The 144,179-nt window shown below is 43.8% G+C and overlaps 1 protein-coding gene and 1 pseudogene across 2 annotated transcripts; both read left to right on the top strand.

Annotated features, from left to right (window-relative positions):
• Window positions 1-7,636, top strand: part of LOC141476785 (HAUS augmin-like complex subunit 1) — a 14,830-nt pseudogene extending 7,194 nt beyond the window's left edge.
• A 31,266-nt stretch (window positions 7,637-38,902) lies between these two features.
• LOC141476661 (protein ARK2N-like) lies at window positions 38,903-110,775 on the top strand. 2 transcript variants are annotated; one of them, XM_074165458.1, is made up of 4 exons: window positions 38,903-39,719; window positions 58,380-58,562; window positions 105,946-106,072; window positions 109,591-110,775. In XM_074165458.1, the coding sequence occupies exons 1-4, from the start codon at window positions 38,996-38,998 to the stop codon at window positions 109,778-109,780; spliced, it is 1,224 nt and encodes a 407-aa protein (XP_074021559.1). In that variant the 5' UTR covers window positions 38,903-38,995; the 3' UTR covers window positions 109,781-110,775. The 2 variants fall into 2 exon arrangements, with proteins under 2 accessions (XP_074021559.1, XP_074021560.1); XM_074165459.1 differs by lacking the exon at window positions 58,380-58,562 and having other exon boundaries at window positions 38,996-39,719; window positions 109,591-110,769.
• The last annotated feature ends 33,404 nt before the right edge of the window (window positions 110,776-144,179 follow it).

Below are 144,179 nucleotides of genomic sequence, written 5' to 3'. Positions count from 1 at the left end.
TACTAACGAAAAATAATTTCTGTTGGCATTTTACGTACAAAAGGTCATAAGCAGTTTTCTAGACCTGTCATCTTCTAGAACCTGAGCATAAGGGCAGGTTTGACTCTGTGTGAGCTGATGCAGGCAGGATGCAGGAACAACCACAAAACCAGGGATGAAAGGCAAAGAACAAATTTAATCTCAATACCTCACAGATTGGGGAATCTCTGAAGCAACACCTGGGCAGAGGCATGCAAGCAGGGGATGCAGGCACTGTGGAGTGAGAGAGTCCTTATTAGCAAGAGAGTCCTTGTTAGCAAGGGAGTGAGAGAGCTTAGACTTGCTGTTCTCGCCTGTATTTCAAGGCTGAATGTTTCACTGTTTGTTGTACCTGATTTGGTATTTCTCTAATCTGTCTATGCCAGACTATTCCCAAAATTGTACAGTAGTACTAGGGCCTTGTATTTTCTTTGGATTAACTGCCCAGCCTCGGTCCTGCAAATACACTTTTAGCAATTCGGCAGCTGCTTCACTTTCTTGTTGTGACTCTGCCATAATCAATAGATCATCAATATAATGATAAACAGTAACTGTACCCGACCACACTGCTAAATCAGCTGCTATCATTAGGTGGCAAATGGAGGGACTGAGTTTGTATCCCTGAGGCAATACTTGCAAAGTATATTGCTTTTGTTGCTGGGTAACGTCTCACAGGTGGGGCAGGGGGGTTGTGTGGAGTTGGTGGTGGGGCTGGGGGTGGTCGGCTTTTTTGTGTAAATGCTTACTTTTGCCATCAGGGAAACATTTCTGATGTTGTGATCCCGTCTATTTCTGGTTGTGGGATAGCAGCTTGTACAAAATGATTCCACATTTGTTTCCTTGTCACCCGTGCTGTAACTCCTTTCCATTTTTCCACCTCTCCTTTATTCACCACCCGCACTGAGGATCCCGAAATCACAGCCCCAGTTTCCCTCAAGGTATTTGCTAGGGCGCCTACATTACCCATAGCATTTGTCACTGCTGGTATAATCATGGGGTTTAGTGAGGCAGATGCTCCTCTCAAAAACTGCATTTTGATACTTTTTGTCACTGCTACAATGTCTGGATTGGATCCTGTAACCAACACGAGCCGTCCTCATCTGCTGCACCAAATTAATGCCTTCCTCCATTATACACCAGTTTCCGAGGGACGACACTAATTCAACAGGTTCTGTATATCTGTTAAAACTGCTGCGCACAACCACTGATACGACATCGGGGCAATAATGTCTCGCCTGTCAGGACCTCTGACATTTTGCAGCTGAGCATATCCTTGTTCTGTCTGATCATCAATGGCTATAGAGCTTAAAAAAATCTTCTTCACTAGCTGATAAATGGATAGATGTAGCTCCACTATCACACACTCGCAAAATCCATGCCAGTATGCCTTCCCCACTCTTTTGCTGATAGATCTCTGAAAATTCCCTTAACTCTTTCAGAGTGTAAGTACCAGTGATCTGCACTCCTCTGTCTGCTCATTCCTGCTCCCCCCTCATTTGTATGAGGGGTCGTGCTTTCACCACTTCACTGCTTTTTAAGTCCGGATCAAATTCAAACTCAGTCTCAGAGTCTGAGGATTCACTCCAAATATTTTCATCCCATTCCTTGGGATCCCATGACTGTTTTGTAGTGAGAGCACGAACTTGGGAAATCGAAAGCTTACTTTTCCCATATTTGTCCCTTTGTTTGTTAACAATATGCGCTACCAACCGGTCTACATTATCTTGCAGCTCATAGCACTGCTCTGCTTGAACAGTAATTACTTCTTGTGCAATCACCTTTGCATCTTGTAAACTCCCGTTTTCCTTTCCCAATTCTCTCACTTTATTACATAATGCAACAACTTCATGGTCAAGAGCTCCAAGTCCGGTAGCTAACAACCATTTCAATCTCCCTGCTAATTTGGAGAAGAAGCTGATGCTGCTTTCCATGGCAACCCATACATAACCATTTCAATTGTCTGGGGGGTAATCACTGCCCAGGCCATGCCTCCGGTGGAGCCAATTTAGCCAGGAAAGTGGCCACAGGGGTCCAGTGCTCAGTACTGGGCTATCCTGGAATAGGGGGAGTCACCATAGTGGCCTCCCCAGTCCCCAAATTTTTTATCAGCCATGGCATGGGTGTTCTTGGAACTGCGGACTATGCCAAATGTGTGAGCCGATGCAGGCAGGACGCAGGAACAACCACAAAACCACCGATTAAAGGCAAAGAACAAATTTAATCTTGATACCTTATGGATCAGGGAGTCTCCGAAGGAGCACCCAGGCAGAGGCAGGCAAGCAGGGAACGCAGGTACTGCAGAGCGAGAGAGAGTCCTTATTAGCAAGAGAGTCCTTATTAGCAAGGGAGTGAGAGAGTGAGAGCTCCCACTTGCTGTTCTCGCCTGTATTTCAAGGATTCAGGCAGGCAGAGTTCTTCGCTGTGCTTTGCTCTTCTTCAACAGCAGGGCAGGAATCTCGGGCATGTTCGATAAGGTGCCCCTGAGTCCATCCCAGGCCTACGTTATCTAAGTGCAAATGTTCTACTTGTTGACCACATAAGACTAAACAACAATTAGTGTGATATATGTGTTTTCCAGCACCCCATGTGCGAGTCACTTGAGTGTGTTTACAGTCCTCCTCAACGATCTTCTGTTACTTTCCCACAATCCCCTGGAAGAGCCTCCACTGCTCCTTTCTCTGGTGATCCTTTCTAGAGATGTCCCACCAAGACTACCATTTTTCAAATGCATTTCTTCATGGTGGAGGAGTTCTTATCGCTTCCTTGTGGAGGTAATTAATGCTGAAATGATTTCACTCTTGGCAAAGGCTGTTGAAGAGTGATAAAATGGAGCCAAAGGAGCCTAGAAGAGGTGCAGGGCTGTCCTCCCTAAATTCCTGGAGCCAGCACCACCTCTTGCCTTTCCTCTTCTCTTCTCTTCCTAATTTTTCAGCCCATCTCCTTGAAAATTCAGAATGAGTCCTCTGGTTATTTCTCCTAATCTGGCATTTAAAATCTCAGGCAATAAAGCTTTCACCACTTCCATTAGGGAGACAATTTTCCAGCCTACGGTTCTCCATTCAAAAGCTTTCCACCCTGATTCTCAGCTTAAACATGCTCTTCCTTAATTTCACCCTATTAAAATCATTAACGTATCACCAGTCTTCTCCCGTCATGCCACTTCTTAGTTTACTAAATCCATTGTACCTATGATAGAATTTCTTTTCTTTTTTTTTTTTTTTTTTCTTTTGTAATGCCTCCAGGCTGCTGATTCCTTCAGTCATGGCTCTTTGTTTTCCAGCACCCCATATGCGAGTCACTTGAGTGTGTTTACAGTCCTCCTCAACGATCTTCTGTTACTTTCCCACAGATTCCCTGACATTTCACTGAATTTCACTGAATTTTCACTGAATTTTTAGAGTTGGAAGGGACCATAAAGATCATCTAGTCCAACTCCCCTGCTGAAGCAGGATTGCCCAGAGCATGTTAGAGCATGTTACTCAGGACTGCATCCAGGTGGGTCTTGAAAATCTCCAAAGAAGGGGACTCCACACCCTCCCTGGGCAGCCTGTTCCAGTGCTCTGTCACCCTCACCGTGAAGAAGTTTTTTCCTCATATTTGAGTGGAACCTCCTATGTTCCAACTTGTGCCCGTAAATTTCTATACCTGCTTTGCCAAGAGCTCTTCAGAGTAGGTTTTTTTACTTTAAGTTGATTATTTGAAAAGAGTTGAGAGCTGTGGAAGGTGCTCAATTTTCAGTCCCGAATAGAAATTATTTCCCCTTGTTAACAGAATGAGCAAAGCAACGCAAGTGTAAGGGGAGTTTTTTGCTGCTGCTTGCGCAAAATGGTTTTCACACGGAAGCCATAGAAGTGAGAATGTATCACCTTCCTTGGGGTTTAGTTCTCTCTCTGGCCTACAGTGAGGTTGACAGCATAAGTCCTCTGTCTGGTGGATTCTCATTGGTAATCCCCTCTCACAGAATCACAGGATGATATGGGGTTGGAAGGGACCTCTGGAGATCATCTAGTCCAACCCCCCTGCCAGAGCAGGTCCACCTAGAGCAGGTTGCACAGGAACATGTCCAGGCAGGTTTTGAATGTCTCCAGAGAAGGAGACTCCACCACCTCTCTAGGCAGCCTATTCCAGTGCTCTGCCACCCTCAGAGTTCCTCCTCGTGTTCAGATGGAACTTCCTATATTCAAGTTTGTGCCCATTTCCTCTTGTCCTGTCACTGGGCACCACTGAAAAAAGACTGGCCCCATCCTCTTGACACCCACCCTTTAAGTATTTATAAGCATTGATCAGATCCCCCCTCAGTCTTCTCCAGACTAAAAAGACCCAAATCCCTCAGCCTTTTCTCATAAGAGAGATCTTCTAGTCCCCTAATCATCCTTCTAGCCCTCTGCTGTACCCTCTCCAGCAGTTGCCTGTCCTTCTTGAACTGGGGGGCCCAGAACTGGACACAGTACTCCAGATGGGGCCTCACCAGGGCAGAGTAGAGGGGCAGGATAACCTCCCTTGACCTGCTGGTCACACTCTTCCTGATGCACCCCAGGATGCCATTGGCCTTCTTGGCCACAAGGGCCCATTGCTGGCTCATGGTCATCCTGTTGTCCTCCAGGACTCCCCTGTCTTTTTCCACAGAGCTGCTCTCCAGCAGGTCAGCCCCCAACCTGTACTGGTGCATGGGGTTATTCCTCCCAAGGTGGAGGACCCTACACTTGCCCTTGTTGAATTTCATCAGGTTCCTCTCTGCCCAACTCTCCAGCCTGTCCAGGTCTTGCTGTATGGCGGCACAGCCTTCTGATGTGTCAGCCACCCCTCCCACTTTTGTATCATCAGCAAACTTGCTGAGGGTACACTCCATCCCCTCATCCAGGTCATTGATGAATATATTGAAGAGGACTGGACCCAGTACTGACCCCTGGGGAACACCACTTGATATGGACCTCCAACTAGATTCTGTGCCACTAATCATGACCCTCTGAGCTCTGTCTTTCAGCCAGTTTTCCATCCACCTCACTGTCCATTCTTCTAATCCACACTTCCTAAGCTTACCTATGAGGATGCTGTGGGAGACAGTTTCAAAAGCCTTGCTGAAGTCAAGGGAGACAACATCCACCGCCCTCCCCTCATCTATCCATCCAGTCATGCCATCGTAGAAGGCTATCAGGTTAGTCAGACATGACTTCCCCTTGGTGAATCCATGTTGACTACTTCTGATAGCTTTCTTTTCCTCCATATGCTTTGAGATGACGCCCAGAACAAGTCGTTCCATCATCTTTCCAGGGATGGAGGTGAGGCTGACCGACTCTCAGGGAGGTGAGATCAGGTGGTTATACTGTAAGAAAAGATATCTGAAGATGTCTTCAGAGCAAAGAAAAATTAATTGATACCTCTGTGTAAAATTTGTACTGGGTTTGACTGACTGATAACTGAATGAGTAGCTGATCTTTAGTTTTCCATGGGTTTTAAGAAGGATCATGAAAGCTCTTGCCAACATCTGTGAATTCTGAAATGCTGTAGGTAATTGTCGATCTATTTCAGCGATTTCCATCACTTCTAAAAGTAAGACTATAGAATATAATCTGCCTTGCTCTCTTCACAGGAACTGGCTAAACTGCAGGAAGAAATTGTACCTTTGAAGAAACTGGAGTCCTACCTAGATTTAACTCCTGTAATTATTTATTCCACTGTTCTATTGTATTTGCCATCAGATTAATTTTAGTGGACTTCACAATGTAAAGGATATTGTTGTGATGGTTTCAGTGGACAGGTAGATGTCCTACAGGTCTTCTAAAGATGTAAACAGAAGACTTTACTTAAACAGAAGGCTATCTGTTTATTAATCAAAGCTAAGAAATAAAATATGCTTACCAGGCAGACTTTGTTCTAACAAAATGCACAGATTTCCTGGGTGAGCTCAGTATCATGGTGAATTAGTTAGAAATTAGACAAAGAAATATGGAAGAAAACATAATTCCTTAGTATAACTTCTTTTTTTTTTTATTTTGAGATTTACCAGTATGTTAGCTGTCATCAGATTGTCAATATGGTGGACACAGCACATTGTGCAGAGGTTGGAGCTCTGAGCAAGATTTTAACAATTATGAAGAAATAGCCAAATGTAGGCATTGTTCCCTAAACAAGTACTTTAGCTTGTGTGAGTACTGGCTGCTCCATCATTTTCTTTGATTTCTCTTGAGGGTGCTGGGTACTCAGCTCTCTGAAATCACAGGGTTCTCATTTAGGTGACTAAATTGTAGTTTTGAAAGCCCTTGTCTGTGTATCTGTTTTTCATGTTATATTTTGGCTCTTGTCACTATTGGTCCCTGTGATAGGAGTTACTATCAGACTGCTGTGTGAAGGGTCTTTTATAAAAGGATTTTACTCTTTTCAAATTATAACGCTTGTTACAAAAGACTGTTTCAGTTAAGGGTAATTTTGTGAACAACTTTATAGCGGCTTAAGGAAGTCATGAGTAAACAGGGCTTTAGTCCTTGAAACAGAAAGCCTTGGCTTTGTGTGACATCTGTACATCGCTGCCTGCGATATTTTGGACCACTAAACCCAAGTATTTCCAGTCTCCTTTGGAAGATTGCCATTGCTTTTACAGATAAGTATTAAGAACTTTTCTCTTTGTCATTCAGGGGAGAAGTAGCAGAAACTGGAGTGTGAATAGTTGAATGGGTTTTGGGTTTATTAAATACAATTATAACTGTCTAGTTTACAGTTTTGTATTTGAGTTACCTGATATGGCTCCTGTTACCTCCTCATCTAAGCACTCCACAGCTTTTAATAGAGCTAACTTCAGACCTTTCTGTGTAAGAGGTGAAAAAGATTTATTCCAGTTCTTATAAATGGGGCACAAAGGTCCAGAGAAACAGAGACTTGTCCAAAATCACCTAGAAGCTCTGTGATTTATCACATCTTTTGTATTACGAACTAGGGACCTGTCTGCTGGGCCACACTTCTCTCTTCACCTCCTTAGCCCCTCCATCGAGTTCCTGCCTCTCAACACATCTCCCTCATACAGCTACTGCTGTCTCCCTTCTAGAAGAAAAGGATGAAGGGAGAGGGTAGGACTGCTTCTCTTTTAAATCCATCTTACTCTAAGAGGCAGCTGCCTCCTTTCCTCAAGCAAAACAGGATGTTCAAATTGGATTAGGTTCTCCAATTCCCCCCTCCCTCCCATCTTGCTGTCAGTGGAGATGGGGAGAGCCCCGATGCCTCGCTTCTGGTGCAGGCAGAAGGAGGGAGGAAGGTTTATCCTTGCAAGCTTATTGTGCTTTGGAAAATTCAAGCATGGATATGTTTAAAATCCAGTTCCTCGATTGGTAGGTTTGGAAAATTGCTAAAAATGGGGGGTTTTTTAGACTTTAGGCCATACCAGACTTTTGAAAAATATGTGGTTGCCCAAACCAAACTGATACTAGGCTTTTAACATCAGTACCTTTTGTATGTGAAGAGTGCACACAAAACTGATTTAATTATCCCTGAATTTCCCTGCAGCACGTCATTAGACTATTGCAATGGTGCAGGGGCTCTGTGTTTCCAGCTGAAATATTGATTTTTATGCAATTTTTCTCCCTAGAATCCTTCCCTTGCACAAGTGAAGATTGAAGAAGTAAAATGAGAACCGGTAAGAGTTTTTTATCTTTCACAGAGATTTAAATGAGTTCTGTCGTTCCAAAATAAGCTATATATATTAACTGGTTGCAGATTTATCTACCTCAGATTGTAGTCTTAATGATCTCTAGAGGGAAATTTTGCTCTGGTAAGGGAGAAGCTGTGCATATTGGTAGGAGGAACTGGTGGAGGAATGATCTCTAAGCTGCAAAGGCAATTGGGCATAATGGTATCAGTGGGGATTAGGTATCTATATCCCTCTGGATTTTGTCTGCTTCACTTGTCAGAATGTTTATTCACTCAGCTGTGTTGCAGCTTATTGGTCTCACAACCTTCCTTGCTGCTCCTGAACTCTGAGAGGGCTCTAGGGCCCATATTTTATTTAACAGCTGCCTTGTAGACTGCAATGAGGACCTTCTCTAAAACATAATGCCCATTTCAGCCATGCTTGTGTAATCTGCAGGTATGGTTGTTGGGAAACATTCATAAAGCTGTTTGGGAATTTCATACGTAGCTTTCCTGAGTGAGCTAGGCCACATTTGAACATAAAACCTGTCTTTATTTCTTTGGGCTGCTGTCTGCTTGCTCATGGATAAAGCACAAGGTATTCAGTGATAAGCCTTAAAGCTGTGATCAAAAATCACAACTATTTGAGAGTATTTTGTACATTTTCAAATAGGACTGCTTGGGTTGGTAAACCACTTGGTTTTGATCCAGAAACACAAGCTCACCTTAGCAGCCTGAGGCTTTTATCAGGTCAGAATACTCACCTCTGGAGTGTACCTCTTCAGCTTGAAGGTGTCTAATATCATGTTGGGGCACAGCATAAAGGGCACTGAGCTTGTTTAGCCCTTCATTTGGAGATTTCTCTGTAGTTGTCTACAGAGACTACTGCCATTTGCAGTAGTGAGACCTTCCAGTTCAATACTTAGGTTAATCAGTGCTAATAATATCCCAAGGTTTGATCATTGTAGATAATGTTTATCTAACAAGAATATAAGAAAACTGTTTCATGGTCACTGATTCCTCTTGGTTTTCTCTCCTGCTAGAGCACCTTGGAGGCAGAGTTCTCAAAGCAGATTGATATGCTGACTCTTGAGATGCCCAGCAAACTCCAGTTGATCTGAAGTGGCCTCTGTGGAAGAAGATTTCCCTTCTATCGTATATTTATTTGCACTAGTAAAGCATTTTGGACTTCTGCAGCTTTCTGCCTTATTCTTCTTGCTGTTGGATGGCACACTTGTGACCTTCCAGCAAGCATACTCTTTTTAGGGGTTCATGTAGCGTTGCATTTGTAAAAATCACCTATTTTTTCATAAAATAACCCCCAAACTTACTGTTTTCTTTAGCATATGTGATACACACCCGTAACTGGCCTCCAGATGGCACCTTCACCAGGAGATGTCCCTGTCACGATCTGGTTGACCATTACCACTTAGAATTGAACTGATCAGGGAGTCTAGTTTTCCTCTTTTCCCTGTCTGAGCTCTGGATTGTGCTTTTTCCCTGCTGGATTGTGCAGCATCTGAACCCACAAAGGGGGTTTCCTTGTGTATATGTTGGCTGTCTACCTTCATGGAAACAGGTTGAGCTCTGACTTATTTTACATGGGTCATAGTACTGGCTTCACTGGCAAACTCCTGCTTACAGGTAAGAGCTGAGATGTAGCAGTATCAACCTCCTAAAGTTCTGTTGTCTCTTTGTCATCTGAGAAAATGGAAGCCCGTGGCACTAACCTGTAAGGTTTGCCCATGTTCAAGACTGAGAAATTACTGTTTACTACTCTTTGTTTTTCCTTACATTATAAATAGAGCTAAGCAAATGAAAGTAGATAAATAGCTTTATGGATAGTGAAGTGATAGCTTTGAAACCAAAAAAAGGGCTTTGTAGTAAGACCTTTCTAGGTCTAAAAATACATTGATATTTTTGCAGAACCACTGTAGGACATGATCATTTTTAAGCTCAATTGTCCTTTCCAATTCTACCTCAAATGTCATCTTCCAAAAGGGTCCCCAGAGCCCTCCTCTTATTTCCATGCCATCACTACACCAGCCTTAAACACTCTAGCTTTTAAAAGTTGTTTTGTACTAAAGCCAAAAATTTGAAAATCTCCTGTGGGTGGGGAAAAGTCAAAATCTAGAAATAGTGGCAGCACCTAAGGACATAAAGTATGGACTAGGGCCCATTTGTATTGGGCAACATCCAGACAAAGAGCAGTGGTGCTCCCAGGGACAATTTGTAGCTACATCTGTTTGTAATTAGAGTTGCAAAAGATGGTAATGATTTAGCATGGTGTGCCTGTTCCCAGGAACTGTTACTTCACTGCAGAAATTGATTTCGCTGATCTGCAGGAAGAGGGATTCTGTTGTTTCATGTCCTCCCTTGAAGCAAGAGGATTGTGAGATCTCTCTGATTATGCTTAGAGCGTAGCTCTGATTTCTAAGAAGCTGCAAGCTCAGAATGACACTGGTGTCTGTAAAGTGCCACAGCCTCCTCGCCCTGTGACCTTCTTCACCTCGTTTCTTTCACCTTGATGGGGAAGAATGGAAGGATGTTCAGAGAGCCACTGCTTGTGAGAATCTTTGGCCTCATCTTCCATATGCTGGAGGGAGTTGCTGTTTAGTTTCACATTTTTAAATCAAGATGTTAGAAAAGGGTTAGTTGCCTTAGTTTCATGGCTACTTCAGTTCCTTCTGGGCTCAAAATTGAGATGGCAAAAGCGAGTAGACAAGCCATCTTCTGTACACGTGGGCTAAACTGGCTAAGGGGAAATTACCTCAGAGGTAACTGATGTGAAATCTAGAGCAGGCATAGTAGTGCAGGGATGACTATAGGTATAGCTGCTGCTTACAAAAAAAAAACACTGAAAGAAGGCAAGGGAGTAGTCTTTGAATCTGGAAAGAGCAAGAAAAATAATCTGATTGATTATCTGATAATCTGATCGATCAATCTGATCAATAATCCCCCTGTTGTGGAAGGGGAAAGAAGTCATAGTCTTGAAAGGCATCAGAACATAGCTAGGTAAACAGCAGAGAATGATTTAACAAGAAAGCCATTGTAAGACACTGAAGGTCATGGCCTGACAGTTAAGGAATCTTAATCGCTGGAGGCTTTTAAGAGCAGATCAGAAATGCTTTCCTTAAATGTTTATAATGGGAGGGAGTGTTGATTGTGCTTTGGGATAGGAAGATGGATTAGATGAGGGCTTGAGGATGCTTTTCAATGAGAGCCTCAAGACTTACTCAGCTAACATTAGATGAAGGCTTTTTATCGCACACATGTAACCATGACTCAAGGCTTGGGAGGATTACCCGGGGCTATAGCACTCCCTTAGCACAACTTCATCATGTAACACTGCAACAGTTGTGAAACCTGGAGGGTGTTCTCCCTGTGCCCGCAGGGCAGCTGCACCACTCCCTGGCTGCTGCTACTTCACAGCATGTGCTGTGTCCCATTCATTGGCAAAGAGCCCAAATATAGACAGTGGCAGGGTCAGACTCTGACTCAAAAGCTGTCCAAAGATAGCCACGTGTTGCTTTCTAGCATTGGAAACACACTGTCGTGGTTTTGACCAGATTGACCAATCAGAATGACAGATGGTCCCTCCCTCCCCCCTCTAAGAAAAAGAGAGGAGAGGAAGAGATAAAAGAGATTTATGAGTTTAGAAAAAAAACCTAAACTAATGGAAAAACGGTATCAAGCTCCCAGGATAATGATCACGTCACCAGCAGGCACAGGGAAAAGTCCCAGACTGGACTTCAGCGATGGATGGGAACTGGATTCCGGATCTGGAGTCAGGACTGCTTGGATTGGGATCAAAGGCAGATGAACAGACAGGGTCCTCCTTGGATGCTGGCCATTGAAGAAAGAGAGTTGACCCTTTGATCCCTCAGCTTTTATACTGAGCATGATGCAGATGGGATGGAATACCCTGTTGGTCAGGTTTGGGTCACCTGTCCTGTCCTCTCCTCCCTACAGGTGTGACCCCTCTACGCTTTTCCACTTTTGACCCTCCAACGGGGCAAATACCAAATTGACCTGACCTTGGTTGTTATAGCAATAAGTATAAGCAAGGGCCTCTCTGCATACCATTCCTTGGTATAATCAGGTCTTATCACTGTGAGAGTGAACAGTTTCTGAACAATATGCCGTTAATTTCAGAGTTTAGTTAGTTAGAAGAGGCCCAGCTAAAAAAGTAAAATTACTGAACAGAAAATTAGTTCTGTTTTACCTCAAACCAGGACACATGCTCAAGGAGAAAAAAAATACCCAGCAGCTGCATTCGAGCTGTGTGCCACAGCTGAGCCATCTGCAGCACATGCAACATAAATCAGCAGCCAGTTGTCAGGTCCGACAGTTCAGTTTTTGATGGAAACAGGGAAAAGTCAAATAAATGAGATTTATGCAGCCAGTAAGATTTCTCAGCTCTTCAGTTTCGTGTTTGCATGGGCAGAGTGCCTTGCAGGGCAAGCAGAGTCATCCTTCCTCACTGTTGGTGTTTGGGGCTGTCCAGCTTTTCCAGTGTGGGGATGGGATGCCAGCCCGGGAACACCTCACAGAGGTCCTGATGAGACAGGAACATGCCAGCCTGAGTGATCAGCTGAGAAAATGTTTGATTTTTGGACTTCACCCTCTGCCCTGGCAGCTGTTGAGTGTTTCCAGGGAGATCACAGCGGGTGGTGAGGAGATCCTGCAGCCTCGGCTGTTGTATATTATGAAATAATCACCCAACTGAGAATGACACGAATGCCTGGAAAAGCCTCTGCTGCTTCAGCTTCATTTCAGGTTACATCAGCTGCTCTGAATTCCTAGCTTGATTTTTGGAGACACCAGTCTATTAACACCTGCAGGCTGAGAGTAGTTGTGCTCACTGGGAGGTTCACATGGGGCTCTGGGGCAGCTGCTTCAGTGTGGGATGCTGTAGGGCTGGGTCTGGAGCCAGAGCCAGGCGGAGCTGCAGATCCCTTGGTTTTACAGACAAAGTTAAAAAAATGTGCATGCTTTATCACTGTGCACTCAATTCCTCCTCCTGGAAAATGTGAGGATCCAAATTCCACCTAAAAAAAAAAAGAATTAAAATTATACACTAGATGTGAAAACCAGTGGTCAACCTCAAGTGTAAACTTGTATACGTTTTACCACAGTGACATACTGTTCTTATCAGGCCAATATGCAAAATAATAATTGCTTTAGAAAATTAATTTAAAATTCATCCCCAAACTAGCTAAGTGATAGGGATTTATTGAAAAGAAAACATTTAGGTACTAAAACCAGAATAATAAAAATAAAATGCTAGAGAAATGCAAAATACATGAGGCAAATTGAAGGCTACTGAGCTAAAATATGTATCTATTTGCTCAAAATGCATTGAATCAAATGATGTGGATGGAATCTCTTTTGGCTAGTACTATGGAAATACTCTATTTGTTGCAAATATTTAATTGTGGTTGCTTTTCAATCTTCCTTTGAAAGTATTCAAAATTTTTTTTCATCTCAATCCTTTAGTAGATATAGACTATTATTATGGGACTTTGTAATTAAATACAATTTTAAAAAATATTAAAATAGTTTCAGGGGTTTTTTTTAAAGTAAGTTGGATGCATTTTGTACCATCTCCAGTAAAATACTCCAAATATTCTTACTCAATTCTATTTTGGGTACTTATAAGCAAAAAATGTGATGGTCGAGGGAGGTCATTCTCCCCCTCTACTCTGCACTGGTGAGGCCACAACTGGAATACTGTGTCCAGTTCTGGGCTCCCCAGTTCAAGAGAGACAGGGAACTACTGGAAAGAGTCCAGCGAAGGGCAACAAAGATGATTAAGGGACTGGAGCATCTCTCTTTTGAGGAAAGGCTGAGAGAGCTGGGACTCTGTAGCCTGGAGAAGAGAAGGCTGAGGGGAGACCTTATTTATGTTTACAAGTGCCTAAAGGGTGGGTTGAAGGAGGATGGAGCCGGACTCTTTTCAGTGGTTCCCAGCAATAGGACAAGGGGCAATGGGCACAAGCTGGAACATAGGAAGTTCCACTCAAATATGAGGAAGAACTTCTTTCCGGTGAGGGTGACAGAGCACTGGAACAGGCTGCCCGGGGAGGGTGTGGAGTCCCCTTCTCTGGAGATTTTCAAGACCTGCCTGGATGCAGTCCTGAGTCATGTGCTCTGGGCAATCCTGCTTCAGCAGGGGAGTTGGACTAGATGATCTCTAGAGGTCCCTTCCAACTCTGACAATTCCGTGATTCTGTAAGTGTACTTAAGTTTTCTTTTAATTACAGCTGGTACTGAATAGGTCTTACCGGTCTGGGAAAGATTTTTTATTTCTGAGTTATTCTTTGAATTTTTAAATTACAGGGTCAGCAGTGAAACAACAGTAATCCTGGTCTGTGTGGCCTTGCATGGTGCAGGAAATCCTTCACTTTGTCTCTGAGTACGCAGTTGCTCTTAGTAACTTCAAGTGGCTTTAGAAACATTTTTCATTTTCTTATGTACTCACTTCATTAAAAAAATTCAGTACCAGGCTAGAAGGATTTCTGCTTCTCCAATTTAGAAATATTTCTTCTGAAAAAACCACACCCCATAAGCAAGTAATTTGCTTTACCAATAAGCATGTGTTTAAAGTAAAACTTGCGGTTCCTTTTCTCTTTGCTGGGTACCACCTACGTGGGAAGATACAGCGCTGCTTCCATTGCCTTGAAGCCATTCAGCATTACATTGTCCTTCCTGAACCATGTAGTTTCTGGTAAAAAAAAAAAACAAACAAAAAACAAACAGCCAACAACTCCAAAACTACCACCTAATCTAATAAATGCTTCCTCTAGCCTCTTGCTAAAGATGCCTTTAATGCTAATTAAGCAGCACAGCTTAATTAAGCTGCTTAATTAGCCAATATTGGCTGGTAAAACCCAGCAGCAAGGAAAGGTTTTGTCTCTCTTTCTTCCTCAGGAGATGTGGGCTGTAGCTTGGGGTGGGTGAACCACTTGGTGTCCTAGGTCCCTATTTGGCTGCTGCTGGTGGTTGTGGAGGAGTGGGTGACTTTGTAGGAAGGAGCAGGAGCACTGCAAGGGAATGGCTTGGCTGAGTTTCAGCAGTGTGTTTGTGATTTCAGATGCTTGAAAGCCCACAGCCCAGCTTGGAAGATGGGTGTTGTTTAAATGTCATTCGGAAGTGAAGTTTCTATAAATTCCTTCTGCAGAGGATGCTTAGTAATGTGCCTACAGGTGCCACCATCGGGTGTGTGGGGATGGGCTCTTGAAAAGTCATTCTCCCAGTCTGAAGCTGGAGGGATAGTTTTGGCATGGGGCTAGGGAAGAGATGGGAGTGGGGATGAAGAGCTCTGCTTCTCCTGCCAAGAGCTGGGTGATGGAAGCCAGCCCAGAAGCCAAAGTGCTTTCACAACCAGCTTTTACTTTGACAGGGGAGCGTGACTTGGGATCACTCCTGCCCATCTACTCCAGCGCTGAGCTACTTTCCTCCCATTGCCTCTGGGGAAGCGCAAATGCCACAGAGGGGAGGTGATAGTGGTGGTGACAGTCCCTGTGTGAGCCAATGCAGGCAGGACGCAGGAACAACCACAAAACCACCGATTAAAGGCAAAGAACAAATTTAATCTTGATACCTTATGGATCAGGGAGTCTCCGAAGGAGCACCCAGGCAGAGGCAGGCAAGCAGGGAACGCAGGTACTGCAGAGCGAGAGAGAGTCCTTATTAGCAAGGGAGTGAGAGAGTGAGAGCTCCCACTTGCTGTTCTCGCCTGTATTTCAAGGATTCTGGCAGGCAGAGTTCTTCGCTGTGCTTTGCTCTTCTTCAACAGCAGGGCAGGAATCTCGGGCATGTTGGATAAGGTGCCCCTGAGTCCATCCCAGGCCTACGTTATCTAAGTGCAAATGTTCTACTTGTTGACCACATAAGACTAAACAACAATTAGTGTGATTCCTAGTGTTTTCCAGCACCCCATGTGCGAGTCACTTGAGTGTGTTTACAGTCCTCCTCAACGATCTTCTGTTACTTTCCCACAATCCCCTGGAAGAGCCTCCACTGCTCCTTTCTCTGGTGATCCTTTCTAGAGATGTCCCACCAAGACTACCATTTTTCAAATGCATTTCTTCATGGTGGAGGAGTTCTTATCGCTTCCTTGTGGAGGTAATTAATGCTGAAATGATTTCACTCTTGGCAAAGGCTGTTGAAGAGTGATAAAATGGAGCCAAAGGAGCCTAGAAGAGGTGCAGGGCTGTCCTCCCTAAATTCCTGGAGCCAGCACCACCTCTTGCCTTTCCTCTTCTCTTCTCTTCCTAATTTTTCAGCCCATCTCCTTGAAAATTCAGAATGAGTCCTCTGGTTATTTCTCCTAATCTGGCATTTAAAATCTCAGGCAATAAAGCTTTCACCACTTCCATTAGGGAGACAATTTTCCAGCCTACGGTTCTCCATTCAAAAGCTTTCCACCCTGATTCTCAGCTTAAACATGCTCTTCCTTAATTTCACCCTATTAAAATCATTAACGTATCACCAGTCTTCTCCCGTCATGCCACTTCTTAGTTTACTAAATCCATTGTACCTATGATAGAATTTCTTTTCTTTTTTTTTTTTTTTTTTCTTTTGTAATGCCTCCAGGCTGCTGATTCCTTCAGTCATGGCTCTTTGAGCTCCTTTCCATTTATCACTTTTCTTGCAAATGTGAGGCGGATGCTCACCGCCCTTGCCTGTGTTGTTATGCTTTTCTGTACACTGTCCAAAACTGCATTGCCTGTTCCTTGCTGCCATGTGCAACAGCATGCTGTCCTCTGGGTGTCTTTCAGGAGTCGTGCCTCCAAAGCACATCCTTCCCTGTGAATACAGATTCTGGATTATTTTCCCAGAAGTAGCTGGCCAGGTTGTGGAGGCTGATTTTAGTTGGTAGGAGGGCACAGCTTGAGCCACGTAGGAAATTAGAGCTGATTCTGGATTAGAGCCCCCAGCAGCCCCACGCAGGGCAGGTTTTATCTTCTCTTAAGTACGGATTTCGTTAGCACCCTGCTTGTTCCCTCTTCTGCTGACACTGCCAATATTGGATGCACCAATGAGGCTGGTCCTCTTGCAAAGGAAGTTTTTTACTTGTTTGGTGAGAAATATCTTGCAAAGTAATGTTTTAAAAGAGAATCACGAATTCCTGAAGACGTAGCTCTACTTCTACCTGAATATCTCTCTCTTATTCTTATTTCTCCTCAATATGATAAATTGTTCTGAGGCAGTATGTAGCATCTGTCTTTGTTTCCCAAGTCCATGTACGTGATTTGGGGGGGGGGGTAGGTACACATGCACGTTTCTGTACAATCAACCCTATAACCGATTTGGTGCCACAATCAGTGGCTGTAGAGGAGTGGGATCCTCCAAGGGTGCCTCTGCTGTGTGGGAGACTGGCTAGCTGAGAAGGGTTACGTAGACATGATCCAGCTGGCTGAGCAAGAACTTGAGAAACATCGGACTGAGCTCCTGTAACTACTGAGCTGGCAAGGACACCCTGTCCTTGACTGTAATTGTTGTATGATAACAGGGAGATTGCAGCTGCTCAGGCATGGGAAAAGAGGATGAAAGTAACTGTAAAGAAGGAACTAAGGGCGGGGTTGAAGTTTGGAGGACAGGCCAATCAGAAAGATGTATTGCAGAATATGTATTAGCTAATTATAATGAAGCATAAAAGACAGCTGTACTATTCAATAAACGAAGCTTGCTGATCACTCATATTGAGTGACCCTGTCTTCCCTCCGTCGCGACAAATGGCGCCCGAACAGGGACCCTAGAGAGGGCTGAACCTGCGAGCCACGAGTCGACGGAGCCTGGGTACCGGTCCTGAAAGCAGCGCAGGAGGTGAAAGGGATTAAGGGATTAATCCCCGCGCCCGGGAGCACCTATAGAGGGTCCCGCCGGCCACACGCCGCCGAAGTCTTGCAAAGGCTGCAACAGCGCTGACGAAGGTATAAATAGACAAGCGGCGTATGATTTGCTCAAATGCTTTTTAGAAAAGCGGAGCATTTAGGGTATAGATTGTAAAAGGGAGTTGCCTGGGTTATCAGCGTATGGAGTAGCGAGAGGTTGCTTTGATAATCCAGATACGGTTTTTGAACACGAGGAATGGCGTAAATATGGGGATAAATTGCTTGACGAAGTTATATGCGATAATAAATCAGCCAAAAAGTTGATAAAGCCGTGGCCGGGCAGTCGCTAATGCCCCGTTGCAACACTGAGCTCAAAAAAAAAAAAAAAAAAGGGGAATCCCTTCATATATGGGTATTAAGCAAGGAAGAGAGGAGCCATTTGGTTTGTTTATCGATCGAGTAGCAAACGCCATACAGGCGGCCAGGGTGCCCGATTATCTCAAAGGCACTACACTAAAGCTGTGTTATACAAAATAGTAATCCGGCCACGCGTAACATCTTGGCTACATTGCCAGGGACATGGACCATTGAGGAAGGACTAGAAAGAATGGCACAGGTACCGGTGGGGCCACAGGCAATGTTAGTTGAGGCAGTAAAGGAGCTAGGGAATAGTTTAAAGGAACACGCGCAGGCTACGCAGAGTCAGGTTTTAGCAGCCCTTGCTCCTTTGCAAACCTCCGCTGGGCGGTCAAATGCCCGCAGCCCACCTCGTTTGCGGTGCTTCCGTTGCGGCGTCGCCGGACACATGAGGCGGGACTGCAATGCCAACTCCGTGTGGTGCAAGAACTGTCGATCAGACACTCACAACGAAGCTGCCTGTCGTCGAGCTGGATCGGGAAACGGACGACCCAGCGGGAAAAGCCGCCCCGCGCCGACACAAAAAGCGGCTGCCTACCCAGCAGCACACAACCCCTTCCTCTCTGGCCAGCCACAAGCGGAAGCCTCGGAACGGATCCTGCAACGCCAGTGCAGCTTACTGAGCAACAAAGACAAACGCTGCAACAAATAGCTTCTATGGTAACTACGCGTTCCACGCATCGGCGTGTTGAAGGTCTGCCCATTGACTTGACTGTTTTATGTGGTGAGCAGTATCTTATGGCAGCCTTAACTCAGCAAAAAAAAAAATAAAAAGGGGGGAGAAGCAGGGGTCCACCACTATCGTATTGGAATGGATAGCCCCTCCGCTACAACCACGGCAGATAATACAGGAAAAAATTGCCACGCTAGCAGATCTGATCAGGAAGGGTCGCTGCCGTATCCTACAGGTGGATGGCACCCCGCCAAGCACAATATGGGTGCCAATAAAGCAAATTGACCTGGAATGGTACTTGCAGAATTCCAAGGAGCATGATTGTATGAAAGCGAGGAGCAAAAGACCATGGCAAGGGTGCGCTGGAAGATCACCAGGGAGGTTAACAGAATCCTTGGGCAACAACAATCACAAATCTTGACCAGAGTGTGCGGGGATGGCATTAAGGTCCCCCGCCTGTGAATGGTCGGTCCCCTGGATTGGGGGGAGTTGTGTCGTCGTTTTGCTACTATGCCTCCTCGCCAACGGACCCCACGGCAACGCGGGCGGCGTCGCTGCCGTCAGCCTCCACGAAGTTCAACCAACTAAAAACATGTGGGTCACGTGGGCCAACCAAACAGGGCAGACCTCCTTTTGTCTGTCCCTCGCCTCGGCTACTGATCCCTTTCGAACCTGTTTGTTTGGCGCGCCTATAGGAGACCCTGAGCATCTAGCCACTGTAATGAAAGGGTTCTTTACAGGCAACTGTACTAACCAAGACAAGGTGTCTGAAACTGCATCATGCATAATTAATAGCCTTAATGTTACGCTAGGCCCCTGCTATCTGGGCCAACTAACACTGTTTGCTCCAGATATACATACCCTCAGATATCATACTAGAAGTAGACGATCTCTTTCTACCCTAGGTTCTGATTGTAATGACAATGTGGAGTTGTGGGGGACAGCAACTAACGTAGTCGCCTCTATCATCCCCGCTGTTGGGACCGCACATGCTTTAGCTAACATAAAGAAGCTTGCTTGTTGGGCAGTTAAGCAATCTAATGTAACCACGCAAATAATTATGGAATTAAGGAAGGTCTTCGTTGGGTTGGTGTCATTATACTGATTTTGATAGCAGCACGTGTAATACTGGGATGTGTAATTAAGAAAGTTGAACAAGTCACCGAAAAGGTATTACTTGCCCAAAATAAAAACGGGGGAATTGTGGGAGACTGGCTAGCTGAGAAGGGTCGCGTAGACATGATCCAGCTGGCTGAGCAAGAACTTGAGAAACATCGGACTGAGCTCCTGTAACTACTGAGCTGGCAAGGACACCCTGTCCTTGACTGTAATTGTTGTATGATAACAGGGAGATTGCAGCTGCTCAGGCATGGGAAAAGAGGATGAAAGTAACTGTAAAGAAGGAACTAAGGGCGGGGTTGAAGTTTGGAGGACAGGCCAATCAGAAAGATGTATTGCAGAATATGTATTAGCTAATTATAACAAAGCATAAAAGACAGCTGTACTATTCAATAAACGAAGCTTGCTGATCACTCATATTGAGTGACTCTGTCTTCCCTCCGTCGCGACACTGCTGTATGATCCATGTTTAACACTGGAATTTTCCAGGCATTTGTAGGCCTTGATCAGGGTTTAGGGACTATACTGAAATGATTGCCGCCATGTGTTTTCAAATTGCAGAGTGCTACCTACGCTGTGTTGTGCAGTAGTGCAGCATATATACCCTGGGGCTGCAAAGCTAAATACTCTGATTAAGAAACATCAGAATGATGTTTAATGTATGCATTATAATGTCACCCTAATTGCACACCATGCTTCCCCCACCCAGCCCCCAGGTCTCTGATCTCAGGGAGCACAGAAGCAGGATTGGCACTGGAGGGAGAACGAGCATTTGCCAAGAGACTGGTGAGAGGCATTTGCTGTGCTGGGCTCCTGCCACCCTCATCTGCGTCTCTCCTGAGCTCAGCCCTTCTCATCGCCTGGACTCTGCACCAGGAGAAGACATTTCATAGAATCATAGAATACCAGGTTGGAAGGGACCTCAGAGATCATCTGGTCTAATCTTTCTTGGCAAAAGCATGGTCTAGACAAGATGGCCTGACACTCTGTCCAGCTGAATCTTGAAAGTGTCCAATGATGAGGAATCTACCACTTCCCTGGGGAGATTATTCCAATGGCTGATTGTTCTCATTGTGAAAAATTTTCCTCTTGTGTCCAATCGGAATCTCCCCTGGAGTGACTTGTGCCTGTTACCCCTTGTATTTTCCATGTGACTCCTTGTAAAAAGGGAGTTTCCATCTTCTTTGTACCTACCCTTTCAATACTGGAATGTGGTGATAAGGTCTCCCCTAACCCTTCTTTTCTCAAGGTTGAACAAACCCAATTCTCTCAGCCTTTCCTCATACGGCAGGCTTCCCAGTCCTTTGATCATCTTGGTGGCCCTTTTCTGGACCCACTCCAGCCTGTCCACATCTTTCTTGTATAGTGGGGACCAAAACTGAACACAGTATTCTAGGTGTGGCCTGACAAGCGCTGGGTAGAGTGGGATAATGACTTCTTTGTTTCTGCTGGTGATGCCCTTGTTGATGCAACCCAGCATCCTGTTGGCTTTCTTTGCTGCAGCAGCACACTGTTCACTCATATTGAGCTTGTTGTCCACCAAGACCCCCAGGTCCCTTTCCACAGAGCTGCTCCCCAGCTGGGTAGATCCCAGCCTGTGCTGCTTCTTTCTTCTTGTTTCCTGGTTTCCTTCCGCATCCTCCTCTGCTCTTTTCCTCTGGTGAGTCGGCTCCAACCGCCGTGCTGGGTTTGCACACTTCTGCTTCTGGGAAACCAAAGAAAGCAGTGTGCAGACAGGTCTCTCTCCCAGCTGATTTATCAGCTGCCGGCTGCCACAGCTTGCCTTTGTGGTGGGCAACCCATGGCGCCTGCTGCCCTGCCACTCAGGCAGTGTTGGGCCTCTCACACCTCTGCCCTGCCCCGCCGCCATGGGCGCGGGCACCTCAGCAGGCTGCACTCCGGGCGAGGCTGGGTGCCTCCCCTCAGGCGATGCCCCGCCGGGCCCGGAGGCCTCTCCCGCGGGTGTCGGGCGGTGTGTGTATGCCAGCCCGCCCACCGCTCCCCTCAGCCAGAGGGGAGGAGCGGGAGGCGGCGCCGGTCTGCGCCGTGGGGTGGCGCTGTCGAGCGCGGCGGCCGCTCTGGGCGGTGCTCGACTGCTCTGGTGGCGGGAGGAAGTGACGCCGCGCAGCTGAGCCCCGCGGCTTCCGGTGATATTTTCTCTGGCGTCGGGGACTGAGGGGAGGGGGGTGACTGAGGCTACTCTGTTTTCTTCTTCTTATGACTCTAGCTGCTGCCTCCCAGAAGGGGTTCTGTGTGTTCTCTAGGTGAGTGGGGCCGGTGCGGCTGGGGCTTGCCTCCGGTGGGGCTCGGGCCGCCTCGCCGGGCGGGTGGCGGAGCCGTCGCCGTTAGCCCCGTTGCGGGCGGGACGGGTACCGTCCTCATTTCCGCCCCCTCCCCCCATCCTTCCCCCGGGGCGGGTGGGGGGTTTCGGGCAAAGGTGGGTGGCCGGTGGGTGAGCGCCTCGGTGAGGGGTGACCTCCATCAGGGTGCCCGGAACGCGGGAGACTAACCTAGTCGCCGCTTTATTTTTTTTTTTTTTTTGTCATAATCTTGCCCGGAGTCGGCGGGTGAAAGTCTTGCCGCAGCTCCTGGAGACAACTTCTGGCTGCCATTCTGTACACATTCTGTAATGTGTTGTGGGATGGTAGGAACTGTTGAGAGAAAAACCCTTCAAAAAAACAAGGAGTGTAATTGCTCTAGTTTTACGCTTCTCTAGGGTGGTTTGTTTTTTTTTCTTAGTTTAGCTTGGGTGATGTGGGAATATATATTTTATGTGGGGGAAAAGAGTTCAAGTTGTTTGTTGCTTATCTAGCCCGAGTTCCCCTTGAGCTCCTGACATCTAATAGATTGCAGATGTGGTGTTGAGTGACATAGCCATCTGAAGAGAATATAAAATTTAACAGTGCTGCTTGTTCTTTTTAAATAGGAAAAAGGCAGTCTGAGCAGACTTGTAATACTTTAACTATTTCCCTGTATTCCAGTATTGTAAGTTTCTTTGCATTAAGATTATCAAACAATTACAAAAAAGGCCACTTTTTGAAAGACTTGGTGTTCTTTTTAGGATTACATTGTGTAGCTGGTAGGGAGAGCTTCCCCCTTTGTTAAGTAGCATCTAATTGTATTTATGTCTTTGTTAGTGGTGGAACAAAGCTACTTGTATTAAAGCTTGTAGGTACCTTTATGAATCCCTAACTGCAATAACTTAAACAAGATCTTGATTGTAACTAGTTACACACTTTAAACCAGCACAAAGTACCTAACAGCATTTCAAAGGCTGAAAAGATTTGTGTGTAGAGATGTTATAAGTCAATCCTGTTTGGTATTGGGGTTTTTTTCACTGCTAAGTAATTCTAGCTTTTAAAAATGAATGGCCAGTAAAACTTTGAACCCTGAGCATCTCTTCAAAAATGTAAAATTTCTTTTAATTGCCCCCCAATAGAGTTTATTTGGTTTTAAGTCTTCTCTGGTACTTGTCAAGCATAAGACCAAATAATAGTTTCACTTGTAGGCAAGTTTTTGTATTTCCAGTTGTCAAGCTAAAATTTTAAGTACAAATAGTAATAGTTCTTCCCTTAGCACAGCAATCAAACATTAAGTTTAAAGTGTTTCTCTTAAAGTATCTTATGTTGCTTAAGTTTATTAAAAAACTTAATGTTTGACTTTGAAGTGGAAACTGGTGATGGTGCTCTTTTGAGGTGTTCATCTTGTCCTTCTCCTGCCCTAGTTGACACCTGTAATTGCTGCTTCTGTGATATGAGAGCTGAAAGTCAGGCAGTCACAATAGTGCAGCTTCCCCCATTGCCCTGGAGGAGGGAAACATTGCCTTTGCAGAGCGAATAGGCTTGTAACAAGCTCTAAGGAGAACATTAAGTTGCTTGTCATGTGTTTGCTAAACCCAAACATCTCCCCCCCCCCCCCCCCCCCCCATGAACGATACAAAAGAAGCAAGATGAAGAATGGAGAACTCAGCTGTCCAACAGCAATCACTTTTAAGCCTCGTTTTTTTAGTATTTCTCATATCTAGTGATCTAGAGCAGTCTGGTGCTGGCAAAAGAAGCTCCAAGGGGGCTGGTAGAAATTAAAGTGCACAAACAAGTTGGGAAATGAGTGGATAAATTAGACTGGGTACTGCGGAGGGAGGGGAAAAGGAAAGGAACCTGAAGCCAACCCCAAGGCAGTTGAGAGCAGTCAATGTGGAGTGGTCACAACACACTCAAACCAAGCACTGCTCTAACTGATAAAAGAGAGGTAGGAAGGATGTTTGTGTGCGTTTGACAAATGGGTAGATCACGCTGGCAGCTGACAGTGTGGAGGAGGTGGGGATTAATGAGGTAAGATAAGATTGGATGAACAAAGAGTAAATATAGAGAATCACGAGGGGCTTTGAATACTAAGCATTAGGGACATAAGTTGGTGCAACTTGATTGGAGCAATGAGAAATAATTGCCTTGGTTGTCCTGATACCCCCCACCCCCATCTCCTTGCTGTGTATTTACCTTTGAAATGCAGGCTTCTTTGCCTTGCCTTGATTTTGTTTGCTTTCTTCTCTACCTCTTGTATATTATCCCAACTCCCTGCTCTGCCAAGAATGTATGTGCTGTCTATGACCCACCTGTATATCCACATCTCACTTAAACTTCTGTTAATGAGACAGGAGTCTCTACGTACCACACTGTGAAAGTGGCTGCAGACTGAGCATTCATGACTGTCTGGTTACCCTCTGACCGAAATGTCACCACTAGATACATGAAAGCTTTGGAAACGTTTTAAATGAGTAAATTGTTTCAAGCAACCTGTATTTCATTTTCCGTAGCATCTCAAAGTTAGTGTGTTGATGGTAGTTTTTGACAGAATTTGGTTTATGGTCAATCTCAGCTTCTGTGGTTTTTTTATCTGTAGTTGACTAAATGACTTACAAAACTGTAAACATTGACAGAAAGCGAGCAGCAGATTTAATAACACATTTACTAGATCAGAGTGAAAGATTTAAATACCATGGTTGCAAGCATATAACTTGCACTTCAGAACAAGCACTCTGGAAAAGAAATACCAAAACTTGAAAATCTTTGCTGGCTTGAACATTATTGATAGTAGTGGGGAACCAAAAATGAAGCAGCAGGGGGAGAGAGGGACAGGCATAGTGCTGGGAAAGAGCTCTGGAATAAAGTTGCGTGCAGTTACAGCTCTGAGAGAACCTGAGGCTTATGTGGCAAGGAAACCACTTTTGTCTCGGTTTTCCAGTGAATCGAAGTTCAGCAGAGAACCGATGTGCTCGTGCCTTTAACTTTAGCGCTTTAACCCAGGAGTAGCTGAACTGTTATGACGGTGGAATCTCTGGCAGCAAATATTATTGCAGGGAACTTAGTATAATTTTCGAGGTGATTTGTGTTGTCTTTCTGTCATATCTTTGTTCTGGGTTTTTAATGCATAATGCAGTTCTGAGTCTGCGACTTGAGGTCTAGAATGCAAAGTCTACGAATGTGCAATTCTGAGCAAAAAGAAAACTGGATGAAAGGGACTGTAAATGAAAATGTGCATATAGTGTAAATATTAGCCTTTGTGGTTGGCTTATCATAACAGAGTACATCTCTGAGCTAGACTGGAGTGACTGATACCTTGTCACTTATTCAGTGTTACTACTAAAGGTTTGAATTTAAACTTGTGGTTGCCCATTCCCACTTGTTTGTGTTCCCTCTTCCCATGTCTGATCAACGTGAATAGAGCCTGTACAGAATAGCAATTTCTCCATGGATATGACTTGCTTTCTGCCATTCGGGCACATGTTGATTACTCATTCAGGACTGAAAATGAGATGTGGCTCAGGCACTGAGGTGTTGCCGTTACGCCATTGCAGATGCATTACTGAATGCACAAGGGAGGTCAAGTAACGTGCCTGTGATGAGTCAGAATGATCCAACCTAATATCCCTTTTTATTTAAAAAGGTATTTAAGTTTTTATATCAATTTGACCATGTAATCTGTCTCTTGAATGCTCAGAAATTGATTTAAGTAGCAGAATAGGCTTCAGCTGCATCATGCCTTGTGATATTTGGTCTCCAAGAAGACAGGTTAAAAGCTGTTAGGACTTGGTCTGACAGCTTTTTAATCATAAGCAGAACAGGTGGTTGCTTCTTAATTAAATGCAAGTATTTAAGACTCCTTTCAAGCTAGTGTTTTTGTTTCAGTATACTTGGATCATGGATTTGACTTCATAGTGAGACTCCTGCAGTGTCTTGCACAGTGCTTTTCTGCTTTGATGCTTCAAAATTTCCTGGAAATGAGCGGGCAGAGTCAGACCATGATTGGATAAGTGTTTTTCTTGCTATGTTTCTGCTGTAATGTCTTGTTTCATGGTGCATGCCTTTCAAGACTTATTTTAGAGAAGGCAGATTTCACTTCCATTCATTCAAAGTGGGTAGAGACCAAATCATAGAATCATAGAATGGTTAGAGTTGGAAGGGACCTCAAAGATCATCGAGTTCCAACCCCTCTGCCATGGGCAGGGACACCTCCACTAGAGCAGGTTGCTCAAAGCCCCATCCAGCCTGGCCTTGAACACTTCCAGGGATGGGGCATCCACAACTTCTCTGGGCAACCTGTTCCAGTGCTTCACCACCCTCACAGTAAAGAATTTCTCCCTGATATCTAATTTAAATCTCCCCTCTTCCAATTTAAAACTGTTACCCCTTGTCCTGTCACTACATTTCCTGACAAAGAGTCCCTCTCTGGCTCTCCTGTAGGCTCCCTTCACCTACTGGAAGGCTGCTATGAGGTCTCCCCGGAGCCTTCTCTTCTCCAGGCTGAACAACCCCAGCTCTCTCAGCCTGTCTTCAGAGGAGAGGTGCTCCATCCCTCTGATCATCTTTGTGGTCCTCTGCTGGACCCGTTCCAACAGGTCCATGTCCTTCCCTTGTTGAGGACTCCAGATCTGGACACAGTACTCCAGGTGGGGTCTCATGAGTGCAGAGTAGAGGGGCAGAATCACCTCCCTCGACCTGCTGGCCACACTTCTTTTGGTGCAGCCCAAGATGCGGTTGGCTTTCTGGGCTGCAAGTGCACGTTGCCAGCTCATGTTGAGCTTCTCATCCATGAGCACTCCCAAGTCCTCCTCAGGGCTGCTCTCTAGCCATTCTCTGCCCAACAATGACTCACAGTAGCAGAGCTGGGAATAACTAAGAGCTAGACTTTATAATACCAGTTGTCTGTGTGATGATGCAGTTACTATCATTTCAGTAATTTCTTTTTCATTAGGAATGTTACATTTCCATATCAGTTTGAGGTTGGTACTATATGCTCCAATAATATTGTCAAACTTTCTGAAGTAAAAAGAAGCAACTTAACCTAATAGCCAGGTATGGTTAAGACAGTACTGTTCTCTTGTACTGTGGCTTTCTCATCAGCTGGTAATCTCCTGACTCCTCAGCCTCACTCTCCCAGTTCTTGCTCTCTGGGAATGCCAACTCTTGCTAGAGAGACAGTTCTAAGTAATCTGGCAAAAGAAAAAAAAAATAGGGAAAAAGGTTGGTAAAGAGTGGGTCAGGAAGCTGTCTAATTCCACGTGCTTGTGGTTGGAAATACAATGTAAGATAAAGGAGGGTTTAGTGGCTGTCTCCTAATGAAGTAAGTTGGATGAAATGCTGGTAGCCTGAGGCCTTGTTGTGTTTACTAAGATGTCATTTGGAAATGAAGCTGTGGTAGTGGGAAAGAATGGGCTTGTGGGCACCAGTGCCCATGAGCTAAAATACTGATAAATATAATTTGAGTTGTCAATAGCTATGGTTCCTCCAGAGCTGGTAATGCCTATTGATCAGCACTATACAGAATCTGTGAGGAATTATAAAAATAAAATAAAAAAACAACACCAAAAAACCTCACGTTTCCTTGAGTATTGTTTTTAAAAAGCCTTTAAAGTGAAGTTTTACTTTCCATGATTCCAGTTACTGATATTAATAAGTCATCTTGAAGGCAATTCACAGGCTTTGGATCTGCTCACTGTAATAAAGAAAATCCAGAAATTGTTGAATAACATAAAACTAAGCTAGGGAAATTTAGTGAGTATCTTGCCAGAGTTAGCTAATTATTGAGGGCTTATGAAGTTACAGACCTCGCCTCAATTTAAAGTTGGTTTGATAACAGACACTTGATTTCCCTTTTTTGTTTTACAAGATAAAAATGATTTTTTTACTTTTTAACACCTGTAGTGGATTTCACTGTTTGTCCGTATGGAACTCATCAAGCTACAGCAGTAGTAAGACTGTGCTGAATGAGCAGAATGGGGTTGAATTAATACTCAAGACTCGATACTCTTTTTTCTTCTGTCTCCCCTTTTGCTGGGGAAGTTTTATATATTGTTTATGTCTCCTGTTGCTAACCATTAGTTTTATTCTTAAGAAAGTTCTGCCAGTTGAGCTGCTTTTTCCTAAATCAAGAACAATAATGCAACAAATCATTTTCAGGTAAATAGTGCTGTTATTTAAGGGTAAGGTTTTTTGGGGTTTTTCTTGTGTGGTGTTGTGTTATTATTTTTTTTTTTTTCTCCTGTCAGTACTTGCGTGGAACTGATGAAAACTACCTTTTAATTTTCTTTTGCTCTTTTTACAGCTGGTAACTTGGTATCTTCTTACATGCTGTTATTTAATTTCTGTAGTCAAATATATGCAGTCTTCTGTATGTTGTGGGAAAGAAATGTCTGTTTTCTGGTCTGTCTGTTATCCTCTCACAGTAGAGATCAAATTTCTTCACCTCTGCCAACTTGGAGTAAATACTGTAGTAAGTATCTGATAGTAAAACCTGTGTTAGAGGCATTATTTATAACACATATGTAACTGGCTTTTGACCAAGTCATTTCTGTTTTTTGAAATATCCAAATTAGTTTTTGTTCATTTGTAGGACCAACCTGTGTTTACTTCATACTATTTTTTTCATCTGTTGTTTGTCAAAAGTTTATTGTAAATTAACCCTCTCCTGCACTGTCCTTTCTCTTTACCAGGCTTCGTTCTCCTTCTATAACTGATCATGCCACAGTCCCTCTGATTCTGCCAGCGTCTACAGATGTTTGTCTATGGCTGTGGCATCCTACAAGAATTTAACTTTTTCGTTATTTTAGTTTCTTAGCAAAGCTCAACTAAGAAGTAAAGTGTTAGGATTTGTAAAGATTTAGACTTAAAGGTTAGCTATATTGAGTTATCTGTGCTCTTGAGTGTGTTTCAGTGGCATGAGTGAGCTTTCTTGGTGAGAAGGTAACAGGTTGTTTCCAGAGTAAGCAACAGGTATAGCTTCAGAGTCCCAATTAGGTCATGACAGACCAGTGTTATGAGTGTTTTCTTCTTTAGGAGCACTTTGGACATGTAAAAACAACAGTATTGATTGTTAGCAACCTGGTGGATGCTGAAATCAATTGGCAGCTCTTATTACTGGTAAAAAAACAATAAAGGGTTGGGGTCAAGAATAGCCCAACAGCAGTTGGTGTCTTACTGTTACTAAAATTTACATAATTTGAATGCAATGTGACTTTGCCTTTAGTGTATTGATACCATTTATTTTTCAGTAATATACCTACTGCAAATTCATGTTGCAATATTTAGATTTTTATGCTACTAATTTAATTAAAGCAACAAATGAATACTTTTAGTGGCTTGTGGATGAGAAAATGACTGGAGATCAGGGTTTGGCTTACAGTTCCTTTCCAGCATTTCTATAGAATTTGGGAATGTCACCTGATCTTTCTTCTTCAGTTGTCCAGACCATAAAATGGGGATGTTACTGCCCTATGGCAGGAAGATACTGACTTAAGGCAAATACACAACACTGGTATTGAATTAAAGTATTTGAAGCTTTAAAATACCTGGCGGTTGATTTTGTTTATTTCCTGTGGCAAAGATGTGTAAAAAGGTCTGATCATAAAATACTTACGAACTGTAGAGTTGCTTAATATTGTTTAACTCCTCTTTCTTAAATGGCTGTAATAAATCCATGCCACTTCTAGTTCAGCTTGAACTTGTAGGTAGCCGTAAGAGATGAGGAGATGCTGGTGAGTCATTGCATGAGCTATGGAAGTACCCACAAGACAGCCTAGGTGGTTGTAGCAGCGTGGGATAGGTAGGCAGCACTGTTAGTGGAAAAGAACATTACCCAGAACTTGACAAAACGGCTCTCTTATCTGCTGAGAGTATCTGTCATCCTAATGTCAAGTGTTGTGCAACTTTGGAGTGGTGTTTTGCAAGATCAGATGAATCATCCAATGCTCTCCGTTGCTCCAGGCCTGTCCCTGTTGTCTGTTGTACAAGTTGCTCACCTTGCTCTCCTCCTGGACCCTGACTCTGATCTCATTCAGTCAACTAGCTCTACAATAAGGTGCACAGCTTTCCTCTGGGAAGTTGAATTACGGGAGGGCTTGATGGGTGCTAACTGGCCCAGCAGGTAGGCAGTTCTATCTCTTTACAGTGGCAGTGGACTGCAGGATGGGCTTAAGGGCTCCTGGAACTGCAACCTGTCCCCCACAGCACTCATTGCTGCTTCGAGATTTCCAAATAATAGCAAGGTACAGAGTGTTCATATGTGCCTGCCTGTGCTGGACTGGCTTTGATTTTTGCAGGAGACAGCACGAGCCCTTCTCGAATGAATACTGCACTACTGAGATGACTTTATTGCTTTGAAGTTACATTGAAGTTGTCCTGATCTGCCAATTGAAGCTATTAGTGGATAACACAATGTGTAATTACTTTGAGAATATTTCATATAAATGTTCTTAATAGAAAATCTGTGCTCTGAAGATCAGGATTAATTTGTTACTGTTATTCCCAAGCAATTTAAAAATGTAGATTTTCTGTGAGTGTTACTTTATTGAGCATGGCAGAACAATAGATCAACATTTCTAGATAAGAGAAGGTCTGTTTATGGCATGAACTAGCAGAGGAAGCACAGAATACGTTTCCTTTGAGTAATAGAAATGGATAGGTAAAGTGGGAAAACTTGTTAAACTCAGTCTTAGAAAAAGATGGTACATCTGTATGATGATCCTCAGTAGGGTGATCTTCTGCAAGCTAATATATGGGAGACAGAAATAAGAAATGAACCATGGCTATCCTAGCATTGATTTTTGCTACTAGTTTTGTTGAAAGAATAATGAAAAATCTAAAGAGCGAGTCACTTAAATTTTTTGGAACCCCCTAATTTTTGGAGTAGAGAGCATTGTAGGCTTTAAATTGCTGCGCACTTTAGAAAAATGGTTTCACTATAAGAAAGAAATGAGATTTTAGAAGACTAAGTGCAGCCAACCCTGTGTGCCTTTACCTGTATGCTAATGAATTTTATTTTTACGAGGACTATGACTTTTTTTTTGGTGGGTTTCCAGTGCAGCTGGTGAATGTTTCTGGAAGTCTGTGTGTGGGCTTGAGAACTAACCCAAAGCTGATAGTTACCTTTCATTTAAAAGGGGCAGAATATACGCATTAAGCATTACAGTGCAAAAACCTGCATTTAAATGTAAAGTCTTGCTTCTTATTTACAATGAAAAATGTTGTTTTTCAAGGTTGCAAAGGATGCTCTGCAAACCTTTGTTTTAACACACATTTTTATTCAGTTTTGGATAATTTGTATGTGTAGACTGTTGAGCCCTCAGTAGGAGCGGCCTATTTTTAAACTTCATTTGTTTATGCAAAACCAGTTGAAACACGGTATTAGTTTAATCTTTTCTTTTGTTTTGCACTGTGGTTCTCTTACTAGACTCCTATTCTTTAGGATTGCTACCAGGCCTGATTTATGAATCATCTGATAAAGAGCCAGCTTCACTCCCAGAAATGTGCCTTAGGTAGAATTGTATGCCAGTGAGTCAGCTTTAGGGCAGCATTTTCAAAGGAATGCTATATAAAATACATGGTATCCATGTGGGGGTGGCTTAGTGTTATGAAAAATCTACTCTCGAGCATTGTGTACACACATTCACACAGAGCTGAGTCAACTGTCTTGAGTTAAATTGAGTGCTGTTTGCACTTCTGTTCTTTTAAGTGCGTGGGTATGTGTGACCCTTAAATTCTTTTTTTATTTTCTTATATGGTATCTTGGGGAGGAGATAAACAAGTCTGAAAGCAGTTGGGAAGTTGCAGAAAGCGTTGGTACTTCTATGTTTGGATGGAGATTAGTTTTTTTTTCTGATAGCGGTCTAATTATTTGGATTGATTAGTTTTTAGTTACTTAGACATTTTGTCGTTGGGCATGTCTTTGTGTTATTCGTACTAGAATGTCACTGGTGAGTTTGCTGAATTAAGTGTGGCTTTTAATGGAAAGAAAGGCGATTAGAGTAGAAAAAAAGCATGACCAACACACAGATACACCTACAAAGGTTTTTGGCGAAGCTTCAGAAGTGGCCAGAGTCATTAGCATTTCACATCTGAGAGAGTCATATAACTCTGAAGAAGAGGACGTAACTTTGGTCTTTGCCAAAAGTTTCTCCTGTATTACGAAGTGGACTTGTGCATTATGGTCAACTCTTTAGTATCTGGTCGTGTGCTGCTTCTGTCCTCTCCCATCCCACCATCCTTAGACACATAGTCTGTCAAGTGTTTGATTCAGAGTTCTTGATGGACTTGCCTGAGTGTTTACTTGGAAAAAAAAAAAAAATCAACTATTTTACATAATTAGCCTCAGTTGTATGCATTTGTCACTATCTCTCTTGCACCTCTGAATTATTCCATCTATGCTTGGTTATGTTGGGTAAATGTGAGATAATCTAATACCCTGGTGACAGAAATAATTATTTATGTGTAAGTACGAGCCACTATGGTCTTTAGTTCCATATATATATGAAGCCATATTCAGATCTAAATGAAAATACAGACTTCTGTGATGCTGGAGCTGTAAGGTAGTACATACTCTGGAAGGATCTCTGTAGTTAGCTGTGTATTCTGAACAAGTAACTCATATGCAGCACTGCAGTTTAACTTTTTAATTTACGTCGTCACAAAAGCTTAAAGAACATACTTGATGTTATTTTCTGCAAAAACATAGATACAGTTTCTCTTTTTTTTTTTCAAATTTCAGCTTGCAAATGAATGGCTAGTGGTGCACGGAGGTAGGTTATTCACACCGTTTTCGGTGCTGAAATGGCATTAAAAGATAATGTTCTACTAGATTTTGTTTTCATTTAAATAATTGTTAGAACTGGCATAATGTTGTAAGCAGGGAAAATAGTGGTCTGTTGGACTCTGAATAAGAGGAAATGTGTCAGTAATAAACTAAAGTGACTTCTAACAGCAAGCTGCTATGAAAAATTTAGTATTTTTAAAGTAAGACTCTGTCATGTCCACAGCTGCTGAGAAAAAGAGCTGGTTTGCTTCATATAAGCTGGGCATTCTTTATCGTGAATCAGTTCAATAATGCCTAAAATGATAATGTACAATTAAGGTTAGGGTATCATGGTGTTTATTAAGTATTTCAGGCCTTATCGTTTGTTTGGGTGATACTCGTTTCCTTCTGATGTTGCAGGATATACAGTTATAAAGAAGAACACTTATTGAGAGCAAACCAAACAAATATTATGAAGGATGGATGAGTGGCCAGTTATTGATTGAAAAAGGGCATGCATACCATCTTCGATATCCCTCTTTGTGCAGTAGCATATATTACTTAATAGCATACATTCCATGATAGTTATTCTTTAGGAAGCTACTAACACCTCTGTCTGAATTTAACTTAATTTTTTTGCTTTTCAATCATTTTATTTTCAAAAATCTCTTCTCAGAACAAACAGTGCTGTGAAAGAAACACTCAGTACCCTCTCCTGTGTCTAGTTGGAACCTGTGAGTTCAAGGTGTGATGAGAGCAAACAGCAGGTAGTCTTTCATCAGATTTGTTTTATTTTCTAAAGGGATGGTTTGTTGCTTGCCCTCCCTTCCCTCCTTCCTGCCAGCTCTGGCAGAAAATTTCACTTATCTGGTTGTGTTTTCTGCTGGCTTAATGATGTGAATCTACCCAAGAAAGGATGAGCCAGTTCTGGTGCAAAGGAGGGAATGTGACTGTGCAGTCATGATTAGGTGGTAAAACAGTAGGGGGTAAAACCCATCCCTGTTAGTAGCAGTGAGCTGTTAGACTGGCTGGGCTGTCTCTGCTAATCTGACCTTCAAAATCCTTCTGGATTTCTTCACTGAAGTGCAGTTTTCATAGCGTACAAATTACATGCCTTTACAAATGACTCCACAATTTGAAAATATTTCCCAGGTAAAGGTACAGTTAGATATTTAATGGCTTCTACATATTGGTGTGTTCTAGGTGTGGCTGGAAAACAAAATAATTTATGTTGGAAAAATCTAGCACAAAAGCTTTTACAGATCTGCCTTTTAAAATCATCAGTGCAATATCTGTGCATCAGAAAATGGAGAATGATATTTCTGAGCAATGTCTAAGTATCCATCTGTGTCTGTAAGCATCACAGCTTATTTTTCAGTGCTGTGTTGTTCTCATTTAATAAGCAAGAAACTAGTCTTTCTCTAATGTCACCTTGAGATTACCTTTTCTAGTATTGTTACTAGAAAAGTGAGAGTCAAGAAAGGAATGGGAGTTTTTCACTAGTTTGTGATCTCATTGTTCAAGTAGAACTAAATAACTAATTTTTCTCTTTTTTTTTTTTTTGAGACCAGGCTTTCCTTGGCATAGATATTTTCCCCTGAACTGTTTGTATTCTACCCTGCAGCAAAGTCTGAGTTGTGACAGATGGGGTTTTTTTTCCACCAATGTAAATATCAAGTTCTCTTTTGTATACGTACTAATACTCAAATTGTTGACTTGTTAAACAGCCAGTTCAAGGGACCTGGAGAGTACAAACCTCATCAGAGCAAATTTTTTTTTTTCCACACACACAGAAACAGGTCAGAGTCAGCCAGCTATACTTTTGTGAAGTTACCAGTCTCTGTGCTACCTTATTACTGAAAATAAAATTCACTGATCCCTGTGTGAGGGATCAAAGCAGTGTGGTTTGAGTAGTTAAAAAGATTTTTTTATTAAGTAGGATCTTACTTTAAGTCATTGAATTAGACTGTTAGCAAGGTGGCAACATGTAGATGAAATATAATTATTTTTTCTGGCTGTTAGACCAGAGAGGTAGAAAGGCAAGTACAGGTGTTCTTAGAGTCCCTTTAGGAGCTGTGAGGTAGATGATGTTCCCAAGTCGGACGTTTGTGAAAAACGTCTCTAGTTCACTTTGACTGCCCTTTAGCTTTGTGTTGAGCTCTGTTCTTTGTGCTCCCCAGGCTAAAAGTATGAATAGTGCAGAAGCTGTTCTGCAGTTGTTACTATGAATATGTAAATACATTTATTTTGGCCAGGCTAATATTCTTCTGGTATGTGTTTGAGCAACCAAATTTTTCCTTGCATGTACATTTCAAAACTCCTAGAAAAGATTTTTTTCTTTTCAAGTGCGTGGCCAGAGCAAAACTGGAAGTTGGACTAGCAGGTACAATACGTATCCTGCTGTGTATAACTCTTGGCTGGTCATTTAATCATCAAATCTGTGTTTTAATTACCTGTATAATAGGAGAGCTATTTGATAATGTAGATTTGCAGATGAAATATATAGAAATACTGATTTTATTACTGTATTAGGATGCATTTATGTCTCAACATGTGTATTCATCACTTGGGTTTGATGCTGTACTGTGGCCTTGGAAATAAACTAATTTATTGCCTAAATTAAATTACCATCTCCAGAAATTCTTCATTTAAGTTGCTTTCAAGAGAGTTTTACTCAGTGCAAGTATTGGCAAACATTTTTCTTTATATGTATGTTCCTGTATTTGACAATTTATTTTAAGTAAAATGCTGGTTTTACTGGTTTCTTTTTCCCTTTTCAGATTTAGCCGATCTAGAGTTGTCATAGAATCATAGAATGGTTAGAGTTGGAAGGGACCTCAAAGATCGAGTTCCAACCCCCCTGCCATTGGCAGGGACACCTCCACTAGAGCAGGTTGCTCAAAGCCACATCTAGCCTGGCCTTGAACACTTCCAGGGATGGGGCAGCCACAACTTCCCTGGGCAACCTCTTCCAGTGCCTCACTGCCCTCACAGTAAAGAATTTCTTCCTGATACCTAATCTAAATCTCCCCTCTTTCAGTTTAAAACCATTACCCCTCATCGTATCACTACAGTCCCTCATAAAGAGTCCCTCTCTGGCTCTCCTGTAGGCCCCCTTCTGGAAGGCTGCTATGAGGTCTCCCTGGAGCCTTCTCTTCTCCAGGCTGAACAACCCCAGCTCTCTCAGCCTGTCTTCAGAGGAGAGGTGCTCCATCCCTCTGATCATCTTCGTGGCCCTCTGCTGGACCCACTCCAACAGGTCCATGTCCTTCTTGTGTTGAGGACTCCAGAGCTGGACACAGTACTCCAGGTGGGGTCTCACAAGCACAGAGTAGAGGGGTAGAATCACCTTCTGTGACCTGCTTGCTGGCCATGCTTCTTCTGATGCAGCCCAGGATGTGGTTGGCTTTCTGGGCTGCCAGTGTGCACTTTGCCGGCTCATGTTGAGCTTCTCATCCACGAGCACTCCCAAGTCCTCCTCCTCAGGGCTGCTCTCCAGCCATTCTCTGCCCAACCTGTATTTGTGCCTGGGATTGCCATGTCCCAGGTGCAGGACCTTGCACTTGGCCTGGTTGAACTTCATGAGCTTCACATGGGCCCACCTCTCAAACCTGTCTAGGTCCCTCTGGGTGGCATCCCTTCCCTCCAGCACGTCGACTGAGCCACCGAGCTTGGTGTTGTCAGCAACCTTGCTGAGGGTGCACTCTATCCCACTGTCCATGTCTCCAACAAAGATGTTGAACAGCACTGGTCCCAGTACCGACCCCTGAGGAACACCACTTGGACATTGAGCCATTGACCGCAACCCTTTGAGTGTGGCCATTCAGCCAGTTCCTTATCCACTGAGTGGTCCATCCATCGAATCCATGAGTTTCCAATTTTGAGACCAGGATGTCGTGCGGGACAGTGTCAAACGCTTTGCATAAGTCCAGGTAGATGACGTCTGTTGCTCTGCCCTTATCTAGCAACACTGTAACCCCATCATAAAAGGCCACCAAATTTGTCAGGCATGATTTGTCCTTGGTGAAGCCATGCTGGCTGTTATCAATCACCTCCTTATTTTCCATGTGCCTTTGCAGAGATTTCAGGAGGATGTTCTCCATGATCTTGCCAGGCACAGAGGTGAGACTGACTGGCCTATAGTTCCCTGGGTCTTCCTTTTTTCCGTTTTTGAAAATGGGGGTTATGTTTCCCCTTTTCCAGTCAGCAGGTACTTCACCAGACTGCCACAGCTTTTCAAATATAATGGAAAGTGTTTTAGCACCTTTATCTGCCAGCTCCCTCAGGACCCGTGGATGGATTTCATCAGGTCCTGTGGACTTAAGTACCTTCAGGTTCCTTAGAAGGTCTTGAACCTGATCTTCTCCTATAGTGGGTGGTTCTACATTCTCATAGCCCCTGTTTTTGCCATCTTTCTTTTGTTGTCTCATATTAACTAGTGTTTCTCTCCCATAAATATTTTCATAATCCCCTTGCTCCATCCAGAATTTCATTCATTAGCCTGAAGGAAGCATGAACTCTATTTTAGTGTTCTTTAAAAATTAATTTTCAAAGTGGTTTAGGGCAGGCAGGACAACATTGAGCTTTTCACAGCACCTTCTAGAAGCAAGGAAGTAGCCTTATTCTGTGCCACAGATGGAGAGGGAGAAGCAGCATACGATTACATACATAGAGTTACAGGCAGCTTGGGATGGATCAGGAAACTGAAGGATTGTCAAGGTACAGAAGCATTTCTCTGAACCATCCATGCTTTCTCAGGTTGCTCAAGTACTTATTGCCCTTGTCTGCAGAAATGCATTTTTAAAAAACATTAGTTTAGATCTTAACACTGCTTTTTCTTGTGTATGCTTTTTTTGAAGTGCCGTAAATTTATCGTTTACTATACTTCTAAACCCATGAAGGATTTGTTCCATACCATTCATCTGTAAGTGAATGTGGTAATTGAAAGATCTTTATGTTGAATTCCAAGTGAAAATTTAGGTGGGTGGCAGAGTGTGAATAATGAAGATAAATATTGATCTCTAAAACAAAATGCCCCTGAAGGTGCTTCAGGTGCTTTTGGGTTGATAGCATGCAAGTTATCAACCAGATAAATAGCTTGGGGTTTTGTGTTTGCATTGAAGCAATGCCATTTATTAAATTATAACTTGAAGTAGAATGTAGGCTACTGGTTGTGGGTGGATACTTTCTTGCTTGCAGCCCATACTATTTTGGTGGTGTTTTCCTAGCAGATTTGAGAGAAACTAGGTCAGCCGGTAGGTTCCCATACAACCAGTACTTATATGGGAGGCATTCAAGGAGCGCTTGAATGGTATATTAGATACTCCTAAAAAGTCTTAATGACTCACCAGCATGGTGGTTCTCTGCTGAGAACAAATATGTGTTACGCATAGTGAATGCTTCTAAAGATCTTGCCTGTAGATGTTCTAAACCCTATGTCCTTGACAATTTAGTATCACTTCATGGCGCTTCTTGTAAATACATCTTTGTTATGTAAGATCTACTGGCCGAGTGGTTCCACTGGAGAAGGTGTTTGTAGTTGTGTTCTGTAATGTTCAGCAACAGCTCTGTTTTTGCTCAGTGACTGGATTTCTCCTGTGTCATGTTGGTACTGTAAGTTTGCAAATTACCATAGAACCATTGTAATTTTATAAGGTTGAGGTCCTGTTCAACTGAAAGTAGATTTTTCATAGATATGGAAACTGAACTATTTTCTGGTCTGTCCAGGTAGATGACTACCAAATCTAGGAATTTTCAGGCTGGCGTGTTTCATAAGGGCTAAAATTCTCCATTAAACTATGTTTAAAGTTCTAGCTGAAGTTGTTTAGCATATGTTCCTTATAGTATATTGATTTAAATCTTATAAAGTAAGAATTTAGAAATATTTTTATTTTTCACATCTGTTTTTATTATTCTTGTGAGATGAATTGCATTTAATGTGACTTCAGTACCATTTTTCATGGGTATGTAAAAGGAAGAATAGTTTGGTGTAACAGGATGAGTTCACTAGGAAAAAGTATCTAAAGAAAACCAGTATGATACTGAACCATGCTGTCTGTAATTGAAAGCAATGAGTTGTTTAGGTAATGCTATGAAGAGCAGGAATGAGTGAGTTATTTGGGTAAATTATTCTTATTGTCCTGTTCTTGTGCAGGCTGCTGTATTGCTGAAGTCCACATCTAGTCCACCCAGTCTTCCAGACCATGTGCTCCATGCTTTGAGACCAGGAGGACCTTGATGTTCTGAAATGAAGATGGAGGCAGTGGGAAAAGCAGAAGACCTTGTTGATTCAGAAGTTCCACCAAAGACTTCTGAAAAGCAAGAGACTGCTACTAATAAAGACAGACCTATAGAACTTGAGACACAAACTCAGAAAGACAATGTGCCCACTGCAGCAGACTCTGTGGTGCTCTCTTCCATGCCTTGCTTACTGATGGAACTGAGGAGAGACTCCTTGGAGTCTCAGCTAGAATCTACAGAGAGTGATAAGCCAACAGGTGGTCGAGTTTATGAGAGTGACTCTTCTAATCATTGCATGCTTTCCCCTTCTTCCAGTGGGCATTTGGCTGACTCGGATACGTTGTCTTCCACAGAAGAGAATGAACCCTGCCAAGCTGAAGCTGCTGTAGAGGGAAACCCATCTGCAGTGTCTGGGGCTGCAGTTGGGAGGAAATCCAGGCGATCCAGGTCTGAAAGTGAAACTTCAACGATGGCTGCCAAGAAAAACCGACAGTCTAGTGATAAGCAGAATGGTCGAGTTACCAAGGTAAAAGGTCATCGAAGCCAAAAGCACAAAGAAAGAATTCGGCTGTTAAGACAGAAACGGGAGGCAGCTGCTCGTAAGAAGTACAACCTGCTGCAGGACAGCAGTACCAGTGATAGTGACCTGACATGTGACTCGAGCACGAGCTCATCAGATGATGATGAAGAGGTTTCAGGGAGCAGCAAGACAATCACTGCAGAGATACCAGGTAGAGGATGTTTTTTAAACTGAACTGTAATGCATCTGGCATCGTTTCTCAGCTGTCATGCTAAATTAGATGAGTGACACTTGAGGAAAAACCAGAACTGCAGCTCTGTGTAAGTTTGAAGACTGCAGTATACTAACAAGGCATGGGCAAATTTTAAAATCCTTTCTGAGGTTTCAGTGTACTCTTGCACACCAACAAAGCATTGAAATGGGAAATTGGAGGAAGGACTATCTTTGAATTCTGGAATTTTCAGATCTTTTCCTTTGTAAGCCTATATGAACTCCTATCAGTGCTGTCAGATCCCATTAGATGGTGATAATCTTAATACATTCTTAAGATAAGTGGCCAGCTTTGCTTTAATGTGTTAAGACCACAGCTCGGCAACTGTGTTAGAAATAAGATGGCATACGTCTTGCCTGTGTTACAGTAAGGCCCTGTTTGCTATTGCACTTACATTGTGCTTTCAGCTCTATGTTTCAGTGCATGACAAACCTACTTGGCTTTATTGTAAATTCTTGCAGATTGCAGGAGATCACCTATTTTAGGACATAAATATGAATTTGTTTATGCAGGTGCCCAAGCTATATCCACACCTAAACTTTCAACACTTTAGACAAAGCTGTTACCATTTCCCTGTGTCATAAGGATCTATAATTTCTACACTTTGAATTTTCTGACACATCCGTGTTAAGATTGGAGGAAGCGAATTATAGGGGGCTTTTCATGATTTTATTAGCAAAAGAAAGATGAATTCTTCAAGCTTTTTGTCTGCTGAGTCTTTGTTATTTTATTAGCCCAAGTGCTGTGGACAGGATTTTGTGTGAATTCTTCTTGCAGCATATTATACCATAGAACTGTCATCATATAGAAATATTCATGTGGCAATCAAAAATAAAATGACATAAAAATAAACTTTTTCACTTGCCGATTTCTATTGGGTTACATGCCTTTTTGCTTCTTGTGCTAGAAGTTTTTTTTGGAGATAAATATCAGCTTACATAGGGCAAGAACATTTAAAGGAAAACTGTCATAATTAGTCTTAAGTTGCTGAACTAATGTTTGCTAGTTGAATTATTTAAAATATTTTCAGCAGATTTTACAAATAACTGTTTTAACTGACTTGATTATGGTGAATGATTCTGTCACCATGAGAACTGGCATTTTTCCGACATGTTGCTAGGAAGCAGGTTGCACAAAGGAAGTTAATGTTTATTATTAGAAAGTCTGGGAAAGGCATAGTCCTCCTATAATTATTGTGTAGTAAACTTTTAATAGTGATCTAAAATTATTTTTACCAATTTAGTAGTCAGTTAAACTTCTAGCTTTCATAGTTTTGTGCCTTTTTATTTACTATATTTCCACTTTGCTGGGCAATTAAAGCCTGATTTAAAGCCCGTTGAAAAACACTATTCCATCGAGTTTTGGGACAGGTTCCTCCCCACCCCTAAAAAACCCCAACACACACAATAAATCCCCCAAGTTATATTCTTTTTTTAAGTCATAAAAGTACCTTGTGACCCAGGAAGGCACCACATGGTATTTTCAGATCTGCCTAGATTTCTGACTTCCATTGCAGAGATCTGAAACCACTCTGGGGTACTTTTTGTGTTGCTAGGTTCTCTTGCATTTGAGCTCTTGGTCGTAACTACGAAATACTTTGCAGTGAAAAGGTCCCATTGTAGTGTATGAAATAATTAGATTATTTAGTGATGATTACATCAAGGCCAAATTTTACCTGCTATGCAAGATGTGGGAGTGCGGAAACCATCCTGAGAAATAATGACACTTATTCTTATTTTGTAGCATGTATCATCTGCTTGATACTAAATTACATTTAAGACATTAAAACTTTTGAGCTGTCCTTTTGGAATTAGGTACAATGCATACCTGCCACATTGTGGTTTTCCTTTAAATAGAAGTGACTTTGGTTTGTGGGAAACAATCCCTAAGTACAAGAGAAAAATATTCTCTATAGAGATAAGGACAAGGTTGGCCAAAAATGCATCCTGTGCTACTTGTGGGTTAATAACATGTTATGGTTTTAACAGATGCAGCGAAGCTGTGAGTCTGAGTAGGACTCCCAGCTCTCCATTGCAGTGGTAGGTTCACATGCCATTTGTGATCTCTCTTCTTGAAACTGGCAAAGTGCTTAACTTCTTTTTTTTTTTTTTTTTTAAATAGAAAGCCGTTTTAGTGCACTTAGCATTACACTGTGAATATCTGCAAAATGTAGGGATTGAACATGTAGTTAGAAAATAGAGTATCAAAAAGCATTACTGGAAATATAGGCCATGAGTGTCCTCTGCACACAGTCAAAAGCTAAGAGAAAACTTCAGGTTTAACTTGGTACTTGAACTTGAGTGACAAGAAACTACGATGTACCTGTCAAAAGGACATAAGCATTCAGAAACTTTTGCCTTCACTTTTGAAAAAGTCTGCACACGTGGATGCAAAGTGTTTTACAGGTAACCTGTGTTCCCCTTAGTCTTATTGTATTGGGACTCTTCAGCTGTAATGTGGGTTACTGTCTAAACGATGCTGCTTATTGGGACTGATTTTCAAATATCTACTGTCTGAAAAATAGCTTTGCCAACAGAGATGCTCTAAAATTTTTAGTGACAGTTAATTTAAGGTAGCCATTGTGTACAAAGGCTGTACATACTCTGGCTCTTAACCTTCTATTGACATATGTAGTGTTACAGAAGACAGTTTGCTTGTGTGCAGTCTGAAAATTGAAGTGCTACATTTGAGAATACAGTAGTAGTCTTTCGTGTCATGTTACTAAACCTCTTATATCTTAATAGTGCACTTAAGTTTTTTTCAAATCATCCACATGACTGGTTCTGAAATACATTTGGCTAAATTAGTAAGGTAAGGAAAATGTTCAATGAAATAACACTACACATGTTCATGGCATTATTTTTTATTAGCTTCGTTTTGTGCATGTACCCAAGTTGTGAACTGAGCAGTTGTGCAACAGAGTTCTCTGCTGAACTCAAATGTAATGTGGATTAAAATACTGGCAGGTGTGTTTTTCTACTCTTCAGTCTTTCTTGAGAAAAGAGCTGAGATCTTACTGGTGATACTTCAATACAAATATTGTGAGCTCAGTAGGAGTGAACCACAATATGTTATGTTACTCTGAATATAGAATCATAGAATAATTTGGGTTGGAAGGGACCTTAAAGATAATCGAGTTCCAACCCCCCTGCCATGGGCAGGGACACCTCCACTAGAGCAGGTTGCTCAAAGCCCCATCCAGCCTGGCCTTGAACACTGCCAGGGATGGGGCAGCCACAACTTCCCTGGGCAACCTGTTCCAGTGCTTCACCACCCTCACAGGAAAGAATTTCTTCCTGATATGTAATCTCAATCTACTCTCAGTTTAAAAGCATTACCCCTCACCCTATCACTACACTCCCTGACAGAGTCCCTCACCAGCTCTCCTGTAGGCTCCCTTCACCTACTGGAAGGCTGCTATGAGGTCTCCTTGGAGCCTTCTCTTCTCCAGGCTGAACAACCCCAGCTCCCTCAGCCTTTCTTCAGAGGAGAGGTGCTCCATCCCTCTGATTGTCTTTGTGGTCCTCTGCTGGACCTGTTCCAACAGGTCTATGTCCTTCCCTTGTTGAGGACTCCAGATCTGGACACAGTACTCCAGGTGGGGTCTCACAAGCACAGAGTAGAGGGGCAGAATCACCTCCCATGACCTGCTGGCCACGCTTCTTTTGGTGCAGCCCAGGATGTGGTTGGCTTTCTGGGCTGCCAGTGCACATTGCCAGCTCACGTTGAGCTTCTCATCCATGAGCACTCCCAAGTCCTCCTCCTCAGGGCTGCTCTCCAGCCATTATCAGCCCAATCTGTGTTTGTGCCTGCGCCTACCATGTCCCAGGTGCAGGACCCTGCACTTGGCCTAGCTGAACCTCACGAGGTTCACTTGGGCCCACCTCTCAAACCTGTCTAGGTCCCTCTGGGTAGCATCCCTTCCCTCCAGTGTGTTGACTGTGCCACCGAGCTTGGTGTTGTCAGCAAACTTGCTGAGGGTGCCCTCTATCCCACGGTCCCTGTCTCTAACAAAGATGTTGAACAGCACTGGTCCCCGTACTGACCCCTGAGGAATACCACTCATCGCTGGCTTCCATGTGGACATTGAGCTGTTGACTGCAACCCTTTGGGTGTGGCCATCCAGCCAGTTCCTCATCCTCTGAGTGGTCCATCCATCAAATCCATGACTATCCAGTTATAGCAATGTGTGTAAGGGACTCTCAGCCAGGTTACTTGCTCCAAAGAATTGTGTGTAGGCCTTGGATGAAGCATCTTGCAAGGGATGAATTTGGCTGAAGTGACTCAGATTGAGGAATTATATCGGAATGTAGGGAGGGGAAATCTGAGTGCTTTGCAGTAAGATAGTAATTTGGAAATGTCAGATGTCATAACAACACAGAGAAATCCATGGAGCAATTCCATTGCTAATAACAATGAATATGCAGCATATCTTAAATTGTTATGCTGTCAGACTTCCTAAATTAAGTAACTTTGGATTGGGTTGTTATTTAGATAGTACTTAATAGATCCCATAAGGAGACAGTATTGGAGCATTTCTTAGGTGCTGTTTTGTAGGAGGTATTGTCTTTAAAATATGAGTCTTAGCTTCTGACCTCTTTGTGACTGCAAATTTCTTCACCTTTTAACTTAGTGTAATTTCAAAAACTATAGGGCTGTAAGCTTACAGATAGCAAAGGAACTAGTTAGACATTATAATAAATATGCACTTAATATAATAAAAATGCATTTTTAGGCTTGATTTTCTCTTTAACCCTGAAGGCCACTAGGAAAGAAAAGATTGAATAAGGCTTGTTATAAGAACTGCAAGGGAAGCATTTGAAGCATTGATTTGCTGCTACTGTAAATTGTAGATGTACTGTAAATGATGCCTTTTAAAAATAGTATCACAGGGTAATATATATTTCAATATATAGTCTCTTCAGTTTACAGAACAGTTTTGTCAACTTTGACCATGCTAGTTCTTTCTTAACTTTAAAAGCCTAGCTAGATTGTCTCACATATCACCATCAATAGTTTTTATTTGAATTGCAATTAAAACTTATTCAACATTACTTAAAGGTGTCTGACCGTAAGCCTGTGGAAATCAGAAAGACTGCCATTTAGTTACTTGATCTTAGGATAAGATCCCTGACTAAAGACAAATAAACAGAATCATATTGGATGTTCAACACTAGGAGTATATGAACAGAAGGAATATTTTTTTCAGGGAGGAAAAAGACATTGAATATACAAAAGGAACCATGTTTTAGGAAGAAAGTACCATTTCACTTAATTACTTTTAGTTACAATGCAGTATGAGGGCTGTAAATTAGTTGCTGTAAAGTAACTTATTTTTGAGCAGAGGACCTGAATGCTGAATTTCTGGCCTGTCTGATAGGTAAACAGATGGGAGAGAAGACTTAAAAAGTAGGGGTTTTAATAGTAGAGTTTTGGTCCCTGATGGGTAGTATTGCTACTGCTCAGAAATAAGAGAATAATCCTAGGCTTCATTTAGCTGTTACTGGAGGACTTATGTATACCTCATTTAAATAGCTCCTAAAAAGAATGTATTGTTTAAGTAACAGTGTAATTTCATGTGCACGGTGAAATACCAATAAAGATTTAGTGCCTTATGTTTTTATTAGAAAAAATTTCCTTAGGTTGTGCAATGATTTCTCTTGCTCTTAGGATATTTTCTATTATTCTTAAGATAGAGGATCCCACAAGTTTCATGTTTACATATTAAATCGTCAGGTTCTGTTGCTGCTTTGTGTAGTTTAATGTGATGCTTGTCTTGTTTTGGAATTACCTTGGGTCACGTTCGTGCATTCGGAGAGCATGCACGCATTATTTATTATTTCTCAAACAGGTACAGTACATTTTCTTGGGGTTTTATTGCTTTCTAAAGGATTCCTGAGTGAACTCTAAACTTAGAAAAGGCAATGGCATCTATATTTTTTTATTGATAGAGTAAGATAATGAGCATGGTCTTCTCTTCTTGCTGCTAAAGTTCTTCTTGATAATCCCAAAGCCAGTCATTTTAACCATCTTTTTTATGGATAGAAGGGAGGAGAAAAATTTACTTCCATCTGTGCCCTGTCTGGTTTTTGCCTTGGCTAGAATTAATGCTAGAAATGCTGCCCAGCCAATGGCTTGTGTGATGGTAGTTGGTGTGAGGTTGATCAACTCCTACATCTCTTGGGGATTTCCCCTGTGATGTAGCCGTGTCCATCAGACCTAACGGAGAGTGCTTCCACCTCATGTATTAGCACAGCATTCACATGTCTTTTTGTGTTTGTGTCTTTGTGTTGTGTATTCTCTTCATTGGTGGTTAGTGTGTTTTCCAAAATTAGACCAAGAGCTTTGGGCTTGGCTCCTTTAGATGCTGCAATCACTATATCAGCCTTTATCTTGTGTACAATTTTGTCTGTGTTTAACAGTCCCTTATAAAAGGGTTCAAGTATGTAAGTAAAATGCACATAATTATTCAGGTTTATCATTTAAATAGTAATATTTTTGATCACAGCTTAACAGAACTAAATATGTTATCGTATAATGGTTTTGACACCTTCAGTTGAATTTAAAACAGGAATTGCAAGGGAATTGGACTAATTTGGCTTATTTATTAAACAAAAAGACCTTTGTGACAGAATTGTCTGAGAATTCTAGAATAAAAATTATTTTTAAGTCAAAACTCCTATTATAACCTCAGCATAAAATATTATTTTTGACAGTAATACTGTTGGTTAATATTTGCTAATTCCTCCCCCGTTGTCATATCCAAGGGACACAATTAGAAAAGTTTGTTTTCCTGAGTTAACATGCCTTAATAAACAATATTATGTTCTTACTTAATGATGTCTTATCAAATGGCCTCAATGTCTTTAAAGCTGGCTTCAGTCGTGCTGGGGGATCTGGAGGAGCGACCAGGGAAATTCCAGGATTGCTTGACAGGGGCACCGTGTGGGATAGGAACTGCATAGGCAATGTCTTGGAAGAGGCCATGAACTGCTTTGCCGAGATGCAGAGGCAGACAGAGGAGAAATTTCGCATGTGGATAGAAAAGCTAACCCGTCTTGACACAGATGAAGAAAACAAGCACCAACTGGAGCCCAGGGAACCTAAAATTCAACTAGTTGGCCAAAGAATCCCCCCTACCACCCAATCAGGGGCTTTGATACAGATGCCTGATAGCCAAGTACTTCCACAGCAGTCATTTAATTCTTACGTGGGCTATCAAAATGTTGATGCTATGCTAGAATTTCCAGTGACTTTTAATAATGGTTGTCCACCTATCTTTCCAGAGAATGGGAATATTGCAGAGCCTGATCTGAATAAATCATAAAGTTAAAAAAAAATCCAATCTTTGCAATCTTGATGTTACTTTGGATTATGCTAAAAACAAGGTTTGCTTTTCTCTTCCTATATGTTTGTTTTGTTTTTCTCTTTTGGATTTTATTACCGGGGTATTTTGGTTTTTTTTTTTTTTTTTTTTTAATTTATAGAGAATATATATGTAGTTTAAAAAAAAACCACAGCATATCCATGTGCATGTGCCAGCACACACATACAAACACCTTTAAAGGTGTGTGGGAACCACCCTAAGCTTTCATCACTAAACTTGAGAAAATATAACTTAGAATCCTTGTTTAGATACCCCAAAATTGGTAGAGCTATATTTGTTACGATAGGAGCATTCAGAGTATTCATCCAAATGCTCTTTTTGCATGTTAAAACATTTATATAAGAAAATAAGTTTTATATTTAAAGATGTAAAGTACCCTAGAGATCCAGACCCATAACATTTCCTTAACTATCTGTTTACTCCCAAAGTTTTGCAGCTTGAACATGTCGCACATTAGGTTTTTTTCTTCTTCCTTTTTAGGAAGTAATAAATATGCTTACCCTAAAGATTTAACTATGTATAACAAATGTGCACGACTGATTTTTTTTTTTTTTTTTTTTTAAATCTCACATTTAGTAGTTCATTTTCTGTCCAGAGTTTTTATTAATGTCACCGCTGTGTTGTACATGGCATATTTATGGAAGCAGATGTCTTACACTGTGTGTGCAAATACGCACATGTATACATACATATATATATATGTGTTTGGTTTGGGTGGAAGTCATCTCTAATTTTAGGTGTCTGGTTTGCTGTTCTGTGGATCTCCTTCTGAGTCAATGGGAAGAGATAAGCACCTACAGAAGATATCTCCTGGCAGTGTCTTTCTCTTCCATTAGTTGTCTAAACTTCCCTTATAAGCGGTTTAGAATAAATAACTTTTGGCTAAAGTTAGGTGAGATGAATCATACCCAACTGCATGTGCATGCATGACCTGTGCTGCTGCTTCCTTCTGTATATATGATCAAACCACATCCTTCATGCTGGAATAAAAATAGTTGTGTCAGTCCGAAGATAAACAGCCATTGGTGGGTGGATTGAGCCTTGGCACAGGAATTTAAAGGAAGGTTTGATGGTCAGATTAGTAAACACTGTGGTGGTCTGAAGATATGGGTTGCTGGTCTGTGTCAGCCAGCAAGAACTTCTGAACCATGTTTGAATGCCACTTGCAATCATCATTTACTTGTGATGGAGAATGCCAGAACGTTAGTTTCATTTAGATAATACAATAACTTACTGTTGTGTGGATTTTTTTTATACTGATAGTTATTCTGAATAGGCAGGTTTGAAACCGTGATGTTTAAAGTAGGATTAATTTAAACTATATATTGCAAATCTCTATTTAATTCTTACTATTATTATTACACACAGGGATTTTTTGGTCACCTCTCCATTAAGGCCTTTCTTCATGTGAAGTAATTTCTCCATAGCTACCAAAAATGTATATTTATTGTAAGTTAGAACTTGCTAAAAGTTTCTAATTCAAATTAAAATTCTAATAATGGAAATGGAAAGTCTTTGCATAGACATAATTTAAGTAAAGAGAGCACTATAGATTTCTTTTAGCTCTGTTATTTTGCATTTTAAACCACAGTCACTTTTTTTTTCCCTTATTATTTTAGCGTAATTCCTTTTCTTCCTGTTGGAAATAATCACTATCTTCTGTAGGTCTGATTTTTTTTTTTTTTTTTTTTTTTCTCCCTGAAGTCAGTGGGAGTTTTTCCATCAGTTTATATGGAGGTTTGGATCAAACCTGTAACAGGAATTCAAGAAATGCTTTTTGTTATCAGTATAATACTAATACTGGTGTTTTAACATTATTCTTGGCCCAGACTTACTTTTTTTAAGTATGTGATGCTTTCATTAAAAAAAAAAAAAAAAAGCTGTGTTATTTTCAGAGTAACTGTTTGAAAGACTCTGCAGGAGATAATTTTTAACTACTGGAATAAATTCTTTACTGATCACCTTCATGCATAACTTTGATACAAAAATTTTGATATGAGCTTGTAAGAAAACTCCCTCATCTGACATTGTGTGCATTTTTAACCTAACTATAGGTAAAAGTTAAATGAGTTATTTTATGTTTGATTGCAATTTAATGAACTTGTCCTTGTCTGTTTAAAATTTAAGTTCCTTCAGGGAAGATTATTTGCTGATATAAAAAAAAATAAAAATTAAATCCTTCTGGTGTCCATAGATTTGAGAGATATATATACACACACCTTTATGATGATGATAAAAGCAGCATATTTTAAAGCATGACAAGTCTTCCCATGCATGCAGAAGCAGCTTTTTGCAGTGACTGGTTTCTTTTAATGTGTAAGAATCACTTAACTCAGTATATCTGTAAGCATGCCCTTAACCTTTTTTATAAAATAGTATATATATGGAGCAATTAGGTATTTCAAAACAAATTGTGTAAGGAGATCAGTTGAACTTATTTATCTCTCGGACTGAAACAGACTTTTATGTACTGATCTCATAAATGGATGAAAACTTTGTTAGGAATCTAGCCAGTGAAATTTCTGCTAGCTTTCAATGTCTTGGTTACGTCTCTTTAAAAAAAAAAGAAATTATTCACTGTATTAATAGATAAAAAATTGCATTTGGTTATTATAGGCAAAAATGAAAAACTGTCAAACATGTTTATCCATTTATGCACCCAGAAGACTGAGGGAATAGTTCATATTAGATATAATTATAACTTAATTTCCCCACCAAAGCTACCTAGTGTGAAGAACACCTGTGTAAGACCAGTGGTTGTAAATGGGAAATATTATTTTGTTGGGTTGCTCTTTTCACTTGCCTCAAAACTGGAGCCAGATCTTCAGCTGTCATAAATCAGCTCCTTTGAAATGAATTGATTTACACAGTTGAACATCTGGTCCATTAGCTTGTTTCTCCTTCTCTGACCTGAAAGGGGAACCCCACCTTTCTGTTGTTTGGATGTAGTATAACCTGCCTGATGAAGGATTTGGCAGGCTGGGCAATTAAACAGGAGCATCTTTCTTCTTGCTTTGTATTGCGAATTTGAAAGATGCAGAGCACTGAAGAAACCAACCTTCAAATACCAATACTAGTGCCGAGTCTATATTTTAAATGCATGGGCAACAACCTTTGTCATCTCTTCGAGAAAACAGATTCCTAATACATTCCAAATATTTCTTTTTTTCTCTCCTGGAAATATTTTTGCTATATTATCTGGCTGCAGTGAAGTTTGTCATGATTTCCATTATAAGCTCTTATTTTTAAAAGGGCTTTGACTAGAAACTTTCAGGGAGTTAAAATTTCTTCAGCTGAAATTTTAACATAAATTTTAATCTCGCCCATTCCATATTTCATTAAAGCACTCTGGCCTTATTTAAGACTATTTTAAGGTTATCAGAAGGAAACTCTTCTACTTTCCAACCCAGAGATACATTTTTTTGAATGTATGTTTATGCTCACATCTCAACAAATTACTTCAAAACCACCAAATTCAACAAGCAGAGGAGAAATCAGTAGGAGTTTTGCACAGATATGGAGAGTCACAGATGATAATTTAGAGTTATTGCCCTAGGTTTTATACTTCAGAATTGAGTAAAAAACATTTTAGTTTCTTTAAAGAATTTTAGTTATCTTATGGTTTGAAAGAGTAAATGCATTGTCAGATTAGCTGATGTAAACTGGTATAATTCCAGGGAAGATAGTGCTGGTTTAAACCCAGCTGGCTTATTCAAGTTTCTATATTGCCATTTTTAATATCAAATTATATGTTTTCAATGTGGCAGCTGTTTGGGTAATTGAACACCCATGGGACTGCAAAGTTGGGATTTAGTAGCAGGTGAAACACAGCTATTTGTTAGCATTTTTTGTGCAAGTGCAAAAGAAATAAGTCTTTACATAAAAGCTCAATTTAAATGTCACTAAATGTCAAACTGACAATTCAATAAATGAAAAATTGAAGGATCTGCTCCTAGAATTGGACCCTCTGCAGGAATCCTTGGAGATCCAGGGGCTTTATTTAGTGTGCAGTAGTTTTGCAGGCTTTGGTTGCAGGTTCTTCCCCAGGCATTTGTGCTGCTTCCCTCCCTCGAGTGGGGTTTGGTAAGGAAGGTCTATAGGAAATTTCACCCTTCACACATAATTTTATCTGAGGGTTTGGGGTTTTTGCTTCACGTGCTTCTAAAAAAAAAATCTGAATTTTCAGGCTTTATTTAGGTTAAAAAAATTAAAAAATAATTTAGAAAAATAATAATTTTAAAAAATTATTTACAACATAAAACAAATTCAAGTAAAGGCAGTGAAACTTTATTCAGTGTTTCTCTTGCAAAAAAAAAAATTAACAGGGGAGGAAAAAAAGAGCAAAATCTTAAACCTTTCAGATATACTGCTGTTCAGTGTTATTTTTAACAGTATTAGGACAAAATAATTCAGGCAGAAATATACATCTGTTTTTTTAAGTTCACAGTGTCTTTTGGTGTTTTTGCAGGATTGTTAGGTTATTTTATCTGAGCTGCTAGAGTTAAGACTGGAGGACCAATCTTAACTTCAATGAAATGGGATTATATTTGGCAGTTATTTTACAAATTGGAATGTATTTATTATCACTGATTTCTCTTGTTAATATATTTTGTCTCTTCCTTTATCCACATACTGTAAATCTCTTTTAAAAAAATATTTCAAGGGCATTAAGAAATTAAATCCTAGCCTTATTAAAACCAGTAGAAAATTGCTACTAATTTCAATGGGGCTAGCATTTCACCTCGTTAGAAATTGAACTTATTATGCAGTTTTTGGTCAGCAAATCCTTCAGCTGACTTTAAGGGGAGTCTTTGCCTGATGAACATGTGTAAATCAGGCCAGTTGAGTAGATGTTTTTAAAATAATCAAGATCTGCACTGTGACCACTGCATTTACATTTGGAAGCATTAGAACATATCCGCTGTGTAATTTGTGCTGTAGAAGCTAAAATATTCAGGCTGATTGATAGAGATGGACAGTATCTTGCAAAACATGAAGCTAGAAACCGGGTCTTTCTCACAAATTTTATTAGTCTCATAGTGTTAGATCAGCAAAATGAAGGCACCTAGAAAATAGGCTTATTAAGTTAGATGCAATTTCAGAATCTCGCAGGTTGATCAAGCAGGCCCAGCAAAAGTTTTATATCAAGGCTGTACCAGTCCTTCCATGGGAAGATGCAGTTTTTACTTGCAAAAATGTGATGTTTTCTGAAGGGATGTGTATGGGGTGTGTGTTTGCCTGCATTTTCCTCATGTAAGTTGTATTTACATAGGGATTTTTTGGGTTTTTTTAACTGTCATAGCTATGTAAGAATAGGGTGTGATAGTTTCCAAAACCCTCCTGATTCGCTTTTGCAAGTAAAACTGGAGAAGAGATCTGGCTAATATATCTGCTTCCATAATTAATTAATCATTAGGTGGCATCAGGGAAAATAAATCCTATCGTGAGATATAAAGTGCATGACACTTCCTGATATTTTCAATACATAGCCATGTTCCATGTGCCTTTTCTTAATGTACAACAAAAAATACTTTATTATGGATTTCTATATAATTTTGTAAAACAAATCCAAGATATTTTCCATCTAGTCATCAAAAAGCCTGAAAGAATGAATGTTGATCAGCAAGACTTGAATTTTTGAGATCTCTTTTGATGTGATAGATTTAAAATTGATCCAGTCTGAGAACACATACTCATTTGGTCATGTTGTTTTGATTTTTATTATTTTATTATTATGGTTAAAAAAAAAAACCACAAAAACTTTACTGTGTGAAATGAAGGAAAATGTGAGAAAAGTGGATTCATCATTAACTTTTTGTTTGCTTTATGATTTTAGAGAGAACGTTGTTACACTACTGTTGTTTTCTATTGTATTTACAATGTATTCTTTGCCTAACCCTGAAATGTAACCACTGTAACCTGGAATAAATAAACAAATATAAATAGTAATTAAGTGTTTCGTGTTACTAAACAACATAAAAAAAGCACAGATCTCCTGCCCCCTATCTCCCTTGGGGAATTGTTTTAGGGTTCAGCTAGTTTATGCCATTTGAATTGCACATACTTTATGAAACCACAGCCCTGGACCAGGTTTTAAATAATACCAGGTTTGTATTGTTTATCTAAAACAAAAGGTCTGTCATTTCAGCCTGTAGTTTTGTATACGAAGCCTTTCTGTTTGGATCAGTTACTGATGTAAAACTATTTTGGCGAGTCAATGAAGATGAATCCTCTAGTTTTTGGCACACAAAATATGATTATTTTTATTAGTGTAATGATAATCTAATCTTAAAATTAATATAGGTATTAAAGTCCATTCTAAGTTTTGCTTAATCTTGAACTAAATTGAGTTCTCTCTTAAATTTGTGTCAAGTGTAAATGAGGGCAGTCCTAGATCTTTTATTATTTTAAAATTTCTCAGTATTCTCTTCTGTTATAAAAATAAATGCAATTTAGCTTAGAGTACTGAGATGGAGACAAAACAGTGCCTGTATTCACAGTGAAGGTGCAGCAGTGAGGCTGGAAGAAGCCCTGTCTCCTTGGGCTTGTGCGTACCTGGGTGCCTCTGTGTTGCCTTTTTAGCTTTTGCACATTTTGCGAAAGCATTCCTAAACACTATTTTTAAACTCCTCAATAATTTACCAGTTAAAAATAGCTCAGTAATTTGAGGGGAGGGTTGTTTTCAGCAGAGCTGAGTTCCTCTGCTTGTTAACCTTGAGCAAATCTCCGATTGCCTCAGTTTCCTCCATAGGCAAAAGGAGGTTAATGAGCACCTCAAAGCTCTTTGAGATCCACTAATGGAAAGCTTTTTGTGAGAATAAAGTGCTGCAATTATTATTGCTATTATTATTGTACCTGTTCTGTATGTTTTAAAGCTTAGGATGATGTTCACACCTAAATACGGCTCCACATCTCCTCATTGCAAAGACATTGATGACTCCAGAGGACAATTCAGCCCACCAAAATTAGGCTTTTAATTTTGAAATTATTTCAATCAGGAGATTTCAGTCTTTTCCCACTACTTGTAGAGAAAAATATAGCAAAGTTTAAATCCCATCCCTAAGGCTGGAATTCATTTTGGTGAACTTCAGCAGTGTAAAAGTTAGGTGCCTTGTCTAAGGTGGTTGTCTCAGCCCTTTCTGTTTGCTGGGAAAAGAGGGGAGTTGATGATGCTCCAGGCTGAGATTACTTGAGCCTGAAGTTCCTCTCTCTGGCTACAGTGGGAGAGACTTTAGGTGATAAGCTTGGCCCTACATGCTTAAATTTAAGAAAGCTAAAGAGAAATAATGACTTAAAGGACTAAATTCCCCATCCAGGTTCTGCTGACTAATATCTTTTGTTTCCTGTGATAAAGTACTGCTGTGCAGTGATACACAGTTGCTGCAGTGCAAAGGTATGGTGCTGCTTATAGGATCGCTGCTTTTAACCTCCAGCTGAAATTTTACGGGTTTTTTTCCCCCTTTTTGCTCGTGCTGCCATTATAATGAATTAAGAGATAAGAGGAGTGTGGATCTTACAGCACAGTTTAGACTGCTGAACATTGAGATGTGGCTCTGTGAAAAGCATGGGAGGGGCTAGCAAATAAGAAATTATTGAATTTTCTATGTTGCAAGCTTAAAATGAAAGTTGATATGTATAGACCTAGATTTTTGTGCATGTGGCTTCTGATTCAGTTGTGCTGAACAGAATTAGTTTTGATGAGCTGTGTAAATTAAGGGAGAATTGGACACTTGAAAATGCTGTCCCCATGATGACCTCTGCATCTGAATTTAAAAAAAATATATAAAAAAGCAGTCTTTCCCTCCCCCTGTTAACATTAAATGTCAACAGCTGTATTTTGCTGCTGGTACTTATTAACTTTCAGCCTTGTCTTTTTCAAGCATTTATTGCTTTAGAAATTAATTAAAGCTTATCACTAGGGAAATGTAAGTCTTCCAGTTACCTTGGCTTCTCAAAAGATGTGATTTTTTTTTTTCTTAAATAGATTGTTTAAACTACTTACCAGGGAACCTCCTAATTGTGCTACATTAAATTTTAATTCTGGCATGGTTTGCTTTGGTGTCTGTTTTTCTATCTGTTGAAATCCTGTTACAGTCGGTAATTCCGAGGAATGGCTCTATTGTAAAGAAAAGATGATAAGTTACAACTATGGTTGTGGTTAATCCTTTTACCTTTTCAACCTGAAAGCATTTTTTTCAGTCCTTGTTTCCTAGCTGAAGCCGGTTGTCCTTATTTCTTGGTACCATGCATTCACTTTGCATCACATCATGTAGTTGCCCAGGGAACTATTATTTATTCCCAAATTTAATCCCTCCTGTCCCATTCTTGTAGCACTGAAAAGGAAATGGGCTTTAGGGAATGAAGAATTTTTAGAGGACTTCTTTATATGCCTTTGCTGCAACTTTTATCTACTTGTAGTTATCTACAACTTATATATAGGGGGTTGGTTTTGTTGGGGGGTTTTTGTTTGGGTTTTTTTGTTTGTTTTTTTAAACACACATAAGCATTTATTTCTTATTTCTTCTTTTATACATGTTGGGAATCCTAGGATTTGTTGCAGCATCATGGCCATTATCTTGGCCTTGTTGGTCATTTACCGGTGATAGGTACGGATAACCCCTGGTGTCAGGGGCCTTTCATTTCCAAATCTGATTCTGAAAGGCAAGGCTGAGAAAAGCAAAAAATAGATCTCTGCTGTGATTGCTTTGTAAATAGGCATCTTGTTTTTTCCGGATTGTTAAATTGGTGGCTATTACACTGACAAATATAATTACAGTGTGTAAATTACATTGAAAATATTTTTGTCTGTTTGACATATACTAAATTTAAGCTAAGTTATAAGGTGTACTGTTTGGAAGTGTGGAAGATACAAGAGTGGAGCTACAGATAACAAGTTTATGCTTGTATTTCCTACCGATGAAGACTTTCACACAAGTTATTTCTATGGGTAGGTGATGAGAATATCACTCTGCATGTATATACATTTATTATACATTTTTGCATGATTATACATGTAGGAGTGGTACAATTTTGACTTGAGACTATTGGTGCCTTTTGTCCAAATACAATTTTACTTGTGTAGATGCATCTATCTAAAAATAAATTTCGCTTCTCCTTTAGGAGACCTTAGTAAGAAGTGAGATAAACAAAGACCTGAAGGAACAGTACATAGCTCCTTAAATTTTAGATAACCTATTGAAAAAATGGTCAAATAGTCAATATTGTACTTGACCCTCGTATCTTCTGCACTTGATTGTTTATTTTTATAGATCACATTATGTTGTTCACGCTGAACTCTGATGATAAGACTGAAAGAAAACATGCCTCTCATGATTCAGTCCAGTTGTAACTTCTGCATGTAATTAAAAATCATTGGCTTTCACAAATAATTAACTGACTATCAGCCAGCTTAATTTTGAACTCTATTCCATTATTTTGTAATTGCCTTTTAAAAAGACAAAGATTGCCTTTCAGTTAATTATCAGGACTTCTTTTCCAGTCATAATCATCAGCGTTTCATGTTGTGAACAGTTTGGTCTTTAATACATTGGCATTTAACTACCCGTTTATTTTTGTCTGGTCTGTTTTAAGTTTGTAATATAACATTGTTTTATGAAATTGTTGTTTTGGAGGCAGGTCTGATCAGAAATATTTTGTTAATTTCTTCATACCTTGTTGCAAAACTGATCTTTAGTATGACTTAAGCAATATGGTCACTCTGTAATGAAGTGCGTTGCTAATCACAAAATAGGTGTTTCTTAAAATAGTGGGTTGAATTATGTTTCAGGGACATAATTTCAAGTTACAAAAAAACCTCCAAAACCAAAAAAACCCACCCAAAAAACCTCAGTAGAAAAAGCTTTTCAGAGAACTAAATTTTAAACTTTTAGTTCATTGTGTTCTTTCTGTCTTCAACAGCCACTTAACGCTCCTAAAAGAAGCCAGTCTTTCCTGAAAAGTCTTTTTATTTTATTCTTTGTGACTTCTAAAGATTTCTTTAGTCATTTAGTAATTCCGAAGGTCCTATCTTCCTAAACACATTATTCGTTTATGAGTATTTTATATTATCCCATAGAAATTCTACCCTCTTTGTATTATACCCATAACAAAAAAGTCCTGCAGACACTCAATTGCCAGAACTTCCTTGGAGTTAAAGAACTGCAGCTGAGCTTTAGCCCAACCAGTTTTTCTATTTCATACTCAGTTTTGTGTATGAAGTATTGGCCCAAAGTAAGTTTTGATTCTGCCATTTGGGGAGTGGGAACTCCAACTGCTTTCATCCATTCTGAGTCGATAAACTATAGCTAGGATGAGGCATTTGAATTAAAACGTGCATCCTTTCAGAATTACAGTACTTATCCATTCTCTCTTTGCTTCCACATTAATCCTTGTCTTGAATTTTACTTTTTTCTGAGCCTCTTCTGTTTGTAGCATGCTTTCCAATTATAAGTGATTTTCATTCCTCACAAAGAAAATAGTTCATCCTAACTAGCTTTTTGTTATTCCTCAAGAATAGATTTCAGAATCACGTGAGCAATTTTCTCTCCCTCTTTCCCCCTTCACTTTGGTGGCCAAAGATGCATATAGTAATCATATTGAATTAAAAGCATATTTATCACTGCACGTTATAGTTTTGTTTCTTGTTATTTTTAATCTTAAAAAAACACCAAAACGTTGCCATTTTGAAAAATTCCCCTGTCCTTGACAGGTAAATGTTACATAAGGAAAGTTGCCTAATGTAAATTTATTGTCACTGGGTCAGTTATATCAGAAAGTTTTATTTAAGCAACCCTAAAGTAATGTAAGCTGTCACTTGAGTTTTGTAAAATTCTCTAGTTAAATGTCTTGCCAAATTTAATGTCCTGTAACTTATTATTTTTTATTTTAAACTGAAGGTTTAACATTGTAAATGTAATATTGTCAGATATGGAGATGTTTATGTGTTAATGTAAAAGATAATACACAAGTAACTGATACATCGATAAACGTGTTTTCCTTACATTTGTGTTTTCTGTGTATGCAAAGGTTAAAATGTCTCTGTAATCTCAGAGAATGTTCATTAACTCAAGTGTAATAATTCATATAATTTATAGTTCTTTAAGAGCTTCATGTAGGAGATTGCATTAATCCTTAAACAAATTATTTGTACTTCTGAAAGTGTCTTTCATAGTGTACTGACTTCTAATACACGTTGCTTTTCTCTCCTTCTGCAGATGGAACTCCAGTTGTAGCTCATTATGATATATCAGACACAAACTCAGACCCAGAAGTGGTAAATGTGGACAATCTGTTGGCGGCCGCAGTAGTTCAAGAGCACAATAATTCTTTAGGAAATCAAGACTCGGGATCTACCTGGAGAACCAGAGGGCTGCTAGATGAACTGAGTGCTGATACAGGTTTGTTTAAATTCTCTTCCTCCGACATTCGTTCCAGCATCTCCCTTTCTGGCTTTCAGTATTTTTGTAGTTTATACAGTACAGGTGGTTATTAAAAAGGTCTGACATTCCAAAATACAACTGATAAAAACTGACAAAGATTCCTGCAATGTATTTTTGGCACTAATTTTCTTAATTATTTTTCCTCCTTCTTTTCTCTCTAATTACTTCTTGGAACTTAGGTCTGGGGTTTTGGTGGTGTTTTTTTTTTTTAAATGAGGGTGAGCTAAGCTTGTTACTGAATGGTTGATTATGATGACCCATGCCACCAGCTAGTAAACTGATCATAATCTCATTTTAAGTATTGTAATCGTCTGTGTGTGTCTTTTTTGCTTGTCTCTTTATTTCTTTAAAATACAAGCATTAATTATTCCCATATTCCATCTGCATTTCTAACATACCTTAGAAAATTGGACAGAGCAGCAGCAGATAAAGGGTGAAAAGGTGCTGGTAAGTGGACTTAGCATCAAGAGACAGCAAAGAAATTTCCTTCAATAAAGCAAGAGCAGGAATACTGTGGAAGAATTCAAAGTTCATGTAGCTCATAAAAATTGTTCAGCTTCACCAAGTGCTTGCAACTCTTCACTAACAAAAGAGTTAAGCGACAATGTGAAATGCGACTGTTTTGAATGCAGAGAGCTAACAGGGAATACTTCCTATCAACTTCATCCTGATTTTTTTAGCCACATAACACATGGAGCTGTGATGAAACAGGAAAAAGGACTTCACTGAGAGGTTCAAATTAACAATTTATTTGGACTTCACTCACAGGTCCAATACGCCGCTATTGCAGGTTCTATGTGTACAATGGCGATTACACTATTGCAATTTAAAAGCAATTCGCGGAATACACTATTGCAACCTACAAGTGATCCCGAAAAGTAACAACACAAACCACAAGCACGCTAGATATTAATACCTTAAAAGAGTGCACCAATCATGATCTTAATAGCACACCTTATACCATACGTATGTTTCTTAATCACTTACCCTCTCTCTCAGGTAAGGTCGCTCAATCCCTGGGAAGTTACCCTGTACAGCGTCCTGGACAAGGGGGGGACGAATCTTCTACAGGCCAGCTGTATCGTTGGAAGATTCCCCATTTTCCTCCTCAAACCTTATGGTTTATATTTCCTGATTTGGTGGGGGTGCAGGATTATGCCTGCGTGGATTACACTATCTGGGATATTTACCTCTGGTGGTGTGATGGCTAAGTCTCTGTTGCCAATTTTGTGATGCCTAGCACTCAAAGTCATGGGACTAGTGGTGGGATGGGACTCAGGGCATTTTATTTGTTAAGGGAGTTAAGGCTCCATTTGGTTTTGGTTCTTATTGTGATGCAATCTTGAGACAACCCCGGGCTGAGCCGTTTTTGCAGCTCCCCCCAAGTTATCTCTGCATAGACAAGGCAAGGCGGAGATGAAGCTGAGTTGGATGACAACTCCCTGCATCTCACCTATTGTGCTCTGAAACCGGTTTGGCTGGGTGCTCCCATACAGGAGCCTTGCCTGCAGTGGTGGAGCACAAGCAGGTTTTTGTTTCGTGTTGTGTTTTCCAAATGTAAGCCTGCTAAAGGGCACCTACATTGGAAGCTCTGAGCCGCTTCTCAAGGTTTAGAAGGCTTCCCAGTGACAGGACGAGAGGCAACGGGCACAAGCTGGAACATAGGAAGTTCCACTCAAATATGAGGAAGAACTTCTTTCTGATGAGGGTGACAGAGCACTGGAACAGGCTGCCCAGGGAGGTTGTGGAGTCCCCTTCTCTGGAGATTTTCAAGACCTGCCTGGACGCAATCCTGAGTAATGTGCTCTAGGCAATCCTGCTTTGGCAGGGGAGTTGGACTAGATGATCTCTAAAGGTCCCTTCCAACTCTGACAATTCTGTGATTCCGTGAAATACAAGTATGTGGCAGATTTTGAAAGAAATGTTCCACTATTATATAGTGGACAAGTTGACTATGCGAATCTCTGTTGCGTTATTTTCACTGTGGTCTTTGGCTGGATGTTGTTGTAGCCTTTTTGAAGCTAGCCAGTGTTTTCCAAGCTCACAGGATAGCAGCTGACTGATAGTTAGCTATTTGACCCCTAACAAGCCCACTCCTTTATAAAGTGATTTATTAAATGATTAGAACAGCTGAAATTAACTTTATTATATAGCATTAATGGATTAGTACTTCAAAGGAGCATAAGGAAATAAAAAGTAATGTTTCTTACCAAGCTTTCTTCCACGTTCTGCTTACGAGTACAATGCTGTGATGCAGGTAGAAATTTATCTTCCTTCCACCTATATCCAAGGGGACTTGCAAGGAAGAGGTTAGCAGGTAAAAGAAAACTAAAAAACTTCAAGAAACTTTTTTCCTCCCTGACCCTATGGGAACGTGTTCAGACAAATATGCTCATGGTGCTATGGCCATTTCAGCGTCTGAAAGGATGAATCTGTTTTTCTTCCCGCATACATCTTGACCCAGAGCTCTGTAGCCTCCGTACGCCTCTGACTGCACATTTGTCAGCACTGGCCTTTTCTTACCATGTCTGGGATTGCGTGTTTGGAAAGCAGAGTTTTCAAATCTTACATCTTGTTCCCAAATTTAATCTTCAGCCAATATCTAGTTTAACAGACATTAAATAACGCGTTCCCATGGGAAAATAACAACATAAGCTTTTATCTAAGTGAAAAATCTTATTAGGACACACTATCACATCTTTGTGCATGGGCAAATATTTGGGGCTGTTTTGCAAGCCCTGATGTTGTAGGGCAAACAAAACATCTCCTTTGGGCATCCTCCTAATGTTCGTGCAAAGAAATTAACGGCATAGGCATGTCATTAGGCATGAAATTAGTATGGCCAGAGGCTGTAAATCTATCTGTATGCTATAATCCTGATTTACACTCAGCTACTGTTGCAATATTTACTCTGCTAATCATGCCTTCTCTACTGCTAATTAGCTTTTTTTTGTCTGAACTTAAAGCTGTGGTAATATACTACTCTTTTGAGGGTCTCATTTATGCATCTGGGGATTCATTTTTGGGGCTATTTAAGAGCTGGTCTGTTTTGCCTCTCTGCCAGATATTGCCCTGACTACCAAAGGGTGCAGAATGGTGGTTGCACTAGAGGAGGTTTAGATTGGATATTAGGAAAAATTTGTTCACTGAAAGGGTTGTCAAGCACTGGAGCAGACTGCCCAGGGAAGTGGTGGAGTCACCGTCCCTGAAGGTATGTAAAAGATGGGTAGATGTGGTGCTTAGGGACATGGTTTAGTGGTGGACTTGGCAGTGTTAGGTTGATGGTTGAACTCGATGATCTTAAAGGTCTCTTCCAACCAAAACAATTTGATGATTCTATGAATCAAGGGGAGAGACTGATGCTGAGAAATACAAGATAGAGTCCCAGTAAAAATATAGAATCATGGAATGGTTAGAGTTGGAAGGGACCTTAAAGATCATCGAGTTCCAACCCCCCTGCCATGGGCAGGGACACCTCCCACTAGACCAGGTTGCTCAAAGCCCCATCCAGCCTGGCCTTGAACACTTCCAGGGATGGGGCATCCACAACTTCCCTGGGCAACCTGTTCCAGTGTCTCACTGCTGTCATAGTGAAAAATTTCTTCCTGATACCTAATCTAAATCTACCCTCTTCCAGTTTGAAGCCATTACCCCTCATCCTATCACTACATGCCCTTGTAAAAAGTGTCCCTCTCCAGCTTTCTAGTAGGCGCCCTTTGGATACTGGAAGGCTGCTATGAGGTCTCCTTGGAGCCTTCTCTTCTCCAGGCTGAACAGCCCCAACTCTCTCAGCCTTTCCACATAGAGACCATTTTCACAGCCCTCCTCTGGACCTGCTCTAACAGGTCCATGTCTTTCTCATACTGGGGACCTCAGAGCTGGATGCAGTACTCCAGGTGGGGTCTCACAAGAGCAGAGTAGAGGGGCAGAATCACCTCCCTCAACCTGCTGGCCATGCTGCTTTTGATGCAGCCCAGGATGCAGTTGGCTTTCTGGGCTGTGAGGGCACATTGCCGGCTCATGTTGAGCTTCTCATCCACCAACACCCCCAAGTCCTTCTCCTCAGGGCTGCTCTCCAGCCGTTATCCACCCAGCCTGTATTTGTGTATGGAATTGCCCCGACCCACATGCAGGACCTTGCACTTGGCCTTGTTGAACTTCATGAGGTTTGCACGGGCCCACCTCTCAAGCCTGTTCAGGTCCCTCTGGATGGCATCCTGTCCCTCCAGCGTGTTGACCCCTCCACACAGCTTGGTGTCGTCATCTATATTTGTATATCTATATACATACAAATATATATATTTGTAAACTGCATCATTAATACAACCTATTAAGGCAGGTTGGTATCCATACCAGTTTGTGTGAATCAGTGACTGTGTTACTCTTCTGCTGCCTGTGCTGTAGCAGCAGTGATGTTCAGGAGCGGGGCGATGCCAGTCACTGGGGTGATGATCACATAAAGCTCCTGATTTGCATCGCCAGCACATGAATCAAAGCCTCTGATCACTTCCATTTCATGTTACGCAGTGTGCCCAGCCACTTCTATTAAAGAGATATCCGTGACCCATTTTGGGACTTTCTGGCAGTGATATTTTCCAAGAAATGTTCAGCTGAACTGTTATGTTAGGAAAAGTCTGCCTGGGCTATTGATTTGTTTTAAGTTCAACTGACAAATCTTTGTTTTTTGAGGTGGAAACTCCTCCTTCGGGTACATGGCAGCACACAGATTTCCTTCCCTTGCTAACCCTGATCAGATGCTGCACCAAGGGTCTTCACTTTCCAAAAACTGAACATGCAGTATGGTCTCTGCCCCTCTATTGGACACTCAAGGTCAATCACCGAGAGGAGCTGTTTCGGACCCTGCCTGGCCAGAACCAGAGCAGCAGATCTCAGTGTACAGGGCATCTGGAGCTGGCAGCTCTCAAGAGAGACACTGATGAGGTGTGGACATTGCCAGGGCAACGGCAACCACACCCATGCCCTTAAAAGAAGCCTCAGGATGCGCAGAGACCAGGTTGCACAGGGCATGCAAACAGCGTGGGGAAGGGCACACAGGAAGGAACTGAAGCTTTGCCAGCTTGACAGATGAGTCCTGTTGGTGGTCATCACCCTCTCAGAAGGAACTTAGGTGTGGTCTCCACCCGGAAGAAAGTCATGGTCTCCACCCGGAAGAAAGTCATGCTCTCAACCTTAGCCAGAATGGATGTGGGAACCCAGACAGAGCTCCTATAGAAACATACAGCCATCCAGGTCATAGGCCGCAGGGAGTGCCAGAGCCTTTCACTGGTAATGGGTGGCAGCTATGAGAACTCCTGTGTTTGTTGTGAACAGGTGAATGATCTGCTCAGCCTGGTGGCAGAGCTGCAAGAGGAAGTCGAGAGGTTAAGGAGCATTAGGGAGGCTGAACAAGAAATAGACTGGTGGAGCCAGGCTCTGCCCTCCTTGAAACAGAAACAGGAGTACCTATCAGAAAGTAACCAGGATCAAGGGGCCTCTGTATCCTGCCCCTATCAGGCAGAAGCCTAAATGAAAAGAGTGAATGGAGGCAAGTTCGTGGTCGGGGCAGCAGGCGAACTCCCTCCTTGCCCACCTCACCCCCCCCCCCCAACTACCTCTGAACAACAGATATGAGGTTCTGGTTGAGGAAGGCCAGTCAAATGAGGATGTGGATGATGGGCAATCTATACCAGAGATGTCTCCACAGTCAGAAAGGCATACCGCCCACATCACAACCACACCCACAAGGAGGAAAAGAAGGGTTATAGTTGTTGGTGACTCCCCTCTGAGGGGAACAGAGGGTCCAATATGCTGGGTAGACCCTCCTCATAGGGAAGTCTGCTGTCTTCCTGGGACCTGGGTTAAGGACATCACCAGGAAACTTCCTAGCTTGGTACAGTCTTCAGACTATTACCCGTTATTGATCTTCCATGTAGGGGGAGAGGAAGCTGCGACTTATCGTCCAAGAGCAATCAAAGGGGACTTCAGGGCCTTGGTAGGGTTGGTACGGGAATCTGGGGCACAGGTTATTTTTTCCTCACTCCTTCCAGTAGCAGGCAGTGACATTGGAAGGAACAGATGGATCCAGTCTATTAATACATGGCTCCATGGCTGGTGTCACCGCCACAATTTCAGGTTTTTTGACAATGGGATGGCCTACATGGCACCAGGCTTGCTGGCATCAAATGGGAAACAGCTTTCTCAAAGGGGGAAGAGGGTCTTTGCCCAAGAGATTGCGGGGCTGATCAACAGGGCTTTAAACTAGATGTGAAGGGTGATAATAATATCAGGCTTGTCTGTGACAAGCTGTGGGATAACACGTTAGGGTTAGAGGGACGGGGTGCTAGTAAGGGCCTTCAACCTGTTGCCCTGAGGCATGCTGGGGACACTGCATTGCAGGCAGTCTTATGGAGATGAGCCAGGGGCTCCTGAGGTAGTCGGAGTCAACAGGGAAACACCCGTGAGACACCTCAAGGGGTGTTCCTCTAAGAAGATGACACAGCCAACAGCCCAGCTGAAGTGCTTCTACACGAACACATGCAGCATGGGCAACAAACAGGAGGAGTTGGAAGCTACTGTGCTGCTGGAAAGCTATGACATAGTGGCCATTACTGAAACCTGGTGGGACGAATCCTACAACTGGAGTGTGGCTATTGATGGCTACAAGCTGTTCAGAAGGGACAGGCAAGGAAGGAGGGGCGGAGGTGTTGCCCTCTATGTTAAGGAATGGATAGAGAGTGAAGAGATGTCCCTAAAGAATAGCCAAGAGGAAGTGGAAAGCTTATGGGTAGGAATTGGAGACCGAGGCAACAAGGGGAACCTTGTGGTTGGTGTCTACTACAGGCCACCTGATCAAGGGGAGACTACTGATGAAGCCTTCTTACTCCAGCTACAGGAGGCATCATGCTCGAAGGCTCTCGTCCTGCTGGGGGATTTCAACCACCATCTGCTGGAAAAGTAACATGGAGAGCTGTAGACAATCTAGGAGGTTCCTGGAGTGCCTCGACAATAACTTACTAAGACAGGAAATAGACAGCCCTACCCGAGAGGATGCGATACTGGACCTGATAGTCACCAATGCAAGTGAGCTCATCAGGGATGTCAACACTGGAGGCAGCCTGGGCTGCAGTGATCATGCACTGGTGGAGTTCACAGTCCTAAGGGATACGTGTCAGACAAGGAGCGTAGTCAGGACCCTGAATTTTAGGAAAGCAAACTTACAGCTCTTCAAGGAGTTAGTCAATAGGACCCCTTGGGAAATGGTCCTCAGGGACCGGGGGGCAGAACAGAGCTGGCAGATCTTTAAGGATGCTTTCCATAGAGCACAAGAGCTGTAAGAAATCAAGCAAGAAAGGGAAGAGACCAGCATGGCTGAGTCATGACCTGCTGGTCCAACTAAAAGCCAAGAAGGAATTGCACAGGCAGTTCAGGCAGGATCAGGTATCCTGGGAAGAGTATAGGGATGCTGCCTGGTTATGTAGGGACGAGGTCAGGAAGGCTAAGGCGCGGCTGGAGCTGAACTTGGCAAGGGATGCTAAGAATAACAAGAAGGGCTTCTACAGGTATGTCAACCAGAAAAGGAAGGTTAAAGAAAGCATACCCCCCCATGATGAGCAAGAATGGCAAACTGGTAACAACAGATGAGGAGAAGGCTGAGGTCCTCAACAACTTTTCTGCCTCGGTCTTCACTTCCAACCTCTCTCCTCACACCTCCCGAGTTGAAGGACTGCAAGACAGGGACCTGGGGGACAAAGTCTCTCCCACCGTAAGTGAAGACAAGGTTCATGACCACCTGAGGAACCTGAACATACACAAGTCATTGGGACCTGATGAGATGCATCCCAGAGTCCTGAGGGAATTGGCTGTTGTAGTTGCCAAGCCACTCTCTGTGATATTTGAAAAGTCATGGCAGTCAGGTGAAGTCCCTGGTGACTGGAAGAAGGGAAACATTGCACCCATTTTTTAAAAAGGGTAGAAAGGAGGACCCCGGGAACTACCGACCTATCAGCCTCACCTCTGTGCCTGGGAAGATCATGGAACAGATCCTCCTTGAAGCTATGCTAAGGCACATGGAGAACAGGGTGGTGAATTGATACACCCAGCATGGCTTTACTAAGGACAAGTCCTGCCTGACCAACCTAGTGGCTTTCTACAATGGAGTGACTACATCAGTGGACAAGGGAAGAGCAACGGATATCATCTTGGCATGGAGCACAAACATTGGTCTTATCATTCTGAGAACGAGCAGTTTTCTCCACAATATGCCGTTAATTTCAGAGAGTTAGAGGAGGCCTAGCTAGGATGTAAAGTTACAGAACAGAAAATTGGTTCGGTTTTACTTCAAACCGGGACATTCCACCCCTTATTCCATACCATTTGCATCATGCTTAGATTACAACTACTATCATCTATAAAATGTATACACACATACATATATAGATAGATATATGTAAGTCACTCAGTTATAATTTATCTTTATATACAAAAGCTAAGTCCATTTCACAGCAGATCAGGTTCTCAGGGTAGGAAAGACAGTGTGAAATTCATTGTGGTTCGTGCCCATGGGTAACATGTCCATCTCGGAGAAGTTTTACTAGATGCCACTTGATCAATCCGGCTAGGTTTCATCATTGCAGTGTCATCCTGAAAAACACTTATAGAACACCGTTAGTATTATAAACAACTAACATCATACTCGGAATTAAGTATTCTCACCCAGGGTCAAATTTCCTTGAGGTACACATTGAACTTCTCCATTCTTCAGCATCACCTACCAAGTACATCCAGGTCCTTGAGCAAAAACAGTCCCATGAATGGGTTTGCCATTGCCTGAGGCAGGAAAAACCCATACAGTTTTCCCTAGCATATTGCTTTCATGCACCACAGGGACTTTATCCCCTTCTACAATATGTAAAAGGTCTGATTGAGCAGGACCACCTCGATTGATGGATCCCCTGGTATTAACTAACCAAGTAGCTTGAGCCAAATGCTTGTCCCAATTTTTAAAGGATCCACCACCCATCACTTTTAAGGTAGTTTTTAACAATCCATTGTATCGTTCAATTTTTCCAGAAGCTGGTGCATGATAGGGAATATGATATATCCACTCAATACCATGTTCTTTTGCCCAGCTACTTATAAGATTGTTTTTGAAATGAGTTCCATTGTCAGACTCGATTCTTTCTGGAGTACCATGTCGCCACAAGACTTGCTTTTCAAGGCCCAGGATGATATTCCGGGCAGTGGCATGGGGCACGGCATAGGTTTCCAACCATCCGGTGCTTCCTTCCACCACTGTAAGCATGTGACACTTACCCTGGCAGGTTTGAGGTAGTGTGATACAGTCGATTTGCCAAGCCTCCCCATACTTGTATTTCAACCACCGACCTCCATGCCACAAAGGTTTTAACCTTTTAGCTTGCTTGATTTCGGCGCATGTCTCACAGTCGTGGATAACCTGCGCAATAGCGTCCATAGTTAAATCCACCCCTCGGTCACGAGCCCATTTGTACATTGCATCCCTTCCTTGATGACCTGAAGTGTCATGGGCCCATCGAGCTAAGAACAATTCACCTTTATGTTCCCAGTCTAAATCTGTCTGGAAAATCTTAGCTGCTTGGTCCACTCGCTGATTGTTTTGATGTTCCTCAGTGGCTCGACTCATAGGTACGTGGCCATCTACATGGCGTACTTTCACGACTAGTTTCCCTAGCTGGTCAGCAATATCTTGCCATAATTCAGCAGCCCAGATGGGTTTACCCTTGCGCTGCCAGTTGCTCTGCTTCCATTGTTTTAACCATCCCCACAGGGCATTTGCCACCATCCATGAGTCAGTATAAAGATAGAGTATTGGCCACTTTTCTCGTTCAGCAATGTCTAGGGCCAGCTGGATAGCTTTTACCTCTGCAAATTGACTTGATTCACCTTCTCCTTCAGTAGCTTCTGCAACTCGTTGTGTAGGACTCCATACAGCAGCTTTCCACCTTTGATGCTTTCCTACAATACGACAAGATCCATCAGTGAACAAAACATACCATTTCTCATTATCTGAGAGTTCATTATATGGTGGGGCTTCCTCAGCACGTGTTACCACCTCCTCTGGTGGTATTGTGAAGTCTCCGCCTTCGGGCCAGTTTGTGATCACTTCTACAATTCCTGGACGATTTGGGTTTCCTATTCGAGCTCGCTGTGTGATTAAGGCAACCCACTTACTCCAGGTAGCATCGGTGGCATGATGAGTAGAAGGAACTTTACCTTTGAACATCCAGCCCAACACTGGCAATCAGGGTGCCAGGAGGAGCTGTACTTCAGTACCAATTACTTCTGAAGCAGCTCTAACTCCTTCATACGCTGCCAATATTTCTTTTTCAGTCGGGGTGTAGTTGGCCTCAGAGCCTTTATAGCCTCGACTCCAAAATCCCAGGGGTCGACCTCGAGTTTCCCCTGGTCCTTTCTGCCATAGGCTCCAGGTAGGGCCATTATCTCCAGCTGCAGTGTACAGCACATTTTTAATGTCCTGTCCTCTTTGGACGGGTCCAAGTGCTACTGCACATACAATCTCTTGTTTAATTTGTTCAAAGGCTTGTCGTTGCTCAGGACCCCACACAAACTCATTTTTCTTTCGAGTCACTTCATAGAGAGGTTTCACAATCTGACTATAACTTGGAATATGCATTCTCCAGAAACCCACAACGCCTAAGAAGGCTTGTGTTTCCTTTTTGTTAGTAGGTGGGGACATAGCTGTTATTTTGTTAATCACCTCCATTGGGATCTGGCGACGACCATCTTGCCATTTAATTCCCAAGAATTGGATGTTTTGTGCAGGTCCCTTGACCTTACCTCTTTTCACAGCAAAACCTGCTTCCAGAAGAATCTCAATTACTTCCTTACCTTTCTTGAAAACTTCTTTTGCTGCATTACCCCACACAATGATGTCATCAATGTATTGCAGGTGTTCTGGAGCTCCACCCTTCTCCAGTGCAGTCTGGATCAGTCCATGGCAAATAGTAGGGCTGTGTTTCCACCCCTGGGGCAGTAGATTCCAGGTATACTGGACACCCCTCCAGGTGAAAGCAAACTGTGGCCTGCACTCTGCTGCTAAAGGAATAGAGAAAAAGGCATTAGCAATGTCAATTGTAGCATACCACTTGGCTGCCTTCGACTCCAGTTCATATTGCAGTTCTAGCATATCTGGCACAGCAGCACTCAGTGGTGGTGTGACTTCATTCAGGCCACGATAGTCTACTGTTAGACGCCAGTCTCTGTCAGACTTGCGCACTGGCCATATCGGGCTGTTAAAGGGTGAGCGAGTCTTGCTGATCACTCCTTGGGTCTCCAGCCGACGAATCAGGTTCTGAATGGGAATCAAAGAATCTCGGTTAGTGCGATACTGTCGTCGATGCACCGTGGAAGTAGCAAGTGGTACCTGCTGTTCTTTAACCTTCAGCAATCCTACCACAGAAGGGTCATCTGAAAGGCCAGGTAAGGTAGACAGATGTGCAATACCCTCAGTCTCTCCAGCTGCTATACCAAAAGCCCACCGATACCCTTTCGGGTCTTTGAAATACCCTCTCTTGAGGTAGTCTATGCCAAGGATGCACGGAGCATCTGGGCCAGTCACAATAGGATGCTTCTCCCATTCATTCCCATTCAGGCTCACTTCGGCCTCCAGTACAGTCAGTTCTTGAGATCCTCCTGTCACTCCTGCAATAGTGACTGATTCTGTCCCTCTATGATTCGATGGCATTAGGGTACACTGTGCACCAGTGTCCACCAGGGCTCTATACTTTTGTGGCTCTAATGTGCCAGGCCATCGAATCCACACAGTCCAATAAACTCGGTTATCCCTCTCCTCCTCCTGGCTGGAGGCAGGGCAACCCTAATGCTGAGGACAGCATCTCCAATTGCAAGGTGAGTTCCTGTCTGGACAGGGGCAGTGCATACTCTGAACTGGAGCAGCCATATTCATGTAACCATCCTTTCTTCTGTTTGCTTTACCTTGCAACTCAAGCACTCGTGCCTGTAGGGCTGGAGTAGGTTTTTTATCCCATCTCCTCATGTTCTCTCCATAATTGCAGAGGCAAAGCCACAGGAAACCTCGGAGCGAATCCTGTTTCCCTTTGGTTGGTCTCATAGGAGGGCGTTTTTTCTTAATGGCTGCAACTCTGGTCTTAACTGCAACTTGGGTCTGAGCAGGAGCTTGAGCTTGAGCTGCAACTTGAGCCTCAGCTGGAGAAGAGTAAGATTCTCTCCCAATCTCAGCAAGTTTTTCAAGCAGTTTGTGAAAAATTGTCTCATTTTGCTCAACTATTGCCTTGGTCATTTTCTCCATTGTCTCATTCTGTGTCTTAGCTATGTTCTCTATTGCTTCAGTTTGTGTCTTGCTTATATTCTCTATTGCCTCAGTCTGTGTCTTATTTATATTGTCTATGGTCTCAGTCTGTGTTTTATTTTGTTCAGCCATCTTCTCAGTTTGTTCAGCCACTTTCTTAGTCAGGTTTTCTATTGCTGCAACACCGATGGGATGAGAGAGACTATCTTCATACTGTCGTACCCTATCAGCAACCTCATTTACAGTTGGTGTATCAGTGTCAGATGCTCCCCAGACCATTGTTGACAAAGTGTGGGAATACACTGATGGTGCACTCTGCACAAACTTTTTCAACAAAGGTCGTTGACATGGCATTTCTTCAGGATCTATAGTCACTTGCCAATCGCCATAAATCACTTCTCGAATAGCCAGTTCTCTCAGGTATTTAATACCTTTCTCCATGCTGGTCCATTGCCTTGGACAGCATTGGATATCATCCTTAAAGGGATATCTGCTCTTTACAGCTGATAACAGTCGTCTCCAGAGACTGAGAACGTCTGCCCTATTCCCAATCGCTTTATCAATACCTCCCTCTTTGGCCAGATTTCCCAGCTGGCTGGCTTCTCTACCATCTATGGAATTAGCTCCACTGTCCTAGCATCCAAGAGAGAAGTGGCTCCCCATCATGACGAGTAAAATCCTTCCTCAGATTTCGCAAATCCTTTAAGGACAAAGAGTCAATAATTACATCTACATCTGAGGCATCATCCTGTATCGAGGCTGGCTGAGAAGGACCCTCTCCCCTATCTACCTGAGAAGGGGCTCCCCAATCTGTTGACTGTGTTGTAAGAGGGTGCTTTCCTTTATCTACACCAGAAGGACCCTGTCCTTGATCTTCATCAGAGGAACCCTCCCCCGAGCTCTCTAGCTTGGGCATGTCCTTGTCGTAAGGGGCAGGGGACCGAGCCGACCTCTTCTTCTGCTTCCTGGTCACCGGAGCAACTTGTGCAGGTTCTGCTGGCGCTGGGGGAGCGGCAGTTCTCGCTTTGGGAGCTGGAGCAGTGACAGCACTGGCTGTCGGGGCCAGAGCGGCCGGTGCAGCTACGGGCATAGGAGGGGCTGGCGATGGAGATGTGGGGGGTGCGGGCGGCGGAGTCACCGGCAGGCACTGGGGAAGTCCCAGACTGGACTCAGTGACGAATGGGAACTGGATTCCAGCTCTGGAGTCAGGAACACACGGATCGGGATCAAATCAGGAACACACGGATTGGGATCAAAGGCAGGTGGACAGAGTCCTCTCTGGACGTCGGCCATCGCAGGAAGGGGGTTGACCCTTTGATCCCTCAGCTTTTATACTGAGCATGGGGCAGATGGGATGGAATACCCCAGTTGGTCAGGTTTGGGTCACCTGTCCCACAGGTGGGACCCCTCTACGTTTTTTCCGTTTCCGACCCTCTAAGGGGCAAATAACAAAATGGGCTGACCTTGGTTGTTATAGCAATAAGTATAAGCAAGGGCCTCTCTGCATACCATTCCTTGGCATGGAGCACAAACATTGGTCTTATCATTCTGAGAACGAGCAGTTTTCTCCACAATATGCCGTTAATTTCAGAGAGTTAGAGGAGGCCTAGCTAGGATGTAAAGTTACAGAACAGAAAATTGGTTCGGTTTTACTTCAAACCGGGACATTACATCAGTGGACAAGGGAAGAGCAACGGATATCATCTATCTGGACTTCTGCAAGGCCTTTAAAATGGTTCCCCCCAACATCTTTCTCTCTAAATTGGAGAAATACGGATTTGATGGGTGGACTATTTGGTGCATAAGGAACTGGCTGGATGGTCACACTGAAAGGGTTGCGGTCAATGGATCGATGTCCAGATGGAGAGGGGTGACAAGTGGTATTCCTCAGGAAACCATACTGGGATCAGTGCTGTTTAATATCTTCATCAGTGATATAGACAGTGGGATCAAGTGCACCCTCAGCAAGTTTGCAGATGACACCAAGCTGAGTGGTGAGGTCAACATGCCAGAGGGACGGGATGTCATCCAGAGGGACCTGGACAAGCTAGAGAGGTGGGCCCGTGCAAACCTCATGAAGTTCAACCAGGCCAAGTGCAAGGTCCTGCACTTGGGTCGGGACAATCCTCGTTATCAATACAGGCTGGGGGATGATGTGATAGAGAACAGCCCTGCGGAAAAGGACTTGGGGGTACTGGTGGATGAGAAGCTCAACATGAGCCAACAATGCACACTCGCAGCCCAGAAGGCCAAGCGCATCCTGGGTTGCATCAAAAGAAGCGTGGCCAGCAGATCGAGAGGTGATTCTACCCCTCTACTCTGCTCTCATGAGACCCCATCTTGAGTACTGTGTCCAGCTTTGGAGCCCTCAGCACAAGAAGGACATGGACCTGTTGAAACAGGTCCAGAGGAGGGTCATGAGGATGATCAGAGGGCTGGAGCACCTCTCCTCTGAAGACAGGCTGAGAGAGCTGGGGTTGTTCAGCCTGGAGAAGAGAAGGCTCTGGGGAGACCTTATAGCAGCCTTCAAGAAAGCTGGGGAGGGACTGTTTGTAAGGGCATGTAGCGATAGGACGAGAGGCAATGGTTTTAAACTAGAGCAGGGTAGGTTTAGATTAGACGTTAGAAAGAAGCTCTTTACAATGACGGTGGTGAGACACTGGAACAGGTTGCCCAGAGAGGTGGTGGAGGGAAAGAAAATAAGATGGGAGAAAAACCTTGTGTATCAAAATAAAGGCAGATAACAAAGCAAAAGCAATGGCCGCACGCGGAAACAAAAGATTTATTCTCTACTTCCCATCTGCAGGCGATGGCCAGCCACTTCCCAGGAAGTAGGGCTTCAGTACATGCAGCGGTTGCTCCAGAAGACAAACACTGTAATAACAAAGCCCCCCCCCCCCTCTTTTCTCTTAGCTTTTATTGCTGAGCAGACATCCTATGGTATGGAATATTGCTTTGGTCAGTTTGGGTCAGCTGTCCTGGCTATGTCCCCTCCCAAGATCTTGCCCACCCCCAGCCTACTGGGGGTGGGGGAATGTTGGAGACAGCCTTGATGCTGTGTGAGCACTGCTCAGCAGTAGCCAAAACATTGGTGTGTTATCAACACCCTTCTAGCTACCACTACAAAGCACAGCACTATGAGGGTTGCCATGGGGAAAATTAACTCCATCTCAGCCAGACACGGTACAGCACCATACATGTTTAAAATTGTTGGAAATACAGGAATATTGGGAGAACCAACACAAGACCTAACAATGACAATCACTGGTAATCACACAACTGTAAAGGCAAATAAGAGTCACCTTATTTCTGCTACACCAGGTGACAGAGTCTCTACTGAATATCATGTGACAAATAATTCAAAGGGAAACACCTACGTGGTCATCAGGAAGATAAATCAAACTCAATCAAAAAGCAGAGTAGACTGTCCCTCATGCCCCGATTGTATAATCGGTTTCCTCTTTAATGACACAACTACAACAGCCAAATGACACAACCAAAACAAGCAACACAGCCAGGCACACGCAGTCCAGGAGGTTTCTGCAGAGCATTGATGATAACTTTTTGACACAGGTGGTGGAGGAGCCAACAAGGAGAGGTGTGCTGCTGGACCTTACACTAACAAACAAAGAAGGACTGGTTGGGGAAGTGAAGGTTGGGGGCAGCCTTGGCTGCAGTGACCATGAGATGGTGGAGTTCAGGATCCTGCAAGGAAGAAGCAGGGTAATAAGTAGGATTACAACCCTGGACTTCAGGAGAGCTGACTTTGGCCTCTTCAAAGACCTACTTTGAGGAATCCCATGGGCTAAGGCTCTAGAAGGAAGGGAGGGTCCAAGAGAGCTGGTTAATATTCAAGTACCACTTCCTCCAAGCTTAAGATTGGTGCATCCCTATGAGTAAGAAATCAAGCAAAGGAGGCAGGAGACCTGCATGGATGAGCAAGGAGCTTCTGGAAAAATTCAGATGGAAGAAGGAAGTTTACAGAATGTGGAAAAAGGGACTGACCACTTGGAAGGAATATATGAACTTTGTCAGAGTATGCAGGGATGCAACAAGGAAGGCTAAGGCCCGCTTGGAATTAAATCTGGCAAGGGATGTCAAGGACAACAAGAAGGTCTTCTTCAAGTACATCAGTAGCAAAAGGAAGACTAGGGAAAATGTGGGCCCTCTGCTGAATGAGGTGGGTGCCCTGGTGCTGGAGGATACAGAGAAGGCAGAGTTACTGAATGCTGCCTTGTCCTGGTTTGAAGTAAAACAGAACCAACTTTCTGTCCTGTAATTTTACATCTTAGTTAGCCCTCTTCTAACTCTCTGAAATTAACGGCATATTGTGGAGAAAACTGCTCGTTCTCAGTGATAAAACCAATGTACTTCATGCCAAGGAATGGTATGCAGAGAGGCTCTTGCTTAAACTTATTGCTATAACAACCAAGGTTAGCTAATTTTGTTATTTGCCCCGTTGGAGGGTCGGAAATGGAAAAAGCGTAGAGGGGTCCCACCTGTGGGGAGGAGCGGACAGGACAGGTGACCCAAACCTGACCAACAGGGGTATTCCATCCCATCTGCCCCATGCTCAGTATAAAGGCTGAGGGATCAAAGGGTCAGCCCCCTTCCTGCGATGGCCGACGTCCAGAGAGGACTCTGTCTGTTCATCTGCCTTTGATCCCGATCCGTGTGTTCCTGACTCCAGAGCTGGAATCCAGTTCCCATCCATCGCTGAGTCCAGTCTGGGACTTCCCTAGTGCCTGCCGGTGACGTGACTGTCATCCTGGGAGCTTGATATGGTTTTGTATATATTGTATCCATTTCATTATTTTCTTCTTTATTTTTATTTTAATATTAATTCTTCATCAAAGTAGTTTAGTTCATTCTAAACTTCTGAATCTCCTTATCTCTTTCTCCTCCTCCTCTTTTTTTTGGGGGGGAGAAGGGGGGGGAAGGGCCATCTGTCCGTCTGGTTTCGGTAAATTCAGCCCAAACCAGGACAGAATACCAATTGTTCCCTTATCTCCCAGCGAGGCCGATGTGACCACTTTTTAATATTATTATAATATTATAATATATTATAATATTATAATATTAAAATATTAATACTTCATTAAAGTAGTTTAGTTCATTCTAAACTTCTAAATCTCCTTATCTCTTCCTCTCCTCTCTTTTGGGTGGGGGGGGAAGGGCCATCTGTCATTCTGGTTTTGGTAAATTCCACCGAAATCACAACATGCCTTTGCTTCAGTCTTTACTGCTAAGGCCGGCCTTCAGGAATCCCAGACTCTGGAGATAAGAGAAAAAGTCTGGAGAAGGGAAGACATTCCCTTGGTTAAGAAGGATTGGGTTAGAGATCATTTAGACAAACTTGACACCCACAAATCCATGGGTCCTGATGGGATGCACCCACGAGTGCTGAGGGAGGTGACAGATGTTACTGCGAAGCCGCTCTCCATTATCTTTGAAAGGTCATGGAGAACAGGAGAGGTGCCTGAGGACTGGAGGACAGCCAATGTCACGCCAGTCTTCAAAAAGGGCAAGAAGGAGGACCTGGGAAACTACAGGCCAGTCAGCTTTATCTCCATCTCTGGAAAGGTGATGGAACAGCTCATCCTGGATGTCATCTCTAAGCATGTGGAAGAAAAGAAGGTCATTGGGAGTGGTCAGCGTGGATTCACCACTAGAAAATCATGCTTGACCAATATGATAGCCTTCAACGATGGCATGACTGGCTGGGTGGATGAGGGGAGAGCAGTGGACATTGTCTACCTTGACTTCAGCAAGGCTTTTGACACAGTCTCCCATAACATCCTCATAGGTAAGCTTAGGAAGTGTGGGTTAGATGAGTGGACAGTGAGGTGGATTTGGAACTGGCTGAATGGTAGAGCTCAGAGGGTTGTGATCAGTGGTGCAGAGTCCAGTTGGAGGCCTGTAGCTCGCGGTGTTCCCCAGGGGTCAGTGCTGGGTCCAGTCCTCTTCAACATATTCATCAATTACCTGGATGAAGGGATGGAGTGTACCCTCAGCAAGTTCGCTGATGATACAAAACTGGGAGGGGTGGCTGACACACCAGAAGGCTGTGCCGCCATACAGTGAGACCTTGACGGGCTAGAGAGTTGGGCAGAGAGGAACCAGATGAAATTCAACAAGGGCAAGTGTAGGGTCCTCCACCTTGGGAGGAATAACCCCATGCACCAGTACAGGTTGGGGGCTGACCTGCTGGAGAGCAGCTCTGAGGAAAAACACCTGGGAGTCCTGGTGGACAACAGGATGACCATGAGCCAGCAATGGGCCCTTGTGGCCAAGAAGGCCAATGGCATCCTGGGGTGCATCAGGAAGAGTGTGGCCAGCAGGTCGAGGGAGGTTATCCTGCCCCTCTACTCTGCCCTGGTGAGGCTGCATCTGGAGTACTGTGTCCAGTTCTGGGCTCCCCAGTTCAAGAAGGACAGGGAACTGCTGGAGAGGGTATAGCAGAGGACCACAAAGATGATTTGTGGACTAGAAGATCTCTCTTATGAGGAAAGGCTGAGGGATTTGGGTCTTTTTAGTCTGGAGAAGGCTGAGGGGGGATCTGATCAATGCTTATAAATACTTAAAGGATGGGTGTCAAGAGGATGGGGCCAGTCTTTTTTCAGTGGTGCCCAGTGATGGTACAAGAGGAAATGGGCACAAACTTAGAATCATAGAATAGAATCATAGAATGGTTAGAGTTGGAAGGGACCTTAAAGATCATCGAGTTCCAACACCCCTGCCATTGGCAGGGACACCTCCCACTAGAGCAGGTTGCTCAAAGCCCCATCCAGCTTGGCCTTAAACACTTCCAGGGATGGGGCATCCACAACCTCCCTGGGCAACCTGTTCCAGTGCCTCACCACCCTCACAGTAAAGAATTTCTCCCTGATATCTAATCTAAATCTCCCCTCTTCCAATTTAAAACCATTACCCCTTGTCCTGTCACTACATTTCCTGACAAAGAGTCCCTCTCCGGCTCTCCTGTAGGCTCCCTTCAGATATTGGAAGGCTGCTATGAGGTCTCCCTGGAGCCTTCTCTTCTCCAGGCTGAACAACCCCAGCTCTCTCAGCCTGTCCTCATAGGGGAGGTGCTCCATCCCTCTGATCATCTTCGTGGCCTGTAGCATATGAAGGCACGGACCCCGGTCGGCGGTGCAACCAGAATCGTTTATTACAACACGCAGCTTATATAGTACTAAGTATCTTCTTTCCCAGACAACACGCCCCTGCAACCCCCAACTGTCAGACAGGCGGAATTCCCCTCAATCAGTAGGGTTGTTAGGCGCTGTTTGTGGGTCGTCCCCTGCCAGTGTTCCTGCTTCTTCTATTCCTTCCTCTGGTCTTGCTTCTTCCACAATCCTGTTCGCCCACATCTCCCCCTTTTTTGTTTAATATACAGAATAATGCTTGTGTTAATATATCAGTTAATGATTACACATATATTACATTCTAATGATTACATTGACCCTATACTACTAAAACTGCTATAAACTATAAAACTACTATTGTGAGAAACACCAGCTCACACTTAAAATTTTAAAGAGGACGAAGTCACTGGAGCAAAGGTTTATTGTACGAAGCAGCGCTGAATTGGGTGCATCTCAAAGTAGAGGCACACACATCTTTAGTTTTTTAGATATTTTATACCTTTCTTTCCTGGCCGCCTGAATACCTGTCTCTCTTCTCATTGGCTGAGAAGTTGGAGCTCACATTCTTCCCGACCGCCTAAAGACACAAACCTTTAATTAACAATACATTGTTTCACAGTCTCTGCTAATATCTACTGTCTAATGTTAGTAGTTACAAACATCCTGGTGGTCATCTTCTTGATCTAGTGTCCATATCCTTCTTTTCTTCAGTCACCCCCCCAGGTGGCCTTTATCCACTTATCACCTTCCACCGTCCTTTGTTCGCTTATCAGTCTACCATCAATTCGGTTCTCTTTACCTAAATGGCTTCTTGTAAACCAGAGTCTCTGGGCCATTCCAGGGTACTTGTAAGGATTAGTTAGATGCTATAACCGAGCACACAAATAGAAATATACCAAGTAGCTGAAGCAAAATTCAGCTCATTTCTCACAATCCACCCCCTTTTTATTTATTACATTTTTGCTGAAGCTTATTATCTTCTTCCCATTTATTCAACAATAACTGTAATCTTTCATTTTGTTCTTCTTTTCGGTGATCTCTTTTTCTTAAGACCATTATCCTCTGCGATGTAGCACCTTGATTCACAGCATCCACATTCGATAGACTGGTCACTTGCATTCCTTCTACCACTCTAGAAATTAATCCCACTGCACAAGGAATAAAACAAGGTATGAACAGCAGTCCAGCAAGAGCACATAATAGAATGAAGCCTACCTTCTTCCACTAAGATATTCCAAAAAAATCATTCCACCAGTTGACATCCATCATAGATTTCCACCTTTGCACTGGGACGTGTGCTAGTTTTCTGATGTTTGCTGCTATATCTCTTACAGCTTGTCCGTTGTCATCAATATGAAGACAACACTCTGATGTGTTAAATTTGCCACATACCCCCCCCTCTTCTGCTAATAGGTAGTCTAGTGCCAGTCTATTTTGGTATATGGCAGTTCACATCTGTGTTTGTTGGACTGCTATTAAGTCTAAGGCTGAGGCTGTCTCATTGGTAATTATTTCAAGCACTGCTTGCAACCTAATTATTCTATTGAGCCTATAAACAGGTGTTCGATATCCCCAGCTACCATCTTGTGCCCATGTTGCTGGTCCATATGTTTCTATTATGCGTTGTGGGGGCCATTCATCCTGCCCCCAATTCTGAGTTCCTCCCATTTCGATCGTTGTTCGTTTCTTTCTCCTCAATTCATCATATAGCCGGACCCCCAGCCCAGCTGCCTGTGTATTAGACAGCAAGAAAAAGAAAGGCATTACATATCCAACATAACAGACTCCTGACCAGTTTGGAGGTAATCTTCGGTAAGCATGTTTCCCACAAATCCAATAATGGCCCTCTAAGGCCCAAGCCCCGTTGGCAAAGGGACCGTCCCATGTTTCATCATCTTGTGGTGTTTCATAGTATAGCGGATCTTCTGTGCCCCATGGTCCTCCTGAGGCGTTTAAATCCCCATTGGAGTCACAATAGTCACATTCAAAGGCCTCTGCATCCAGATGCCATTTACAGTTACATCCTCCCTCTCTTATCGTTCGGTTTGTAGCTGACCAGAACTTTGTGAAATATGTTCTGGTCCCATTTGAATTTTGCCAAGCCCATTGATAGACTCTTATTACATGGTTTTTGCTGGTAGTATTGTCCCGCTGACAAGCCAGGAACAGAGAATCTTTAAAACCCCCCTTTTTGCCGATCTCTCTTGCCGCTGCCTTGCAACCAGCATGCCAAGGTTCATGGAAGGAACATCTTACCCAGGTGCCATCTCTAAGCTTAATGTGTGTTTGGTTCCATCTTCCTTGGTACCTCCGGCAATTATAAGGAGTACACAGTGAGTCATAACAATCCATTCCTGGTGATAATGTCCACTCACATTCACTTTTCCCTAAATATTTCCCTCCCGATCTGGTTCTGTTCAGGCAATAATTCCCTTTTCCTGGGTACAATATTTTCCATGCAGCTCCCTCTTCTGCCCAGACCTTTGTTCCATGGCGTACTGTACTTAAGCTACTCACCAGCCACTTAGGCTGCACAGGCCGGGCTACCCATGGCCATTCTTCAGATCCCCTCGGGCTTCCACATACCCAACAATTACTCAAATTAAAGCTTTTTGCTATTTCATTCCCTAATGTTACAAATTGGTTATCTTCCATTTGACTGTAACACAGAGGGATGGTCACAAGGTTCATTAGTATGGTAGCATAAAACCTGCCAAGGTCTGGCACAGCCTTCCCTCCCATCTCTCAACGCCTACTGGATTGCAGCCAGCAGCGGAGACCGCTCACAGAAGAGGAGTGAAGAGACTGACCCAGTCTTGCCCTTGGCTTTAGTTTTTAGAACCTTTGCTGGTAACCTCCCCAGGTATTACACTTTTATTTCATTACTCTCGATTTTACCAATTCTGTCTTTTAAGAGTCAATTTCAGTGGATCACTTCCCTGGGTTACTGTCCACTCTCCAGGAGGTGGGGCTATTGGTCCTTTTACCCGTGTAGCATGTGTCCACCCCTTTTCCTTAGTTCGCTCCTACTTCAGGTATCACTACTAAGTCCATTTTTACTTCTCGGTTATTCCCTTGTATAGTTACTTGCTCTACAATAGGGACTGAAAACCCTTCCCCTTTTATCCCAACCACGTTCGTCGTAAGTTCCCCAATTTCATATCCCTGTGGGATTTTGGTTATACTTGTTCTTTCTGCTCCTGTGTCCACTAGGAATACATATTCCTCCTTCTGGGGTCCTAATTTTACATTTATCAAGGGCTCAATGTGATGGTTCGACCCCAGAAGGTAGAGCCCCTGACACCCCTATTCTAAAGAATAATCATCCCGCTCCATTACTCGAAACACTCCGTTTTCCTTCTGCCTCATCGGACAATCCCTCTTAAAGTGCCCCTCTCTCCCACAATGAAAACACCTTCTAGGACCTACTTGCCACCCATGAGGGTTCCCCCTCCCAGCCGGTTGAACCTTATATTCTCTGCGCTCACGCTGTGGCCCGCGGCTGGGACCTCTGCCACGTTCACACCACCTCTCTCTCTCTCTCTCTCTCCCTCTCTCAGGCTGCCGCCCCGTTACTTGTTCCACTGCTGCCACCATCAACTTAGCTTTAGCTTTCTGCTTCTCATCATCTCTCCTGACATACACTTTCTGAGCCTCTCGCAACAATTCATTCAAGCTCCGATCATGCCAGTCTTCCAGTTTCTCTAACTTCTTCTTTATATCAGGCCACGCCTTAGTGGCAAAATTAACCTTCAACAACTCTCGCCCCACATCATTCTCGGGATCTATTCCTGAGTATTGTTGTATATTTCTCCTTAACCTTTCCAGCCAATCTGTAGGAGATTCATCTTTTTGTTGCGTGCTTTCAAAGGCTTTATCAAAATTCTGTCCTTTTGGGACTGCCTCTTTTATTCCCCTGATTACTAATCTTCTGTAATCAGGCATATTATTCCTCCCCTCCGCATTATTCTGATCCCAGGCAGGCCTGGTCACAGGGAATTTCTGTTCCCCTAGGACTCCCCCAGGGATATCGGGAGGATTTTCTCGCTCCCAAATTCTAATACCCGCAGCCCGGATCGTTTGTCTTTCTTCCGGTGTGAACAGGGCTCCTAAAATGAACTGCATTTCATCCCAAGTGTAAAGATTAGGGCCCAGAAACTGGTCGAGCTGCTCTGACAACCCTAAAGGGTCCTCGAATAACTTTTTCATCTCTTTCTTAAATTCCCGCACCTCGGTGCTAGTCAGAGGTACATTCACAAAGCCCACCCCCCCCGGGGCTCCCGGCATGGGTACCTCTCTCAAAGGGAACATACCCTCCTTATGTTCCCCTTTACAAGACGGCAAAGGAAAATTCCGAACATCCCTTACTATCTGATCTAATTCAGTGACCCGGGTTCTCCGAGTCTCCCCGAGCAGAGGGGCACCCGGTCTCACAGAGTCCCCCCCTTCCCGTTCATTATCCTCCTCCTCCCCCCCGCAATCTTCTTCTGTTTCGTCGAATTCAGGGTTGTATGGGGGTGGCAAATGATCCGGAGGTTCCCAACTTTCTTCTCTCTTCTTAATCTTCTTTCCCCCAAGGTCTTTTGTCATGAATAAGGAGTGAGACCTCCTCCAACATGAAGCATATTCAATTTCTTCTTGGTTTACTGGAGTCTTACTACATACGCAGAGATTCAAAGCCTGGCACAACCAATTCTCCATTGACCCGAACTGCGGCCAGTACAGTGGGTCAGATCTAATAGGTTCTTTCACCCACTCAAACATACAGTACTGTATCATTGTTTTTTTTATCTTTTCCCCGGGTGCAACCCTGCTCCCACTTCCCGAGCATCACCCCTAAAGGACTGTCGGGTAGAATGCTCGCACCAGGACTTTCAAGTCCTTGATTCTTTATAGCCTTCTCTCTGCTAGGCCTATTTCCCATTTTACTTTCCCGTGGGACTTTTTCACCTGGAACCGTTTCGCTTCGCCCCTTCACTGGCCGGTCTCCTCGCGGAGAAACGGAACCGCAGTTAGAAGGGCTCCACACTCGCTCCGCAGACAATTCTGCGTCTCACACACACAGTCCCAATCCCGCTATCCCAGCTGCCCGAGTAGTACTTAACAGTCAATTTTCTTACCCGGGTCCCGTGCACAGAAATTATCGGCTGCGGCGCGTAACTCAATCCCGTTAACTCAATTCTTCCTTTCCCCTCCTTTGCTCCGGGAGTCCTCTGTCCGGATAGGACCCGCTGCCCCTCACGGGATGAGACAGTGGGTTGGAGACCACTGAAATCAGCGGGGCACGCCGTCCCCTCTTCGCTGTCTCGCCTCGCAGGAACAGGAGTGCTGGATCCCGGACGAGCCCCCAAATTGTGAGAAACACCGGCTCACACTTAAAATTTTAAAGAGGACGAAGTCACTGGAGCAAAGGTTTATTGTACGAAGCAGCGCTGAATCGGGTGCATCTCAAAGTAGAGGCACACACATCTTTAGTTTTTTAGATATTTTATACCTTTCTTTCCCGGCCGCCTGAATACCTGTCTCTCTTCTCATTGGCTGAGAAGTTGGAGCTCACATTCTTCCCGACCGCCTAAAGACACAAACCTTTAATTAACAATACATTGTTTCACAGTCTCTGCTAATATCTACTGTCTAATGTTAGTAGTTACAAACATCCTGGTGGTCATCTTCTTGATCTAGTGTCCATATCCTTCTTTTCTTCAGTCACCCCCCCAGGTGGCCTTTATCCACTTATCACCTTCCACCGTCCTTTGTTCGCTTATCAGTCTACCATCAATTCGGTTCTCTTTACCTAAATGGCTTCTTGTAAACCAGAGTCTCTGGGCCATTCCAGGGTACTTGTAAGGATTAGTTAGATGCTATAACCGAGCACACAAATAGAAATATACCAAGTAGCTGAAGCAAAATTCAGCTCATTTCTCACACTATTTACTGTATTGTTAAACTTATTAATTTCTATAACCCTCTCATAGAATGTGACTAGCTTACTTCCACGCAGATTCTATGCTATGGCTGGTTTCTACATCCACTTCTTTTTCTAACATCATGCTTTGCAAGGCAAGTACAGTGTGCATTTGAGCATACATGACTTGATTTATGCTTTTATAACACAGTAAAACAAACATGGCAAACATAATTATCAACAGAACTACCAGGCCAGTAACATCAAAACCAACGATACTTTTGTGAACAGAAAAGATTCATTGCTCTGTCGTTTCTGATGGTTGTTCGTGATGCTCGGCTTCTAGATACGGTCGAACGTATCGTGCTGGGATCCACTTGGGACCATTTCCTGTGGAAACACAAGCGTATCCTCGCCCCCAAGTTATCAATGGCACGGGGCCTTCCCATTGTCCAGTGGCCATATCACGAATATGGACCATTGGCCGTGTTCTGAACATTGGGGAAGCTCCGAAGTGTTGATTTACTCGTGTCATATCACTGTTGTCTCTGTTTAGAAAATTTAAAACAAAAGTGGCTTTCCATAGTCGTTCCTGTGGTGGATCTCCCAGACTCCCCCTTTTTTGTTTAATTAGCAATTGCTTTAGCGTTTGATGGGCACGCTCAACAATCGCCTGCCCTGTAGGGGAGTGTGGAATTCCAGTGATGTGGCGAATGCCCTATTCCTGTAAAAAAAGTTGTGTGATTTTAGATACATACGCAGGGCCATTGTCTGTCTTGATGGTTTCTGGTATACCCATAGCAGCGATGGCTGCTAGCCAGTGTCGTCGGACATCTCGACTCTTTTCTCCTGTATGTGCAGTGGCAAAGATATAATTAGAAAAAGTATCAACAGTGACATGTACATACTTTAGGTGGCCAAATTCTCCAAAATGTGTAACATCTGTTTGCCAAATTTGCAGTGGTGAGGTGCCATGTGGGTTAACTCCCAATTGTGGCAACGGGGCTATAGATTGGCATTCAGGGCACGTCTTGGTCAGTGGTTAGCTGAAATTGCTTTTGCAGTGCCTTCCTGTTTTGGTGAAAAAAACTATGAGAGCTGTGCTTGTTGAAATAATTGTGGTGTGGCGAGGGCGACTGTGGCTTTATCAGCAGCACGGTTGCCCTCGGCTAGGGGTCCTGGCAGAGAGGTGTGTGACTGAAGATGTGTGATATAATAGGGTAATTTACGATAGGAAACATAATGCCATAAGTTTTTAAGTTGTGTGACGTGCGGAAACAAACCTTACAACTCGCAGAGAGTTATAAAGCAGGTATGTTTATTGCGGCGCCGGGTGCAAGGGGGATCGCTCCTCCAAACTTGCACACCGGTTTGTGAAACAAGCGTCTATTTATGATGAAAAGCATACATATTCATTAATGTGGGCTGGGTTATTATAATTGATTCTAAGAAAAGGCGTTACTATTGTTATAGTTGAATTTTAAGACAAATCGAGTCCGAAATAGATTTATTAAATATTTATTAAGGTAGGAAAGCAAAAGCAGCGCTGGGCGGCCGGGGAGTCGCAGCTCCACCAAAGACTCGCAAATTCAGGCAAGCTAAACGACTCCTTTTATCTTCACAGAGGTCGATTGCAACATCTTCGGTACGCCCCTCTTCGGCTTCTTCCGAGGGGCTTCTTGCTTGGGGCAATTTCGATAAGATATCATCACAGAATCAGCTTATACAATCTATTCTTTTCAGGGTTGATTGGTACAATGGCACACATTAGCACGACATTAACGGTTTAACATTCGCTCAAGGTAACACATTCTGATGACATTGTGGTTAAGCCTTTCTTGTCAAACAGGGTGTTCCCATGTTTGGTGTTGCCAGATAACATTGTGGACGTGTATCTTCTGGTTAAATAGGAAGTTCTCAAGACTGCTACAATGGGTTCGTTCCTCTTGCTTAACCTGTTTGATCAGCAAATTACCCTTAGTTATTTATTACAATCCCCCCTTTTTTTTTATTTATAAGTGATTTGCTGATCAAACCTAGACAATACCTCACAAGCGGCATCTAATTCAGGATTTTCGTTTGGTATAATTTTCATTTCCAGTTCCGATTGCTTCATCAGCATTAGCTGCACTTTTTCTAACCTGCCTTTAAAAAAGGTTACAAGTTTATTAATGACACAGGGTCCAAAAGTCAGAGCCAATAGTAACATTATGAGGGGTCCCGCCAAAGTAGAAATTAAGGTAGTCAGCCATGGTGACGGATTAAACCAAGATTCATACCAGGAGGACTGAGCCTCTTGTTCCCGTTTTCTTTTCTCTAATCCTTCTCTCAGCTTAGCTAAGGAATCTCTTACTACCCCTGTATGGTCAGCATAAAAGCAACATTCTTCACCTAGGGCAGCGCATAATCCTCCGTTTTGCATGAACAAAAGGTCCAATCCTCTTCGATTCGGTAAAACTACTTCTGACAATGAGGTCAATGATTTCTCTAAATAGGAAACAGATTTTTCTATTCGGGCCAAATCTTCGTCTACTGCAGCTCTTAGAGATGTTAGACTCTGTTGTTGTTGTACCAAGGAGGTTATGCCAGTGGCGGTCCCGGCGACCCCTAAACCAAGTAGAGTAGCTATAGTAATTGCAGATATTGGCTCTCTTTTGTTGATTTTATGTCCTGAATTGCTCCAATGTAAATACATAGTTTCTTCCCCATGTAAGAGGATTCTAGGTACCACAGTAACTTGTACACAAAATTCTGAGGCATTTTTCTTGAGAACAGCAGTGGACAAACAAGGTGTTAATCCGGTTATGGAACAAACCCACCATGCCCCAGGACTAGGCAGAATCCATTTAATATCAGATGTAAAGTTTTGAGTTTGGTTAGTACATAGAGCTCTTTCCCCATTCGTCACCTTTCCTATACACCAACCGCTCCCTCTGACCTGTTGGAGAGTAATCCCTGCTTTCCGTTCTTTCCAATTACATCTGGAGGGATTCTCCTCGGCAGAGGTATTAAAGGGAGATGGCACAGCTATCCCTTCATAAAAAGGGGGTTTTACATCATAACATAACCAACAGGAAGTGGTAAAATTTGGATTTGTTGCATTTAGAGCTTGATAGGCTGCCTTCATTACAGCCCATAAGGGTTCATCATCTTTGGGTATTTTCTCCACTTTATTTGTAGAGGTTAGGTATGTCCCTGGGGTGACTGAGGCTGTGGAGTTTCCTCCCTTTGGCTTTGTGATGACTCGATTGGGCCCTACTGCTTGTGGTATTTTAACTTCCCGTTTTTGAATGAATATTAGTCCTCCTCTATCAGTTCCAGATTCCCAATATCGCATTCCCCAGGTTCGTCCAAATAACCATCCATGGTCATTAGGCTGCAGGATTTCTAATATAAAATGCTTACAGTTGCCAAGATGGGAGCCCTCTATGTGTCCATCCCAGCTAGAAGCTGGCGGGTTGCATCCTCTGGGCCCCCATATTATATTTAAAAATCTATCTTTACTGGCTACATCCCAGTTTGAAGCTATGGTTTCACATCCCCAATATGCACAGTAATAGTGATTAGGGAAATTGCAATAGCTTTTCCCTGGATTCGAACTGGGGCAGAGATAAAAAGGTTTTATTGCTCTTTCTTGTCGACCGGGTGGGTCTAGTTCATAAAAGACTAATTCTTCCAATTTAACTTGGAATTCTGGGGGTCCGGCTGTCACATTATACCGAACTTCTATTGAATCTTCCCATCGACCTAAGGTCCAATTGAAGGGTTGATGTTCATTTTCTAAAGTCGTGGTAATTAATACCATTAATAGGATACCAGCTTTCATTTCCCCCACTGTTCAGTACCACTCTGCCTTCCTCGTCTACTCTTTTGCGGAGAGCAACGGGATATTAATATCTTCTCGGCAGCAGCAGGTAGTCTTCAGGGGGATTTTGCTGTTATCCTGTCAATAATTTCCGAGGTCTAAAGAGTTAGTTACCTCTCAAATATATTTCCACCTGTTTGGTTGTTGTGCCCGTTTCCAGGCAAATCTTATAACACACTGTCTTAAAACTCTATACCAGTCTGTTTCATATATTTCCCAACGCTCGGGTATTGACAATTCCCACCCACAAAATAATTTACGAATCTCTGCTTGAGCCCGTTGTTCCCTGGTATGTGTCAAATTATTGCGACATTTCATACAATAAGGTTGTCTCTTAAATGAAACACAGGACCATTCTTTATCGCATTTTAAACATCGGCAAACAACCCAACATAAATGTCCGGAAGTGGGGTGCTTCACGCAGGGTATTCTACGGAGATCTCCTATACTGGGCGATTCAGGTATTTCTGTCTCTGTTTCACAGCAAAAAGGAAAAACCTGAGGAGTTCCTGTCAGTTTGTATAATCCAGCCCCCCCCCGTTTGGTCAGGTATTCTCTCCTCACTCCAAGGTGCAAAATATACTTTTCGTAGGGTATTTCCAGGTGGTATTTGGAACCATTGATGTAAACTATTTCTTGCTTCCCTTCTGGAGTGGTTCATTTACCGGTCTCGTTTTTCCTTATCTTCATTCGGAGGTCTCCTGGTTCTGACGTTACGGTCCACCTTTCTGGGAAGATAGGTCCCTTAATTCTGCTGGCATGAGTCCATCCTTTTTCTGCTGTCCGTACAGCTGTATCTGTGGTAAGTAAAACAACAAAGGGTCCTTCCCAACGGGGTGTTAGGGAGGTTTCTTTCCAGGTTTTGATTAATACCTGGTCTCCAGGCTGGATTTGGTGTATGGAAATGTCCAAGGGAGGTCTTTGTACTACCAAACCCTTCTTTCTTAGTTCCTGTCTCCTTCTTGTAAGTTCTAAAATATATTCTGTTAAAATTTTATCCTCGACCTTTGGGTGCTCTACTAATAATCCAAAGTCATAAGGCATCCCATACAACATTTCAAAGGGGGATATACCAGTATCTGTCCTAGGTTGAGTTCTAATGTAAAGCAAGGCCAGTGGTAGACATTTAGTCCAATTCATTTTTGTCTCCACCATAAATTTGGTTAGGTGTTTCTTTATTTCCCCATTCATTCTTTCTACTTTCCCGGAACTTTGTGGGTGCCAGGGAGTATGGTATTCCCATTTTGTACCGAACAATTCAGTTGTTTCTTTAATTATTTTGGATGTAAAATGTGGGCCTCGGTCTGAGTCAATTACCGCAATAGTTCCATACCTCGGAATAATTTCTTCCAAGAGGATTTTAATAACTGTCTTTGCAGTAGCCCTTATCACCGGGAAGGCTTCTACAAAGTGCGTAAGGTGATCAACCAAGACTAATAAATACTGATATCTCCCAACCTTCGGTAATTCAGTAAAATCCACTTGTATTTTCTCAAAGGGCCTTTTAGCCAGTTCACGACCCCCTTGAACCTTCTCCCTAAGTTGTCGTTTATTCACTTTGTGACAGGTTAAACATCCCTCTAAGATCCTTTTGGCTAATCCGTATATTCCGATGCAGGCATATTTTGTTTCAAACTGATCCACTAAAGCCTGAATTCCCCAATGGGTTTTATGGTGTAATTTATTTAGTATTCCTCTGGCTAATCCCTTTGGAAGAATTTCCCTACCATCTGGTAGCAGCCATTTATCACCATCTCTTTTTGCTCCAATTTGTTTTAGCTTATCCAATTCTTGGAGAGTGAAAGTCTTCTCTATTTTTAGCCTTTCAGGTTCCTCTCCCAAGGTCTGAACCATTAACAGGGCAGCCCGTTTTGCCTCTGCATCGGCTAGATTGTTTCCTCTTACTGTATGGGTTAGTCCCTTCTGATGTCCTTTTACATGGACTATGGCTACCTTTAGTGGACCTCTTAAGGCCTTTAAAATTTCTTGGATTAGTTTTTCATGGACTAATCCCTTTCCCTGGGTGTTAATTAAGCCCCTCTCTTCCCAAATTTTTCCAAAGGTATGCACCACCCCAAAGGCATACTTTGAATCTGTATAAATGGTTCCAATTTTATTTTCTAAAAGTTTTAATGCTCTCATCATAGCATATAACTCACATGCTTGTGCGGACCAAGCTTTATTTAATGGTCCTGACTCTTTTATCTGAAAGGTATACCCGTCCACAATAGCATATCCCGATTTCCGTTGTCCTTCAACCACTCGTGAGGAACCATCCACAAATAATTTCTCCCCTTCGCCTAATTCATCTTCCTCTAAATCCTCCCTTATCTTAGTTTGCAAATTTATTAGTTGGAGACAGTCATGTGTCAAATCTTCCCTAGGTTCCCCATATAAAAATTGAGCAGGATTCTGAACAGAGGTGGTTTCCATTTCTAACTTAGGGGAGTTAATCAAAATTCCCTCATATTTTAGTAATCGACTGTCTGTAAGCCACTTATCAGCTCGTTGTTGCAATACTCCTCGAATGTTATGGGGGGTGTATACCTTTAGTTCACCTCCTAAGGTGACCTTTCCAACTTCTTCTACCAATAATGCAGTGGCCACTATTGCTTGTAAACAAGTGGGCCACCCGCGGCTTACAGGATCTAGTATTTTAGAATAATATCCTACAGGCTTTCTCTGCCCTGCCCACCCTTGGGTCAGAACCCCATAAGCTGTCTCGTTATCCACATTGATAAAAAGTTGAAAGGGTTTACGGATATCGGGTAAACTGAGGACAGGTGCTTCCACCAGGTTTCTTTTCACGTTCTCCCAGCGCTTCTCATCTTCAGGGGTCCATTTTACTAACCCATTTTTAGTTAGTTTTTCGTACAAGAATTTTACTTTACTGCTGTAATTTTCTATCCACTGTCGACAATACCCTAACAATCCCAACAGCTGTCTTATCTGTCTTTTATTAGTGGGCGCTGTTAGGGATAAAATTCCTTTCACTCTTTCGGGATCTAATTTCTTGTGTCCCTTTGTGAGCCAATGTCCCAAATATTTTACCTCTTCTTCAGTGAACTGCAATTTGGACTTAGAAACCTTTAACCCCTTGAGGCCCAAAAAGTTTAATAATTTGATGCTCTCATTTCTGACTTCTTCTTGAGTTTTTCCTGCAACCAGTAAATCGTCTACGTATTGAATCAGGATTAATCCCTGACTTAATTCGTAGGATTCCAATAATTGTTCCAGAGCTTGTCCAAACAAATTTGGGGATTCTGTGAATCCCTGGGGCAAAACAGTCCACCGTAATTGTTGTTTTCTGTGGGTTCTGGGGTCCTCCCACTCGAAAGCAAAATAGTCTCTACATTCTTCTTCTAAGGGACAGGCCCAAAAAGCATCTTTTAAATCTATAACACTATACCATTTATATTCTGGACTTAACCGATTAAGTATAGTGTGTGGGTTAGCCACCACAGGGAACCGGGTAATGGTTCGTTCGTTTATGGCTCTCAGATCTTGTACTAAGCGATAGGACCCATCCGGCTTCTTTACGGGCAATATGGGAGTGTTGTGAGGAGACATACAAGGTTCTAAAAGTCCTTGGACCAAAAGTCTCTCAATTACTGGCTGCAACCCTTCTCTCCCTTCTCTGGAGATGGGATACTGTTTTATCCTAGTTGGCTGGTCTGGGTCTTTTATAGAGACTGTGATCGGTTTGATATTTAATTTTCCCACCGATCCAGGGCTATACCAAGTTTCTGGATTAATCTTGGCTTCATCTTCAGCGGTTAATAAGCATAACTTTACTTTTAACATCTCTTGGTCTACTTCCAAATTAATTCCTAATTCCACCATCAGGTCTCGTCCCAAAAGGTTATATTCAGCTTCTGGGACCAATAAAAATGTTCCCACCCCATCTTTATTTGGGGCTTCTATTGCTACATTCCTTATCAGGGGCACCTTGAAAGGTTCCCCCTTTGCACCAATTACTTGGAGTTTATCCTTTGATTCAACACATCCAGATGGTAACTTTTGGACGGTTGATCTTTCGGCACCCGAGTCCACGAGGAACTCGAACACTTCATGCTGAGGACCCAATTTCAATTTTATCAAGGGCTCGGTAACCTTAGGGGTCCCCAGCAAATAGAGCCCCTGACCCCCCTAATCTTCCTTATAAATCTCCTCATCCTGCATTCTTTTCCGACAATTTCTCTGCAGATGTCCCTTCCTGCGACAATAAAAACATTCTATGTCCTGCGAACCAAATCTCCTTCTTCTCGGTTCTAATGGGCCCTTCCAGGGACTTTCTCTTCTCTTTCCCTGATTTTGCCCTTCCCTTACAGCAGCCATCAGGATTCTGGCTTGTTTCTTCTGACTTTCTTCTTCCCTTCTCACATACACCTTCTGAGCTTCTCGTAGTAACTCATCTAACCCCCTCTCCTGCCAGTCTTCTACTTTCTCTAACTTTCTTCTTATATCTGTCCAAGATTTAGCTACAAATTGAGTTTTCAGCAGGGCTTGACCCACTTGGCTATCGGGGTCTAACCCAGAATATAGCTGTAAACTCTTTCTCAATCTTTCCAGCCATTCGGTGGGGGTTTCATCTTTCTTCTGTTGTTCATTAAAGGCCTTATTGATATTTTGCCCTCTAGGTACAGAATCCCTAATCCCCTGAATTATCATATCACGGAGATCAACCATGTTATTTCTATGTGCGGGGTCTTGATTGTCCCAATTGGGCCTCTGTAAGGGCCATTTTACATCCCCGGCGGGACCATGCTGATGCCTCTGATCCCAGTGTCTCATGCCTGCCATTCTGATCATTCCTCGTTCTTCGTTTGTGAACAAGATCTTTAAAATAGACTCCATCTCGTCCCAAGTATAAATGTTAGGCCCGAGGAATTGATCAAAACGTTCTGCTACCCCTAATGGGTCCTCTAACAAGTGTCCCATTTCTTTCTTAAATTCCCTCACATCCCCGGAGCTGAGGGGTACAGATACAAATCCAACTCCGGGTTGTGGTCCCCCCATAGCAGTCTCCCTTAAGGGATACAATAAATTTTCCTCCCTTCTTTCTCTGATTTGACTTCTAGTTATTCTTCGATTAGAAGGAGGAGTCTCTTCCTCAGGTTCTGTAGGTGCTGTTGGAGGGAGATCTTGCTCAGGACCTTGTGGTGGCGGAGGAGGGGGGACATAGGGTGGGGGGGACACTGGAGGTTCGTCTATGTCCCACCTTTTCTTTTTATCATTTTTCTTTTCCTTTAATGGAAACAAATTAGCGGCCTGAGCCGTGCTCAGGATCCATAAAAAGGCATATTCACTCTCCTCCTTACTAAACAGTCGTTTGTTGTTAACGTATATGTTTAATTGTTGGCATATCCAATCCTCTAAGGATCCATGAATTGGCCAATATAAATCTTTTCTTATCTGTTTTCCTCCCCATATTTCCATACAATAATAGACCAATTTCTCCTTGGATTTCCCTTTTAGGGAAGGGGAACTATCCCAATATCGAATCATTAGGCCAAATGGGCTATCTTGGGGTATATCAGGGAGCCCACCCCCACCCCGTATCTTCTGTATGGAACCAGAAGCCTTACTTTTCTTCTGTCCCATCTTCCGGGAGTGCCTTCTTTCACTCAAGTTTCACTCGCTTCCCTCCGTTCGTGGCCCACGCCCTCGCGGACAATGGGAACCGCACTATTAGGAGGTCCACACTCACTTCGCCCGGTGGGCTACTAAGCCCAGTGGACGTCTCAGTCACTTGCACCCCAGGTACCCAATCCCCGACCGAACGGAACCGCAATATACTTATTCACTCCCGAGTCTTCGTCCGGCTCTTTGTGCACAAAAATTACGGGGAACTGCAGTTTTCCTTTCTCTTTCTTTTTGCTTTCCTATCTCAGTTCGGAAAATCCAGGTGAGCTAAGTCGGAATCTCCTCCAGGACCATCCGAAGATGGGGGCGCCCTCCCAGAGTTGAATTCTGAGTTGGCTGTCTGGATCCGAGTCACGGCACCAAATTTGTTATAGTTGAATTTTAAGACAAATCGAGTCCGAAATAGATTTATTAAATATTTATTAAGGTAGGAAAGCAAAAGCAGTGCTGGGCGGCCGGGGAGTCGCAGCTCCACCAAAGACTCGCAAATTCAGGCAAGCTAAACGACTCCTTTTATCTTCACAGAGGTTGATTGCAACATCTTCGGTACGCCCCTCTTCGGCTTCTTCCGAGGGGCTTCTTGCTTGGGGCAATTTCGATAAGATATCATCACAGAATCAGCTTATACAATCTATTCTTTTCAGGGTTGATTGGTACAATGGCACACATTAGCACGACATTAACGGTTTAACATTCGCTCAAGGTAACACATTCTGATGACATTGTGGTTAAGCCTTTCTTGTCAAACAGGGTGTTCCCATGTTTGGTGTTGCCAGATAACATTGTGGACGTGTATCTTCTGGTTAAATAGGAAGTTCTCAAGACTGCTACAATGGGTTCGTTCCTCTTGCTTAACCTGTTTGATCAGCAAATTACCCTTAGATATTTATTACACTATTCTAATTATTTCTAGGAACTCATTATCATAAGTCTCCTCCCCTTGCCGCATGCGTACTGTCGCCTGGTGGTCGTGGGCCAGGGTCTTCTGGAGGAAGGCTCGCAGTCTTCTTCACCGTGTACTTTTACCTTTGTCCTGGAATGCTGGGCTGGCTGGACCCCAAACCGCAAAACTGGTCCTGACCAGATGGACACTTTACCCAGACAATTGGGTTCCTCCTTAGCATGCAGGCTGTTCCTGCTATCTTATACACAAGGCCATTTCTTTATCTTGGAATGCTGGGCTCCTGGGCTCCGAGCTCTGTTCTTTGCCAGGCTGTACTAAATCCACACTAACAACCTTTAACCATTCATTCTCTGAATCATGTGCGAATAACACTGGGTTGTTGACTTCCTTTAGGAAAGCACCTTCTATACGCTGAACAATTCCTGTAACATATAAAGAATCAGTTATGATATTGAGATTTACATCAGAAAAAAGCTGAAAAGCACGCGCAACAGCTGCAAGCTCAACAACTTGGGGTGATCCATTGACACATTTTATATTTTGGTTCCAGAGATTGTCGGTGGATCGCCAAAGGACTACCGCCCTGTGTGTTTTAACTGCATTAGAAAGTGGGGTATGAGAAAGTAAGGTTCGATTAGTCAGGGGTAATTCTTCTAAGGAATTTAACAGACAATGTTTAGATAAATAGACCAAAATTTGACCAGTGTAGTCTGCAGGTGCAGTCTGCACACTGAGAGATTCTGCTAACATCCAGTCCAAGTCTTTTTTGTTCGTGGGAATATAAATGAATTCTGGATCACTAGCTTTTAGAGTCTGAAGTTGGTGATGACCTTTCTGAATCAAGTTGGCAAACATTTCTAATCGTGAAGTTACAGTCTTTGTAAGTGCATGAGGCAAAAAGAGCCACTCTAATATCACAAGTGGGTCCTTTTTTTGTTGAATCCCATTGGCTTAGAAGGGTATATGGCTGAAAGGTATTTTGAATGATGACTAAGTACACTGGAAGTGTTAAACAAAGACGTGACTTTTGTCTGTAAAGTCTCTATTACTTGCTGTAGACATTGTAGTCCAGTAGGTGTCAGCTGTCTTTTAGAGTTCAAGTCAGGGTCACTCTTTAATAATTGAAACAGGGGGTGTAGATCTTGTATAGTGATACCTAGAAAAGGTCTGAGCCAGTTGATGGTTCCTAACAATTTTTGCAGATCATTCAGAGTCTTTATTTGTAATGCCAGCTTCAGTGCTTGTGGCTGGATGGTGTGAGTTGTAATTTTCCATCCTAGATATTTCCAGGGTGGTTCACGTTGGACCTTTTCCTCGGCTATCTGCAAGCCTGCTCCTTGGACAGCAAGGCGGACTTGGCAGATGACTGTCTGCAGGTCTTTGTCTTTTTCGGCAGCTAAAAGCATGTCATCCATGTAATGATAAATTATAACATGAGGGTTTGCATTTCGGACAGGTTGCAAAGCATTTGCTACAGTTAGTTGGGAGATAGTTGGGCTATTTAGCATACCTTGTGGCAACACAGTCCAATGATACCATCGTGTGGGCTGTTGCTGATTGATAGATGGTACAGAGAACGCAAACCGGGGTGCATCCCTTGGGTGTAGAGGAATAGCAAAAAAACAGTCCTTGAGATCAATTATAGCTATTGGCCAATTTTGAGGCAGCATAGAAGGTGAAGGAAGACCAGGCTGCAGCGCACCCATAGGCTCAATGACTGTATTTATAGCTCAAAGGTCTTGTAACAATCGCCACTTGCCAGTTTTCTTTGGTATTACAAATACAGGAGTGTTCCACGGGCTGGTGGTGGGTACAATGTGGCCGGCGGCCAGTTGTCCTTGTACTAAGTCATGCAAATGCAGCAGTTTGTCCTTTTTCAGGGGCCACTGATCTATCCAAGCAGGGTTTTCTGATTTCCATGTCAATGAAAGGGCCTGCTGCTTGTCAATAGCCCCTATTAAAAATTTGTTTTCCGGAGGATTCCCCACTGGCTTAACAAGTCTCGGCCCCATAACGTACAGGGCATGGGGAGGACATAAGGAGCTGTTTGTGCAATCCGACCGTCAGGTCCCTTGAAAGTTAATATCTTTGCACTTTGTTTGGGTGTCTGAGGACCTCCTACCCCCACAATAGCAGAAGTGGGATCTCTCAGTAGCCATTCGGGAGGCCAGTCGGAAACATTAATGATAGTGACATCTGCTCCTGTGTCCACCAGACCAGAAAAGTGCTGATCGTGGACTTGGCAATGTAACAAAGGCTGTTCTTTGGATACTTGTTTAGACCATAAAACTACAGGCTTTCCAGTGCTCCCAAATCCTCCTTTACAGTTCCCTTCCCCAGGGTTAGTCACGGAGAGGAAAGGTACTAATTGTGCAATTCGTTGCCCTTTTGGAACAAAACAAGGTGGAGACGGTGTCCAAGCCATAATTTTGATTTCTCCTGTAAAATCAGCATCAATGACTCCAGGCAAAACAAAAAGTCCCATTTGTGTGGTCGAGGAATGCCCTAACAAAAGAGCACTCCTGCCATTTCCAAGAGGTCCCATCACCCCAGTGGGGATGAGAACAACTGCTGTGGTATCTAGAGTTACTGACTGGGCTGTGGCCAGGTCCACTCCTGCACTTCCAGCTGTGGCTGGTCGGAGGGTGCTGGCCAAGCGTTGTTATGTGGTCTTAGGACCGTATTTGTTGTTATCACACGCGGTCTCGCGCTCCTCCCCCCATTTCCCGAACCCCCTAGGGTTCGACCATCAGTATGGAATTTGGATCTGCATTCACAGTGCAGCCCCCTGCCGCAGCGAGGGCACGGTCGGTTTGGCATGGATCGATTTTCTCGACCGCCTCGCTTAACTGTTTTACAATATTTTTTAAGATGCCCAGGCTTTCCGCAATTCTAGCAGTCTGCCTTTTGAGCAGCCCCCACAGTGAGGTGTGTTGATAATGCATCAGCTAAGAGACTCATGTTATGAGTTTCTGTGCCAATATCTTGGCACACTTTTATCATATCAGTGATAGAAGGATTAGCATTCTTAATTGTTTGCAATACTTTACGACAGTCAGCATTAGCATTTTCGAACGCTAATTGTTTCATAAGAATATCACGAGCTGCTCGGTTATCTACTTGTCTCTCTACTGCATTTTGGAGCCGATCAAGGAATTTTATATAGGGTTCTCCAGGCGCTTGTGTGATAGCAGAAAAGGAAGCTTCTGGAGCGGCTATATCAGGTACCCATCTTATCGCGCGCAGTACAGTTTCTTTTACTTGCTCAAAACACCGTCTGTCCATTTGGGTTTGCACATCGGGAGTAGCCCGAGGCCCCTCACCAACGAGCTCATTCACACCAATATGATTTAAATTGCCAGTTAAGTTATCCAATGCTTTAGCAGTCGCGAGATCACGGTACTCGGTCATGAATACAGCATATTGCACAGCCGACAAAATCATACGCAACAACAGTTTCCAATCATGAGGAGTCATAACATATCCATCCCCAACAGCTGTTAGTAAGTTCATGGTGTATGCTGACTGGAGACCATAATCTTTTACTGATTTTCTCAGCTCTTTAACATGATCATAACTCAAAGCCTCCCACGCTCCGGGTCGGTTTCCACGATAAATAACAGGGAATGCCTGCAAAATGTCTGCGTCGCCTTTAACTAAGGCTTCTTTTCGACATTTGTCCCACACATTACGACAATCACTCGAGGGGGTTAGGTAGTTCCCCACTACCTCTTTCAATTTATCATCACAAAGAAATAGATTAGGTTCTTGGTCTGGGTCAGTCGGCCCAGGATCGAAGGAGTCTCCTTCTGAGAGACTCTCTTCTGCAACATAGCTATTGTCCGCGGGTAGCAGCGGCGGGGTGGAAGGATGCATTGGGCTCTCCTCAGAGTTTTTTTGTGTCCCTTTGCGGAGCTCTACTGACGTGCGGAAAGCAGACTCCACAACCTGTGAGGTTGCAAAGTAGGTATGTTTATTCGGCACCGGGCAGCACGGGGGGTCGCCCCACCACAATCGTGCGCACCCACCGCGGCAGTTAGCTTAGGATTTATACAATCAAACTTTACATATTCAAGGGGTGCCTATACATATCCATAACCTTTCCCCGAAAAGGCGGTCTTTATTACAATGAGTTCCGAGAAATCATTTCCATAGTCTCCGCCTTTAACTCCTCCCAGCTGCACATGCGCAGTGCCTCCTGGTGGTCATGGGCCGGGGTCTCGGGGATGAAGGCCGTATGTCTTCCTCGCTGTGTACCTCTTGCCTTTAATGTTAATGTGTTGCTCCAGGCCACGGGACTGGTTTCAGCCAGATGATCGCTCTCTCAAGATAACTGGGTTCCTTCTTTGAATATGTCCCAGTTTGAAGTAAAACTGAACCAATTTTCTGTTCTGTAACTTTACATTCTAGCTAGGCCTCCTCTAACTCTCTGAAATTAACGGCATATTGTGGAGAAAACTGCTCGTTCTCAGAATGATAAGACCAATGTCAACAGAAAAAGCGTAGAGGGGTCCCACCTGTGGGGAGGAGTGGACAGGACAGGTGACCCAAACCTGACCAACTGGGGTATTCCATCCCATCTGCCCCATGCTCAGTATAAAGGCTGAGGGATCAAAGGGTCAGCCCCCTTCCTGCGATGGCCAACGTCCAGAGAGGACTCTGTCTGTTCATCTGCCTTTGATCCCGATCCGTGTGTTCCTGACTCCAGAGCTGGAATCCAGTTCCCATCCATCGCTGAGTCCAGTCTGGGACTTCCCTAGTGCCTGCCGGTGACGTGACTGTCATCCTGGGAGCTTGATATGGTTTTGTATATATTGTATCCATTTCATTATTTTCTTCTTTATTTTTATTTTAATATTAATTCTTCATCAAAGTAGTTTAGTTCATTCTAAACTTCTGAATCTCCTTATCTCTTTCTCCTCCTCCTCTTTTTTTTGGGGGGGAGAAGGGGGGGGAAGGGCCATCTGTCCGTCTGGTTTCGGTAAATTCAGCCCAAACCAGGACAGAATACCAATTGTTCCCTTATCTCCCAGCGAGGCCGATGTGACCACTTTATTGTTTCAACGCATCCTTTCTTTGCCTAAACACCTTACACAATGGCTTAAGGCTATAGATATACAGCTTAAGCCAAGCAATGGCTCTACTAACCCTTGAGTGTTAGTTCCCCTTATCGCTACTAGGGCTTCAGATATCTGCCGCCAAACTGGTAAATGCTTAGCTGCAACCTTATCTGTCCCTGCAGCAGCATCCCAAAGCTTTGTGCCAATTTGGTCCCACATGTCTTTGTCAAAGGTGCCGATCTTAGGAAAGTCCGGGACATTTTCTCATACCCAGTCTAAGAGGGTTACCAAACACAGGGTAGGTACAGATCAATTCTGAGTTTTTAAAATATAGTGTAGTACTTCGAGATTCATTTGCTGCTCTTTCGGCAGTGTGTGTCCCTGGTTCGATCGGGTACGCTACTGGTACGGACGTCTTTAGTCTCTTGATTCATGCCCCACGTTGGGCGCCATTTGTAGCATATGAAGGCACGGACCCCTGTCGGAGGTGCAACCAGAATCGTTTATTACAACAAACACGCAGCTTATATAGTACTAAGTATCTTCTTTCCCAGACAACACGCCCCTGCAACCCCCAACTGCCAGACAGGTGGAATTCCCCTCAATCAGTAGGGTTGTTAGGCGGTGTTTGTGGGTCGTCCCCTGCCAGTGTTCCTGCTTCTTCTATTCCTTCCTCTGGTCTTGCTTCTTCCACAATCCTGTTCGCCCACAGTGGCCCTCCGCTGGACCCGTTCCAACAGGTCCATGTCCTTCCTGTGTTGAGGACTCCAGAGCTGGACACAGTATTCCAGGTTGGGTCTCACGAGCGCAGAGTAGAGGGGTAGAATCACCTGCCATGACCTGCTGGCCACACTTGATGCAGCCCAGGATGCGGTTGGCTTTCTGGGCTGCCAGCACACACTGCCAGCTCATGTTGAGCTTCTCATCCACGAGCACTCCCAAGTCCTTCTCCTCAGGGCTGCTCTCCAGCCATTCTCCACCCAACCTGTATTTGTACCTGGGATTGCCACGTCCCAGGTGCAGGACCTTGCACTTGGCTTGGTTGAACTTCATGCAATTTGCACGAGCCCATCTCTCAAGCCTGTTCAGGTCCCTCTGGATGGCATCCCTTCCCTCCAGCGTGTCGACCACGGCACCGAGCTTGGTGTCATCGGCAAACTTGCTGAGGGTGCACTCTATCCCACTGTCCATGTCTCCAACAAAGATGTTAAATAGCACTGGTCCCAGTACCGACCCCTGAGGAGTACCACTCGTCACTGGCTTCCACTTGGACATTGAGCCGTTGACTGCAACCCTTTGAGTGCGGCCATTCAGCCAGTTCCTTATCCACCAAATGGTCCATCCATCAAATCCATACCTTTCCAATTTTGAGACCAGGATGTTGTGTGGGACAGTGTCAAATGCTTTGCATAAGTCCAGGTAGATGATGTCTGTTGCTCTCCCCTTATCTACCAATGCCGTGGCAATATCGTAAAAGGTCAACAAATTTGTCAGGCATGATTTGCCCTTGGTGAAGCCATGTTGGCTGTCTCCAATCACCTCATTATTTTCCATGTGCTTCAGCAGAGATTCCAGGAGGATCTTCTCCATGATCTTGCCAGCCACAGAGGTGAGACTGACTGGCCTTGTAGTTCCCTGGGTCTTCCTTATTTACCTTTTTGAAAATGGGGGTTATGTTTCCCTTTTTCCAGTCAGTGGGAACTTCACCGGACTGCCACGACTTTTCAGATATAATGGAAAGTGTCTTAGCACCTTCATCCGCCATTTCCCTCAGGACCCGTGGATGGATTTCGTCAGGTCCCATGGACTTATGCATCTTTAGGTTCCTTAGAAGGTCTTGAACCTGGTCTTCTCCTATAGTGGGTGGTTCTACATTCTCATAGCCCCTGTTTTTGCCTTCTGCAACTTGGGCAGTGTGGTTAGAGCCCTTGCCAGTGAAGACCAAGGCAAAAAAGTCATGCAGTACCTCAGCCTTTACGATATCTTGGGTGACTAGGTCTCCTTTTTCCTTCCGGAGAGGGCCCAGAACTTCCCTAGTCTTGCCTTTATCCCTGACATATCTATAGAAGTTTTTCTTGTTATCCTTGATGTCCCTGGCTAGATTTAATTCTATCTGGGCTTTCGCTTGCCTAATCTGGTTCCTGGCCACTCAGACAGTTTCTCTGTATTCCTCCCAGTCTACCCGTCCTTGCTTCCACCCTCTATAGGCCTCCTTTTTGGTTTTGAGCTTATCCAGGAGCTCCTTGTTCACCCACGCAGGCCTCCTGCCTTCTTTGCTTGACTACTTCTTTTTTGCCTGACGACTTCTTTCTTGGGATACACAGCTCCTGAGCTTGGAGGTGATCGTTGAATACTAACCAGCTTCCTTGGGCCCCTCTCCCCTCCAGTACTTTTTCCCATGGTACCCTGCCAATCAGGTCCCTCAAGAGGCCAAAGTCTGCTCTCCTGAAGTCCAGGGTAGTGAGTTTGCTGCATATCCTCCTCACTGCCCTAAGGATCTTGAATGCTACCATCTTGTGATCACTGCAGCCAAGGCTACTCTTGAGCTTGACTTTCCCCACCAGCCCCTCCTTGGTGGTAAGGGCGAGGTTCAGTATGGCTCCTTTCCTCATTGGCTTCTCTACCATTTGAAGAAGAAAGTTGTCATCAACACATTCCAAGAACTTCCTGGATTTCTTGTGCCCTGCTGTGTTGTCCCTCCAACAGATATTGGGGTGGTTGAAGTCTCCCATGAGGACCAGGGTCTGCCAACACGATGCTGCTCCTATCTGTCTATAGAGGGCCTCATCCGCTCTGTCGTCCTGGTCAGGTGGTCTGTAGCAGACCCCCACTGTAACATCACCTGCCCCTGTGTTCCCTTTAATCTTGACCCATAAGCTCTCTGTTGGCTCTTCATCCATCCCCAGGTGGAGCTCCATGCACTCCAGCTGGTCATTGACATAGAGGGCAACACCCCCTCCTCATCTCCCCAGCCTGTCCTTCCTGAAGAGTCTGTATCCTTCCATTCCAACACTCCAGTCATAGGAGCCATCCCACCATGTCTCTGTGATGCCAATAAGATCATAGCCCTGGAGGCGTGTGCATGTCTCTAACTCCTCTTACTTGTTTCCCATGCTAGGTGCATTTGTGTCTGTGCTCTTCAGCTGTGCGCCTGATGGAGCTGACTTATTGGCTGGAGTGGCTGCAATTCCTTTGTTCTGCTCTTCAGATGGCCTTCCTTTTGGGTGTTTTATCTGGGACTCCCCGATTCCTATTGCCTCAGGAGCCCCTGGCTCTTCTCCATAAGACTTCAAGTGTGCTGCACTGTACCCAGCACATCGGAACTACAGGCTGAGGGCTCTCACTAGCACCCCATCCCTCAAACTTTGGTGCGTCATCCCTTGGCTTGTCATGAGCAAGCCTGATAATATCCCCCTCCCCCAACAAGCTTAGTTTAAAGCTTGGTCAATGAGCCCTGCTAGCTCACGAGCTAACACCCTCTTCCCCCTTTCAGAAAGATGAGCCCCATCCAATGCCAGCAAGCCTGGTGCCATATAGGCCATCCCATTATTGAAAAAACTCAAAATTGTGGCGGTGACACCAGCCACGGAACCATGCATTGACAGACTGTACACGTCTGTTTCTTTCAGAGTCTCTACCTATAACCGGGACAACAGAAGAAAAGATTACCTTCACCCTGGATTCCCTTATTAACCTTCCCAAGGCCCTGAAGTCTCTTTTGATTACTCTTGGGCTATGTGTTGCCACCTCATTGCTACCCACATGAAAGAGGAATACTGGGTAGTAGTCCGAGGGCCGAATCAGGCTGGGAAGTTTCCTAGTGATGTCCCTGACCCGGGCTCCAGGGAGGCAGCAGACTTCCCTAAGAAGACGGTCTGCCCGGCATGTTGGGCCCTCTGTTCCCCTCAGAAGGGAGTCACCTACAACTATAACCTGCCTCTTCTTCCTTGTGGAGGTGGTTTTTAAATGGGGGGTAGGCCTTTCTGGTCCTGGCAACTCTTCTGATGTAGTCAAACCATCTTCTGTATCATTCCTGGGCTGTCCTACCTCCTTGAGAGCCTCATACCTATTGGACATACCTATTGTAAATTCAGCCAAAACCACGACAGATTTATTGGCGCCCAACATGGGGCATGAACGGAGCTTGACCAGAGCTCTCATAGATTGCCTGAATAGTTTGAATTGCAGCTTGCTCAGGGAGAACAGACAGCTCACATCATGTCATTCCTACACAATATTTTATATGCTATTTTTAGAGAGCTTTGTATGAAGTTAATTGATGCAGTGGGTTTTAACTGGTTGAATATATTGAATGGTTTATTTGTTTTTTGTGTTTGGATGCGGTGGGTCAAGCATGCTATGTTGGTGTGGATTTACCTTCAGATGTATGATGTGATCAATTGGATTGCTATGATACCTGCATATTTTGGGCATCATGTGATGGATTCTATTGCTAATTACACTTTCGGTTTTAGCTGGGGAAAGTTTATTTTGCCCTTTAATGATTATTCCAAAGTGATACCAATGGAATTAGGGGATGAACCTCCAGGGGAGGTTCAGGCTGGATATTAGGAAAAATTTTTTCACTGAAAGGGTTATCAGACATTGGAATGGGCTGCCCAGGGAGGTGGTTGAGGCACCATCCCTGGAAGTGTTCAAAAGACAGGTTGACGTGGTGCTGGGAGACATGGTTTAGTGATGGTGTTGCATTTTGTTGTTTTGTGGGTGTTTATTTTTGTCAGTTAGGTTGATGGTTGGACAAGATGATCTTGAAGGTCCCTTCCAACCTAGAAGATTCTGTGATTCTGTGAAGAACCTTTGGGCTGTTTGGAGAATTATTGTGTTTATTGTTACTCATTCGATCGTGATAGTGCTGTTGATTTTACTTAATGTACTGCAGGCGGTATTTATTGTTAAATATCTGTGCAGGAGTGACTATTATGTGACATGCGATATTGCTACTCAGACACGGGTGAAATCAAAGATAGCAGAAACTCAGACAACGGCCCCAGCAAAAGCCACGCCGGCTCTGGCTCCGTCCCAAGCCAAAGCCCCGGCTCAAGCCAAGCCAGCGGCACCAGCACTGGTGAAAGTCATGCCGACACCGGTCCCAGTGTCATCGGCTGCCCCCCCACAGCCACTGGCACAAGCCAAAACACCGGCTCCGGCTTTGGCACTGACAAAAGCCACGCCCCTGGCCACACCGACACCAGTCCCAACGGCATCGGTTGCCCCCCCACCGGCTCCGGCACCGGCCAGGCCCGCACCTCCACCGACAACGGTGAAAGGCTACTCAAACGCCAGCAGAACCGGCACAAGTTGCCCCGGTGACCAGGAAGGAGAAAAGAAGGTCAGCTCGTTCCCCTGCCCCTTACAATAAAGACCTGCCCAAGCCAGACAGCATGGGAGAGGATCGTTTTTGCATCCTCTTTCTCTCATCTTTGAAGAGGTGTCCAGTGAAACTAGATATACATAATATATTCATCTAATCTCAAATTTCCTGCTTGACAAATGATTCTTCCCTTCTGTAATACAGCTGAGTGGTTTCTGAGAAGTAGGTAGTCTCATCTGCTTCAGGGCTGCCCAGCATCCACCTGCTAGAGACAGTAGAAGTAATCTTTTTTTTAGTGGAAAAAAAAAGTAGAAGTTATCCTTTTTTTAATTGAAATATTTTTTTAATTGAATTTTCAAATGATTTATTTTCTGTAAAACAAAACATCATTTTGGCTGTTTTGAGTTTTCCATGCAAATATTATTTAATATGTCACAACACAGCTTCACTAATTGTGGCAAAGGACCTTCTTTGCAGAAAAGGGAAAACCTGTCACCCTTGTGAGTATTTAGAGAGGACTTGTTTGACTGACCGATGAACTGAGGAACTGTAATAAAAAAAAATATAAGTATATGAAACTTCTGAAAAACAGATTTTTTTTCCAAGTATTTGTAATAATGTTAGAGCAGATGTGTAAAACAGTGTGACCAGAAACTGATGGGTTTGTTGGGTTTTTTCATTGACTGGCTTCCCCTATTTTTTTAAAAAAAAGAAAATAAATTCATTTTCCTTGGTGTGTGTGATGTTTCTGTCCAGCCTATAGGCTTTGTTTGCCACAGTATCATTGAGTTTGATTTGCTGACAATAGATTGTCTTGTTTCTTTATTTCAAAGAGGTTTAGGCACAGTCTCTTAGCATTGACGTAAAATAACAGCTGAAAAGCCTAATTACATCAAGTGTTCTTGATGCAATAGTCGAGCTTTGTTCACATTTGTGTGATAACACTATCACTAGAACTATTGAGACTGGATAAATCCAGTGATCATCCCATATCAGTTGATGAACTGAAAGTTGGATAAATTGATTTAATAAGATTTTCCGATCTCAGTGTTTCAGTCTTGTTTTGTTAGCTTGGGAAATGCCTTTTCCAGCTGATTTCTGAGTTGTGTAAGCTGTTAAATATTGTCTGTGTTTGCATTTTCCCCATCTGTAGGTCATTTGGATCCAGGCTTCCTTGCAAGTCACAAAACCTCTCCTGCTAATGCACAGATCAATGAAGAAATTAATATCCCCTCTTCTGATAGCGAAGTAGAGATTGTTGGAGTTCAGGAACACGCCAGGTATGAATTCCTTTTTCTTGCGCTAATATTTCTTTCATCTTATCAGAATATCTGTATTGCCAAAATTAATAAAGAAAAAAACCTCCTGACTTCCACTTCTGTAGTTATCCATCCGTGGCTGGTAGCAAATGTTGCACTTGTTTTTTCTAGTCTGCTGGTCACAGTGATATCAGAATGTGTTTTTCTTTAGAGCATTATCAACTTGATAATTATTCAGATTAAGCTTGTGATTTGATGTCAAACATTAACAGGCTAAACACATGTAGTATTAAAATACCAAATATTGAGATACCAAAATTATATACATCAGGAACCATTGTTAGGAATTCCAATTTTAAGGGCATAGTGTGAATATGCAAATACATAAACAAAAATACTTATGTGGGTTCTTTGTTTCCTTTCAAAATATTCACTTACTTTAAGCATTTAATCAGCTTCCAGTTTATTTAATTAATCAGTAGTTGTAAAAATGCTATCAACTTTTCAGTGGCTGATGTCATAAGACAGCCCCTTTAGATTAAAAATCAGATCCTTATGAGTCTTGGTTTTATTTCAAGATATAAGAGAGTTCAAACCCCCAAAGAAGATGAGGGTAAGGTAGCCAGAGGTTTCTCTCGAGCTCAGATAGAAAGCTGTCCAGCTGTGCTTCAGCTGTTATTCTTGATAGGCATTTTTTTGATGTTACTTTTCATCTTTAGTCTATGATCTTTCCGTGGCTTAAGGTATTATAAAGCAGCTGAACAAGACTGGCATTTTCATATAGCGTGGAAGGTTAATTTGCTGGAATAAAACCAAGTTAAAACAGTATACAGACAAGCTCTTTCTAAAACTAGTCTGCTGCCTGGAGGATGCTTGGAGGCAGAAAAGGGGTGTGAGGGACAAGGAACAAGAGCTGTTCCTTGTTGTCCCTTCACTGCATCTTCCTTGAGGAAGAAGGAAAGTGTGCAGGACCCAATTTTCCAGGCTGGGAACTGTACAGATAGTGTGTGCACAGTCCAGTGTGGTTGGATGGGAAAAAAGGAAATGTTAAGGTGCTGAAGGAAGAGAGATTTAGTCTTCACTTTTAGAATAGTGAAAGTCCTTGCATGGCTAACTCTTTTGGAAGATGCTAATTCTTTAGTAAATAGCTCTCCTGGCTGTTTATCCAGCAGACTCAGGGCTTGGAGGATCTTTGTCCTAATGATAAGCAGTGTGGACTTGTCCTCCAGTACTAGTTCGTGTAAATCTGTCTAGCACTATGTACACACAACCCTTCTGCTTGAGGTCCCCTGTTCAAAAGCTTTTGATGCTGCTTGCCTTGATAGTATTTACCATGTACAAGAATGGAAATGTTAAGTAAATACAGAGTTGCTGTTTAAAATAGGTTTTAGTAGATATGGATCAAAATAAATTCAGCCAAGACAGACTCAAAGCACACTTTTGTGCTTTCCTTTGTTCATGTAACCATCTCCCATATCCCAAAGACTAGTTCTTACTGGCTCTGTTGAATGCTCACACATTTCAGTTGTTTGAATCCTATTGAGAATTTTATTTCTCTTGCAGGTCTAGGCTTGCAGTTATGAAGTATTGATGGGCTTCTGACAGGGTTGTCATTTGGAAAAGGTTTAGGTTTTTGATCAGTATTATTTTGCATGCATAGTTAGTATGGTGTTTGGATATCGTTCTTTTGCTCACACTGTTTTTTATCGTGCTGCATATTCCATGTCATTGTTGGACTGGCGTGAGTAAAGAAACCCTAGAGTTTGTCCATCATCTGTAGTTTTCCAGATTGCTAGTGAATTGATGGTGTTGCTCATCACTGGAATATTACTTACATCTACTTAGATGTACTTCTTACATCTACTTACATCAAGTCACGTTTTTCCACTTTGTTTATTTTTTGTCCAATAGATTTTTTAATTTTTTTTTTATCATGCATTTGTATAAAACAGTCTTCCTCTGTTTTTTCCTAGGTTATTCCCCCTCCCCCCTCCTTTTTTGTTTGCCTTTACTTGGTATCTTCCCTTAGCTACAGATTGGAAAGCATGTTCCCTAAGCTAATGTTTGATTGAACATTTTGCTATTGTCTGCTTGTGTGACTTGTTTGAGGATAAACACTTTTATTTTTGCAAGGTATCATTTCTATAAGATAATTTACAGCTTGCTTTTTGTCATCTTCAGGGAGAAAAGTTAGTATTACCTTTGCCTAAGCATTGAGGACTGTTCTATATCAGAACGATGGACCATAGTCCCTGAGACCAAACATCGTATTTAGTTTGCTTTGGTTAAGATCTTTTCTTGTCAGTTATGCTTAAAAATATTTCTTCTTAAAAGAAAGGGTTGTTTTTTATTTAATAAATCCCTTACATTTGTTAGAGTTCCAGTCTCTTATTACTAATTCTTTGTAGATACGTACTTTAAGTATGTATTTTTAAGACTGAAGAAGTAATAAAAAAGTAATTCTGAACATCACATCCAAAACTAAATAGCATATCTGAGAAGGAAATGAGGACATTTATATTTAGAGAAGTTAGAGCTCAGAGAGTGAGATTTTTCATTCTATTTCATTAAACCCTATCTCTAACCAGAGCCAAGAGAGATGAGCATAACCTAAGTAGTTCTGGAGAAAACAAATCGCACTACTTTAAATTAAAAAAAAAATAAATGTAAATGTTAGGGATATTTGACCAGTGCAGAAAACCTGGGTTCCTGAAATACGATACATGTGCCGTCACAAAGAAACAGGAAAAGGTTATTCCAGCAGCCAAACGTCTCCTGCTTATGTATGCAGCCAGGACCACCAGTGGTCACAAGAGCAAAACAACTTTTGGAGCACTAGGTATAAAGTTTTACTATCTTTAAATACATTATTTAGTCTCATTGACTATAATTATCGAAAGCTTAAATCTTTTGCTGAAGTGGGGCTGTACTGTTAGCAATTACTATTTCCCAGCACGTTTGTAATTTTTATTTAAGACAACCAAAGAAAAACCAAGTGTAATGGCTGTAATAATGTAATTACAAACTGTCACTTGTAATTATTGTAATTAAAGTATCATTATGTCCTTATTTTAACATGGTTTTGATTTCATATAGAAAGACAGCTTTTCTCTTTGTCTCATCAAACCTCACTTAAAATTTTTCTGTTTTTAAAAGTCCAGTGGGTAAAACTGCTAGCAGGAAACTATGCTTCTGAATAACGCATGGTACTACACGTGATGGGGCAGACTCCTTCGAGATCCTTGGAATCCATACACATATTTTGTAAGGAATATCACCTTACACCCACTGGCAGAATTCAGTTCTTAAAAATAATTTAATCCCCACCACCATCCCCAAGTTTAAATTTAAGTTTAGTCTCAGCTTTGTTTACTGGGTATTTAAGATGTCATGGACTCCACAAATGGAAAATCCACGAGGACATTTTGGAGAGGGACATGTTAACAAGATGCCTAAGTGATAAACCACTGCAGCTAAGAATCTTGTGCCTGATTTTAATAGTAGCTTTAATCCTTTGTGGTGTTTTTGCCTTGCTACAGGTGTGTGCATCCCAGGGGAGGTGTGATTCAGAGTGTATCTTCCTGGAAGCATGGCTCAGGCTTACAGTACATTAACGCTCAGCAAACGCAATCATGGACAGCTGTGACTCCCCAGCAGAATTGGTCTTCGCCCCCAGAAGTAGTAGACCTCACTTTGGATGAGGATACCAGACGCAAATATCTACTGTAATGCAGTGTCACTGTGTTTCTGTCCCCACCCCTTCTCCCCTTTGTGGCACAGAAGTTCATTGTTAAAGCTTCAGCTTCAGAAGCCCTGTTCCTGGCATTATGAAATTCAAACTCATCAAGTTTTTCATTTCCATAAAAATGTAGTATAATTTTAATATTATTTAAAAATGGGTTTGCCTTCTCAAAGGAGGATTCCTCCCAGAATTAAAAGCCAATAGCTCCAGATTTTTAAAACACATTACAGTTACTAACTTGTGTGTGTTAATCTGAAGTGTGCAGACTTGTGTCCTCCCGCCCTTTCCCACCTCCAACTTCAGACCATTTTTAATTTATCAGTATATTGAGTTTGTTAGTAGAAGTTAGTGTTTTGCTGTGTGAGTATCAGTGATTTTGAGAAATGCTGTGTCCTCACTGATTTCATTGGAACTGGGGGTATTCAACACTTCTGAAAACTGGGCCAAGAGTATTTATACACAAGCTGATTTGGTTATGATACCAGCAGGAGGTACTGTCTTTAATACAAATGGCCCATAACATATGCACTGAACAGCTTTTAATTAAAGGATTTTTATTTTCAATATAATTTATAGTTTACACTCTTTTCAGTGCTGTCTTCTGTCTACTTAACTACTGTGTTTCACTGATCATTTCCCACAGCTTGTTACAGTTTAAAATAGTAATAGTAGTGACTTACTCACAGCTGATTATTGCAAAAGCACAAGAAAAAGTAATAAAAATATCTCTGTTGCGTTATTTTCACTGTGGTCTTTGGCTGGATGTTGTTCTAGCCTTTTTGAAGCTAGCCAGTGTTTTCCAAGCTCACAGAATAGCAGCTGTTAGCTATTTGACCCCTAAAAGGCCCAGCATCCCTCCCTTTTTAAATATAGCTGAATTTTTTTACCTATATCCAAGTCTTGCCTGGAGAAGGAGAGAAAGGAAAAATTTTGCTCCTAGTCCTCATTTCTGCTGTTGCTCATTTGCTTCGTTGACCATCTCAAAAAAAAAAAAGAAGCCCTTGCAAAGCCCCAATCTGGCAAAGCACTTTAGCAGCTGCGTAGCGTTCAGCTCATATGGTTCACTGAAACTTGTGGGGCCATTCAAGTGCTTAAAACTCTGTCCTAAAAGATGTTGCAGGATCAGGGCTTAAGATTGTGATATTTTTATTATTTTTTTTAAACTAGATCTGCACCATTTTCCCGGGTTTAGGTCATATCTCATCCTAGTTTTGCAATTATTTTTAGGGTATGATCCAGGAAACACTTTCTACCAGAATATTTACCAAAATCAGTGGAACTACTTACTTTAGCAGGCTGTAGTTTCTGTAGTGTATATGGAAATTCCTGCTCCTCATCTGTCATATTGAGCCTTTCTCAAGGCAAAAACCAAAGATTAGACTTTAACAAGATTATATTAACTTTAAATGTCTATTTTGCGATTAAAATGTTCCTTTGTATTCAAAATATTTCTAGTGGGAATTTTGTACAGCTCATCATCAGATTTTTTTGCCATTTAATGCTGAACAGGGGGTAGTCAGGACATGCGAAGTTCTGTTTTCTTTTTGTGTTGGCTGGTTTCTAAATTTATTTGGCTTCCAGTAATTTTATCTGTGGGCAAAAAAAATATATAAAATTACCTATGTTGTCACATAACTCAAAGGAAAAAAAAACAACAGTGGTGGTATAGTTAGTAACAAACAGCTTTTTCTTTAATAAGCAGAACGGTTATGACTGCAATTTACAGAACAACTAGGTAAGGGACTGATATTCCAATTTCAAGCTTTTTAAAACATTGAACATAAGTGTATTGCATGGCCAGAAAAATGTATGTGGTGCTTCTAGTGACCGATTTCTTTCTCTGAGGGTGGGCGGGAGGGAGTGGCATGCAGACAGCCCATTGGGTTGCAGTAGGGAAAAGCCCTGTCCTATTTGGGGCACTATATCAGTAGCGGCTGTCGATCTTTTCTCCTCGTATTTTAATCACGGAACTCAGCCATCATTTCAGTGGGCTAGCACACATGTAAAGGTAACTTTGGAACAGTGATTTAGTGTGGCTGCTTTTTCATAAAGTCTTTTAAAGATCAGTTTTGAAGAAAGCTGCAAGGACCCATTTGTAGTCCTTCCATGAAAAATGCAAACTAACTCTCGTTTTTCAGTTTGTATATGACGTGACTTCCATGTATATATAAAAATGACTGCGTCCTAACCAAACTTCCTCCAATTGTGCACTGTGTTCGTTTAAACAATTCATGTATTGTAGTCTGATGCAGGTTTTCTTTAATTTAAAACACTACATATTTTCTCTTATTCTTAACAAATTTGAAAGGTTAGTGATCTGAAAACCACAATCACTGGATAGCTAGGAAGTGTTTGTGTTTTGGGTTTGGGGTTTTTTTTGGATTTTTCATTTTGGGGGGTTTTTTGTTTGTTTTGGGGGGCGTTTTGTTTTTTGTTATTTGTTTTTGGGGTTTTTTTTGTTTTTTCTTTTTGTTTGGGGGGGAGTTTTGGGGTGGTTTTGTTTTTTGATTTTGGGGGGATTGCGGTTTTATTTGTTTGTTGGGGGGTTAGGGCTTTTTGTTTGTTTGGGGTCTTTTTATTTTGGGTATTTGGTTTTTGTTTGGTTGGTTGGTTGGTTTTGGTTTTGTTTTTTTAAAGAGAGCAAAAGGTGCCTGGATGGTCTTGCTCTTCTCAGCAGGAAAGAGAAATGCTAGCCGTTGTGTGGCTAAGAACCAATGCACTTGGGGCCTGATCCAGAACCCATTGGAGTTGATACAGGGCTTTCCATGGACTTCAGTGTGCATTGGCTCGAGCCCTTCATGGTGTAGCAGTTCCTGAATTGCTGGAGTGTGAACTTGGAATCTTCTCTAGTGAAGACAAATCATTGCTTAGAATATAAATGTTTAAAACGTGTGACTCTAAAAAATTTGATTCTTCTCGACACTCCTTATTGAGTTCTCATTTTCCATCTAGTATTTAATGGTCTTTGGAGAAAAATAATAATAAAAGAGTGTTATATATATATAAATATATATTTTTTTGGTGGAAGATGAGACCTTCTGGTTTTTGAAACAAGTCTGTAGCATAAAGGTTAAACTATTTTAAGACAAAATAAAATAGAGTGTATTATTTAAACAATATAAGCTTGTTTGGGATTTTTTTCCCCTGCTTTCATTTAATTCACTTCTGTTTGTCACATCTCCAAAATAAAGCCTTAAACGCTGGGAATGGGTTACAGCTACCCAAATTCAGCACTGTTCCCTGCATTTAATTTTGAATGTCCAGGATGTAAATGTGATTTCCTGACCACAAAAGCTCACTTTTATCTCCCAGACCAGGACCACCACTTCTCCTTTCAGTGCTGTTGGGTGATGCGCAGGTAGCAGTAACGAGCGGCTGCTGCCCATTGCACTCTGTAGAATCCCCTCTAGGGACATGGTTTCTGTGCAGTCTCCATCTCCCCGCACATCGCAGTCCTTCAGGTGCCCGAGCAACCTTCATACCAGTATTTTTCCGACTGCATCCCCTGTGTCCCATCCTCACAGCTGTCTTCTGCTGGTCAGGAAGAGCATTTGTGTGATTTGAGCACTTGGATTTTCTCATGCGGTCAGGTAGTGCTGAGAAGCTCAGATCTAGTGCTGTTTGAAATGGATGTGTGGACCAGCTGTGAAGCTCTGGGCAGGTCCTCACCGACAACAAGAGATGGTGCCAATGTCCTGGTTTGAGGTAAAAACAGAACCAATTTTCTGTTCAGTAATTTTACTTTTTAGCTGGGCCTCTTCTAACTCTGAAACTCTCTGAAATTAACAACATATTGTGCAAAACTGTTTGTTCTCAGAGTGATAAGACCTATGTTTATACTGAATACCAAGGAATGGTGTGCAGAGAGGCCCTTGCTTATACTTATTGCTATAACAACCAAGGTCAGGTAAATTTGTATTTGCCCCGTTGGAGGGTCGGAAGCAGAAAAGCGTAGAGGGGTCCCACCTGTGGGGAGGAGCGGACAGGACAGGTGACCCAAACCTGACCAACAGGGTATTCCATCCCATCAGCATCATGCTCAGTATAAAAGCTGAGGGATCAAAGCGTCAGCCCTCTTTCTTCAATGGCCGACGTCCGAAGAGGACTCTGTCTGTTTGTCTGCCTTGGATCCCGATCCATGCATTCCTGAATCCAGTTCCTGAGTTCAACTCCCATCCACTGCTGAGTCCAGTCTGGGTCTTCCCCTGTGCCTGCTGGTGACGTGATCATCATCCTGGGAGCTTGATACAGTTTTTGTATATATTGTATATATTTCCTTATTTTCTTTTTATTTTTTATTAATATTTTCATTAAAGTAGTTTAGTTCCTTCTAAACTCATAAATCTATTTCTCTCTCTCCCTCCTCTCCTTGGAGAGAGAGGTGGGGGAAAGCATCTGTTGTTCATCTCAGTGGCCAGCCTGGCCCAAACCACGACAGATTTACTGATGCTGATAAGATAGGGATAAGAGTGTCTTCACAAAAAGGTGATAAAATACGGATAAGAGTGTCTCCACAAACAGGGAAGTTAAATGAAATTGCAGGAGTGAGATAACCAAAAGAATAGGAGAGTTAATTGAAACTGCAGGAGTGAGATAACCGAAAAATAGGGGAAATAACTGAAAATGCAAAAGTTGGACAATTATAAAACTGCAAAAGTTAAACTTTTATGTAATAGGCGGATCGAGAAGTCTGTACCTTCCAAGTACCTCAGCCAATGGGGAAAGGAAGAGGGTTACATGTGGCCGGGGAATTAGGATAAAATGGAGGCTGCATCCTCTGGAAAATCAAGAGACCCCACAAATGCCCCAGTGGACTCTCCCTTTATTAGAATAAAGTCTTTGCAGGACTCCTCTGTCTCCTTTGTGAACATCGACCTCTGGCTATGGGATTTTCTGCACAAGTGGGGGCTCGTCTGGGATCCTTCCACCTTCCAGGGATGGCAGACGATGAACGGAGCTGATGGCACGCCTCACCAGTATTTCGGTGATCAGTTCCTTTTGACGGCTGCTGGTGCTGGACGACTGATTGGGTACCCGAGACTGTTCAGGAGACAGATGAGCAACAGACCGCAGGGGTCCGTGAAGAGGTCTGCAGGGAGAGACCATTGGAAACCTCACCAGTGAGTACTATGGGATATTTGGGGAGTAAAAGAGGGAGGACGCCCAGGGAGGGCAATAAAAAGAGGATGCCCAGGGAGGGCAGTAAGGGAAAGTCGAGAATGGGCTCCCACTGTTCCAGGGACCCACCACCTTGGAGCCCTTGATAACCTGTCAGGTGGGTCCAAATCGGGAGGAGGTACACTTTTTAGTGGATACCGGAGCCTCTTGATCTACTTTAAACTTTTTGCCAAAGGGGGCACAGTTGTCAAGATAATCTATAATTATCCAAGGAGTAAGTGGAAAGGATGAACGGGTACATTTCATCCAGCCGCTATTAATAGCTATAGGAGATAAGTTTGAGATGCATGAATTTTTGTTCGTCCCTAATTGTGATTGTAATCTATTGGGGAAGGACCTGATGGCTTTTTGGGGATGCCCACTTACAGAGGATAGTAAACAATATTTTGCCTTTGAGTGGGAACAAGAAGAAGCAGGGAAAATAGTGAAGCAACAATTGACGTGGATTAGGTCGTTGCCTATTTTTCTAAAATGTTGGATCCGGTGGCAAGGGGGCGGCCTCATTGTTTACAAAATTGTGCAGCCACGGCTTTAATGGTAACCGAGGCTTGAAAACTGACAGCAGGGGGAGCGCTCATTGTTAAAGCTTTGTTAACTGAAAGAGCTTCTAAATGGAAGAAGTGGGGAAGGGTTTAATTCGGCCTCCTGTTTAGCTGGTCCTGAGGGAGGAGATCCTGAGGAAATTCATGACTCTGTTCAAGTCATAGATCTTCAAACACGGGCCAGGGAAGAACTAAGGGCTAAACGAGCTAAGGGCCAAACTTTGGCCAGAACTTGGCGAAATGGGGAAAATGTATTTATTGATGGGTCCTCAAGGGTAATAGAAGGAAAACGAGTTACAGGGTATGCTGTGGTAAAAGGAAGAGAACTGCAAGGAGGGGAGCTACTCTCCACATGATCAGTGCAGACTGCAGAATTGTATGCATTAATAAGAGCCTGTGAATTGTATCAAGGAAAAACAATAAACATATTTACAGATTCAAAATATGCATGCAGGATGGCTCATGCATTTGGAAAATTATGGGAGGAAAGAGGGTTATTAACCTGTAGAGGAAAAACATTAGCTTATGAGTGTTTAATTACTCGCCTATTGGAGGTGGTGAATTTGCCAGAGAAAGTGGCTATAATACATGTCAGGGGACATCAGACAGGATACTCAGAGGAGGCAATAGGTAATCGACTGGCAGATGAAGAAGCTTGAAAAGCAGCACTTTTGCCAGAAGTATCTAGGATCCTCTCTTTGCTTCCAGTGACTCCAGCACTGCCAGAGAGGATGTGTTTTCCACCCGAGGAGCTGGAGATAATTAAAAATAGTGGAGCAGAAAAAAGAGAGAACAATTGGTTTACAAAGAACGGTAAACAATGGGTACTGAAGGCCTTGGCCCTGCAAATATTAAAACAACTCCATGAGGGGAGCCATTGGGGCTCTCGAGAACTAGCGGAAGCCTTCCTCAAAATGTACGCTGCATTGGGTCTTTTTGTTTTAGCAAAAAGAGCAATTGAGGGTTGTTTAATTTGTGCTAAGGTCAATAATCAGGTTACAAGGGAAGCTGCTAGAGGAGGGCGACCTTGGGCTGTACGCCCATTCCAACGATGTCAGGTGGATTTTACTGAAATGCCCCGAGCAGGAAGACTTAAGTATCTTTTGGTAATAGAATGCCAGCTAACCGGGTGGCCAGAAGCATTTCCAGTTGCTTCAGCAACTGCAGGATCAGCTATTAAAGTGCTTTTAGAAAAAATAATTCCTAGATATGGAATAGTAGAGGCAATAGATTCAGACAGAGGAACTCATTTTACTGGAAAAATTCTTCAAGGGATTATGGTGGCCTTCGGAATACAATGGGATTTACATGCTCTGTGGCATCCTCAGAGTTCGGGGAAAGTTGAGAAGATGAATGGGGAGATTAAGAAGCATCTTTTAAAATTATTTTTGGAAACCAAAATGCCATGGATATGTCTTCTACCATTAGCTTTAGCTAGAATACAGGCCAAACCCAGAGGAGACATTCAATTGGAAACCCTTACCCTGCTAATTCTCGACCTAGTGGGGAGGTAGCAATAAGTGATGTATACTTGAAACAATATGTGGCCAGGATACTGTCTCTTGTGAAATCTCTTCGACGTGCAGCTGGGGAATTAGGATAAAATGGAGGCTGTGTCCTCCGGAAAATCGAGAGACCCCACAGGGGAATGCCCCAGTGGACTCTCCCTTTATTCGAATAAAGTCTTTGCAGGACTCCTCTGTCTCCTTTGTGAACATTGACCTCTGGTATGGGATTTTCTGCACAGCGCCCAACGTGGGACATGACTGGGGCTTGACTAAGGTTCTGATAGATTGTCTGAATAGTTTGAATTCCAGCTTGCTCAGGGAGAACAGACAGCTCGCATCATGTCGTTCTTAAGCGAAATGTTATATCGTGCCTTTAGAGAGCTTTGTTTGAAGTTAATTTATGCAATGCTGCTTAACCTGGTCAATGTGTTGCATGGTTTATTTGCTCTTTGTGTTTGGATGCAGTGGTTTAAATGTGCTATTTTGGTGTAGATTGGCATTCAGATGTATAATATGGTTACTTGGATAACAGTTCTACCTGCATATCTCGGGGCATCATGTTATGGATTCTATTACTAGTTACGCTTTAGGTTTTACCTGGGGAAGGTTTACTTCGCCCTTTAATGCTTATGCCAAAGTGACACCATCAGAGCTAGGGGATGGAAACCTTTTGGGCTGTTTTGAAAAGGAATGTTACTTTCATAAAATCATGATTTTGTTGCTGGTTTTCCTGAATGTGTTGCAGGGGTGGTTTTTTGTTAAACATCAGTGCAGGAATGGGTATTGTGTGACATGCTGCTGCTACTCAAATTCCACGAGCCACTCCACAGCCTGCACAGGCACAAGCCACTCCTCAAGCTACTCCCCCGTCAGCACCGGCACCAGCCACCCCCCGTCAGCACCGGCTCAAGCCACTCCCCCGCCTGTACTGGCACCAGCCACTCAGCTGCCTGCAGTAAAAGCCACCGCCGCCTGTACCATCACAAGCCACTCTCCTGCCCGCACCGATAGAAGCCACTCCGCTGTTGGCACCGGCACCAGCCACCCCCACACCTGTACCAACACAGGCCACGCCGCCGCCCGTACCGGCACCAGCCATTCAGCAGCCTGCAGTAAAAGCCACTCCACCATCAGCACCGGCATCAGCCACCCCCCGACCTGTTCTGGCACAGGCCACTTCCCCACCAGTAACGGTAAAAGTTACCCCGCCGCCTGAATCACAAGCCCCTCTGCAGCCTGTATCGGCACAAGCCACTCCAGTCTCGACAACGAGCACTGTCGCTACTCCAGCTGCTTTGACAACGAATACTGCTGCTATTCAAACGCCAGCAGAACCGGCACAAGTTACCCCAGTGACCAGGAAGCAGAAAAGGAGGTCAGCTTGTTCCCCTGCCCCTTATGACAAAGACCTGCCCAAGCCAAGTAGCACGGGAGAGAGTTGTTCTGACAGAGATCCAGGAGAGGGTCCTTCTAAAGCAGATAAAGGAAAGGGTCCTTCTCGGGCAGCGTCAACACAGGAGGGGAGGACTCAGAGGCAGAGATAATTGTTACATCCTTCTCGATGAAGGGTTTGCAAAATATGAGGAAGGACTTTAGTCGTCATGAAGGGGAGACACTTATCTCCTGGTTGCTCTGATGCTGGGACAATGGGGCTGATTCCATAGACTTAGAAGGTAGAGAAGCTAAGCAGTTGGGAAAGCTGGCCAAAGCTGGAGGTATTGATAAAACAATTGGGAAGAAAACAAACACTCTCAGTCTCTGGAGGCAACTGCTATCAGCCGTAAAGGGCAGGTATCTCTTTAATGATGATATCAAATGCTGTCCAAGCAAATGGACCACCATGGAAAAAGGTATTAAGTACCTGAGAGAACTGGCTGTGCGAGAGGTGATTTATGGTGACTGGCGAGTGAATGTAGACCCTGATGAAATGCCGTGCAAACAGTCTTTGTTGAGGAAGTTTGTGCAGAGTGCACCATCGGTGTGTTCCCACACTTTGTCAACAATGGTCTGGGGAGGATCTGATGCCAATACACCAACTGTAAATGAAGTGGCTAACAAAGTACAACAGTATGAAAACAGTCTCTCTTGTCCCCTCACTGTGGCAGCCGTGGAAAACCTGACTAAGAAACCGATTGAGAAAATGACCAAGAAAATGGCCAAACAAAATGAGAAAATAGCTAAGAGAATGGCTGAGCAAAATGAGAAAATGACTGAGTAAATGGCTAAGAAAAATGATAAACTGAAAAACTGTCCGGGATGGAGGAAAAATCCCACTCTTCCCCTGAACGGACCCACATCACACTCATTAAGAAAAGACGCCCTCATTAAGAAAAGAGACCAACTCAAGAGAAACAGGACCTGCTCCAAGATTTCCTGTGGCTTTGCCTCTGCAACTATGGAGAGGACATGAGTAAGTGGGATAAAAAACCTACCCTGGCCCTACAGGCACAAGTGCTTGAGTTGCAAGGTAAAACAGATAGAAGAAAGAATTCGTCCAGGAGGGTGGCTGCTCCGACCTGTAGTTAGCAATCCTCCAGTCCAGGTAGGACACTAGGTATAAACAATAAATGCCTTGCTAATGATTGTACCCTTGAAGAACAGAAGGCTGATAAGGAACATCTCACCACAGGAGGCGCTGAAACTGGTCAAAAACCAGACAGCTGCTGGGTAAGGCATAAAGTCAAAAAAAATTTGCAGTAACTGGGGGAAAGGTAAAGGTGGCAGTGGGAGAATGCAACCACCAACTCAATTGGAGACCTAATTGGACTACCGCCCCCCATGGTACTGGAGCATGCGCACATCAATTACAGGACCGTGTAACTTTAAATGAAAGCAAGAGACTGTACTAACCAATAGAAATTGTTAAGATAAGGTACTAACTAATAATTATAATTAAGAGTGTGTATTTCTGTGTTTTGAACTGTATAAATATTTCGAGTAGCTTGTAGGCTGGTGTGCTAGCTTTGTGGATTACCACTTAGCACCCACCTCTGCAGAAATGAAATAAATAGATAATACCTCTACTCTGTGTGTATATTGGCATCTGCACAGCAGGTAAACAACCCCGCTTTGGGACAACACATGCCAGTACGTATGTCTGGCTTTTGAGGACAAACATTTTTCACAGACGCTGTAAACACTGGGAGCTGTGGGACGAACAGGAAGAGCAACCTTCTCATTTGGAAGTTCTGCCTCACTCAGAATTGGTGATCTTCCCCAGTCTGTCAGTACATGGAATGTCCAAGTCTCAGCCTTAAGCTCTGTTTGTGCTATAGTATACTGAGTCTGGCTGGGATGGAGTTAACTTCACTTCATGACTGGAGTGCTGGGATGGAGGGCTATAGGCTATTCAGGAAGGACAGGCAGGGCAGGTGAGGTGGAGGAGTTGCACTCTGCATGTACTGGAGAAGTTTGGCTGTACAGCCCTTACAGTTCGGGATGATGTGGTTGAGAGCCTCTGGATGAGGATTAGGGGGATGGAAAACAAAGGAGATGTTGTCGTGGGTGTCTACTACCGATCACCAAGCCAGGATGATAGCACTGATGAGTTATTCTATAGGCAATTAGGAGAAATCTCTGGATCAGTAGCCCTTGTCCTTATGGGAGACTTCAACTTCCCAGACATCACATACTGCTGTAAAAAGCAAGTCTGGGAAATTTCTGAAGTTTGTGGAAGATAATTTCTTGTCACAACTAGGAAAGGTGCCCTCCTAGACTTGCTATCTGTGAATAGAGAAGGACTTGTGGGAGCTGTGATGGTAGGTCTTGGCCACAGGGATCACAAAATGGTTGAGTTAAAAATTTTCAGTGTAATGAGAAAAAAGGACAGCAGAGTTGCTACCCTGGATTTCAAGAGAGCAAACTGTAAGCTATTCAGGGAGCTACTTAGCAGTGTCCCCTGGGAATCCGCTTTTGAGGGCTTAGGGGTCAGTTTTTAAGAACCACCTTTTAAAAGCACAGGAGCAGGCAATTATACTGTGTCATTAAGTTAAGCAAGCAGGGTAGAAGACCAGCTTGGCTAAACAGGGAACTCCTCATGGAGCTCAGGTGGAAAAAGAAATTGTATGATCTCTGGAAGCAAGGCCAGGCTTCGCAGGAAGATTACAGAGCTGTGGTTCATGTATGTAGGGAGAAAACATGAATGACCAAGAATCAACTAGAGTTGAAACTGGCTGGTGTTGTGTCAAACAAAAAAGGCTTTTTTAAAAGTATGTTAATAGCAAAAGGAGGTCTAAGGAGAATATTGGACTGATACTTGATGGTCACCTGACAAATAGGTATGAAGAAAAGGCAGAGGCATTCAATGGTTTTTTTGCCTCAGTCTTTAATATTAATGATAGACCTTGGGCTGCCCAGTCCTCTGAGTTGTGGGAACAGTGACTTTCCATTTGTGGACACTGAAATTGTAAGAGACTAGTTGTACCAGTTGAATCTTTATAAGTCCAAGGGGCTGGATGGCATTCATCCCAGTGTACTGAAGGAGCTAGCAGATATTACAGCAGGACCTCTCTCAATTATCTACCAAGGGTCTTGGGTGTCTGGGGAGGTCCCTGCTGACTGGAAGCTAGCCGTCATTCTTCCAGTTTACAAGAAGGGCATGAGGGAAGATCCAGGAAACTACAGACCTGTTAGTCCAACCTCAATACCTGGAAAAATTATGGAGAAGATCATACTGGGTGCTACTGAAAGGCATTTAAAGAACAATGCAATCATCAGGCACAATCAACACGGGTTCACAAAGGGAAAGTCCTGTTTAATTAATCTGATCTCCTTCTGAGGTCACCCGCTTAGTGGATAAAGGCACAGTGGTGGATGTAGTTTTTCTGGATTTTAGTAAGACTTTTGATAACATCCCTCACAGCATCCTTCTGGACAAGTTGTCCAACTGGGAGATGAGCAGGTATGCAGTACACTGGGTGAAGAGCTGGCTGAACAGCAGGGCTCAAAGGGTTGTAGTGAATGGGGCTAAATCTGGCTGGTGACTGGTCACCAGCAGTGTTCCTCAGGGTTCAGTGCTAAGGCCAGTTCTGTTCAATATATTTATCAATGATCTGGATGCAGGAGTTGAATGCGCCCTTAGCAAGTTTGCTAATGATACCAAACTGAGAGGTGCTGTTGACTCTTTTGAGGGACAGGAGGCCTTGTAGAGGGATCTAGATAGATTAGAGCATTGGGCAATTATCAATGGCATGAAATTTAACAAGAACAAATGCTGGCTTCTGCACCTGGCATGGAGTAACACCGGGCACAAGTATAGATTGGGAGAGGAGTGGCTGGAGAGCAGCCCTGCAGAAAGGGATCTGGGGGTGCTGGTTGACAGCAGGCTCAATGTGAGTCAGCAGTGTGCCCTGGCAGCCAAGAGGGCAAACCGCATCCTGGGGTGCATCAAACACAGCATAACCAGCCAGTCAAAAGAGGTGATTACTCTTTGATTACTTTTGGTCAGCCCTGAAGTGGTCAGGCAGTTGAACTGGATGATCGTTGCAGGTCCCTTCCAATTGAAATATGCTATGCTATGCTATGCTATGTGTCCTGGTTTGAGGTAAAACAGAACCAACTTTCTGTTCAGGAATTTTACTTCTTAGCTAAGCCCCTTCTAACTCTCTGGAATTAAGAGCGTATTGTGGAGAAAACCGTTTGCTTGTAGAGTGATAAGGCCAATGGTTGTACTTCATGCCTGTACATACATGTAATTCATGTACTTCAATTTGGTGGTGAATGGAGTTAAATCCAGTTGGCGGCCAGTCACGAGTGGTGTCCCCCAGGGCTCAGTATTGGGGCCGGTTCTCTTTAACGTCTTTATCAATGATCTGGATGAGGGGATCGAGTGCACCCTCAGTAAGTTTGCAGACAACACCAAGTTGGGTGGGAGTGTCAACCTGCTGGAGGGTAGAAAGGCTTTGCAGAGGGATCTGGACAGGCTGGATCGATGGGCCGAGGCCAATGGGATGAGGTTCAACAAGGCCAAGTGCCGGGTCCTGCATCTGGGTCACAACAACCCCAGGCAGCGCTACAGGCTTGGGGCAGAGTGGCTGGAGAGCTGCCTGGCAGAAAAGGACCTGGGGGTGTTGGTCAACTGTCATCTGAACATGAGCCAGCAGTGTGCCCAGGTGGCCAAGAAGGCCAACAGCATCCTGGCCTGTATCAGGAACAGCGTGGTGAGTAGGACTCAGGAGGTGACTGTCCCCCTGTACTTGGCACTGGTGAGGCCCCACCTCAAGTACTGTGTCCAGTTTTGGGCCCCTTACCACAAAAAAAAGACATTGAGGTGCTGGAGTGGGTCCAGAGAAGGGCAACGAATCTGGTGAGGGGTCTGGAGAACAAGTCTTATGAGGAAAGGCTGAGGGAGCTGGGGTTGTTCAGCCTGGAGAAAAGGAGGTTGAGGGGAGACCTTATCGCTCTCTACAACTACCTGAAAGGAGGGTGTAGCCGGGGGGGGGTCGGTCTCTTCTCCCAAGTCACAGGCGATAGGACGAGGAAATGGCCTCAAGTTGCACCAGGGGAGGTTCAGACTGGATATTAGGAAAAATGTTTACACTGAAAGGGTTATTAAGCATTGGAATGGGCTGCCTAGGGAAGTGGTTGAGGCACCATCCCTGGAGGTATTCAAAAGATGGGGTGACATAATGCTTAGTGACATTTGTATTTTTTATCAGCGTTAGGTTGATGGTTTGACTAGATGATCTTATAGGCATTGAGCAGATCCCCCCTCAGTCTTCTCTTCTCTAGACTAAAAAGACCCAAGTCCCTCAGTCTCTCCTCGTAAGAGAGATGCTCCAGGCCCCTAATCATCTTTGTAGCCCTCTGCTGCACCCTCTCCAGCCGTTCCCTGTCCTTCTTGAACTGGGGAGCCCAGAACTGGACACAGTATTCCAGTTGTGGCCTCACCAGTGCAGAGTAGAGGGGGAGAATGACCTCCCTCGACCTACTGGCCACACTCTTCCCTATGCAGCCCAGGTAAACCCATGTTGACCACTTCTCTAAAGACCACTTTTCTTCTAATGCTGGGGAAAACTGCACTTTTAGAAGACTCTAGTGTCTGAATTCAGGAAAATATTTACTTTATAGCCAGCTAGGCTATGTGGGATTCAAGGTCTCAGTGTTTTCGAGCCTTGCCATGTTCAGGGACAAGGAGGAGCAAGGCCTGGGCACTTGACCCAGGCTGGCCAACAGGAGTATTTCATACCATGAACGTCACATTCAATATAAATTAGAAAAGTTTGCTGTGTAGCTTTCTCTCCCTTGATGGCAGCAGTCCGGACAACTCCTTGCCCCAGTGCCGGACCCCTGAGGCCTTTCTTTCCTCCTGAAGCCATTACACTTGCAGTGTCCGACATTTGCTGTCCCCTGCTGGGAGTGCACAGCTTCCTACTGATATAATTGCCTGAGTATAATTTCTGTATATCTTATATCAGTATCAGGATTAATACTGGTTCTTTAGTATTATTGTTAATTATTTAGTCTTATTCTATTAAATCTATTTATACTTCAACCCTTGTGTTTCTTTGTGTTCCCCGATTCCCCTTTCCGGGTGGGGAGGGGCCATCGGGTGATAGAATAATTGTCTAAGCGCCAATAAATTGTTATAGGTTTTCTCAAACTATAACACAGTATCGCACCAACTGAGACTCCCCAGTCTCCATCCAGACCCTGATTCATTGGCTGGAGACCCAAGGAGTGATCAGCAAGACTCGCTCACCCTTTAATAACCCTATATGGCCAGTGCGAAAGTCTGACGGAGACTGGAGATTAACAGTAGACTATCATGGCCTGAATGAAGTCACACCACCACTGAGTGCTGCTGTGCCAGACATGCTGGGCATGTTTAGTTTGGAGAAGAGGAGGCTGAGGGGAGACCTCATTGCCCTCTACAACTACCTGAAAGGAGGTTGCAGAGAGGTGGGTGTTGGCCTCTTCTCCCAAGGGAATAATGGCAGGACCAGAGGAAATGGTCTGAAGTTGCGGCAGGGGAGGTTTAGATTAGATATCAGGAAGAATTACTTTACTGAGAGAGTGGTCAGGCACTGGAACGGCCTGCCCAGGGAGGTGGTGGAGTCGCCATCCCTGGAGGTATTTAAGAAATGTGTAGACATGGCCCTTCAGGGCATGCTCTAGTGCCCGAGATTGTTGGTTTGTGTCTGTTTGTGGTGTGTTTGGGTTTTTTTTTGGTTTGGTTTTTTTTGTCGGCTGGACTCGATGATCTCAAAGGTCCCTTCCAACCATGAAGATTCTGTGTGATTCTGTGTATGCTAGAACTCCAGTATGAACTGGAGTCAAAGGCAGCCAAGTGGTATGCTACAATTGACATTGCTAATGCTTTTTTCTCTATTCCTTCTGGCAGCAGAGTGCAGGCCACAGTTCGCTTTCACCTGGAGGGGTGTCCAGTACACGTGGAATCGACTGCCCCAGGGGTGGAAACACAGCCCTACTATTTGCCATGGACTGATCCAGACTGCACTGGAGAAGGGTGGAGCTCCAGAACACCTGCAATACATTGATGACATCATTGTGTGGGGTATTCCAGGAGAAGTTTTCAACAAAGGTAAGAAAGTAATTGAGATTCTTCTGGAAGCAGGTTTTGCTGTGAAAAGAGGTAAGGTCAAGGGACCTGCATGAGACATCCAATTCTTGGGAATTAAATGGCAAGATGGTCGTCGCCAGATCCCAATGGATGTGATTAACAAAATAACAGCTATGTCCCCACCTACTAACAAAAAGGAAACACAAGCCTTTTTAGGTGTTGTGGGTTTCTGGAGAATGTATATTTCAGATTATAGTCAGATTGTGAGACCTCTCTATGAAGTGACTTGAAAGAAAAATGATTTTACGTGGGGCCCTGAGCAATGACAGGCCTTTGAACAAATTAAACAAGAGATTCTGCATGCAGTAGCCCTTGGACCAGTCTGAACAGGACGGGACATTAAAAATGTGCTCTACGCTGCAGCCAGGGACAATGGCCCTACCTGGAGCCTCTGGCAAAAAGCACCAGGGGAGACTCAAGGTCGACCCTAGGATTCTGGAGTCGAGGATACAAAGGATCCGAGTCCAACTATACCCCAACTGAGAAAGAACTCTTGGCAGCATATGAAGGAGTTAGAGCTGTTTCAGAAGTAATCAGTACTGAAGCTCAGCTCCTCCTGGCGCCCCAAGTATCAGTATTGGACTGGATGTTCAAGGGTAAAATTCCTTCTACTCATCATGCCACCGATGTAAGTGGGTTGCCTTAATCACACAGCAGGAAACAGGAACAGGAAATCCAAATCGTCTGGAAATTGTAGAAGTGATCACAAGCTGGCCCGAAGGCAAAGACTCCGGAATGCCACCAGAAGAGGTGGTGACTCGTGCTGAGGAAGCCCCATCATATAATGAATTCTCAGATAATGAGAAACAGTGTGCTGTGTTCACTGATGGATCTTGTCGTATTGTAGGAAAGCATCGAAGGTGGAAAGCTGCTGTATGGAGTCCACGATGAGTTGCAGAAGCTGCTGAAGGAGAAGGTGAATCAAGTCAATTTGCAGAGGTAAAAGCCATCCAGCTGGCCCTAGACATTGCTGAAGGAGAGAATTGGCCAATACTCTATCTCTATACTGACTCATGGATGGTGGCAAATGTTCTGTTGGGTTGGTTAAAACAATGGAAGCAGAGCAACTGGCAGCGCAGAGGTAAACCCATCTGGGCTGCTGAATTGTGGTAAGATATTGCTGACCGTCTAGGGAAACTAGTCATAAAGGTATGTCATGTAGATGTCCCATGAGTCGGGCCACTGAGGAACATCAAAACTATCAGCAAGTGGATCGGGCTGCTAAGATTTTCCAGACAGATTTGGACTGGGAACATAAAGGTGAACTGTTTTTAGCTCGGTGGGCCCATGACACTTCAGGTCATCAAGGAAGGGATGCAACATACAAATGGGCCCGGGACCAAGGGGTGGATTTGACCATGGACGCTATTGCGCAGGTTATCCACGATTGTGAGACATGCACCGAAATCAAGCAAGCTAAAAGGTTAAAACCTTTGTGGCCTGGGGGACGATGGCTGAAATATAAGTACGGGGAGGCTTGGCAAATTGGCTACATCACACTCCCTCAAACCCACCAGGGTAAGCGCTATGTGCTTACAGTGGTGGAAGGAAGCACCGGATGGTTGGAAACCTATGTCGTGCCCCATGCCACTGCCCGGAATACCATCCTGGGCCTTGAGAATCAAGTCAAGTCTTGTGGCGACATGGTACTCCAGAAAGAATTGAGTCAGGCAATGGGTCTCACTTCAAAAACAATCTTATAAGTAATTGGGCCAAAGGACATGGCATTGAGTGGGTATATCATATCCCCTATCATGCACCAGCTTCTGGGAAAACTGAGTGATATAGTGGACTGTTAAAAACTACCCTGAAAGCAATGGGTGGAGGAACATTTAATAATTGGGACAAGCATTTAGCGCAAGCTACCTGGTTAGTTGACACCAGGGGATCCATCAGTCAGGCTGGTCCTGCTCAATCAGACCTTTTACATACTGTAGAAGGGGATAAAGTCCCTGTGGTGCATGAAAGGAATACGTTGGGGAAAACTGTTTGGGTTTTTCCTGCCTCAGGCAAAGGCAAGCCCATTCGTGGGACTGTTTTTGCTCAAGGACCTGGATGTACTTGGTGGGTGATGCTGGAGAATGGAGAAATTCAATGTGTACCTCAAGGAAATTTGACTCTCAGTGAGAACACTCAGTCCTGAGCTAGCTTCATCAAGCGGTGTCCAGCAAACTCTTCAAGGTGGACATGCTACCTGTGGACACGAACCACAGTGAATTTCATATCATCTTTCCTGCCCTGAGAGTCTGCTATAATAGATGAAATTCTTCAATTATGAACTAAATGGATTTAACAAACTTTTGTGTATAAAGACAAATCATAAATGACTGATCTCTGTATACATATGTATATCTGTATCTGTATATATTTGATGGATAAGAAGTATTAGAAATCTGAGTATGATGCAAATGGTGTAGAACAAGGGGTGGAATGTCCTGGTTTAGGGTGGAGCAGAGCCAACTTTCTCTTCATTGAGAGGCTCTTGCTTATACTTGTTGCTGTAGCAACCAGGGTCAGCTGACTTAGTTGTTTACCCTGTGGGGAGGAGTGGACAGGTGGCCCAAAACTGACCAATAGGGTATTCCATTCCATTTGCCATGCTCAGCATAAAAGCTGAGGGATCAAAGGCTATGGTGCTTTTTCTTCAATGGTTCAGTTGTTTAATGGCTCTCTTTCTTCTGTGACCCTCTTGTTTTCAATTAGCTGTATCTGAGGAAGATGTTGTCTGTTTGTCTGCCTTTGATCCTGATCAGTGTGTTCTGGAATCCAGTTCCCATCCATTGCGGAGTCCAGTCTGGGGCTTCCCCAGTGCCTGCCAGTGACATCTTCCTGGGAACTTGATACGGTTTTGTATGGCTTAGTAAAGGAATCTAGGGTGCAGGTAATTTTTTTGTCACTCCCACCAGTGGCAGGCAATGATGCTGGGAGGAGCAGACAGATCAAATCAGTCAATACATGGCTCCATGGCTGGCGTCACCACCATAACTTTGGGTACTTTGATAGTGGGTTGGCCTATATAGCACCAGGCTTGTTGACAGGAAATGGAAGATGCCTCTCTCAAAGGGGGAAGACTGTTCTGGCCCAAGAGATTGCGGGGTTGATTGACAGGTCTTTAAACTAGATGTGAAGGGGGAGGGGGCTGATAACATCAGGCCTGTCCTTGAGGCTCCTGAGGCAAAGGGAATCTGGGAATCACAGATAAAGCACCACAAAGGAAGGCCACCTGAAGAGCAACATGAAGGAAATGGAGCCATTCCAGCCAGTAAGTCAGCCCCATTGGGTGCCCAGCTGAAGTGCCTTTACACAAATGCATGCAGCATGGGGAACAAGCAAGAGGAGTTAGAGACGTACGCACGCCTCCAGGGCTGCGATCTTATTGGCATTACTGAGACCTGGTAGGATGCCTCTTATGACTGGAGTGTTGGAATGGAGGGTTACAGACTCTTCAGGAAGGACAGGCTGGGCAGACGGGGTGGGAGTGTTGCCCTCTATGTCAATGATCAGCTGGAGTGTGTGGAGCTCCACCGGGGGATGGATGAAGACCCAACAGAGAGCTTATGGGTCAGGATTAAAGGGAGAACAGGGTCAGGTGATGTTACAGTGGGGGTCTGCTACAGACCACCAGATCAGAGTGACAGGGAGGATGAGGCCCTCTATAGACAGATAGGAGCAGCATCACACTCGCACACCCTGGTCCTCATGGGGGACTTCAACCACCCCGATATCTGCTGGAGGGACAACACAGCAGGGCACGTGAAATCCAGGAAGTTCTTGGAATGCGTTAATGATAACTTTCTTCTTCAAATGATCGAGGAGCCAACGAGGAAAGGAGCTGTGCTGGACCTTGTCCTTACCAACAAGGAGGGGCTGGTGGGGAATGTCAAGTTCAAGGGTAGCCTCGGCTGCAGCGACCACGAAATGGTAGAATTCAAGATTCATAGGAAAGTGAGGAGGGTGTGCAGCAAGCTCGCTACCCTGGATTTCAGAAGAGCAGACTTTGGTCTCCTGAGAGATCTGATCTGCAGGGTAGCATGGGAGAAAGAACTGGAGGAGAGAGGGGCCCAAGAAAGCTGGTTGGTATTCAAGGATCACCTCCTCCAAGCTCAGGAGAGGTGCATCCCAAAAAAGAAGTCAGGCAAAATAGCCTGTGTGAATGAACTCCTGTGTGAATGTGATGAACAAGGAGCTGCTGGACAAGCTCAGGACCAAAAAGGAGGCCTATAGAGGGTGGAAGCAGGGAAGGGTAGACTGGGCAGAATATAAAGAAACTGTCCGAGTGGCCAGGAACCAGATCAGGCAAGCGAAAGCCCAGGCAGAACTAAATCTAGCCAGGGACGTCAAAGACAATAAGAAAAACTTCTATAGATATGTCAGGGACAAAGGCAAGACTAGGGAAGTTGTGGGCCCTCTCCGGAAGGAAACGGGAGACCTGGCCTCCCAGGATATGGATAAGGCTGAGGTACTGCATGACTTTTTTGCCTTGGTCTTCACTGGCAAGGGCTCTAACCACACTGCCCAAGTCACGGGAGGCAAAAACAGGGGCTATGAGAATGAAGAACTGCCCACAGTAGGAGAAGATCAGGTTCGAGACCTCTTAAGGAACCTGAAGGTGCATAAGTCCATGGGACCTGATGAAATCCATCCACGGGTCCTGAAGGTAATGGCAAATGAAGGTGCTAAGACACTTTCCATTATATCTGAGAAGTCGTGGCAGTTTGGTAAAGTTCCCGCTGACTGGAAAAGGGGAAATGTAACCCCCATATTCAAAAAAGGAAGACCCAGGGAACTACAGGCCGGTCAGTCTCACCTCTGTGCCTGGCAAGATCATGGAGAACATCCTCCTGAAATCTCTGCAAAGGCACATGGAAAATAAGGAGGTGATTGATAACAGCCAGCATGGCTTCACCAAGGACAAATCATGCCTGACAAATTTGGTGGCCTTTTATGATGGGGTTACAGTGTTGCTAGATAAGGGCAGAGCAACAGACGTCATCTACCTGGACTTATGCAAAGCGTTTGACACTGTCCCGCACGACATCCTGGTCTCAAAATTGGAAACTCATGGATTCGATGGATGGACCACTCGGTGGATAAGGAACTGGCTGAATGGCCACACTCAAAGGGTTGTGGTCAACGGCTCAATGTCCAATTGGCAGCCAGTGACGAGTGGTGTTCCTCAGGGGTCGGTACTGGGACCAGTGCTGTTCAACATCTTTGTTGGAGACATGGACAGTGGGATAGAGTGCACCCGCAGCAAGTTTGCTGACGACACCTATCTGTGTGGTGCGGTCGACCTGCTGGAGGGAAGGGATGCCATCCAGAGGGACCTGGACAGGCTTGAGAGATGGGCTCGTGCAAATCGCATGAAGTTCAACCAGGCCAAGTGCAGGGTCCTGCACCTGGGACATGGCAATCCCAGGCACAAATACAGGTTGGGCGGAGAATGGCTGGAGAGCAGCCCTGAGGAGAAGGACTTGGGAGTGCTCGTGGATGAGAAGCTCAACATGAGCCGGCAATGTGCACTAGCAGCCCAGAAAGCCAACCGCATCCTGGGCTGCATCAAGAGAAGTGTGGCCAGCAGGTCATGGAAGGTGATTCTACCCCTCTACTCTATGCTCGTGAGACCCCACCTGGAGTACTGTGTCCAGCTTTGGAGTCCTCAACAAGGGAAGGACATGGACCTGTTGGAAGGGGTCCAGCGGAGGGCCACGAAGATGATCAGAGGGCTGGAGCACCTCTCCTATGAAGACAGACAGAGACAGTTGGGGTTCAGCCTGGAGAAGAGAAGGCTCCAGGGAGACCTTATAGCAGCCTACCGATATCTGAAGGGAGCCTACAGGAGATCCGGAGAGGGACTCTTTGTCAGGAAATGTCATGACAGGACAAGGGGTAATGGTTTTAAATTGGAAGAGGGGAGATTTAGATTAGATATTAGGAGGAAATTCTTTACTGTGAGGGTGGTGAGGCACTGGAACAGGTTGCCCAGGGAAGTTGTGGATGCCCCATCCCTGGAAGTGTTTAAGGCCAGGCTGGATGGGGCTTTGAGCACCCTGGTCTATTGGGAGGTGTCCCTGCCAATGGCAGGGGGGTTGGAACTCGATGATCTTTAAGGTCCCTTCCAACTCTAACCATTCTATGATTCTATGATTACAGCAGTTTGGTGAAGTTCCCACTGACTGTAAAAGCAAAAATATAACCCCCATTTTCAGAAACGGAAAAAAGGAAGACCCGGGGAACTACAGGCCAGTCAGTCTCACCTTTGTGCCTGGCAAGATCATGGAGAACATCCTCCTGGAATCTCTGCTAAGGCACATGGAAAATAAGGAGGTGATTGGTAATGGCCAACATGGCTTCACCAAGGACAAATCATGCCTGACAAACTTGGTGGCCTTCTACGATACTGCCACACATTTGGTGGACAAGGGCAGAGCAACAGACATCATCTACCTGGACTTATGCAAAGCATTTGACAATGTCCTGCACGACATCCTGGTCTCAAAATTGGAAACTCATGGATTTGATGGATGGACCATTTGGTGGATAAGGAACTGGCTGGATGGCCACACTCAAAGGGTTGAGGTCAACAGCTCAATGTCCAAGTGGAAACCAGTGACAACTGATGTTCCTCAGGGGTCAGTATTGGGACCAGTGCTGTTTAACATCTTTGTCAGCAACATGGATTGAATGTACCCTCAGCAAGTTTGCCAATGACACCAAGCTGTGTGGTGCGGTCGACATGCTGGAGGGGAGGGATGCCATCCAGAGGGACCTGGACAGGCTTGAGAGGTGGGCCTGTGCAAGTCTCATGAAGTTCAACCAAGTCAAGTGCAAGGTCCTACACCTGGGTCAGGATAATCCCAATCCCAAATACAGGTTGGGCGGAGGATAGCTGGAGAGCAGCCCTGAGGAGAATGACTTGGGGGTGTTGGTGGATGAGGAGGTCAGCGTGAGCCGGTAACGTGTGCTTGCAGCCCGGAAGGCCAGCGCTATCCTGGGCTGCATCAAAAGAAGTGTGGCCAGCACATCAAGAGAGGTGTTTCTCCCCCTCTGCTCTGGTGAGACCCCACATGGAGTACTGTGTCCAGCTTTGGAGTCCTCAGCACAGGAAGGACATGGACCTGTTGGAGCGAGTCCAGCAGAGGGCCATGAAGATGATCAGAGGGATGGAGCACCTCTCCTATGAAGACAGGCTGAGCAAGGTGGGGTTGTTCAGCCGGGAGAAGAGAAGGCTCCGGGGAGATCTTATAGCAGCCTTCCAGTACCCGAAGGGGGCCTACAAGAAAGCTGGAGAGGCACTTTTTACAAGTGCATGTAGTGATAGGACAAGGGGTAATAGCTTCAAACTGGAAGAGGGTAGATTTAGAATAGTTATCAGGAAGAAATTTTTCATTGTGAGAGTGGTGAGGCACTGGAACAGCTTGCTCAAAGAAGTTGTTGAGGCCCCATCCCTGGGGGTGTTCAAGGCCAGGCTGGATGGGGCTTTGAGCAACCTGGTCTACTGGGAGGTGTTCCTGCCTGTCCTGGTTTGAAGTAAAACAGAACCAGCTTTCTGTTTACTAATTCTACATCTTAGCTAGGCCTCTACTAACTCTCTGAAATCAATGGCATATTGTGGAGAAAACCGCTCATTCTCAGAATGATAAGACCAATGTTTGTGCTACATGCCAAAGAATGGTATGCAGAGAGGCCCTTGCTATAACAACCAAGGTCATCCAATTTCGTTATTTGCCCCGTTAGAGGGTCGGAAATGGAAAAAGTGTAGCGGGGTCACACCTGTGGGGAGGAGCAGACAAGACAGGTGATCCAAACCTGATCAACAGGGGTATTCCATCCCATCTGCCCCATGCTCAGTATAAAAGCTGAGGGATCAAAAGGTCAACTCTCTTTCTTCAATAGCCGAAGAGTACCCTGTCTGTTCATCTGCCTTTGATCCCGATCCATGTGTTCCTGACTCCAGAGCTGGAACGCAGTTACCATCCATTGCTGAGTCCATCCAGTCTGGGACTTCTCCAGTGCCTGCCGGTGATGTTATCCTGGGAGCTTGATACGGTTTTTTATACGTTTTTTCTATTTCATTATTTTCTTCTTTTTGATTTTAATATTAAATTTCTTCATTAAAGTAGTTTAGTTCATTCTAAACTTCTAAACCCCCTTATCTCTTCCTCTCCTCTCTTTTGGGGGGGAGGGGGGGAGCTGGGGGTGGGGAAGGGCCATCTGTCATTCTGGCTTTGGTAAATTCGGCTGAAACCACAACAGATTTATTAGCACCCAACATGGGGCTTGACTGTGTCACAACCCGAGCTCTGATAGATTGCCTGAATAGTTTGAATTCCAGCTTGCTCAGGGAGAACAGACAGCTCACATCATGTCGTTCCTACACAATATTTTATATGGTATTTTTGGAGAGCTTTGTATGAAGTTAATTGATATAATGGTGTTTAACTGGTCGAGTACATTGATTTTTTGTTTTGAGGTTGGTTCATTTTTGTTTTGTGTTTGGATGCGGTGGTAAAGGCTTGCTTTGTTGGTGTGGATTTGCCTTCAGATGTATGATGTGATCAATTGGATCACATGGCAGGGGGGTTGGAACTAAGTGGTCTTTAAGGTCCCTTCCAACTTAAACCATTCTATGATTCCATTGCCTGTGCATTTTCTTCTTGTGCTTCAGCTCAACCAGGAGGTCCTTACTCAGATGTGCTGGTCTCCTGTCTTCATAGAATCATAGAATCATAGAATCATCCAGGTTGGAAGAGACCCTTGGGATCATCGGGTCCAACCATCTACCTTACACTACAAAGTTCTTCCCTATATCATATCCCCCCAACACCACATCTAAACGTCTCTTAAACACATCCAGGGATGGTGACTCAACCACCTCCCTGGGCAGCCTATTCCAATGCCCGACCACTCTTTCTGTGAAAAATTCTTTCCTAATGTTCAGTCTAAACCTACCCTGCTGGAGCTTGAAGCCATTCCCTCTCGTTCTGTCATTAATTACCTGTGAGAAGAGACCAGCACCAACCTCTCTACAGTGTCCTTTCAGGTAGTTGTAGAGAGTGATGAGGTCTCCCCTCAGCCTTCTCTTCCTCATACTAAACAGTCACAGCTCCTTCAACCGCTCTTCATATGATTTGTTTTCCAGGCCCTTCACCAGCTTCGTTGCCCTCCTCTGCACTCGCTCCAGCACCTCGATATCTCTCTTGTATTGAGGTGCCCAAAACCGGACACAATACTCGAGGTGTGGCCTCACCAGTGCTGAGTACAGGGGCACAATCACCTCCCTACTTCTGCTGGTCACGCTATTTCTAATACAAGCCAGGATGCCGTTGGCTTTCTTGGCCACCTGGGCACACTGCCGGCTCATATTCAGCCGCTTGTCAATTAGAACCCCCAGGTCTCTTTCTTCCAGGCAGCTTTCCAGCCACACTTCCCCAAGCCTGTAGCGCTGCTTGGGGTTGTTGTGGCCCAAGTGCAGAACCTGGCACTTGCCCTTGTTGAAACTCATGCCATTGATTTTGGCCCAATGATCCAATCTATCTAGGTCTCTCTGTAGAGCTTCCCTATCCTCCTGGGAATCAACACTCCTGCTTAGCTTGGTGTCATCTGCGAACTTGCTGATGATGCACCCTATGTCCTTGTCAAGATCATCAATAAAGACATTAAACAGAAATGGTCCTAACACTGAGCCCTGAGGCGCACCTTCCTTGCCTGATTTCTTACATCTGGGAATTTAGAGCTTTTCTGCTCTAAGAAAAATGTCCTTAAAGAGCTGCAAGCTCTTTTCGGCTCTTTTATCCCTGAGGGCAGTTTCCCAGGGGGGCCCATCCACTAATTCCTTAAACACCTGTAAGTTCAGTCTCCTAAAATTCAGGGTCCTGACTCTACTCTTCATCTGGCCCATATCTCTCAAGATTGTGAATTCCACCAGGGTGTGATCACTGCAGCCCATGCTACAGTGGTGTCCAGTGACAAGACAAGAGACAATGAGCAAAAACTGAAGCACAGGAGGTTCCCTCTGAACACGAGGAAACTCCTCTTTTTTACTGTGAGGATGACTGAACCCTCGAACAGGTTGCCCAGGGAGGTTGTGGAGTCTCCATATATTCGAATGCCATCTGGATATGGTCCTTGGCAACCGGCTCTAGGTGGCTCTGATTAGCAAGGGAATTGGACAAGATGACCTCCAGAGGTGCCCCCCAACCTCAACCATTCTACAATTTTTAGATTCTATGAGTGGATTTTGGGCTAGTTACTGTATTCAGACTTGGAGTATGGGTGTCCCTGGCCTGTGGTGTCAGCTGCTGGAGCGAGTGAGGGTTTTATAACCTGCAGGTGTTTAAGGCCAGGCTGGATGGGGCTTTGAGCACCCTGGTCTATTGGGAGGTGTCCCTGCCCATGGCAGGGGTGTTGGAACTCGATGATCTTTAAGGTCCCTTCCAACTCTAACCATTCTATGATTCTATGGATGCCAGCTATTGGAGTCAGACCAATAGTGTAGACACCCTGTGTCTCTGGTGACAGATACTGAAGTGGGGGTCTCAGCCTCAACTACTGGAGTGAGTGGGGTCTCAGTGTCAGGTACTGGAGAGGGTGGGTGTCTCAGACACTGGACACTGGAGTAGGAACAGTGCGTGTCCCAAAAAACAGCTACTCTCTCTCCTAAGAATGGGTTCTTGCTATCCCTGAAAACTGAGTTTTGATCACCCAATGGATAAGAAAGTGGTCTAGTACTGCCTAGGCCCTGCCAAGTACACACTGCTAAGGGCCCAAGGCCCAAGTAGAAATTGGAACTGCTGAGGAAAGCAGGGATCAATTGGTTCAGCCACCAAAACAAAAATTAGAAGAGAAATTCTTCAGGGTGGACTGGATCTTTTACATTTTTTTAAAGAGTTTTGGACAAAACAGAAATATATCTTACTTTATTCTTGACCCAACACATTTCTTGCAAGAAGAATAAAACCCCTATTTGTTTCTGGATTATTTTTTTTTTTGTTACTGTACTGGTTTTGGCTGGGATGGAGTTAATTTTCTTCATAGCAGCCCATATGTTTCTATGTTTTGGAATTGTTGATAAGACCCCAACATTGTAGCTGTTGTTGAGTAGTGGTTGCACAGAGTCAAGGCCTTCTTTGTTTCTCACTCTGCCCCTCCAGTAGTGTGGGGGTGGGCAAGAGGTTGGGAGGGGACACAGCTGGGACAGCTGACCTGAATTGACCAAAGAGATATTCCATGCCATATAATGTCATGTTCAGAAATTAAAAGTGTTGGTAGTCTTTCCAAGGTAGCTGTTGCTTGGAGACTGGCTGGTGGGAGATGGTGAGTGACTGCCTTTGCATCACTTGGTTTTTTTCTTTCTTTCATTTATTAAACTGTCTGTATCTCGAGCCATGAGTTTTCTTGCTTTGCCCTTCTGATTCTCTCCCCCATCCTGCTGTGTGGTGAACAAGTGGTTGGTGGGTGCTCAGTTGCTGGCCAGGGTCAACCCACCACAGTCCCTTTAACTAGTTTTTTTAAAATAAAAAATGACATTTTGAAACAAATTGCAAACTTATTTTTTCTCTTCTGACAGGTACAACATTTCTCTCTATTGTTTTGCAAACCCAAACCATTCACTGGATTCAATTTGCACTCAGAATTCCCCCCCCCCTTCCAATAAAGGCAGGTCTGAACAGTGTAGTAATTGAGAAAAATCATCCAGTTGTAGGAGTTAAGGAGCAGTGAGGACCTTATACCACAAGGGGACTATTTTGGATCAGGATAAATCCTGACTGCTGATTCCACAGGTTGCATGAGAGTCTGCCAGAAGTGGCTACAAATTAAAGTCAATATATATGTATTAGAAAACAATGATGGGGATCTGTTTAACATCAGAAAAGCATTCTTCTTTTGCTTCCTCCTAGTAGGATCAGGAGTAATACATGGAGCTTTGACAGCCACCCTTCTCTCCCCAGCCTTGTGTGTGAGAGTAAAGGCTGGTCACAATGACAAGAACATGGTGGAAAGCTGTTTGTGATGGCATACTGTTGTGGTTTAACCCCAGCCGACAGCTAGGACCATGCAGCCGCTTGTGCAGTTCTCCCCCTTCCCTCAGAAGGGCAGGGAGAAAAGGAGGGGAAAGGGAAAGGGAAAAAATCCTCATGGGTTGAGATAAAGACAGTTTAATAAAACAATAATAGAAATAATAAAAATAGTAACAACAATGACACAAGTCACTTTCACCACCCAGTGAATTGGTACCTTCCCGAACAACAATTGCGAGTACTCGCCCCCCAACTAACCCCATTTCTATACTGATCATGACATCTATGGTATGGAATATTCCATTGGCCATTCCATTGTTCTGTCTAGGCTCCTTCTCAGCTTCTATGGGAAGCTGAAAAAAGTCCTTGAAAAAATATAAACATCACCTGGCATCAACTAAAACAATATGCATTATTGACATTCCTTTCATACCAAATCTGAAACACAGCAACCACTAGAAAGAAAATTAACTCTGTCCCATCTGAAACCAAGACACATACCTATTGCCAGTTTTTATGCTACATGGAAGATTCATAAATGAACCTGTCATGAAAAATACAAAGCATGTGCTTTTCTGGAAAACAGACACTTTTGTGGGAGTACTCTCCACACCTGCCTAGACATAGACATTTTAAAGATAAAACTGAGAGGAAATAATTTTGTCTATAACCTGAATGTGTCTAGGATTTAATTCCCAGCCTTAAATTCTACCAATTAAAATCTTTTGAATGGAGAAAAGAAAATAATGTATAACAATTCTGGCTTTACTGGAAAGCTTGTCTCGTAGACTAGAACTAACCTGCTTTAAAGTGAATGTCCTGAGGGCTTGATTATTTTTTTTAGATTTAATTCATTTTAAAAACAGGGACATTCAAAGTGAAGACAGAACATAGCTAAAAGGGTTTTATAAATAAACATTTCCTCACTCACTGCATTATCTTGCAGACAGGTTCTTCCTTCAGGGCTTGGTCTCAATCCAGCAACCCTGATCTAAAGGAAAATTCTGTCACCTCTGAGATCTGGCTGCTTCTGGATTCAGGTTCTCCCTGCTTCTCTCAGCAGACTCCCAGGCAGTTCTGTTGCTTGCTCACTCTGTGCTAAGCTCTGTCTATCTATATGCCTCAGCCTGGAAGCTTCTTTTTCCCCCACTGCCCCAGCAGGTTTGGTTGATCCCAAGAGAAGCTACTGCCCTCTCTCCAGTCAGTTCCACTGACCCAGTATAATCTGAATTTCACTGAATTTCACTGAATTTTTTTTTAGAGTTGGAAGGGGCCATATAGATCATCTAGTCCAACTCCCCTGCTGAAGCAGGATTGCTTAGAGAATGCTACTCAGGACTGCATCCAGGCGGGTCTTGAAAATCTCCAAAGAAGGGGACTCCACAACCTCCCTGGGCAGCCTGTTCCAGGGCTCTGTCACCCTCACCGTGAAGAAATTCTTCCTCATATTCAAGTGGAACCTCCTATGTTCCAACTTGTGCCCGTTGCCCCTTGTCCTGTCACTGGGAACCACTGAAAAGAGTCTGGCTCCCTCCTCCTTCAACCCACCCTTGAGATACTTATAGGCGTTAATAAGGTCTCCCCTCAGCCTTCTCTTCTCCAGACTAAAGAGTCCCAGCTCTCTTAGCCTTTCCTCACAAGGGAGATGCTCCAATCCCTTAATCATCTTTGTTGCCCTTCGCTGGACTCTTTCCAGTAGTTCCCTATCCCTCTTGAATTGGGGAGCCCAGAACTGGATGCAATACTCCAGTTGTGGCCTCACCAGTGCAGAGTAGAGGGGGAGAATGACTTCCCTCGACCTACTAGCCACACTCTTCCCTATGCAGCCCAGGATTCCATTGGCCTTCCCGGCCACAAGAGCACATTGCTTGCTCATTGTCATTTTGCTGTCTACCAGGACTCCCAGATCTTTCTCTTCGGAGCTTGGCTCCAGCAGGTCCACGCCTAACCTGTATTGGTGCCTGACATTCTTCTTGCCCAGGTGTAGCACCTTACACTTTTCCTTGTTTAACCTCATAAGGTTCTTCCTTGCCCAGCTCTCCAGCCTGTCCAGGTCTCTCTGGATGGCAGCACGGCCCTCCGGGGTGTCAGCCACCCCACCCAACTTGGTATCATCAGCAAACTTGCTGAGGATACACTCTGTCCCCTCGTCCAGGTCACTGATGAATATGTTGAACAGGACTGGACCAAGTATTGACCCCTGGGGGACACCACTGGTTACAGGCCTCCAGCTTGAGCCTGTTCCATTAATCATTACCCTTTGGGTCCTGTCACATAGCCAGTTCTCAATCCACCTCACTGTCCCCTCATCCAGCCCACACTTCCTTAGTTTTCCAATGAGGATGTTATGGGAGACTGTGTCAAAAGCCTCGCTGAAGTCAAGGTAGATGACATCTGCTGCCCTCCCCTCATCCAGCCAACCAGTTATGGCATCATAGAAAGCTATCAGATTGGTCAAGCATGATTTACCCTTGGTAAACCCATGTTGCCCACTTCCAATAACCCCCTGCTCTTCAACTTGTTTGGAGATGACATCTAGAATGAGTCTCTCCATTACCTTCCCAGGGATGGAGGTGAGACTAACTGGTCTGTAGTTCCCAGGATCCTCCTTCTTGCCCTTTTTGAAGACTGGTGTGATGTTGGCCTTCCTCCAGTCTTCTGGCACCTCTCCTGTTCTCCATGACTTTTCAAATATGATAGAGAGTGGCCCAGCGATAACTTCTGCCAGCTCTCTCAGCACTCGTGGGTGCATCCCATCAGGGCCCATGGACTTATGAATGTCCAGTTTGGCCAAGTGGTCCCGAACCTGGTCCTCCTCTACTGGAGGAAAAACTTCCTCTCTCTATACCCTCCCCCTGGCCTCCAAGGCCAGAGGTTCATGAGGGACAGCCTTAGCAGTGAAGACTGAAGAAAAGAAGGCATTCAGCAACTCTGCTTTCTCCGTGTCTTCCACCACTAGGGTGCCCATCTCATTCCTCAGTGGGCCCACATTATCCCTAATCTTCCTTTTTCTGTTTACGTACTGGAAAAAACCCTTTTTGTTGTTCTTAACTGTAGTGGCCAAGATGAGTTCAGCTTGAGCCTTGGCCCTTCTAATTTTCCCCCTACATATCTTCACTGCTTCCTGGTATTTCTCCTTGCCTACCAGGCCCTTTTTCCAAAGATCATAAACCTTTTTTGTTCCTGAGCTCCAGCCAAAGCTCTCTATTTAGCCAGGCTGGTCTTCTTCCCTTCCTGCTTGATTTTTGGGACTTGGGTATGGCTCTTTCCTGGGCTTTTAAGAGTGCCTCCTTGAAGTGCAACCAGCCTTCCTGGGCACCTTTGCCCTTCAGGACTGTCTCCCAAGGGACACTTTCAACCATGCTCCTGAAGAGGCCAAAGTCTGCCCTTCGGAAGTCCAACGTGGCAGTTTTGCTGGCCCCTCGCCTTGCTTCAGCAAGAATTGAAAATTTTATCATTTCATGATCACTCTGTCCAAGATGACCTCCAACGTTTACATCCCCCACAAGACCTTCTGAATTAACTATAAGCAGGTCCAGTAGGGCACTTTCCCTAGTTGGTTCCCTCACCAGCTGTGTTAGGAAGTTGTCTTCGATGCACTCCAAGAATCTCCAGGACTGTTGCCTCTCTGCTGTGTTGTATTTCCAGCAGATATCTGGGAAGTTGAAGTCCCCCATGAGTACAAGGGAGAGTGATCATGAGGCCTCTGCCAGCTGCTTTTAGAATATTTCATCTGCCTTTATATCCTGGTTTGGGGGTCTATAACAAACTCCCACCACAAGGTCTGCCTTATTGGTCTTCCCCTTGATTCTTATCCATAGGCACTCAACACTGTCTTCACGTGTATTGCCAAGTTCTAGGCATACAATACTACTCTTAACATAAAGGGCCACCCCACCACCTCTCTTTCCTTTCCTGTCCCTTCTGAAGAGTTGATAGCCATCAATCACAGCACTCCAGTTATGCGAGTCCTCCCACCACGTTTCTGTGATGGCAACCAGATCATAGTTTTCTTGCTGTACAATGGCCTCCAGCTCCTCCTGTTTGTTGCCCATGCTGCGTGCATTCATGTAGATGCACTTCAGCTGGGCTAATCGTCCCACTATTTTTCTGGGAGGGCAGGCACTAATTCCCACCTGTCCATGTGCAGACATATCAGCAGTTACCATCTTATCACTACTCCTTATGTCTTCACAGCTGCATGTATCTTTCTCTCCCACATCAACTGCTGCAACAGGCTGCAAGGCCTTACTGGCACCTATACCCACTAGTACACTACTCCTGGGCACCACTTTAGTAACCCTGGTTCCAACCCCGTCCCCCTTCAAATTTAGTTTAAAGCTCTCTCAATGAGCCCTGCTAATTCTTGTCCCAGTATCCTTTTTCCCCTTTGGGTTAGGCTTCCCCCACCTGCTGCCAGCATGCCTGGTGACCTGTAGATCAGCCCATGATCAAAGAATCCAAAGTCCTGCCGTTTACACCAGTCTTTTAGCCACGAATTGATCTGTTGAATCTTGCTTTTTATCCCTTCATCTATCCCTGTGACTGGTGGGATAGAAGAGAACACCACTTGTGTTCCTGATCCTTTGACCAATCGTCCCAGCGCTCTGAAGTCCCTTTTCATTGCCTTTTGGCTTCTGGTAGTTACCTCATCATTGCCTACTTGAAATATCAGTAGTGGGTAATAATCTGAGGGCTGAACCAGGGAGTGAATTTCCCTCTGTATATCCTTAATCCTGGCCCCAGGGAGTCAGGTGACTTCCCTGTGGGACGGGTCTGGTCTACAGATTGGGCCCTCTGTTCCACTCAGAAGGGAGTCACCTATTACAATCACCTTTCTTTTTTTTCTTGGTTGGTGAGGTCCTGAGGCAAGGGGGTGGGTGACTAGTCCTGGGTGCCTCACTGGGTAGATCGTCCTCTCCGTTCTCATTTACCTCATCCCCAAAATCCAGAACTCCGAACCTATTATACAAATGCAGCTGGGAAGGTGAGGGAGGCTGCTGGGGGTTCCGCCTGCCTCTCCGAGGAAGGACCAGCTTCCATTCCCCCCTTTCTATTAAGTCCCCTCTCTCTGCCTGGTGACAGGGTGGGAGGGGATCATCTACTTTTTTTAGAGCCTCTTCTTGCTGCCTTTGCCTCAGGGTACGGCTCCACCAGTCTATTTCACTTTCGCATTCTCTAATGCTTCTTAACCTTTCCACCTCCTCTCTCAGTTCCCCCACCTGCCTGAGCAGGTCGCTTATCTGCTCACATCGCACACAATGGGTGTCTCTGGGTCCCTGTGGTACCACAGCCAGGCTCAGGCATTCGGTGCAGCCAGGGCCCTGCATGGATGCATCTTTGCGTGGGAGCTCAGTCTGAGTTCCCACATTCTTCTTCACAGGGGCTTTGGGGCGATTCGTTGCCATTTCCTCTCTTGAGCCTAAACGGAGCATTCACCCTCAGCCTCGCGTTCCCCTGTGAGGTTCTTGCCTCCTTTCTTACTCTCCGCTCTCCTTTGGCTTCACCGTCTCCGGGAAGCCCCCTCTCCCCCCTAGTCTAGCTCTCCGCGTGCTCTGATTGCTGCTTCCCACAAGCTCTGTGCACGTGCGCCTGCGCGCTAATATACTCACCCTTGCGCTCGCCCGCCTCACGCTCTGAACCTGCTGCAGCTAGCCGCTTTTAAATTTGCCACGGCTCGCCCGGTCCGCCCCCTGCCCCGTCAGCCACTCGGCTCCCTCCTCCTCGTTTCAGGCCTCTCCAGTCTCCCTCGGCTTCTCCGTCTCCGGGAAGTCCCCTCTCCGTCTCGATCTAAATCAAATTTAAAGCCGCAGCACTCGCCGCTGTCGCTCTCCGCGTATACTCACAGTTGTTTCTTTTTTTTTTTTTTATAGCCTTCGGCCGAGTTCCAATCACGATTCAAAAAAATCTCTTCTGCCAAGTGACTTTTTTTTTTTTTTTTCTTTGTCGCACGCCGCCTGCCAGACCAGTTGGCTGCCGCCGCCTCACCGACCAACCGAGTGTCTGCTCTGACCGCGTTTAAATCCCCGCGGCCGCGCCCCCTCCGCGCCTGATTGGCTGACGCGGGCTTCTGGGTTCCGGCTGGGGCTCGGGCTGTGAGTGGGGGGTCCCTGAGCTCGAAAACCCCTCCATACAGCGCGATCCAACCCTCCCCGTGTGCTAGCACCCTTAAAACAGAACAGAACATATGGTACATAATAAACTACAAACAAACAGTTCAATATCCTTAGTCTAAGATACACATCTATACATACAAATAAAACTCTTACATGCTGAGGGAATATTCTTTCTAGAGATGAAAACTCTTTCAGCAAATACATACATGTTGTACTTCACATAGTGGTACCTGACATTTCAGTTTTCTTTGCAGATTTGGAAAACAAGTTAAAAGATTACATGGGAGCATGTACAAAAAAAAATATGAAAAGACACTGAAGGAATGAGAACAGCCTCCCAAACCAGAGGTTGCTCACCCCCGCAAACATACATTATAAAACAGGTGGTACTGGTTTTGGCTGGGATGGAGGTAATTTTCTTCATAGTAGCTTGTATGGTGC

Source organism: Numenius arquata, chromosome W (genome assembly GCF_964106895.1).
Source record: "Numenius arquata chromosome W, bNumArq3.hap1.1, whole genome shotgun sequence".
Lineage (NCBI taxonomy): Eukaryota > Metazoa > Chordata > Aves > Charadriiformes > Scolopacidae > Numenius > Numenius arquata.
This window is presented reverse-complemented; position numbering and strand designations above follow the sequence as displayed.

Excerpts from the sequence above, each read along its gene's own strand:
- LOC141476661 (XM_074165458.1), top strand. The coding sequence starts at position 38,996 with ATGAAGATGGAGGCAGTGGGAAAAGCAGAAGACCTTGTTGATTCAGAA. Across the intron at positions 58,563-105,945 it reads TGAACTGAGTGCTGATACAG|GTCATTTGGATCCAGGCTTC; the intron begins GTTTGTTTAAAT and ends CCCCATCTGTAG. Across the intron at positions 106,073-109,590 it reads GGAGTTCAGGAACACGCCAG|GTGTGTGCATCCCAGGGGAG; the intron begins GTATGAATTCCT and ends GCCTTGCTACAG.